This window comes from Acinonyx jubatus, chromosome A3 (assembly GCF_027475565.1).
Source record: "Acinonyx jubatus isolate Ajub_Pintada_27869175 chromosome A3, VMU_Ajub_asm_v1.0, whole genome shotgun sequence".
Classification (NCBI taxonomy): Eukaryota; Metazoa; Chordata; class Mammalia; order Carnivora; family Felidae; genus Acinonyx; species Acinonyx jubatus.
Window position 1 is genome coordinate 28,186,044 of NC_069388.1, and position 125,529 is coordinate 28,311,572.

General features: G+C 54.2%; 1 protein-coding gene and 1 long non-coding RNA gene across 7 annotated transcripts; one reads left to right on the top strand and one right to left on the bottom strand.

Moving 5' to 3' along the window:
• Positions 1 to 24,387: 24,387 nt before the first annotated feature.
• On the bottom strand, positions 24,388 to 38,046 carry LOC113602590 (uncharacterized). The gene is made up of 3 exons (XR_003424077.2): positions 35,552 to 38,046; positions 26,054 to 26,297; positions 24,388 to 25,541 (listed from the first exon to the last, which is right to left on the bottom strand). It is a non-coding gene; the product is annotated as an uncharacterized LOC113602590 (long non-coding RNA).
• A 7,754-nt stretch (positions 38,047 to 45,800) lies between these two features.
• On the top strand, positions 45,801 to 88,341 carry SIRPA (signal regulatory protein alpha). 6 transcript variants are annotated; one of them, XM_053200159.1, is made up of 9 exons: positions 45,801 to 45,940; positions 46,906 to 46,993; positions 65,587 to 65,943; positions 70,243 to 70,563; positions 71,144 to 71,482; positions 73,316 to 73,423; positions 76,133 to 76,157; positions 83,367 to 83,418; positions 85,717 to 88,341. In XM_053200159.1, the coding sequence occupies exons 2-9, from the start codon at positions 46,915 to 46,917 to the stop codon at positions 85,969 to 85,971; spliced, it is 1,536 nt and encodes a 511-aa protein (XP_053056134.1). In that variant the 5' UTR covers positions 45,801 to 45,940; positions 46,906 to 46,914; the 3' UTR covers positions 85,972 to 88,341. The 6 variants fall into 6 exon arrangements, with proteins under 6 accessions (XP_053056134.1, XP_053056135.1, XP_053056136.1 ...); XM_053200160.1 differs by lacking the exon at positions 45,801 to 45,940 and adding an exon at positions 46,278 to 46,377; XM_053200161.1 differs by lacking the exon at positions 45,801 to 45,940 and adding an exon at positions 46,452 to 46,591.
• The last annotated feature ends 37,188 nt before the right edge of the window (positions 88,342 to 125,529 follow it).

Genomic DNA, 125,529 nt, shown 5'->3' on the forward strand with positions numbered 1-125,529 from the left:
GGCAGAGGGAACAGCCTGTGCAAAGGCCCTGAGGCAAAGATCATACCTGGGATGATCCCCGTGTGGAGGAGAGCAAGGAGGTTTATGTGACTGTGGTGAAGTAAGACAGGGCAAAAAGAGGAGAGGGAAGGAGAGAGGGAAGGAAGGGAAGAGGGAGAGGAGGGAGGGAGAGGAGGGACAGATGTTTATAGGGGGGAGGGGAGCTGGTGGGGGAGGGCAAGAGCTCCAGGTCAGGCCTGGTCCCTGTGCCCATTGGCCCCGGGGAGACCTGGGCCAAGGAAGCAGAATTTCCTCCTTTGATCCCCTAAACTTTCATCGGCCAAAGAGTTAAAAAAAAAAAAAAAAAAGGGAGGAGGGACAAACTGTCCCTTGGAAGGGAAGCCACTGAAATTGTGCCCTCACGCAGGACAGACCCTGGGCCAGGTTGGAAGGGACTACTTCCCGTGGCTCCAGTCACAACTCCTGATGCCCTCGGGTGCAAAGGGGAGGTGGGCAGGACAGAGGCAAACAGAGCTTGAGAGTCAGGTGGGCCTGCCTTCAGCACTTTCTCCCAGCGTGCCTTGGGGCAGGTTTCCCCGCCACCCCCGCCCCGGCCCTGGAGCTTCTGCTGGTGGCCCGACTATACCCTCATCCCTGGGATATCAGGACGGGGTTGGGCATGTGTACAGGACTCGGTGAATCCTGGTTTCCTCAGTCGTTCATTTTCCTCAGCAGATGTCTTACGGTGGCCTGTGGCTGGGGGTGTGCCCTCGGACTGGTGTCACGGGGCCTCAGAAGGCACAGAAGAGGGGTGCACGGTTTCAGGGCTCCTAAACCTGTTCAGAGACACCCAGCCTTGGTGCGGGGCAGCCGGTGGTCCCCGGAGGTGAGCCCCCTCAGCTTCGGGTGACAGAATGGATTTCCCAGGCGGCAGGCAGTTAATTAGGACGCTGCCTCCGGTTGCTTTCCGGGCCGCGGGATGCCCCGGGTTGGATTTTAGGCCCATCAGTGTCTTGGCACAGATGAGCAGAACCTCTCTGGCCGTGAGCTGTCCAGCTGCCCAGCCTTGCTTGGCAGGAGTAGGGAACCAGAGGGAGATACGCAGTGACGTGGTCCAGCCCCACATCGCAGTCACCTCCAAGGCAGGCCGGGGTTCAGGCAGCCGACTGAGGAGCGCCCCCCTGCCCGCCATCCCTGCCCCAAACCTCATCCTTATTCGTTCAAAGGGGATCAGAAGCCTTGTCCCCCTGACTCCCAGGGCTGGGGTGAGGTAGGCGAAAGCATGAAAGTCAAAGTGCCCCGAATCGTGAAGGGGACAAGTAGACCTCCGGTGCCACTGTAGATGGGTCTGAGGACAGTAGCCTGCAGATCTCCCTGCCTCTGCCTTTCCCCGGGGTCCCTTTCCCCCAAAGCCCCGGGATGCCCTTCGTCGAATGCTAGGTGAGAGAATGACCACAGGATCCAGCAATATGCCACGTCTGGGGATAAACCCCAAAGAACCGAGAGCGGGGACTCGAACAGACATTTGCATTTGCACCCCACGTTCACAGCAGTGTTAGTCACAACAGCCAGGAGGTGGAAGCCACCCCGAGTGCCCACGGATGGACGAACGACTAGAGAAAATGTGGGGTACACGCCCAAGGGAGTATTATTCAGCCTTTAAAAGGAAGGACGTCCCAACACAGGCCACAGCATGGAGGGCGCTTGAGGACGTCAGGCTCCGTGAAATGAGCCAGTCACAAAAAGACAAACACTGCACGATCCCACTTACATGAGGCACCCCGAGGAGTCAACCCAGAGAGACGGGGAGCAGAAAGGTGGCTGGCAGGGCCCGGGAGAGGGGTGAAATGGGCCGTTAGCGTTTCCGGGGGACCGAGTTTTGGGTTTTCAAGAGGAAAGTTCCGGAAACGGATGGCGGCGGTGGTGGCCCAACACTGATACGTAATGCCACCGACCTTACGCTTGCGAATGGTTAAGATGACCAATTTCACGTCGTGCTAATTTTATCCCAACAAAAGCCCGCGCGCGCATGCTCGCACGCACGCACATCCCCGTAGGAAGACCCCAAGCCTTTCTTCTTCTACTCGGCGCCTTCCTGCAGCTCTCATCACACCTCCTGCTCACTGCGGCCCCCACGGCGCCCCCTCCCCTGGGCTCTGCACCCCAACCTCTCTGACCACAACCCCCGCCCCCGCTCACTCCGCTCTAGCCCCATTGGCCACCTTGCTCTTTTTCCAACCCACTGATTTCATGGCAGCCTCAGGGCCTTGGCACCGCCGTCCCTTCTGCCGGGAAGGCTCTGTCCCCGATTTCCACAGGGCTGCCTCCTCCTCGTCCGCCAACTCTCAGGTCAGATAACCGCTCCTCGAGGCTCCCCGACCACATGGACTCATGGCCCCCAACCCCCCCTCCCATCATTCCTTCCCCCCTTTACCTGGACTTGTGTCTCTTCGTAACATCTATCACCACCCGAAGCAATCCTGTACACTTACCTGCTGTCTCCTTTACTAGAATGTCAACTCCGGAAGGCAGAATCTCACTTTTATATGCCCTCGAACAATACCTGGTGCGTAGTAGGTGCTCACGAAACCGTTTTTGAAGGAAGGAAAGAGGACTCCGCTGATGTACAGTATTTGTTATATCTGTGTGGATGTGAATATACCGGAAAGGCCTGGAAGGATACCCACCAGGCGTACAACGGTGAGCCAAGGGGAGCGGGCGGAAGGGGCTGCGGACCGTGGATCTTTCGTGGTTTGCTCAGGACCCCCAGGTACTGCCTGAGACTTCCAGTGGAGAACAGGGTCCGTCCTGTGGCATCTGTGTGATTTATTTATTTATTTATTTTAATGTTTATTTATTTCTGAGACGGAGAGAGACAGCGCATGAGTGGGGGAGGGGCAGAGAGAGAGGGAGACACAGAATCGGAAGCAGGCTCCAGGCTCCGAGCCGTCAGCCCAGAGCCCGACGCGGGGCTCGAACTCACCGACCGCGAGATCGTGACCTGAGCCGAAGTCGGTCGCTCCACTGACTGAGCCACCCCTGCGCTCCCACCTGTATGATTTTTTTTTTTGAAAAGAGGTCCGAGGTTGTGGTGAGTATCCCCGAGTGATTCTCTCACCTACCCTGCCAACTACCTGTCGTGGGGTCGGGGGGGGGGGGTATGGCTACCACCATCCCTATTTGAGAGTGAATCTCATTCTCCACGCCAGGCACTGTTCTGGGCTCAGAGACACCAGAGTGAAGAAACAATCCCGCCTTCATGGGGCTTACACTTTAGGGGGCGAGACAAGCAATAAACTGGTAAATAGAACTTGTCCGTGGGGGACCAATGCTACGTATAAATGTAAGAGAGTGACAGGGCGGGGCCGGCGGGGCAGGGGAGGTATGGGGAGGGGGGGTAGCAATTGAAGTAGGGAGGTCACCAGGACCCTCACTGGGACAGTGACATATAAACAAAGACCTGAAGGAGGTGAGTGTGGAAGAGAGCCATGTGGAGCCGTGCCGGCAAAGGCAAGTACAAAGGCCCTGAGGCAGGAGCGTCCCTGGGGTGCTGCACGCAGCACGAGGGAGGAGGCCACTGTGGCTGGGGGCGTGCTCTAGGTAGGGGAGGCTCAGCCGAGTGAAGTCACTTGCCTCACAAGGAGGAGGGCAGCCGAAAGTACTATGCCGGGCTTGATTGTAAAGTTGGGGTTCTTACCAACAGAGGGCCTGACAGTCTGGGGAGGAAAGTGGAAGGGGTTGAGAGCCAGTCCCGGCACCCGGCACCACGCGGGTGTAGCCCACCCTCCTGGGGCTGTTGTTCCAGAGGAAAGAGGGGAGGAGCCTGTGCGGAGTCGGCGGAAGGTGAGGCTGGTTTCTGCAAGAACCCGTGTGAAGTTTCCACACCTGCGTGTGTCGACGGGGTGGGGCGGGGGTGGGGGGGGGAGCCGGGCACAGGTGCACACAACGTGTGTGCCCTGAAGGTGTGTCTGAGTGCACCTGTCACGCAGCCTGGGGGGGTGTCTGGAGTTAAGTGGGGGGTTGCTTAGCCCCCCACATCAGGGGGTGAGTGCGTGTGGGAAGCCTCGTCTTGCCCCTGTGATCACGCTAAGAGCAATGCGTCAGCTGTCACTACGTTGGGTCTGCAGACGTCTGTTGGTCGGAACGTGTTCCCCGTCCATGTGTCTGTCTGCGGGCACAGCCTCGGTCTCAGCCGTGCGTTTGCAGGGCTTAGTCTCCTCTCTGGCCTCCGACAGCAAATGTGATGGCTGGGGTGGCAGCCGGGGGAAGGCCTGGCAGGAGGGGGCTCCCTCCATGGCCTGGCCAGCTGGACTTTTCACAGCCCAGTGACTCGGTCTGTCCGTCCGAGTGGCCGAGCGGCCAGAAAGGCGGGCAAAGGAGGGGCCCCTCCCTGGGCTGCCACGGGCTTGCGCTGGAGCCATCTCGAGCCCTGATCCCAAGGCTTGGATTTACATGCCTGACGCTCCCGGGATTGAGAGATGTCAGAGGGTAGGGCCATGTCTGTGTCACTTCTGAGTCCCCGTGTCACGGCGTTCAATCTTTGACGCCCAGAGCTGGCTGAGTGCCAGGCCCTGGTCTATACTCATACCTAGGCTGACTGGCTGAACCCTCACGGCAGCTTTCGGGGACAGGTCCTCCCATCGTTCCCACTTTACAGATGAGGGAAGCGAGACAGGAGGGCGGAAGTGCTTATTTAAATCACGCAGCAGGTAAGTAAAAGACCAGAATTCAGACCTGCTTGTCGGGCTCCAGAAGCTGCCATTCTCTACCCTGTCTCTTTTACGGAGTTAATTACACTGAGTGAAATATATGTTAAGCGAGTGAATCAGTGAATGAGAGAGACAGAGAAGGCGGTTTAGGGAGGGGTGAGGAGGCTGAGAAAAGGTGGTGGTGATCCTGGCGGAAGAGGGGACCAGCTTGGCACCCTGCTGGGAAGCCTTGGGGATGGGAGGGAAAGGTGGATGGGGCCAGATGGTGGGGGTCTGCAGGGCCGAACAGAGGGGCTGGAATCCGAGCCGGCTCCACTCTTCAGAGACCTGGCCACACCGAGGTGCCATGGGGACAGGCCACCTGGATCCTTCTTTGTGGATAAATTGGTGAGCTGAGTCCAGGTCTCTGGGAGCTCCTGACTGAAGTCGGGCTAACAGGGTTGGATAAAACAAAAATGCTACAGCCAGTTTGGGGTTGGAACCCCAGTGCCCTTAACGTCCTGGCCAGGGGACCTGGGGCAGATCACCTCCTACTGTCAAACCTCAAATTTCTCATCTGAATCAACGTGTCGAAGAGATAAAAGTCATTAGCCTGATGCCTGACACACAGTCCTCAATAAATGATCATCTACTAGCAAATGAGGACTTTAAAATAACTATTAGGAAAAAAAACAATTAAAAGAAAGGGTGGTGGGAATACAAGCTGGTGCGGCCACTCTGGAAAACAGTGTGGAGGTTCCTCAAAAAACTCAAAATAGAACTACCCTACGACCCAGCAATTGCACTGCTAGGCATTTATCCAAGGGATACAGGTGTGCTGTTTCGAAGGGACACATGCTTCCCCACGTTATAGCAGCACTATCCACAATAGCCAAAGGATGGAAAGAGCCCAAATGTCCGTCGATGGATGAATGGATAAAGAAGATGTGGTATATATATATATATATATATATATATATATATATATATATATACATACATACAGTGGAGTATTACTTGGCAATCAAAAAGAGTGAAATCTTGCCATTTGTAACTACGTGGATGGAACTGGAGCGTATTATGCTAAATGAAATTAGTCAGAGAAAGACAAAAATCATGTGACTTCACTCATGAGGACTTCAAGAGACAAAACAGATGAACATAAGGGAAGGGAAACAAACATAATATAAAAACAGGGAGGGGGCCAAAACAGAAGAGACTCGTAAATCTGGAGAACAAACTGAGGGTTACGGGAGGGGTTGTGGGAGGGGGGATGGGTTAAATGGGTAAGGGTCACCGGGGAATCGACTCCTGAAATCATTGTGGCACTTAGATGCTAACTAACTTGGATGTAAATTTTAAGAAATAAAAAATAAAATTAAAAAAAAAAAGAAAAGGTGGACAATATGCACAAACAGCCAAGGAGTTTAGGAAGAGAGAAGGAACCCCTGAAAAACAAAAGAGCTGACTGGGAGTTCTAGAAAGTGCTAAAAAGAGAGGAAGAATTCTTGCGAAGAGATTATCGGCAGACGGAACTGAAAAGAGGCAAGTGAACTTGGTGATGGGTCACGAGAACTTCTCGCAACTGAATAAAGTGAAAACGAGCATCAGAATTCATGGTGCGGGCCGCCTAGACGTGCTAAGATGGCTGAAGCCCAGGGCCAGACATGGGACGGTCAATGACATCCGTCTTTCACTCGCCTAACAAAGACGTATTGCGCTGGTAAGACGTACCAGACGGTGTTTTTGGTACTGGGATCTCAAGAGTCCGCAAGAGGACGAAAGTTCCTGCCCTCATGGAACACACACCTCAGGAGAGAGTCAGACTAATAAATAAGTAAAACATAGGGTATATAGAGGTGCTCTATCTTATGGAGAAAAAAATTTAGGAGGGGTCAGGAGTAGAGGTGGGGATCAGCTTTAGAGGGGTGCTCAGGGAAGCCTCAATAAGAAGGTGACATTTGAGGGAAGACCCGAAGGAGGTAATGGAAGGAATTGTGTGATTATCTAGAAAAGCATTCCCGGCAGAACAGCAGCCGGTGCAAAGGTCCGGGGGCATGGGTGCTCACAGCATTAGTGGGAAATCTAGAAGGCCAGGGTGGTCAGAGCTGAGTGATCAAGAATGATGGGAAATAAGGTCAGAGAGGTAAGTGGGAGGTGAGGGCCACCAGGGGATGGTTATGTAAGGATTTTTTTGAAATGTGTATTTGTTTTTAAGACAAAGAGAGAGACAGAATGCAAGTGGGGGAGGGGCAGAGAGAGAGGGAGACCTGGAATCCGAAGCGGGCTCCAGGCCCTGAGCTGGCGGCGCAGAGCCCGACACGGGGCTCAGACTCACGAACCGTGAGATCATGACCTGAGCGGAAGTCGGATGCTCAACCGACTGAGCCACCCTCGCGCCCGCTTATGTAAGGACTTTGACGTCAACTGTGAATAAAACGGGAGCCTTTGGAGGATTTTAACCAGAGGAGTGACACCACAAAACTTCGGTTTTAATGGGATCCCTCTGGCTGTTGTGTGGACAGCAGATGGGATGGAAACCAGGTGAAGCAGGAGGCCAGTGAAAAGTCTCCCAGTGACCACCCAGGTGCAATTATGACGCTCGGAGTGGGAGGTAATGGCAGTGGAGGCCCTGGCCTGTTTTAGAGTCGGGGTGCATTTTGAAGGCTCGGCTGACGTTGGGAGAATCATCGTCGTTATCGTTGCCGCTGTGAAGGCTAATCAGCACCTCGAAAGCTTGGTCAGGGAGTCCCCGCCCAGAGAAGCACAAGCGAAGCGGGTCCCGCTGGGTGGCCAGCTGCCAATGACCATCTCGGGACGTGGTGGGGCAGGCTCCTGGGCCCAGGCAGCCCAGAATGGGTGGCAGGCTCAGGGCGGCTCCTCCGGCCCCAGCTGCCAAGTTTCCAGCCCGACTCTTTGGTTTGCTCACAGTCGGCAGGGGTCAACAGCAGACTCGTCAGGAGAAGCTGATCCCTGTAGCAGGTGGCCCCACCTCTCCCCCGAAACCCTCATAGAGGAACCAACCTCTCCAAGACGCCCCGGCTCCCCACCCCTCCCTCTCCCTCACAGCACTGCCCAGGCTGGCCCCCTCTCTCCACCTGCTGGCTGTCATGGGCTTTTTGCTGGGACGTCCCCTCCATCCCCCCTTCCACCCACCCCACTCACAGCAGCACAGGGGCCTTTCTGAAAAATATGTCAACAGGGGGGAGTCCCTTTCTACCCTTCTGAACCGCGCAAACCCCCACTGGTCCGTCACGTCCAGTCTCAATGCTCTCCTCTCCAGAGGGGCACACGTGGCCCTCCCCACTGTCCATGGGAGACATCACTGAGCCATCAGGGCGGTCTTCCCCACTGAGCCCAAATACAGCCTTCAGACCGCGGCACCCTGGGACCAACGGCAATCGGAAAGGGGCGAACAGATAGGTTAAAACCTATCTTTCCATCTCCAGTTGCCTGTTAATGTTATGCACCTCACGTGTGCACACACATGCACACACACGCACAGCCATAGAGCATGGCTTCCCTGAAGGCAGAGCTAAGCGACTTCTTTCTCTGTCTCTCCAGGATGCCACAGAAGGCCTGGCACTGTGTGAAGTGTTCACCGAGGCTCATTCTACACTCAGCCCTGCCTGCGGCCCGGAGGCGGCTGGAAAGAGCGACACTGACAGCTGGCTCTGTCCCCTTTCACAGGTGGGACAACTGTGGTCTGGGAGAAGGCATCCCCCTGAAGCTACCCCGAAGGACAAGCAGAATCCGCAGGACAGAGGCCTGGTCACCTCGACCTCCCCCGCCCAGCGGGGGGGGCTCTCTAGGCCACACGGAGCCCCCCGGAGCGTCCTTTGTACCCGATTCCAATTAACATCTGTGTGTAACCTCGTCAACACTGGCCTCCCTCAGGATGAAACTCGCAGACCATTTGGGGAGAAATTTGGGGAACTGAAACTTTTACCCTCTCTCGACTCTCCTCCCTGCTCTGTCTACATTGACTGTTGTGTCTCATGGCAAGTTAAAAGCCGAGGTCTATGAGGTAGGGGTCAGGCTTGGCAGCATTTCTCAGTGATGCCCTACGTCCACTGCGAAAAGGATTCTGGGGACAGATGTTCTGGAAATTCTATGTGAGGTCTTCCCCCTCGGGAAGCTTCACGTTACATATAAGCACATGAAAGAATCTAACTCAGGCAAAAAGAAGCAAAAAGTTTGTCAAATTCTGTCTAACCGGGTTCTTCAAACTTATTTGACCGCATACCCTTTTTTTCAAAGTTCCTGTTTGCCTCTCTATCAGTTACCATTCATTCTGTTGTTGCATCAGACACCCCACCTGAGCCAGTCTATACAACTGAAAGGGTACGTTAGCCTTTGTGACTGAGAAGTCTAGAAGTCACGGGGGCCTCGGGTGTGGTTACGTCAAGAGCTCGACTCCACTTCCGGGGAGTTCCCCTCGGATGTCTAGTCCCTCCTCTGTGCGTTTTTCAGCTTCATCCTTAGTCTGGCTTCCCTCATGGCAGCAAAAGGGCTGCAGCAGTGCTGGGCATCACATTTGAGTACCCACTTCACAGTGGAAGAGAAGCCTTCTCTTCTCCCCATTATGTACTGCATGTTCTGACCCTATTTAGACCAAGTGCCCATCCCTGAGCCAATCCCTGAGGCGAGAGGAATGGGCCAGCGAAAGCCCACCCCAAGGATGAAATCATAGTGCTCTCTATAAAGCCCATGACAATGTCCTCTCTCTAGTAACACCCACCCCACCTACCCCCACCCCATTTTTTCCTGTTAAGATCCTAAGGAAGGTAGGCTCCCTCCTGAGCCCCGGGTATAAATCCTGATTTGTCCGAAGGCCATGTAATTCTCTTCATTAACAGTTGGTTTAGGCATGTCCTATGGAAACCAACTTGACAATAAATTTCGTATTAAAAAAAAAAAAACACAATTGGTTTAGGAATGGCTGTAAGACGTGGTTCTGGCTGATTCGATGCAAACAGAAATCTGCTGGGTGGGGCTTCTAGGAAAACTTTTGCTTTTCTGATATACAGAACAGACTTCTAGGCATGCCCCTTTGCCCACTTACCATTCCTTCTCCACCAAACCAAGAGTGAGGATTTGATACGGTAGAGGTGTGGCAGCCATCTTGGGACCATGAGGCAACCACTGTGAAAACAGATGCCCCCGTACCCGAGATGGCAGCACAGAAGGGTGGAGCCCGAGGCCTAGACAACAACACCAGGCAGCTGCACATCCCTTGCACTGCTATCTTCAGTACAAAATTAGAAATTTGTATTTGTTTAAGCCAAAGGCATTTCTTTTTTTTTTTCAATATATGAAATTTATTGTCAAATTGGTTTCCATACAACACCCAGTGTTCATCCCAAAAGGTGCCCTCCTCAATACCCATCACCCACCCTCCCCCCCTCCCGCCCCCCATCAACCCTCAGTTTGTTCTCAGTTTTTAAGAGTCTCTTATGCTTTGGCTCTCTCCCACTCTAACCTCTTTTTTTTTTTTTTCCTTCCCCTCCCCCATGGGTTTCTGTTAAGTTTCTCAGGATCCACATAAGAGTGAAACCATATGGTATCTGTCTTTCTCTGTATGGCTTATTTCACTTAGCATCACACTCTCCAGTTCCATCCACGTTGCTACAAAGGGCCATATTTCGTTCTTTCTCATTGCCGTGTAGTACTCCATTGTGTATATAAACCACAATTTCTTGATCCATTCATCAGTTGATGGACATTTCGGCTCTTTCCATAATTTGGCTATTGTTGAAAGCGCTGCTATAAACATTGGGGTACAAGTGCCCCTATGCATCAGCACTCCTGCATCCCTTGGGTAAATTCCTAGCAGTGCTATTGCTGGTCATAGGGTAGGTCTATTTTTAATTTTCTGAGGAACCTCCACACTGTTTTCCAGAGTGGCTGACCAATTTGCATGACCCAACAGTTCAAGAGGGTTCCCGTTTCTCCACATCCTCTCCAGCAGCTATAGTCTCCTGATTTGTTCATGCCAGAGACATTTCTAACTGACAAGAGGCCGAGCCATTTTTTGCAGACTAGGACTTGTGTGGGTACAGAGACACAGCCTTGGAGGCACATTTCAAGATTCATTGGCTCCCAGGGGTGCCTGGGTGGCTCAGTCGGTTTTAAGCGTCCGACTTCGACTCAGGTCACGATCTCACTGTTGTGGGTTCAAGCCCCACGACGGGCTCTGTGCTGACGGCTGGAGCCTGAGGCCTGCTTCGGATTCTGTGTCTCCCTCTCTCTCTCTCTGCTCATCCCCTGCTCATGCTCTCTCTCTCTCTCTCTCTCTCAATCAAAAATAAAGAAACATTAAAAAAAAGATTCATTGATTCCCAAAGACTTCTTGAGCACATTCTGCCCCATGGATGTTCATGAGAAAGCAGATTATCCAAACCTCTCTCCACTCCGGCAGAGGGCCGAATGTCCCCTGTGTTGCATGAGGTGCCAGGAGCCACACATCGAGCAGCAGGCTGCTGAAGGCAGCCACCGCCTCATCTGCTCCCCTCCCAGGGCACCCCAAGGTTGCTCTGGGGCTGATTTCAGGGGCCTTTAGCAATGCCAACACAAAAGCGCATTCTCCAATCCGGATGCCAGTTGGGGCTCAGCAGAACCCCTCCGGAGCCTGAAACTTACTCCCCCTTCCAACCCGCTCATTCTGGGGTCTCCCCGGAGAAAATCCCCCCAAAATAAGCGGAGAAAAAGCCAAGGACCTAAACATCATCATCCACAGCCTCATAGGCCACAGCCAAAACACCGAACAAATCTAACAAATCTAACAAATCCGTCCCATCTCGAGGGAAGGATTAAGAAACTGTAGGGGTGCATGGGTGGCTCACTTGGTCGAGCGTCCGACTTCAGGTCGGGTCATGATCTCGAGGTCCGTGAGTTCAAGCCCCGCGTCAGGCTCTGTGCTGATGGCTCAGAGCCTGGAGCCTGTTTCAGATTCTGTGTCTCCCTCTCTCTCTGACCCTCCACTGCTCACACTCTGTCTCAAAAATAAATAAACGTTAAAAAAAAAAAAAAAAAGAAAAACTATGGTGGAATATTACATGGACATGAAAATACTCCTGTGAGCAGAAAGAACAAAATTGACTTTTCTTTTTAAAGCTTCCAGGACCCTCCCCTGCCGGAGCTCATTGCTGTCGTCTCCCCTCCAGTAAAGCGGCTAATCAAGGACTTCCTAGAGCCGGTGACCCCTTTTGCACCGGGCCAAAATAAAAACCAGCTTCCAATCCTGGCATATTTGATCAGCAGCTTGAAATTGTTTCAATAGGCAAAGGGAGTGGTGAGGAAAGGGAAGATCAACACCCTATTTTTAAACGCTGACGTAAGCTTACAGGAACTAAATTCGAGAAGAGGTACACACCATTCTAGGCCTTATGCAAATCTATGCAAATGAAACACGGTCCCTGGCTAAGTGAGAATTCTGGGCCTGAGCTCCCACCTGGAATCTTGGGTCTCCCGGAGCCGGCCGGGAAGAGAGGAGGGGGGAGGAGGGAAGAGTGGCGACCCCCATTCACTGAGCACCTACTAAGTGTCTGGCTCGCAAGTCAGTTTCACAGCCTGGAGCTCCTCTGCCCCACCTCTGAGCACACCCGGAGGTATTAGTGAGATGATTTCTCCCCCACTTGGCAAGTGAGTCAGATGGGGCTCAGAGAGGGAGATGATCCGTGCAAGGTCACAGAGGGACCAGCTGAGTCCATAAGCCGGTGGTGCCTGGGACCAGGCTAGGCGGTCCTCGGGCACCGGAGGTGGGATCTCTGGCCCTCCAGTCCTCCGGTCCTCTAGTCCTCAGTGCGGAGGAGAGAAGGGAGAGGCAGTGCCATTAGATATCCAGGCAAGACATGTGTACAGACGTTCCCTGGCCTTTGCACAGGCTGTGCCCTCGGCCTGGAATACCCCACTGATGTCAACGGGCTCGCTCTGACTCCCCAGCTCACCTTACCAGAGGGGCCTCGGCTGACTGCTCTTTCTACCACGCTCACCTGCCCCTCACTCCAACCCCAACAGCTATGCCCTGCCCTGCCCTGCTTGTTCTCTCTTCATAGGACTTATCGCCTCTCTTCTATATGTATTTCCTGATGGCAAGAAAGTGCGCTCTGCGACAGTAAGGAGTTCAGCTTTGGGGTTCACCTGGGTGGGCAACACCTGGTGCATACCTGCTGTTCAAGAGGTATCAGAGGAATTAATGAGTGAATAAATGAACCTCCGCTCTCTCGGGACTTAGTTATACAAGCTTAGGCAATGACCCGACAACAATAATCACAGCATAGTTATGAAAGGTACGTTCTTACGGTTATAAGGAACATCGCTGAGCACGTGTTTTGACATTCCTTTCCTCCTTTACCCTCTTCTCGACCATCCGAGTCAGAGAATAATTGTTTCCATTTGATAGCTGCAGAGACTGAGGCTCCAGAAAGTCCGGTCCAACGCCCAGCGTCAGAGAGCATAACCGGCGGAGCCAGGACTTGGATCAAGTATGTCTGATTCTAGAACGTACTTCCCTTCCCACCACGTGATGGGGCTGGGTGGATTTCACCCAAGGAGAGGGCAGGTGTCCCGTCTGCATTATTCATTGCTGTAGCCCCCCGTGCCCAGCGCCAACTTGCTCTGGATGAGAATGGGTTAAACAAATCAGCGGTTCTCAAAGTGAAGTCTCCGTGCAGCAGCAGCAAAGTTGGGAACCTGTTACAAATGTTGCTTCTCCGTCAGGCCGCAGACCGACTGAGTCACACTGTTGCGCACCCACCCGGGAGTGTCAGAACCACAGGGATAAATGAACCGAGGCCCCCCACCTGTCACCCTCCTCCGTCCCTGAAGCGGGGCTGATCGTTCGGTAGGGTCCTGGCGAGGGCAAAACGAGAAACGGGACTCTGACTCCGTGCCGGACCCGGCAGGTGTTCTCAAGCTTCCCTGGGTCCTCCCACGAGCTGCTGGAGGACAAGTTTTCGGCTCACTTTTCAGGCCTTTGATTTTGGCCTCATCTGGCGCAGGAGATGCCAGCTTGTCAGAGGGAGGGGGGAGCCAGGAGTGACGGCATTGGAGCAGGAGGATCCATTATTAATTACCATGTAACGTTGATTAAGAGCCCACAGGGCACGGCAGCTGCAGGAGTTTGGGACAACCTCCACTCGTGCCTGGAGGGGAAAATGATTAGCAACATTAGGGACGGGAAAGATTCATCCTGTAGCAGGCCCTGAGCAAATGCCTTCAGGGGCGGGGCATTTTCTTCTCCCAGGGATCTCTCCTCCTGGAGCCGGGCAGCCGGCTCCGCGGCCTTGGGGCAGGTTTGTCGGGTGGGAGGCTGGCCCAGCGGACCTCAAACCCGCCTGCAGTCAGGGGCCGGACTGACAGATCTGAGAGCACATGTTCCTCCACCCAGTCCGAGGTGGTCCGAGATGCCCAGCTCGACCTCTCTCTTTCGAGAAAGCCGTTCCAGGCGGCTGGATCTTTTGGACTGCCTGAGCGAGAGCGGCAGACTGGATTTCGATGTCAAATCTCCTGAGTTTTCAATAGGGTTAAAATAAATTCTGGGTTTCTAGCTACTCAGCTGCTGTCGTCGCATTTAATCTCTTCAACGAAGCCATCTCCATTTTCTAGATGAAGAGACCGACGCTCAGAGTGGTCACCAGCTCAGCGAGTGAGTAGAGTAGCTGGGATTCAAGCCCACGTATCGTTCCTGGGTCCTACCGGACCGCTCAGGTGTCTTCTTGCCCCTTGTGTCCCCAAACCACCTAAACGGACTCCAGAAAGTCTACGATTATGGCCCAGCCCAGGCTATACCCCACCCCGCCCTCCTCACCCCTGCCTGGCCAAACTGTGCCTCCCACCCAGATGTAGCATAGAAATCCCTTGTCAGACAACAAGTCTAGGTGTTCAACCAAACACCTATGCTATGTTTCTAGAGATCGCTCCCTGCTGCTTCCAGAACCAAGTGCCCATGGACCGGCACCCTCCCACTGGGCCGGCTTCTGATCTTTGACCTCACATTTCCAAGAAACTCAGATGGGACTCGCCAATCATCTCTCACTTTGGAACTGTGAGAGCAGCACAGGACTCTGTTTTCTTCTGCCACTGACTAGCCTCAAACTTTAGGCAAAACCCTACCCTTCTCTGGGACTCGATGTCTTTTATGTGCCAAAGAGGACCGCTTAGACCCAAGGATCAAGTTCCGGACCTCATTGGTTCTATGATGAGTCACTGACCAAGTGATTCCTAAATTCCAGAGCGAGAAGATGGGCTTCACCGATGGTTGTGGTGCTGGTGACGATACCAGATGCTTTAATTTTTATTTTTTTACTGTTTATTTATTTTTGAGAGAGAGACGGAGACACAGAATCCAAAGCAGGCTCCAGGCTCCGAGCTGTCAGCACGGAGCCCGACGCGGGGCTCGAACCCATGAACCGTGAGGTCACGACCTGAGCCGAAGTTGGACGCTCAACCTACCGAGCCACCCAGGCGCCCCGATACCAAGATGTTTCAATGCAACCAACCTATGAGCCGGGCCCTTAACATGGATTATCTTGTTTAAGCCTCCTGCCAACCCCACAAAGTGGCATCGTGAGTGCCATTTTACAGAGATGAGATTAAAGCCCAGGGAGGGAAATTACTCCAGAGCACACTCTCTGAGCCTCCACTCCGATGTCCGTCCTGCATCCCCTCCCATGGCCCCTAAATACGTTGGCTCCTTCTGAATTTCTCCTTCTATAGTCCAGACCACGTCAGCTCCCGGGGGCCGAGCAAGTTGCTCTGTTTCCCAGGAAACCATTTTGAGCCCTGAGGACTTTTTAAGGAGCCCGCGAACTTGGGGGGGAGAGCTTTCCCATTGATGCAGATGGCTACCAATCCCCAGGCAGATAGTGAGCTCCCCATCCTCGCAGGTGTGCAAGCTGAGGCCGGGCGATGAATTCCGGGGAATGTTGTAGCGGTTTCTAACACCAGCTGGGGAGACAGGGGATGAACTAAATCAGCGGCTTTCTGGAAGAAAACAGAAGCAGAGAGCCAGACCGCCTAGGTTCAAATCCTACTTGCTTTGCTGTCCGACCTTGGGCAAGTTACTAAGGTTCTCTTTGCTCAGTATCCTTTCCTTCAGAGCAGAACTGGTGATAGGACCTATCTTGCCGCGTGGCTGCAAGATTACACAAATTAATACGTGTGAAGGAACATTTAGCAGAACGCCTGGCACGTGGCAAATTTATAGCATATAAACTTCAAGCATTAGCTATTACTTTCAAACTTTTGCTTTTAACTTTGGAGTCCGATCTTCCAATCAAAAGTGGGGCGGATACCAGTATAAGAAGGGAATCAGGGAGAGGCTGCTCGCCCAAGGAGGTGAGGGCAGGCGGCGCAGGAGCCCCGGCAATCGTGACGTCCTCCTGCCGTGGTCTCAACACCACGTCAAGGGTCTCTGTGGCCGACGTGCCAACCACAGCCTATGCCGTTGTCGGCCCTCCACCTGGCTCAGAAATGCTCAGAAAGGCTCAGAAATGCTCCCTGCCGTCAAAACCATCCAGGCTTTTCAGGACTCTCAGCACTATGGCGGTCAGCGACCACACTTTACAGATGGGGGACACTGAGGTCCAGAGAGGAGGGGGAGCTCGCTGAAGTCACCGGCCAGTTGACGGACAGAGGGCAGAGGGGCTTTTCAGCCCCGTTTCCAGAAAACAAAAACAAAAACAAAACACTGGGCCACAGAGGGGCCCGGAGAGCTTCCCCAAGGCCCCCTCCCCAAAGCGGGGCCTCTCACCGCAGGACGCTGGCTTCAGAGGGCCGTTGTGGTCTCCTGGAAGTGATATTTGAAGAAGGAAAGAGGGGTGGCAAAGGAGAGAAGGTTGGGGCAGGGGGCGGGCAGAGTGAGGCAGCTCAGGCCTTCCAGAGGCAGAAAGAGGCTCTGCCCAGCACCACTCGCCTGGGAGGGAGGAAGCCGTTACCAGCACACCTAGAAGAGCCCCCTGCACCCCTGCCAGCCGGGACCCCCTGCTCCCTGTCCTAGGGCGGGCTCTCAGGGAAGGCATGGCCACAGGCTGCCTGAGGGGTCCTGTCTGATAGGATTCTGTCGGAGTCCCACCAGGCGAGGCTTGTAGCGACCGTCGGGTTCTAGACCCTCACTATAAAGAGGGGACACCAGCCCAGAGAGGGGCAGCAGCTTAGCCAAAGTTACACAGCGGGTCGGGGCAGAGCTGGGATCACCCATGCGACATGGGGGCCTTATCGCTTTCACCGGCATCCCAGTTCATGATAACAATGACCATTTAAGGACGACATTTTGGGCTTGAACGCCCACTGTGGGGCAGGTGCAATTCTAAGTCCTCGTGAAACAACCCCGTGGGGAAGGACCATAAGCCCCGTTTCACAGATGAGGCACAGCAAGGCTACAGCACCTGTCTGACACACAGCTGGTACTCGGGAGAGTGGGGATTATGCCCCCGGCATCTGGATCCCTCCTCTGTCAGCGGGGAGAGGACCTTCTTCCTGGAAGTTCGAGCATTAGTGAACTCGGTGATGGGAACTTTAGCATTTAGGGAGCCACTCTAGAGCTGTTGAAACCGTGTGTGGGCAGCTGCCTTCCCCACAGCTAATATTCTCACACTGGCTACAGGAAAGTCAGAAAACTGTTTTTCCCAGCTTCCCTTTCGGGCCCGGGGTAGCATGGGACACGGATATGGTTGATGAGATTTAGGCAAACGTCTCAGACACATCATTTCTCCACAACTAGAAAGTCCTTTCTTGGGTACTTATTCCTTCCCCTTCTTCCTCCATGGAACAAAGATGCAACGCCAGAGACCTGGCAGCCATTTTGGAACCATGAAGAACCAGGGAGGAAACCAAGGGCTACACGCTGAAGGTGGCAAAGGAGTAGTGAGTAGAGCCCAGGTCCCGAGAGCCACCCTGGACTTCTTGCCATATAAGACAAGAAGCACCAGCCCGATAGTCAGGTTTCTGTTATTTGTAGCTGCGTGCATTACCAATTCTGCTAATGGTGGGAGCGAGATGGGACCGCAGTCCCGTGTGACCCCAAGTCCATGCTCTGTCTGTGGAACCCCACGGCCTCCCAGGGGTCACCCTTTCCCTCTTCCTCTCTCTCCCCAAAGGCGGTAGCCACAGGCCTCTGCCCGGATCAGGGCTCGGAAAAGGCTTCCGAACAATCAGTCACCCCTCGGGCCACACCCTTGAGCCACCAGACCAACGGACGTGAACCCACTTGAGGACTGCCAGGAATGGAGAGGGGGTCTTGCCCTGAACCCACCAACATGACAATTCCAGGGTGTCGAGTATCCAGCAAATTGGACCTCCAGGCACCCCATTTGAGTTGGCCCGCAATTCCCCACGGCACCCATCCTTCGTCTGACTATTGAACAAGTATTTATCAAGGGCACGCCAAGTTGCAGGTGCTCCCAGGTGAACCAAGCCTCCAGTCCCCGCCGGCAGAGCTCACATCCTAGCGAGAAGGCAGACAAAAAGCAAGCCAGCAGGTGTAGCCCTCTGGTTACCACCCCTCGTCCTTACCAAGCACTTGGCCGTTGACGTTGCCTAACTCCATCCCCCTCAACGACCCTGCCAAGTCGGGACCACGTTCTGGTTTTACAGAAGAAACAAAGACGCCAGACGGACACTAAGCTGAGACTTCCCCAAGATCACCCAGCCGCAGAGGGGTTCGAACCTTGGTCGGTCTGGCCTCAGTGGCCCTCCCTCCCGAAAGCATGTGCTCTGTTCACCAGAACGATCAAAGCAGGTCCCTCCGCCATGTTGGCGCCTGATGGTTCTTTAATTATTCATCCCCGCTGAACACCGGCCCAGGGCTTCAGCCATGCTGTCTGGAGCTCACCCATGGGGGAGCCAGGGTAATGAGTCCAGACCTGTCAAGAAGTTTGGAATCTGTCTGCCCACAAAATGTTCCCTGGTCCTCCCACACCAGCCCTGCCAGGCACAGTGGAGTATGGGCTGGGTTTGCAGTTTTGAGGGCTAAGACCTCTTGGCCCGATCTCCATCCCATCCAGCCCAAGGTCTTTCAGGCTTCCAGCTAAGCAGAGGAAGTTGGGAGGGAGGGTAGGTGAGGGGTGAGGGTGGGGGAGTCATTTCTTGAGGGCAACTGGGGCAAGGCAGTGGTTCAGGGGTCCAAGAAGCCGCCAGATAAGAAGATCTCCACATGGACAGAGTCAAACAGACCTGGCTTAAATCTTGGCTCTGTCAGTGGCTAGCTGTGTGTCCTTGGACAAGACACTCACCCTTTCTGATCAGGTACCTTGAATATGAAATGGAGATTCATCCATCCCATGAATGGGCACTGGGGCCCCCAGCGTGCTCTAGGCACCGGGGATACAGCAATGAAAATAGCAGACAAGCCGCTGTCCTCACAGCAGGGCTTTTGTAAAGACTGGAATGCATAGATAGCATTGTGGCCCATATTCATAAGGACTCAGGACCCGGTCGTTACTACTTTACTTATTATAAGAGAACTTAGGCTTTACATATACAACTATTTTCTATCCCCCCCCTCCCTCGATGATCATTTTTACCACAGCATTTTGGCCCCCGCACACCTGTGCACGCGTGTGCACACACGGACAAAAACACCAACTAGTTTCAGAGAATTTATTTCCTCCTTCAGAGTTGCTTTGGACACTCATATCTCCTACCCTGTGAGGTTTTTGTTTTTGTGGCTCATTCGCTTCCCCTCTGTCCCAAAGCTTCCTAACTTGTCCTACCCTAGTGTGGCATCTAGCAGGGACCAGGGACTGTTTTCTTCACACGCGCACTCACTCGCTCACTCACTCATCTATCCATCCGTTCGTCTATTGGGCAAATATTCAGTAAGTCCTCTGGGGTGCCGGGTCCTGCTGTGACAGAGACAGAGCCTCACGGGATTTATATCCCCAAAGGGAAGACAGACAACAGGCGGGCAAAAAGTATGCTATCCCCCCAGGTGTGGAGGCTACAAGAGGGTGAGGCGGGAAGGGCCGTTCTGAATTGGCTGGGGAAGGAAGGTCCCCCTGCGGAGGTGACATCTGAGTCCCACGGGGTAGCCTGCCCTGGCTTCCCAGCCGGCCACCCACAAGTGGTCAGGCAGAAACACAAAAACAGGCATTGATGAAGCCGGGAGGCTCCCTGGACTCCTCAAGCTCCTAGAACGGGGGCTTGAGAGGTCATCTCAGACTCCAACCCCTCTCCGGAGAGTTGGGAGAACAGGGAACAGAGAGGGAAGGGGGTTTCCCAAGGTCACAGAGCCAGCAAGGGCACGCGTCCTGACTCCAGCCAGTGCTGTCGTCACAAAACCACTCACTGCCTTTCTGGACGTCACATCAAGGGGTCAGGAAGATCCTGGGAGACACAGAGGATCACACAGGCTCGGGGACAATCTGGAGACAGAGAAACTCAAATTGTCCCTCCACTGCCAGCCACGCTCGTCCTCCTGTTCAGAGAACCGCAGGAACCCACAGCGAGCAGCCCCCATCCTGGCTCTGCATCTGGGAACCATGGTTACAGCTGCCTTTTGATGGGCAGGGGATCTGGAACGCCTCGGAGCCGCCCCCTGGCTCCTAGAGGTTGTGTAGAAGCCGGAACGAGGTTCCAGGGGACAAGCTGGAGGTCACCAGCCGCCCTGGGATGCCACCCCCTTCACCTTCCCCTCCCGAGCCGATCATCCGGGCACCCGACACCACCGCGAAATCCTTTTTAGAGCCCGAATTAAAAATAAATTTGCAAGCACATAACCAGATGTTACATGGGGAAAAGATAAATAACTCAGCCTGTCAAGGAACTGCCTCATCTCAGTCAACCCTCTCTCTTTCACAAGGTTTTAATTTTTAATTTCACAGCGGTAACTATAGCAACCTGCAAAAATAATATATTCCAAAGCAAAACAACTTTCTTGGCTCTGGCTTGGCATCTCCATGTTCCCTCCTTCCCTCCTCTGTACCAACTTCATGCAGGTCTGTGCCCAGAGTGGATGAACGTTCTCAGCTTTGAACTCGTTTATTCATGAAGCAATTCATTCATTCATTCATTCATTCATTCATTCATTTGCAAGTATCTCTTGCACCCAGATCCACGCCACTGCTGAGTTCCGATTACAGGATGTTGGACAGTGGGTTCAGAATCGTGAGGGACGCCATGTTATCTAACGTATTTGGTTCCTAAGTTTTGAGTAGATAGGAGCAAGAGTCTGGGTAGCACGGGACACCTGTATTCACTGGAAGCCTAATTTGTCCCAGGGAGAGTACTGGGCTTTGGGGCGAGAGAGCTGAGGAGGACTGAGCCCGCCCTCACGGAGCCCAAAGCCCTGTGAGGAAGACAGGCATATAAACAGATCATTGCAATAAGGTAAGACAAGTCTTGGGTAAAAGGGATGAATTATGTACAAATGGGGCCCCCAAGAAGTTCAATGTCTAGGGTGGTCTGGGAAGGCTTCAGAGAGGAGGTGACTCCTGAGATAGGTCTCGCCGATGAGTAGAAGCTTCCTGAGTGCCTAAGATAGAAAAGGGCACGCCAGGTAGGTGGAACAGCGTGTGCAAAGGCAGAGGCACGGGAGACAGGTTGGTGGGGCCCACACACAGGGCGAGGGCTGTGCCTCAGTGGGACGCCGGAGACACCAGTGGAGAATAATCAGACAGAGCCTGGATCACTGCACTGAGGACCTGGGCTTAGAGGATAAGAGAAATCAGCGAAGTAGGGGGGGTGAACGAGACATATGTTGGAAAGTGACTCTGGGGACAAGTGCGGGGAATGGATTGGAGTGGACAGACGGAGACAGCCCGAATGCAGCGGGGAGTGTCCTAAATTGGGTGGTGGCGGCAGGGGAGAAAGGAGTTAGTTTGGGTTCCCTAAGAAGCCGATCTGAGCCAAGGGTTCAAAAGCACGTGGGAGGTAATCCCCAGAAGCAGCGATTGCGGGTGGGGATGTGCAAGGGAGGGAGAGGAAGCCAGTGAGCGTTTCGCAAGGAGCAACCAGAGCTGAGCTCTGCTGGGGAGCCCTGGAGCCAGTGTCCAGGGTGCCCCGGGGCCGTGCCCCCTGACGGCAAAGGACCTGGCGTGTTTAAATGCCAATTTCTGTATGAATCGGCCGAGAGCTTCTCCCCGGGAAGCATCACTTCCCGGGCACATCGGACCTGCCATTCAGGCTTAGGAGCAGAGCCGCTCCAGTGGCCAGAAAAAGTCCCCACGCTGACTCGTGTGCGGGCAGCCGGACGCAGGGCCAGAATGCCCTGAAATAGGAGAGAGAGGCCAAAGAGATACGGATGGGGCATCAACAGCATCCGCCCGAGCGAAGTTCTGAAAGATAATAAGTGGACACGATGGAGCCTGACATCCGGCGGGGGGGGGGGGGGGGGGGTGGGCAGACGCACTGACTCATGCAGCCCGGTCCAGGGGCCCTGGGCAACATGCCCCAAGGATGGACCCAAGGCCGTCTGGATCCAGGCAGTTTAAGGCTAAGTGGAGACTGATCAGATACCGGGCAGGAGGCCCCAGAGCAGCTCTCGGGGCCCACACGGGGTGGGCTAGACGTTCCTTCCGAACGGAAAGCCTCGGGTCTCGTGGAGACAGAGCTACCCCCTCAGTCCCTGACGGAATGTGGAACGTGGCAAGCAAATGCGTCGGTTGGGAAAACGCACGTGCAAGGAAGCGTTCACGCAGAGATGTAGCACGGATGCGTAACCTCGGGCGAGGGACTTCGCCTCTCCTGGCCTCAGTTTCCCCCCCGCTGTAATGAGACGTGGTTTATAGAAGGGTCCGCTGCGCAGGCTTGTTGTGAGGATGTAATTAGATGCTGCTTTGCGATGCCCGGAAGTCACCTAAAAAATAGGAGCTGTTCTTGTTGTTATTTGGGGGCCGTATTTCCTGAGCACGGCGTGCACATCAGGTCCCCGGGGATCCGGCGGCCATCAGACACCCACAGCTCCTGCCCCTGCCCTCGTGCAGCCCGGAGCCTCGCGGACATGCTGAAGCGCTTTATATAGAATGTTAAAGAAAGCAAGATAGAAAATTATGCATAGAGCTTGATTCTAATTTTGTTTAAACACACACACTCACAAAGGCCCGAGGGATATACACCAACATGTAACGATACTTAACAGTAGATGGGGGAGTTGAAGGTGGCTGGCATTTCTACAATTCTTTTCTGTGGGGGTTTTTTTAATTTTTCTTTCTCTTAAAATTTCACAGCGGACTGTATTATTTAAATTGCCATTTTCTAAAAAGAAAGGAAAACAAATAGGTTTCTTTCTCTGACTTCCCTACCCCTCACCAACTTCATCCGCTTTCTGGGGAAACAGGAGATCCCCTGTCCAGGGTCCCGGGGCCTGGCCCCACCCCAAGTGCAGTGCGCGGTGGAGGGCAGCCGTTGGAGCGGCTGGACCCACTGACCGCGAGCTGGGAGAAAGAGTCGGGCTCCCCGTCAGTCTGCCCGTGAAGACCGGCCCTGCCCCTGGTGTCTGAGGACTCAGTCTGGGCTTGTCCACCGACCTACGCCTGGAGAGGAAAAGCTGTCCGGTGCTGTGGACAGGTGCGGGCGCTTTCATGCACCCGTGTGCCCAAGCCAGCTTGTCTAGATGGCCTTTCTCCAAGCTGACACTTGTTCTGCATCTCTAGGCGCCTGGGCCCCTCTACTGCTTCTGCACTTGAGTCGGGGAGAAAGACAAGTTGTGTTGATTGCTGATCTCGGGGCACATGAGTCTGGGTCTCCCAAGAGTAGCCTTCTTCCCTGCCACGTGTGGAGAGCCTGCTTGCGGAATAAAGCCAAGCAGAAAAGATAACTTTGTTGAATCCCTCTGTCCAGCCATTCCTGAAACTGCTTTCCTAGAAAAGAGCCAGTACATTCCCTTTCCTTTTTAAGTGGGCACGAGTTGGGTTTCTGTCTCGGGAAACGGAAGGAATCCTGCCCAGCTTCCTGGAGGGGACATCTACTGGACGAAAACTGGTGGTCGGCGAAAATATCTGGAAGAGTTCCTGGGTCATGACCTGGTCCCTCCATCACTGCTGGGTCACTTCCCTGGATCCCCAAACAGACTGGGTGAGTTAGCCAGGAGCCTCTTCCAAGCATGCCCATGAAAGCTCTTACACGGTCCCCCAAGCCCTACCCTTTCTGGACACAGAAGATCCAGCAAGGATCGTCCGAAGGTACGTCAGAGCCACTGGGTGGAAGGTGGGGTGTCCGAACGACCGTGACAAGTAGACCCACGTAGGACTAGAGCACGCGTGAGAAACACACACATTATTGGGCCGAGCCACTGAGATGTGGGGGCTGTTTGTTACAGCAGCTATCCTGCCCTGATCGCTACAATAGGGTGGCACTTTGGAGTTCATACCCGAGAGCTGTGACCCCACGGGGGTCTCAGAGCTTTCTTTCCACTGAAGATATTTATTGAGCTCCCATTCTGAGCTTGCACGGCCCCACTATATTTCTCTTTATCCGACTCTGGCCTCAATGGCCTCCTTTCCCATCTATCTGTCTTATCTGCGTGGACCCTAAGCTCCCCCAAAGCGGGGTCCTCGGTCTATCTTCCTATGCTGTGTCCCAGTGACTAGTTCAGTGCCAGGCATACATTAAGTGCTCAGTAAATATTGATTAGCTGGCTTTGCAAAACGGCCACATGCACAGAATTGTTTGAGGCTTAAGTGAGGTTTTGACTGTGATACCACAGGGCACACAGAAATTCCTCAGGAAATAGAGTCACAAGGAGCTAAAGAAGGACACCCACGGGCTGGGGAAAGCTCTCAGAGGGAGGGCAGAGGTTAACCGGGGCTGTTCTGCCCCACACATGCCAGACAGTTCTCTCTGGTCTCTGGCTGGCCCCAGAGTCCCTGCAGGAGGCAGAGCCCGGGAAGGGGAAGGGGTCAACGCTTCTCTGAGGGAGCCCCGGTCCCAGGAGGTGTAGGCTGTGGTCGGGGTGAGGAGACACTGTGGGTAACAACCTTCTGAAGGCTTTGGCTGCGTGAGCAGCCTTGAGGCAGACTTCTTTCTCTCCTTTGCCTCGGGACAGAGGTGGGTGTGGGATGCCTGATGTGCTTCTGGGGTAAAGCTTCCCTGAGCAGCCTGAGATCTCATCTCAGGAAATGGAAACTCCTCGCACCCAGTCCTACTTGTCCGACGCAGGCTCCAGGGATCTGGCCCAAGACTCCTGGGCTAGGGTCCAAACTGCCTGCCTGGGCCGGCAATGGGGGCGGCTTGTCCAAGCAGCATGGTGTGGTCGTTGACAGCTTGAGCCAGAATGCCTGGGTTCAAATCCTGGCTCTGGCTACTCACTAGCTCTCAGGCTTTGGACTCCTTAGTTTATCTGAGCCTCAGTGTACTCATCTATAAAGTGGGATGATAATAACAGTAACCACACTGGAGGGTTGTTGGGAACATTAAAGGAGTTCCCTCGAGGCAGGACACGGCTGTGGCCCCTGGGTCTCTCTCCGGGGGGGGGGGGGGGGTGGCGGGTAGTGTAAATTTCGTGTCTTTACTCTTGTGACAGCACAGACCAGGTAAAAGCTCTGATGTTCCTTATCCCTATGATTGCACTACGTTGCATGTTGGGCTCTTTCTTTGGGATCTTTGAGACCCTACTTACTCCATCCCCTCAGCTGGGCAGCAAACCCTTCCTTCCCGCGGGGGAGCTGGGGACCCACCACACCCGCTTACTTGCTGTGTGACCTCGCGTAAGTTCCTTGTCTTCTCTGAGTCTGTTTCCTCATAGAAAAAAAACACTTGCAGAGGGATGATGATGATAGAATGAGATTCTTGCTATTTATAGTCATCCAACAACCGCTTATTTTGAGCCCCTACTCTGTGCCGGGCATCGTTGTAGGCTCTGGGGACCCAGCAGGGGACAAAACAGACCACATCCCGGTCCTGACGGAGCCAATGTTATCACAGGGCCGCCACGACCTAAACAAGTAAGTAAAATACATGATGTATGGGATGATGATAGGGGCCGTGGAATGTAATAATTAAACCAAGAAAGGGGAAGGGGAGCAGGGTGCGGGGAGGGTGGCCAGGGAAAGCCTCTCCCGAAAAGAGTTGGGCCAGGTGAGGGGACCACAGAGCTATCTCAGGGAAGAGCTTTGCAGGCAGGCATGTTCTAGAACCTGATGAGCGAGGGGAGACTAGAGAAAGGGCAAGGTCAGAGGAGCAGTAGGCTCAGTAGGCCGGGGCCTCCCAGGCCACTGTAAGGACTTTGGCTTTTCTCTGCACACAACTGGGAGCCCCGGGAGCTTCTGAGCGGAGGAGGGCGTGACCTCGCTTACAAGCAGATGTCACCAGTCGGCAGGAGAATAAGGCTCACAGGCCCCGCCTGGCAAGCCCCAGCGCCCGCACTCCACGCCCCCAGCCCCTCCAGCCAGGTCTCGGCCTTGACTCCTGCTTGTCCTCTGCTCGCCGTCTGCGTCCCCCTTCCTCACCTGCCCTCATCCTTCCCTTCCCAGACAAGCAGGAAGCAGGAGCAGGCGACGGGTCTCAGCGGCCATGCACCACGTTCCAGTCCTCCTAGTTAGCATCGCTGGGCCTCAGTGTTCCTCATCCAGAAAATGGAGCGATGACGACAGACTCGCCCTCACCGAGTCCGTGGAGTCCCAGAGATCCGATCACGGGCAATGCAGCCTGGTGCAATCCCAGGGTGAACGGACACCCGAGCTTTTAGCTGGTCTGCTTTGTGGGAAGAGTGAAGACAGGAAAGTCAGGCGGCCCACCCCCCACCCCCGCGGCACGAAGGTCACGCCCCGCCGTCCCCGCCCCCCCTCTGCCGCGACTCCCCACTCAATCCAAGACTGTCCACGTTTCTGAACAGGTGCTGGACCAAGGTTGGCTGCTTCTCACCAGCCAAGAGATGTCAGCACCTGTGGGCAGCGGTAACGAGTCCCTGAGTCCCTGTGTGAACCGTCGTGGGGAGCGTGCCCCGCGCGCTCGGAAACGTCAGCCGCTGCTTCGACTCCCCTCACGTCGCCTGGGAAGGACATCCTTCCTCCGCTGCTTGGCCCCAGCCAGTGAGACAGGCTCACGTGTATCACCAACGCCTGGGACAGAGCAGGGGCTCAGTGAATCCTCACCGGCCGCAGCCACAGCACAGCTAGAGGCGCGTGCGTGTCCTGCTTTGTGCCATTTACCTTGTGGCCTGGGGCGAGTCACTTTACTTCTCTGAGCCTCTGTCTCCTCATCCATAAAATGGGAGGACTCATTCCTCCCAGCAGGGGGAACAGGGCATCCCCGGGGCTCCCGTGCCTCCCCTGGGTCCTCACTAAGGTGCCCAGAGGATACCTGGAGGGGAGGCCCAGTGGACACGGTGGTGGCCATCCGAGCCACCGTGGCATCTGGGAGCAGACTGGGGTGTGAGCTCTGTTGAGTCCCAGGCTGAGAGCGCTCCATAAGACCCAGTGAGGCTCCCTGGGGCTGGGGGCCTGTGGTGGCAGGTGTCAGCGGGGGTGGGGTCCCTGTCTCTGCTCTGCCGGGGATCCTGTGTTTACCCTGGTCTCAGAGAAGAGCAGGACTCACTGGGAGCCTCTCACCTTCCCTTGCCCCAGTTCAGGGCAAATCTCTTTGCCCCTAAGGAACACACGATGGGTGAGGACCTTCTATAGGACCCCTGCACTTCTAGGTACTTGCTGACAGCTGGCTGATACTCAGATGCCTCAGTTTCCCTATCCAGAAAATGCAAGCAATAAGACCTGTGTCATCTCATCCTGAGACTCTCGCGAGAGGCTGTGTTTAGAAGGGAGATGGTCTATAAGCAACAGAGGTCCCTCCGGTCCTGCCAGATCCCTCCTTCCCTAAAGTTCCGCGCCCTTCTCCCCCGTGTGTCTCCTTCTGCCTCTTTCCCTCTCTGTCTTCTCTTCTGTGGCAGAAAAGCTTCTCTTTGTCACTTTCCTCTCTTTCTCGCGCCCTCCTGGGTCCTAAATCCTGGCTCTGCGTGTCTGTGCTGCATAAGCTCAGGCAGGGTGCAGGGCAGACATCCTCTGACAGTGGACATTCTCAAACTCGACGCTCTAGGAATTTTTTTCCTGGGGAATTCCTAGGTGCAGATTCCCGGCCCCACTCCAGAGAGTCTGATTCCAAGGGCCCAGGGCAAGGTCAGAGAACCTGCATTTTACCCAGCACCCCCCCCCCGCCACCACCCAGGGGAGATAGGCTGGCTCTTAGACTATCCTTCGAGAAGCCCCGCATTTGCCCTCAGTTTCCTCATCTATAAAATGGGAGCAAAGAGAACCCACCTCCCCAGGGGGGTAAAGATGAAATGACATGATTTGTCTGCAAGGCAGTTCGTGTTTCTCCATTTTTCTCTGTCTTGGCTTCCGTATGACTTCTTTTGTCTCTGCCTTTCCCGTGCTCTGTTTCTGATGTTTTCATATTTCTTTCTCTCTCCTCTTTCCCCACCCTCTACCTAGAAGCGAACCCAACCCCAGAGCCGAAATGGAAGAACTGGGGGAAAAAAAAAAAAGAGTGGTCCTTCTGTAAGGGCCGGGGGCCCAGTGACCACTCAAATCCTCACCTCCTCACCCCTGGCTATCCCCCCAGACGGAGCATCTCCCACCCCTGCAGCCCCCTCGGCAGCAAAGCCCAGGGAAGGTGGGGGATCCATTGTGCAGGAATGGCCTTGCTGCTATGGAAACCAGCGCTTAGGAACAGCTCAGAGAGATGATCCATTCTGGGGAGCAGCCTGGCCTTGGGGGAGGGGGGGAGGCCAAATTTCAGCGCCTTGGACCTTGCCCTCCCATTAGCAGCCGTGTGACGCTGGGCAAGTCACTTAACCTCTCTGAGCCCTCTCTCCCTCACCGGCCTGGGAATGCGGCCCCCATTAGCAGTGGGTAATCACGGGCCGCCAATGACGGAACGCCCGTGCTGCGGCTTTCAAGCCTGAAGCCACGCCAAATTGCCGTTTGCTTTCATTACCGCGAGCTCAAAATATTCTTGTGCCAGCTTGCCGTGCGACCCTGTGCCACCCGGGGGGCCACCAAACGATTTCCATGATAGAATTCCCTCTTGTAGAGGCGCGGGGTCCACTCCGAGTCACCCTGGAAGGAACACACACACACACACACACACACACACCAGCCACGGAGCTCAGCTGCCCAGACACCAGCCCCAGCCCCAGCCCCAGTTGAGAAAGGCTCACTGTGGTTCCTCTGTGAGGAAGAAGTGAGCTTGAGGTCTGGGTGATTACTCCATCTACAAAATGCCCAGTGCCCTGCAGGGCCGACAGCCACGGGGCACTTCCCTGATGGTGCATTTGCTTCCTCAAGAAGAAAATGAAGAAGCCCCAGGGTTCCCTGGGCTCCTCGGGCCTCCACTCCCAGGTCTGGGCTCATCAGCCTGACCTTCACTGGCCCGAAAGTCTCTCCTAAGAGGCCTGCCCTGTTCCCCTGCTCCCCAGCATAGCCCCCCTCGTCTTGGTCTTTCCCTATGAAAAGGTGGGAACTGCCTGGCCCCCACCTCTGAGGGGCATCGGGCAAGGGCTTTACAACCCTCTCTGTGCCTTAGCTTGCACACACACTCACACACACCAAGACCCATGGCGCACCTGCACACACAGCACATGCCCACGCCCGTCCCTGGCCCCCCAGACATCTGGCTGTCCCCTGAATAAGCCGGGCGCTATCGTGCCCCCTTGCCTTTGCTCACATCAATCCCTCTCCCTGGAATCGCTCCTACACGTTTGTCCAGAATCCTCTGGGATCCTCTCTACCCACCCCTCCCCACACAGCCAGTTTTTCAGAGAAACCTGGGACTTGCCCAAGATCACAAAAGAAGTGTGTGGCCGCAGAGTAGAGCCCGTGTTGGAACCCAGTCCTTGAGGGGGGATGCGGACTCCTGCAGCTCCACAGGGCATCCGTGCATTCACTCAGCCAGCCAGGCGTCTGTTTGTTTGTTTTCCCAACAAACATTTATTACGCCCCAGGCAGGCTGCTCGGTGCTGGGGACCCAGCCATGAACAAGGCCAGCCGAGAACGAGAACGCGCAGCCCAGAGAAGCAGACAGATGCTAAACAAGTAATTACAAGCGTGGATGGATGCCACAGAGGAAAAGCAGAGAGAGCCCTGGGAGGGGACCAGAGGGGGCACTGATGTCTCCCATTTGTGCAAGACTTTACAGCCCCCTGCCTCGGAGCCCCGCCCTGGGAAGCCTGTTTAAGCCTCCCAGGCCTGCAGACTAGGGTCCTGGGGAGGGATGCATCCTCTTGAACACGCACATGCCCAGAGAAGGCTGCCCTGAAGTGTGAGGACCGCAGCTTTAGAGGCCTTGCGGGGGGCGGGGTCAATATTTTCCCATCACCACCATACCCCGACCTTACCCACCTCTTGCCAGCCTCTCGCGTACAGAGAATTAGCCCCACGCACAGAGGAGCAAGCCAAGGCCCAGAAAAGCCCACTGAGTCATGGGCGCACAGCAGGGAGAGCGCTCAGGCTAGTCAGAATCCAGATGCCCAGGCGGGTCTTCAGAGAAGGCCCAGCTTCTGGGTGCCTAGCACATAGCCCTCCTGGCTGTGAAAAGGGACTGAGTCACCAGCACCCAGTGAGCCGGGGGTGACCGCTCACAAGGTACCGCCTGTACGTCACCATAGAGGATCCTGGTCACACGGTAAGAAGAGGCGCTCGTGTCAGAATGAGCTAGCATCCAGCCGGATGACTCTGTTCCCGAGCTATGTGGCCCGGGGCAAGTTGTCCAGTCTATCTGAGCTCATTCCCCGCCCCCCCCCCCCCACCCCGTAAAGCAGGTTGATGGAGGGACGGGCACTCGGGGCAGGTGTGAGGAGTTTCACCCCTCTGGGCTCGTTGGTCACCTTCCCTCTCCCTCCCCACCCCCCACCCCTCCCACTGCTCCCGCCTCTGGGCTCTTCTCAAACAGGCCAGGCCCTCTCTTTGCTCACAGCCTCCCACGTGCTGTTCCCTGTGCCTGGACACTCTTCCTCCGGAAGAGCCACGTGTCTTTTCTGCTCTCCCCCGCACCCCTTGAGTCTCTCTCGTCCACTGTCACCTTTCCGGAGAGACTCTCGCTCATCGCTCTGGCAAAAAAGGGCCCCTGCGATAGAAAATACAGCGCAGGGAATATAGTCCACTGGTGTGGTGATAGCGTCCTGTGGTGACAGACGGCAGCTATGCTTGGGGTGAGCACAGGCTTCCGTATAGACTTGTCGGATCGCTACGTTGTGCGCCTGAAATTCATGGAACTTCCTGTGTCGGCTCTAGCCTCCTTTTTTTTTTAAGTGGGGGAAAAAGAAAGCGCTCCCCCGTGACCTCGTGTCCCCTTTGGGCTCCTTATTTTTCTCCCCTGCTCTGTCACCAGCTTTGTCCCCATCTCCCCGCATGAGAACGCAGGCCGCGCTAGGCCGGAGCCTTGGTCGAGTCGGCTGTTGTCTCTCCAACGCAGGCACGTGACGAGGGCCACCCAAGCACACAGGCCCTCGTGTCCCCGTGGCCCATGCCGAACCCCCCGGCAGCCCTGGGAGGAGGTGGCTGTGCGGGGCTCCTTCTAAGCACTTGGCTCTTACCCTGCAGACGGCAAGGCCCAGGCAGAGGGTGTCTGCCGGCCTGCTTGGGCCTCCTCCGCCACAGCTAAGGCTCTGGAGCAGGGGCAGTGAGTCCCTCGGGGCCCCCCGCCCCAAGTGCCCTGGAACTGGCAGGCAGCGGGAAACCAGGCCCAGGCTTGGCAGGGGCTTGGCAGGGGCTCAGTGCCGAGGGGCAAGGCCCTGCCAACCTCACTCCCCCAAACAGCGACCTATTGTCCCAGCGGCTCCCGAGTCCCCGAAGACCTCCCAGCCGGCACTCTCTCACAGGGACACCCCACTCTCAAAGGGGCCCGGCAGTCTGGCTGCTTCCGGCCGCCACGGGGCATGGTGGTCCCGGCCTCATGAGAGGCCCTGGGACTTCCGGGCCCGCTGGGAACTCACAGCCCGGTGCTTGGCAGAGAGCAGGCGAGGACAGATCCCGGGGCCGCCTAGGCTCCTCGCATTTGTATGCAGCTGCAGGCCCCGAACATGAGCTGGAATCCATCACCAGAAAATAAAACACTCAGGGAGAGCAGGCCTCCAAAGACAAACGGCTGTGGGGCGAAGGTAACATCCACCCCTGCCTGCTGAGCACTGCCTGTCTTGCTCTCAGGGACGTCTCTGAATGGAGACTCACCCAGCCCTCCAGCGGTGGGGAGGTGGGAGTTTATGGGATCTCCCCTTCTCGGGGAGGGGAACGGGGCGCACAGAGGAAAAGACGCCTGGCCGGAAGAGGGATGTCAGGGTGCGAACCCGAGCCTCCTGTCTCCAGAGGCAGGGCCTGGATGGCTCTGCCACACCCCGAACCTTCCTTGCTGGGGCGGGAGCTGATCGCTGGAGGCGCGTTGCCATGGCAAAGCCGTCTTTTTTTTTCACTACGCCTCCCCCAGAGCCTTGGGTCTGAGTCTGGCCTTGGACCACGGGCATCAGAATGGGATACAGGGAGCTTACTAAAAAGCGCAGGCCCAGACCCACCCAGCACCTGCTGGAGCCGACTAATCTGTCTTACTCACACCACCCTCACCCATTCTGGTGCTCGTCTGAGTTGGAGAACCACTGGCTTAGACCCAATTCGGACCTAGACAGAACTAGCTTTCTAGTTGTTAGGTGAACGGACCTTTCAAAGAGCTGCCTGTGTGGGATCTGGAGGTGCCGATAAGAACTACTATTTATTGAGCATTTACTATGTGCCAGATCCTCTTTTTTTTTTTTTTTTTAATATTTATTTATTTGGGGGAGAGCGCAAGCGGGGGAGGGGCAGAGAGAGGGGAACAGAGGAGCCAACGCGGGTTGCTTGTGTGCTGATAATCTGACAGCAGCGAGCCCGACGTGGGGCTGGAACTCACGGACTGTGAGATCATGGCCTGAGCGGAAGTCAGACGCTCAACCGGCTGAGCCACCCAGAAGCCCCCTGCCAGGTCCTCTTCTCACCGCCCCATGATCATTTCATCCTCGAAACGGCCCCGAAGAAGAGGTGATACGATTATTTTGTCCATTTTACAGGCGGGAAAATGGAGGACAGTGGCGGGGGGAGGGCTTCGTTCAAGGTTGTGCAGCTAGAAGATGGCAGGGGCAGGATTTGAGCCCAGGTGCCTCTTAGTGCTAAACTCAAATCAGGGTCCCGTCTGCTACCACCCCACCCCTGTCCCAGATTCCACAGTCTAGTGGGAAAAGAAGTTTGTAAGCACAGGTTCTAAGCTTCATGCGGACGTTCACTCAGGGAGGCAGCTGCATAGGCTGGGACCCCCTAACCCAGAATGAGGAGCTTGTTGGAAAAGCCCTTGAGGGCTGGGCTCCACCGGATGAGTAGGAGTTTGCCAGGCAGATGTGGAAAGAGGCACAAACACCTGGAAACACATTCAGGGAAACGCCACGTGACAGCCGCATGGGGTTAGGGGAGAGCTTGGTAGCTCGGAAAGACCTTGCCGTCTTGGCCAAGGAGTTGGATTGCACCCCAAGAACGACAGAGGAGCCACCGAAGGGTGGAGAACACAGTCTGGACTTGCAGAAAGCCCGACCCATGCTGTGTGGAGGCCAGATTGAAGAGCCACGGACCAGGGGTTGGTGGGGAGTTGGTGAGTTCCTTTTTAAGGGCCCTTGGGGCGTCCAAGAGGGGTATCTGGGAAGAGTTGGAGATACTTGGGTGGGAGGCATCAGTGGGGGCCAACCTTCAGTCTGAGATGGGTGAGGTGCCCCACTGAGGGGAGAAGTGGGAGGGGAGGCTCCTTTGGGGCACCCCTCACATCCTAATCTCCCAACCTTTGCCCACACTGGGGGTCCCACCTGGAGCAGACCTCCGTCCTGCGGAGTGCCTCAACCATTCATCCCTTCCCGCCGCATTCTCAGCCTGGGGTTGCAGGCCACTGCCTGTCTGAGATTCACACACTCATTTGGAGGAGGTCTGTCTTATCTCTGGGTGACCCCAGAAGCTTCCAGGTGCCCTGGACATGCTCGAGGCACTAATGGAAACTAAGTCAGGTATGTTCCGTTAGGGTGGGGTCACAGGATGGCAGTTCCCAAGGGGGACAAGCTTTAGGCACTCCCCTAGCCCCCCGCCCCCCCACATCCACACATCCGCCTTCTCGGGCTCCCCGGCAAGGGCACAGAGCCCCGCTCGCCACCTATGTGGCTGTGAGCGAACCGCCGCCCTCATCACCATCTGTAAATAGACATGCTAAGATGTAACTGATAGAGAAATCTGCTCTAAAGGGGTCACGTGGATAAAGCCCTAAGGAAGGGATGGGGGAAGGGGTCAAGCCCTAGAGTGCGTGTCTGGACCCCACTGGACACCCCCCCCCCCATCTGAGTGTACATAGACTTCTATCTCCAAGTCTGCACAACGAGGGTCAGAATCGTATGTTGTCTTGGGAAGACTGAAAATGCACAAGGCCTGCACACAGTGGGCCTCGCTTTACGGTGGCTAGAATCGGATGGGTGACTTCCGGGGCCCTCGCAGTGCAGGGACTATTGGCGGGGAGAGTCCCCTGGCCTGGCCTCGGCTGGAGCCTGGAGCAGGAAGCTGGTGGGCCAGGCCACAGGGAGATCAGAGCATAGGGCCGGTGCTGGCGACACAAGGTATTTGCATCAGATGATGGGTAAAGTGCCTCAGTTACTCCATTAACTCGGGTAGCAGTGGAGAGAGAGAACCGGTGTCGGAAGCCCACAGTGACCAGCTGAGATCACTGACCAGCAACCAGACGAGGGGGCTTCTGGGAGCTGCAGGGGGGTGGCCTCTGGGTGGAAGGGTGTGGGTGAAGCTGTTGGAAACCCACAGTGAGAGTGGGGGGCTGAGATCACTGACCAGCAACCAGACGAGGGGGCTTCTGGGAGCTGCAGGGGGGTGGCCTCTGGGTGGAAGCGTGTGGGTGAAGCTGGGCTTCCTTCTAGACCCTCAGCCCCCGTCCTGAAGGCAGGAGACGCGGCTGGGGGCAAAATCAAGAAACATCCCGGATACCACCGTGGCGGCAGTCCCGGGAAGGGGCGCAGGTGGTGGCTGGGGAGGGTAGTGTGGGTGAGGTGGAAAGAGGTAAATGGACTAGAACTGGGGTTCAAAGGTGCCGTCCACAGGCCCTGTGAATGGGTGAGGGTGTGAGGGAAAGAGTGGGTGAGGGTGACAGGGACTGAACGAGACTCGATGTCAGTAAAGGGTTTATTGAGCGTGGCACCTTGCACGTAATATCTGCTCGATAAATACCGTCCATCAGAAGAGCTCAGCGTCTTGCCCCAAGCCCGACCTTCTTTCAGGACCGGCCCTACGGATCATGCAGGGTGACGTTTCAGGTCTCAGCTTCCCCGGGCTGGGCCAGATGACCTCGGAGGGGAGAACAGAGGAGTCCCCACACTGGAAGCGTCCAACGTGTGCCGTGGCAGCAGAAACACTGGGCAGGGACTGGCCCAGGGTCACTGGGCTTGTTAGGGGCAGAGCAAGACCCAGAAACTGAGCCCCCTGATGCTATAAAATCCTTCCCCCCCCCCCCCCCCGCGATCTGCAAAGTCTACGATTTCCCAGCCTGCACTCCGGCAGCACTCTCCTCCGGAATCCACTGAGAAACGGGTTCTCGAGACTGTTTCCTGATCTTGAGGCGTCAGCGGTGCCCAACGGTCCCACCTCAGAGCCTTCACACTTACTATTCCCTCTTCTTGAACCTTCCGGTGATGGCTCCCCGCCCCCTCCCCCTGCAATCCTGCAGAAGCCTCCCTGGTCCTGCAGGATTTCCCAGCACGGGGCAGCAGTACAGGCGATCCTGAAGGTCAGGTCATTACCACTGCCTTACCTCCTTCCACAGCCAACTTGGAAGGACTCCCCAGCCCTATGCCAGGAGAGGCCAGCATGGCCGCCAACACCCATGCCGTGGCGCCACAGCCCAACTCCCTCCCCCCCCCCCCACCATGCAATGGACTGGGCCGCATAGGATAGACCCACCTTTCCTGCTGGGATATGGCCCAGGCGGAATCCCCCTTTCTTCCTCCTGGCTCAGCTCGGATGTGAGTCAGGGAAGGTCCCGCTGACATTTTTCCTCTGCCCCCCTCCCTGGCTCACGAGGGCATGAGCAGGCACAGCCTTACGGGGCGGGGAGGAGAGGTGGAGCCAGTTAGAGCAAACGCGCCCCTGCTTCTCCTGGTAAGGTCATCCAGGAGCCTCAAGCCAACAGGCGTTCCTTCCTCCTGTCCCTAAGGCCCTGGCCTGATGCTGGCCCCAGACCCAAGATACAGGCTTCACAGTTAACCCCAGTGTGGTCCCTGCCTCACTCAGGGCCAAGTTCACACAAGAGGCAATCAGGGGCTTAAGTGGCTGCCAGAGAAGGCCAGCCGCCTGGTTATTAAATATTAAGTGGCAAGAGCCTGGGAACGTATAATTGCAAATGAGACTCTAGAGCAGATGTTGCCAACAGCTTGGACCAGTGCTCACAGTTGGGACCAACAGGGGATTTCAAGTCACCAAGCTGGGCTGCTGGCAACGGCTCCACGTTTACTGGGCACCTGCTGGGTGCAGGCTCTGAACTGGACGCTGTCGGCAGAAAGATTGAGCAGACGTGGTCATTAACTTCAAGGGGTTCCTGGTCTGGTAAAGAAGACAAAGTAAGCAAAGACCTTTGACCTAGGGTGGTAAATTCTGGGCCACGGGTAATCCCAGGGGAGGGGTGGGGGCCCAGGGAGACACCTATAAGGAGGCGAGGAACAGAGGCTTCAGAAGGGCAATTCTGCAGGATGCATCCGACCTGTTAGTCGTTCAACAAACATTGATCGAACACCTACAGTGTGCCAAACATTGTTGTAGGTTCCGGGAAATAAAGTAGTAAGTCAAACTCTCTCTCTCTCATGGCACTGAAATCTGAGTGCGACCTTCCCTTCCGTGGATGGGTAAGAGTTTGCATCATGACGAAGAGGCAGAGAGGAGCAAGCCCCACGCCGATTTGGAGGCACGAAGAAGTCAACCAGATTCGAGGCGGGGAGGGAGGTCAGTGTGGCTGGACACACGTGGAGGGAGAGATGGGATGGCTAGCAGTCAGGGCCTGAAAAGCAGCCACGCGCAGAAGTTTGGGTGAGTCCTGGAGGAGATCAAAGTACGGTAGAGTGTCCTCCCTCAGAGACAGTCCGTGGCTCCCGGTGATAGGACTAGCCTTTTCGGCTGCCATCCTAAGAAGCCATGAGAGGAAGGTGGCTGGTTGGCCACCCCCTCCACCGCAGGCTGGGCTGCTGAGTCCCCACGGCCAAGGGCCTCAGAGGAGCCCCACCCTGGCTCTCCTCACACCTGCAGGCTATTATGCTACCTCCTGACTGGCCGAAAACATATCCTGGGAACATAGGCGCCTTTGTCTCTGAGGAGAACGCAGTCCCAGCGGAAGGTGACAGGGGTAATATGAGAGCCCAGATCATTCAGGAGACAAGTCCTTGCCAATGGAAGATTCCAGTTCAACGTCGCCCAAGAATGTCTCAGCTGATGGGCCTCTCTCTCTCTTTCCGCTGCCCAGCCCAGAGCCAGAGGGTGGACGGGATGAACTTTCAAGGTCATTCGTTGGCCATGATTCTATACAAAGAAAAGCAAGAGAATGGGGAGAAAGAGAAGATCTGTGTTTGAAGGTCCTAAGATCCCAGGAGGATTAGAGTCTGTGAACGTGGTTCTAAGAGGCTGGAGCTGCAGGAGGCTGAGATTCCAGAATCCCGCAGATCTAAAATTCTAGCTTTCTAGAATCCTGTGATCGTAAGACTCTGGCTTGATGAGAGGGAAGCTACCACAGACATCACATCCTCTCCATCGGATTCATGCCTCTGGAGAGAAGCCCGCACCTCGAACCCCAAAACCAAGAAGGCTCGTTTTCCCCTTTCTGCCTTTAAATTGTCTTCATGCTCCTTCGTGTCTGCTCATCTGCACACCCCCTCCACAGTCCCTCCTCCAAGCCTGGCAGCCCACATTTGCCATCTGCATATAACCCAGTGATTAGCACAGCCGCTGCTTGAGCAGGAGAGGAGGGGTGTGGAGCCCTTGCTGTCTGCCAGCCAGACGGCCTTCAGTAGACCGGGCTGCAGGGACTCACTCCTGGCTCCCCAGTAGGGCTGAATAGGGGAGGGGAGACGCACAGAGAAAGGCCCACGAGCCCACAGACACACAAAGACCCAGAGAGACGTCCACATCACACACAGGCATCTGCAGACCGCGTGCACTCACACACATTCAAATGAGCCAAACGAACAGAGGCGGACACACGACCCTACGGTGACAGCCCCCCCCCCCCCGCCAATACACATAAACACGAAGATCTAGAGAAAGACATGCACAGCACACGTGGGTATTTGCAGCGAAACACACACACATCTATAAAGGCCGAGCCACACAGAGCAACACAACGGCATGCTCACACATATATAGACAGACACACACACACACACAAACTCAAAGATGCGTGTTATTTAGACTGAGACCCCCACCCCCCCCACCCCAGAGGGCCACAGCGCTGTGTTGTTGCTGGGTGCGCCCTCCAAAGGAGAATTGCCAGGAAAGGCATCCTTCCCAACCCCCTCTCATCCCTCCGCCACCGCACTCCTTCAGGGGACATTACTGGAGACCTACTATGCGCTCAGCCTGGCATTGGGCCCTTGGGAGATTCCCAGAGCTGTGACCCGGTGCCAGGGAGCTTGGGAGCAGCTGAAACACACACGGGCACTGAGGCCAGGAAACCAACCCCAGAGCCTGTACAACACGCACCTGCCCGGAAAGGGGATGAGCTCCCCGTTGCCAGAGCCGAAGCTGGTATAACAGAGAGGTTTGCGTATCGGATGGGAGACCGGCTGCTGGGGGCGGGGGGGCGGGGGGGGGCGACCGATGGCCTTTAAAATCCCTTCCGGCTCTGATAGTCTCTATCGATTCCACTGGACTTCCAAACGGCCGTCTTCAACATTTTGATCATGGTCCCGGTCAGTAAAAACGTTTTAAACACGCACCCCCAATGTATGCCCGTGTGTGCGCGCGCACATCCTTTTAGAGCACTGATACACTTCACGGAACACACAGACGCAAAAACAGAAAACCCTGAAATAATGAGATGAAACCACATAGATCGCTACCTAAAAGGACAGGAAAAGGGAGGGAAAGTGATAGAACATTTATTGAGTGCCTCCTGTGTGCCAGACTTTTGATATACAGTCTTTCTTTGAATCTTCAGAATAGCCCCGTGTAAAGAGGCTATCATGGGTTGTTTCTCTCTCTCTCTCTCTCTCTCTCTCTCTCTCTCTCTCTGGTTCCTGTGGCACAGATGGTGGCAAGTTTGGGGCCCTCAGGCTGGGAGGAAGAGGCTGCGAAATTTTGTCCAGAGCCTCAAGTGACACCCCGGGAAGATTTAGGCTTGAAACTGAGCAGCAGGTGGGATTGAGGTGGCTTCCAGGAATCCGTCTCCACCGCCTTCCCTGTAGCTCCCGGGCCCCATGTTGCTCTGAACAAAAGCCCCAAAGCGGTTGTTTTTGCCGATACTCCGGCGTGACTCTGTCTCTCGATTTCTGGAAACTCCATTCCCTGAGCAAGACACTCAGGGCCACACTTCTCCTCCTCAGCAGCTATCACTACCTACCGAGTATGCGGGTGCGGTTCCTCAGCCATGCGCGTATCTTCCACCCCCGCTGGAACCCCCCCCACCCCCCCGGGCCGCAGCAGGTGTTCAGGAAATACCTGTGACTGAATGAAGACGCGCCATCTTCCCTGGCTCAGCAGGGCTGTGGGCCTGTGGGGTCTGCGGTGAGGCCAGAGGCCTTGCCACTCAGGTCTGGCTTCCTGGGGCCGCCCTGATGCTGACCCCTAGGCCTCCTCCCAGGCCCCCAGTCCTGCTCAGCAAAGGGGCACCATTTCAAGGCAGTCGGGGAGCCCCCGCTTCTTCCCCAATTGTCCAGTTCTCTCTGGCAATTTCCCTGTTTGAGACTTTAGCCAGAACGCAGAAGGTCTTAACGCCGGGCCATTGTGCCCGAACCCCTGCAACACCTGTTGACTAAACCCAGTCGCTGGCCTGCAGCGGGGGGCAAGGAAATCCTGAGAGGGCGGTCAGGCTAACTTGGAGCGTTTCCCTCTCGACACTCCAGTCTTGTCTGTTCCGTGGGGACAGTTGCTACTTTCTCGACTGGACAGGGCCTGACGCTCAGGGAGAGAGGACACTTTGGCGGTGGATGTCAGGTGCGAGTCCAGGCACTTAGAGGTGGGACAGGGAGGAGGGTGGGTTGCAGGCGAGGAGGACACGTCGGGGGTTTGGTACCGAAAGGCCTGGTTCATCACCTTGCTTGCCACCAATCCCGTGTCACCCAGGCTGGCTCTGCCCCTCACGGAGCCTTTGTTTGTGTGGCTACACAAATGGGTAGGAGGGCGAGGGCCCGGTACCGGGCAGGCGAGGTCCCCTTCACACAGCACGGCCGTGAGGCTCCCACGGCCTCCCATCCCACCGTCCTCCTTGCTCCAGAGGCCGGGGCCCTGTGGAGGCTGACGTGGCCACCCGCGGCCCCGGGGCCACAGAAGCTGAGCGGAGAAAGTGGTGTATGTTGCTTCAGTTTTCCTGAGAGCCAGGCCGGTTCCTGCCCAGGGACAGATACTTCCTCTCTAGAACAGGAATGGGGCCAACTGGAGTCCCGGCCTCGCTGCCCGGGAAGGAAACCCAAGTTCAATGAGGACATCTGTTCCTCGAGGAATCCCAGGCCAAGCAGGGCTGTCCGTCCCCACGGATGGAGCTGCTGGCCGTTCGGCTCCCTCCTTCACTTCATCGACCTCATTTACTGAGGTCCCTGCCCCCTATAGGCACAGCTCCGGGTGCCGGAGAACAGACTCAAAGGCCCCGCATGGAGCTCCAACTTGAGAGGGGGAAAGCCACAGCAACCAAGAACTATATAGTATTTACATGCTACCAAGAAAGAGAAAGTGGGGTGAAGGGATACAAAATGATGGGGGGGGTGCCGCCTGGGTGGCTCAGTCGGTTAAGCGTCCGACTTCGGCTCAGGTCATGATCTTGCAGTTTGTGGGTTTGAGTCCCGGGGCGGGCTCTGTGCTGACAGCTCGGGGCCTGGAGCCTGCTTCGGATTCTGTGTTTCCTTCTCTCTCTGCCCCTCTCCATCTCACTCTCTGTTTCTCTATCTCAAAAATAAATAAATATGTAAAAAATTTGTTTTTATTTTTATTTATTTATTTTTTTTGAGATAGAGGCAGATAGACACATGCCTGCGTGCCTATGGCCAGTCAACCAGCCCAGGTCCGGATGCCACAGAGGGGCCCGGACATCACAGAGCCAGCCCTGCGGTGGGCAGGGACACCCAGAGATAGCACCGTGGGGCCCCAGACTCTCAGTAAAGGAGAAGTCAGAATGTGCAGAGGTGGGGAGCAGGGGCTGGGCGAGGAGCACCCCTGGGTTCAAAGTCGAATTCTGCAGCTCAAAAGCTTACTCTTAACCTCTCTATGCCTCAGTTTTCTCATCTGTGAAACGGGGATAAGAATTGCGGTCACGTGAGGCGGAGTGAGGCGCATGACAGAATCCGCTGAAGTCCTTCAAGCCGGGGGCTTAGCAGGCGCTCCTGCATTTTAGCTAGGTCAGTATTACCGTCGGGCAGAGTCTGCACTTGAACTCAGGTCTCCCGATGCGCGCCAAAGCAATCAGCTTTGCGGCCCGACGCCAGCCCTTCTGTCACCACCCTGCAGGGGACCCCCACCCAGGGGTGTTAAGGAACGCCTGGCTCTGCACAGCTGGGCTCGGCTCCTGGCAGAGCCAGATTCCCAGAGCCTGAGGACAGGGTTTAGGGCCTGACAGCGTGGTCCCACCCCTAAGGAGCTCAGGCAAGCTGCCTGCCTGCCTGCCTGCCTGCCAAGATACTTAAGTCGCCGACTTCCCTTGGAAAGCACTAATTACAGCATGGCTCCCCCAGGCCCCGGCTGGGTGATCTGTCACAGCCCCTCAGCTTCGGGGCACTGGCTGCAGTCTCTGAGCCACCGCCCGTGCCCCCTCTGCTCTCCCCTGGGCAGGGAGGACAGGAAACAGAGGGGTCGACAGACCCCACCCACAGGAAAGCTGGGACTGGGCTCTGGAACGTTCCTGTCCTGTATTCTGTAGCACCAGAACCACCTGGGGCCTTGTCAAAATGCAAATTCTCAGGCCTTACCTAAGACCTCTGGGGGTGGGGCCCTGGGATTCCTGCATCAACAACCCCTCCGGGTGCCTCAGTGGGAAAACCACAGCTCTGATTCCCGTGTGGAAAGGTGGGGTACTGTGGAGAGGCGATTGTAAGTGGGGCGCTTTGACACGCAGGCTCAGAGAGACCCTTCAAATCCAGGCTCTGCTCATTTCTCGCCCCGCCCCCTCGGGCGGCTCACTTTTTTTTTCCCCACTATTAATCTGGGGAACTGAGTTCGAATCCTAAACTGGCTCAGCCACTCACTAGCTGTGTGTCCCGGGCAAGTCACTCCATCCCCCTGAGCTTTAGTCTCTGCAGCTATAAAATGGCTGCGGGGAGCCTTGGCCACACCCCACGATACAGGTCGGGGAGCAGAGCAGACGCAGGGCAAGGACCCCCCCCACCTCCAACCCCCCCCCCGCCTGCCCCCACCATGCTTTCTCGCCAGCTCCTCAGGAACATCTCTCTGGGGCAGTTGGTGCCCTGGTCCAGGCTGCCCGGGAGTCCTCGCTATTTTTATTTTTATTGTTCTGGCTCCATGGCTGAGGCCTCTAACTCCAAATGGTTCCTGCTGCCCAGAAAACTAGGTGGTTGGCAACTCCAGCCTCCTAACGGGCCCCACACAAAGGCAGCCTGGCCGGCCTGCCCACTGACGCCAGCCCAGGGTTCTGGGAAGAGGAGCAGAGCCCAGGCAGGGCCGCTGCCCTGCAGAGCTGGGTCCCTGCAGGTTCCGGCATGCCCTGGCAGAGTGACCCTGGCCCACTTACTCTCTGCCTCTGGGAACGCAGTGGAGTCGCTGGGGCTTCCGTGAGACCAATGCCCGCCAGGGGAACCTCGCACACACAGGGCGCGCCCGCCCCCCCCTCAACCCGTAGAGGCAAACTCCAGATTTGCTCCCACCATGGCTGCCTTCACATCCCTGCCACACTGACCACCCCCCCCCCCGTCCCCCATGTCAGGGTCGGCCGGGTTACTCCCATTTCACAGATGAAGAGACTGAGGCTCACAAAACACATGTCATTTCCCGAGTCCTGGACAGCAGGGGAAGGATGACACCTGCCTTCCAGAACGGACGCTTCTGGCTGCTGAGTGGAGAGTCGAGGGTGGAAAGAAGGTGCCCAGGTGGGAGGTGGTGGAGACGCTCAGAAGCAGCTTGGTTCTGGAGGTGGAGACAGGCATCGCTGACAGGTTGCGCACGGGGAGTGACAGAGAAAAGCAAAGCACAGACGGGGCCGCCTCTGGCTTCCTTTCCCGAATCTTGCAGTCTTCCCTCAAATAGCACGTCGTCAGAGGCCTTCCCCGACCCGTCTCCTCTCGTGGGCACTCCTGGGCCCCTTCCCTGCCTTGCGGGCAGGGGTTTTTGTCTGTCCCCCCCCCCCCCCCCCCAGTGCTGTATTCCCAAGCCTAGCACAGTGCCTGGCACATGATAGATGCTTAAAGAGTATTGGCGAGTGCGTGAATGAATGGCATACGTAGGAAGGAAGTTCGATTTGAATCCAGGGCAACCCAGGGGGCCTCCCGTGGAGGTGGCTGGTTCACCTCAATGATCTGCCACGATCGCTCGGGGTGACCTCAGGCAATCTGTCCCCCGACCCCAGCATACCCAGCTGCCCACTGGTCTCAATGACCTCCCAGCCCTGACCGTCAGTCAAGGGCGACTTTTCTGTGGTCTCTGGATTAGGAGAACAAGGCCAGACCCCTACCCCCACCCCCACCGCTCCCTGCTTCCTGGGGCAGAAGGGGGGATGAAAGGGGCCCCAGTGTGGGGAAGGCCTCTTGACTGTCTTTGCCAAAGGTGCTATACATAAATAGCAGGTGGTTCAATTATTATCCTTCCTTAATCCGCAGTTTCTTAATCCCGGGGAGGTCTGCGTGTGTGTCCCGGGGAACGGTGGATGGCAGAGCCTTCTGGAAGCCCAGGCCCGGAGACCGCCTCATCGCTGACCTTCAAGCAGCAGCTCTTGCTCTGCCTTGTACCCCAGATAGATTTGGGTGATGGATTTTTCCAAGAGCCTCAGCTGGTCACCTTCATGGTCTCTGCCCAATGTGGCCTGTGGAGTTAGAGACTCTCTACCCCCCACCTCAGACATGAGGAGGCCCCCCAAAACCACCTCCTCACTGGCGTCCCGATTCCACACTCCCCTCCCTCAAGCCCCACCATCCACTCTCCACCAGAGTGGCCTTTTGAAACACATAAATCAGACCTTGGAGCTTCCCTGCTCTACACTCTCTGGTGACTTCCTATCTGCAGAAGAAATGCAGGTTTTCTACCAAGGGCCGTGAGGCCACCCGGCCGGACCACTCTTCCCCATCCTTGCTCTTTCCCTTCCAGCCAAGTGGCCCCAGGGCCTTTATACATGCTGTTCCCTCTTCCGGGAACAGCAAACCCCCAAATCTTCACCTTGCTGCCCCATCTGGTGGCTCAGCTCCCAGCCTCTCGGAGAGGCCCTGACATCCGAATGAGCCCTCCTTTCTCACTCTCTATGCTCACTCTTCTGTTGTACATGAATTATTTCCACTTGTCTACTTCTCCGCACCCCCCCCACACACGCTCGCATGTAAATTCTTTGGGGACAGGGACCTTGAATGGGTCATTGCTGTACCCCCCCCCAAAGAAAAGAAAATCCCCTTGTACTTCAGACACAGCTCAGAACCCCGTGGGGTCCCAAGGACTGTCGCCAAACAGTTCACTTATTTATCAAATGGTATCCAGGACTGGGTACTCACTAAACACTTTTCGAAGTACTATACAAAATGAATTCATCTCATCCTCACAACAGCCTTTTTAGGTCCATTCTCCTGTTAGCGTCACTGCCGATGAGGAAGCCGGGCCACAGAAATGACAAGGTATTTTCTCAAGTCCACACCGTCACAAGCGATGGCTGGTGGGATCAGAACCCTGGGGGCCTGGTCCAGGCCCTAAACAGGTATACCCTGCCTGCCCGCCTGCCTTACTTAGCACAACACCAGGACCAGGCATTTGATGAGGAGGCTGGGCTGGGGGTGAGGGTAGGGTCACCCTGCGAAGGTCTTTATTTAGCCTGGGAATCGGGAATTAAAATCTCGTTTTTTAATTCGTTTCAAGTCCGCTCCCTCTGTGGGTCTCAACCCCCTCTCTATTTGCAGGGCTGGTCAGTCTTCCACCGTGCTTCATTCACGTCCTCTGAAGGGCCTTATTTCCAAGCCCCAGTCCCTCCGTGAGCAGAGGGTCTTGGACCCCTCGTCCACCCACCTTTGCCAGGTGACCAGGGCACCCCCGCTCCCTATCACTGGCCTGGCTGCTGTTGGGAACACAGCTTTCCCTCAAGGAAAAAGAGAGACAGAGACAGAGAGTCGGGGAAAGAAAGAGAGAGAGAGAGAGAGAGAGAGAGAGAGTAATCACTTTTTCACCAGGAGGCTCTGTCCTCTGTCTCCAGGCCTCTAGCCCCTGCTCTCCTTTCCCCTCACCTTCCCTCCTGTCTGTCATTTTCCTGGAGTCCAGGCCTTCAAGTCCCATCTCTCCCCCACACCCCTGCCTGGGCCTTCCCCACCCTCTGAATCGGCCCTGCCTGACACCGAGGCACCTGGCGAGAGAGCCTACTGCCCCGGGGAGGCCCCGACGCATCCCCTCCGGTTTCTCGGCCACAGCCCCCCTTCTCGCTCCCTCTCCTCCCTGCTTCCCTGCGCCTCTTTTCCAGGCGGTACTGAAGTCCTTCCTACACACACGCTATTTTTGTACCATCACTCTCTCCTTCCTCTCCCCCTTCCCCCTACATTCACTTACTTCCTGCTTTTCCTTCACCTCGGCCCAGCTCTGAAAGAACCGGGGCCCTCGGGCGCGCGCGCCCCCACCCCCCCCCCCCAGAGGGGCCTTGAGCTTTAGGGCACAGGGGCAGGGCCACTAGGGGAGGGGCAGAAGGCAGACACCCCCTCCCCGTCCCGCCCCCCCCTCCATCCCCACTCCCGCGCCGCCTCCAGCCGCTCGCCAGCCGGCGGGAAGCGGGGACTAACCGCGGCCGGAGTCCCGGAGGCGAGGGGAGGGAGGTCGGTCGCAACTTCCCCAGTCCACCTTAAGAGGACGATGTAGCCAGCTCGCGGCGCTGACCTTAGAAAAACAAGTTTGCGCAAAGTGGAGCGGGGGCCCCGGCCTCTGGGCAGCCCCGGCGGCGCTCCCACCGCCTCCCAGCCGTCGCCGGCGGCGCAGGTCCGAGCTCGGCGGGCGGACGGAGCGGAGAGGGGGCCGGGGACAGGGGAGCAGGGAGGGCGCCGCGCGGGCGCCCGAACCGGCACAGTGTTGCAGCCGGCGGCCCGTCCGGTCCCGGGGCGCTCGCGGGGACCGCTCCCCGGGCTGCTTGCCGCGCGGGCCCGGCGGGGCAGCCGGGGCCGCGGCGCGGGCGAGGGGGCGACGCGGCCCTCCTCCTCCCCCTCCTCCCTCCCCGGGCGCGCGGCTGGCGGGCGACGTGGGGCCGATCGGCCCGAGCCCCGCAGCCTCCCGGGGCGGGCGGGAAGGAGGGAGGCGGGGAGGGCGAGCGGGAGGGGGGGGGGGCGGGCTGCCGGGAGGGCGGGGGCAGCGGCCGGGACTGCGGGCCCGGAGCGAGCAGAGCCGAGCCGCCGGCGCCGCGAGGAGCCCGGGCGGGGCAGGTGGGCAGCGGCGGGGGCGGCGCGGCGGGGCTCGGCGGGCTGCCCCTCGCCCCTGCGCGCGCGGTCCTCTCCTCTCTCCCGCGCTGGCGGCCGCGATCTGCGCGCCGCCTCGCTCACTCCTCTCCCGCTCGCTCTCTCTCTTTCTCTCTCCCCCTCTCCCCGCTCCCCCTCTCTCGCCTCTCCGCGTCTCTGGCTCTCCGCCTGGCTCCCTCGGGTCTGTTTGTCTCTCCTGCCGCCTCTCCCTGGCCGTCCCTGGCTTTATTTCTCGCGCGCTTGGGGTCTCTCCCCCTCTCCGTCTCTCGATCTCTCGGGGGGGAGGGGGGGGTTCTCCGAAAATCGCGGTGGTGACGGCGGCTCCTAAGCCGCTCCAGGCGCCTGTTCCGGGGAGGTGGGGGGGGGGGGGGGAAGCCCGGCCGGGAGGGGAGGTGGTGGGGGGGGAGAAGAGGGGGGAGCCTTAGTCATTTCCCCGCTCCAGCCTGCGCCCGCCCGAGCGCGCACTCACGGCCGCTCTCCCTCCTCGCTCCGCAGCCGCGGCCCATGGAGCCCGCCGGCCCGGCCCCCGGCCGCCTCGGGCCGCTGCTCTGCCTGCTGCTCGCCGCGTCCTGCGTCTGGACAGGTAAGCACCCTTGCCCCCCGCCGCTGCCGGCCGCAAGCTGCGGGCCCAGGCCTGTCAGAGCGCCACTGGGAGCCCCTGGGCTAATGTCCAGCGGTGGTAAGGGGAGACATATCTGGAAGCAGGGTTACAGATGCAGAAACTGAGGCCCAGAGAGGGCCAGCCACTTGCCCAAGGTCACACAGCCAGGGATAGGACCCACTCGCCCTGGACTCTGATCGTGGGGGCATTGTGCTGGGCTCTGTGCTGGGCACTGGGACATACCCAGATGAGTTGGCTGACCCGATCCCTGCCCCATCTGATGGGGGAGGCAGGCTGTCAGCGGCTTTTAGAGTTAAGTGCCCCTGGCTTCTCTAGAAAGAGCTCTTTCCCTGGACTTCTGCTTTCCACATGTTTGACTTCAGGGTCTGAGAGAAGGGGGTCGGCGCCAGAGCCGGGGTGGGGGGGGGTCCCCCAGGTACTGCCTGGGATGGAACAGAAACAGGCTGTTGCAATTAGGGAAGAGTGAGCTCTCCCTCTGGTGCACAGAGTAACACAGTGTTGGTGTGTGTATGGGAAAGAGAGAGGAAGGGAGGCCGCAGTAACTCTGGGATGAGCTGCTGTGATCAACAGATCCTGATGTGAAAGCTCCGCGGATTGTCCTTGTGTTTGCCAAAGCCTCTTGCTGTCCTCTGCCCCCCCCACTTCCTCCTGCCTTCCCCAGGCTTCCAGGCAGCTCCCCGCAGTTCAGGTGCTCTGTGGGGCTGTTACCTGTGGCTCTGAGCATGTCTTTTTGTTGGCCTACATCAAACACCTGGCTGTCTCCAGCAGGCGGGCTCTGAAGGCTATCGTGTGTGTTCGCCAAGGGGTGAGGTCACCATTCAGGAGTCCTGCTTCTTAAAGGGGTTTTGCAAAACCCTGGGTCTCCTGGGAGGGCACGGGGGCGGGGGGGGGGCGGAGTAACGGCTTTAAAGGAGTTGGGATTGGGGAGAAGAATGGGGATCTTGTTTTTTGGCTCCTCGGGAGCTGTGTTGTAGGCTGAGGGGTCTGCACCAGCCGCCTCGAGGAGGGAGGTAAAGATGAGCTCAGTACCCACCTCCCCCCCACCACCCGCCTTTTGCATTTGCCTAGAGACTGGTAACCATCTGATAGCAGTGAGGAAGGGAGAACTAGCAAAGAGTGGGTGGAGAGAGAAGGGGGGGGGAGACAGCAGCTTCCCTCTGCCCTGCAGTTTCCCCAAAACCCCAGGAATCCACATAGGCATCCCCCCCACCCCACCCCGGGTGTTCCTGTTACGTTTGGGTCCTGGCCCCGGGGAAGGAAGCCCTGATACATTTCATGTCTGTCCGATCCGCTCCTTCCCGCAGGAGCCGGCCATTTATACCCTGCACAAGTCCTGGTTCCTGCCCCGCGTCCTTCCTGGCCTGGCCTGGACATGCACAAGTGTCTCTCACAAGTGCTTCATTTTCCTGACATAGGGAACCAGGCCCAAGTCAATTTCTAAATGTCTATCCCAGACCCTTCTTCAACCAGGACCCTGTGGTTCGGTTTCTGGCAAATGACCAGTGACGCTGATTAACAAGCATTCGGATGGGCGGCCTGCCTTTCCTGGGGCGCTGGCTGGGAACACCAGCCCCCTTCTTGTGAGCACATCTCCCCTTTTTGCCTATAAAAACAATCTATAAAATGGCAAAGATTAGGCCATAAAACTTCCGTTCCAATCCATTCAGCATCAATAGCCTGAAAAAGTGGGAGCAGCAGAGGGGCCAAGATTAACTTTGAAATAAATAAATCTTAGGAGGTAGGAATAAATTTCTTAGCTGAGGGTGGTGGGAAGGGGTGGGGTGTCGCCGTCACATCGTGGAAGCCTCACGGCATCCTTCACTCTGTGGCCTACGGGGCTCCTGGCCACACTCTGGGCCCCAGGACGGAATCACCTGGTCTGCCCGAAGGATGGGGCTTCGGGCCCCTCCCTCGGTTTCTCCCAGCATGGAATTTATGACAAAGCAGAAGAGAGGCAGGACAGAAGGGCAGGAAGGTAGGAAGGAGGCAGTTGGCCAATTTTCCAAGAAAATAGATTTGTTTGAGTGAGAAACTCAAATGTCAGGCATAGGAAGGCGGCGTTAGATTGAGTGACTATTAGTGTCTCAGGCAGCACTGTCAGCCCGGGAGGTGTCACATGATTGCTGGGGCTGCACATGATCACTCTTTGCAGGGGGCCGGTCATGTGAATTATCTGGGTTGGGGAAGGCAGGAGAAGAAGTTTCTAAAGATTGCTTTTAGCGCAAATGCTGCCAGAGGGAAATTCTAAAAAGACGCTGGTGAAGTCACCAACCTGTGTTCTTGGAGCCAACGTGAGGCCTGTTTCCTGAAGCGACCTGAGTTGAGGGAGATTTGGGGACTGGGAGCAGGGCAAGGGGCTCGGGGACAGCCAGGCAGCCTGACTCTGAACCTCCAGGCTCCCTGCCTTGGCCCCACCGAGGTCATGGGACCTCTGGGTGCCCTGCTGGGCAGACCTGGGCGAGCTCCCACTCGCCCCTCACGCTGGCCTTGGAGAAGGCCAGGCCAAGTTGGGGTTCAGGTGTTGGGGGACAGCTGGGCCCTCTGGTGACTTTCTGATTCCTTGGCAGAGGGGGACACCCTGGTGTGTCCCGTGTACTTTCCTAAATGGTGATGGTAATCTCACTTCCTCTTTCAAAAGAAGAGAAAGGGGGTGGCAGGCACTTTGGCCCCAATGGGCTCGGGCCGTTGGAAGTTTCTTTAAAGCCATGGTGTTCTCTGGGTACTTTCTGCCCGTTAATTATTCCTTTACAATTCCCTGGAGACCTACGGTATGACTCCTTCCTATACCTGTCGTCATTCAGCACATACGAAGTCCTGATTGGAACCACGCGTTTGAGAGAAGGGAGGCGAACCCACGCCTTTGAAAGTTAACCGTAATCCAGGCTGTGTGCCGACTGCCTGTCTCTGCCATCCTACCAGTCAACAAAAGCAGAGCACGGGCTGGCCGCTATCCCCATTTTGCAGATGAGCAAAATCGAGCCCCAAACTGGAGGAGAAACTTGTCCCCCCCCCCCCCCCCCCCCCCCGGAGTAAGCGGCAGGGGGCCGGGAGTTTGAATCCGGTCCTCCTGGCTGGGCAGCCTCTGAGGGAAGAAGCTCGCTGACTCCATCAGGGTGACTTAGGCCAGGCTGGGGGGAGGGAGAGGAGCCCCCTCTGGGCTTCGACGGAGGACGTGTGAAGGGTTCCTTCTGGGGCAGGAGTCCTCCACTGAGTCACGGTGCTTTCTCAGAAGGCATTAACTGAGGATGGAAACACCAAGCGATAGCCCTTTGCAAGTGACAGCTCACGGGAGTGACACGGCTTCCACCAGAGGCCCCCCCCCCCCTGGGCTGCCACGCTCCGGAGCCCCCAGAGCTGCAGTCTTCCTCCTTGCATTTTCCTGGTGCCCTTTGAGGCAGATGGAGAGGGGGTGTGTGAGAGGAAAGGAGTCTAAAACTGTTGTGTGGAGCCCACACACGCTTGCTCCCTGCTTCCAATGGCTCCGTGCGACAGGTTATTTTCTTATTTGTAGAGTCTTGGACTGATGGAAGGTTCTCCCCCACCCCCTCCCTCTGTTTCAAATGTGCTCAGATTTCTGGCCTGTCAACACAACGCAGATCATGTCGCTCCCGCCTCAAAACTGTTGAGTGGGTCCAAGTTTTCTCCAAAAAAAAAAAAAAAAAATCTAAAAGAAAAGAAGCGTGTGACAGCGCTGGGCTCCCTCCCTGACAGGCCTGGTTTCCCAGCCACATGTTTTCCGAAGCACTGACCCAAGGGGCTGCAGGAGATCCTCGCTTCCTCCCTGCAGACCGCAGCTTTCCTGGCCACTCAAGCACGTTAGCTAGCACCTAAGGCCCGAGGAGTTGTAGAATCCCAAGTTGGACCCTGTTTACTCCAGCGTTCCCCAAACATATGAACACGAGGCGGTTGGCTTGTGTACCGCTCGTTACCATGCGGCCTAACCCAGTTTGGTAAACGCTTTGGTACCCATCCATGCCCTCAGCTCAACTCGCTCATCTCTGCGCCTTGGCTTACGCTGTTCCTGCCGTCAGAGATGCCCTTCCCTGTACCTCCTGATCGTCATGCGTCCAAACCCGTTCCTCCCCCTCGGTGCGTGCTGGCCTCGTGATCCGAGGGAGCTCTTCCTTCTCCGGACCTCCCCCCCCCCCCCCCCCCGGCCCAGGTTCCATCTGCCCCTCACTGAGGCTACTTGTTGCTTTCTCCTCGTTTTGGCGCCTGCTGCATACGTGGCTAACCCTCGCTTGGCACGGTGGTTCTGCAGCCGTAGCAAGCGGAGCCCGGGTGCGCAGTCGCAGGCTTGGAGCCAGAGCCCTGGGTGTGAATTCCAGCTCCACCGCGTACTGGGCGATTCACTGCACTCTGCGTGTCCGTTCCTGCATCCGTAAAACAGAGCTGCTCTGTTTCAAGGGTTAAGTCGGTAGGTGCACGTATAATGCTTGAAGCTGTGCCTGGCGTGCAGGGAGCGCTCAGCGCGTGGTAGCCAGCCTCGTACCATCATTGTCTTGTTCTGTTTGGATTTCCTCATCGTTGCAAACGTGGGGCTGAGTTTCGTCAAGTGCCTAGCACAGCTTCCTGCGCCCGGTGGGCGCAGAACAACAAAAGCTTCCACGGGAGTGAATGCCGTTCGGTGCGGGGTCTTTTCTTTTCCCTTGCGGCTTTTGTGCCGTTCTGGGGAATGGACAACTTGAGCGGAAACCCAGGTGAGTGCGATTTAATACTCGTCTGTTCCTGGGACTGAGGCTGTGGGCGCGGGCGGCCTCTAGGTGTCTCTGTCCGGATCCACAGGTTTGGAATTGTGCATTCCCAGACCCGGAAAGCCGGCAGAGGCCTGGAGGGGGGCAGTTCGTGCCCTCCCGGAGCGCCCCCCTCTGCAGCCCAGAGAGCGCAAAGGACCTGTGGGCTCACACGGCAAGAGCCACTGCAAGGCCTGGGTGGGACGCCAAGCGCCCTCTCTTCCAGGCCAAGGCTTTTTAAAACTGGGCTGAGCTGGAAGTTTCCATCGTTAAAGCCAGAAATCTGACGGGATCCCGAATTCCGTGGAAAAATACTAAAGTAATTATAATGGGAACCATTGTTTCCAGCCACTTACTGGGCTCAGCACTTGGTACGTTTGATCCCAGCGGTACGGACAGTTAGCCCGGGTGGGGTGCACGGTTATCAGAGCGGTTCGACCCAGGGGGAAGCGGGGCGCAGAGAGGCCGAGCGACTTGCCCGAGGCCCCACTGTAAGTGGCAGAGTTGGGATGACAACCCAGCGCAGCCTGACTGCAGAGCCCCTGCTGTTAAGTGGGTATCCCTCCGCCTTGTTTGACCGGTGGGGAAACTGAGGCCCAGGGGTGCTGGCATCCTGCCGTCTCGTATTTCTGTCAATCAGTGTATCCTCCCGGGAGGCCGAGGTGGCGGGTGTTCCCAAGACGGGTTTCCGTCCCATCCCGGAGAAGGAAGCCTCTATTTTCACAGCTGAAACTGCTTTCCTGTTAACTTGGGCGTTGCTGGGGCAGGTCTTCTGACAGAGCCCCCGGCAAGATGGATTTTCGCGGCCAGGTGTCTTGCCAGGCCCTCAGTCCAGAGAGATGCAAAACAGCCGAGGTGGAAGTCAGACATGATACAAACCGGCTCTTTGTGTCTGTGAGATTTCCTGGCACATCCATTTGGGGGCGCAGGGTGTTAGATGGCCGCAGATTGGCGCCGGGGAGCCGGGAGGGGATCAGGAGGGAGCCAGGGAGCCAGGAGTAAGCGGTGAGCCTCAGCCTGGAGAGCCGGCCAGAGTGGGGGGTGGGGGGGGCCGTTGCCAGGCCCGTGTCTGTGGCCGCCGCTCTTGAGAGCCGACAGTGTCCTCCAGAAATGATAGAAGGAAATACTGCAGTATGTGCTAGGGACGAGCGGAGCCTCGAATCCGTGCTCTCTCTCCCTTAGCTTCTTCATTTGGAAAATTTCAAACCTACGCAAAATGGGAAGGAGGGATGCCTCCTGGCTTCAAGGCTGGTCTGTGATTCCTGTCTCACCTGGCCCTCACTCTCCTGGAGGTGGGGGACCGGGGGCAGTTTGGGGGGACATCGGGTATCATTTCAGCCATTACTACTTTGCCATGCATCTCTTGGCGTGCCCCGCTGTCTAACGCTCCCGACGTGCCAAAAGGCATGGGGGTCCTTCATCCACATTTTACAGATGAGGAAACCGAGGCTCCCCAAAGCCAAGTTGGGCTCCTCCCAACGCCACATAGCCAGCGAGAGTTAAAGCCAGACCCCAGCCCCGGTTTACTCTTACCCACTTTGCGACTCTTTGCTATTCTCGTCACAACCCTTTTAATTATAAATATTCATGCAACAAATATTTTGGAGCATCTACTATGTGCCAGGGTGGCTCGACTTGCTGGGTATACAACCGTAGATAGACAAAAACACCTGTTCTCATGGAGCTGACGTCCTAGTGAGGAAGGAAAACAGACCCAAGTAAATACTGCATTAGGTAGAGACAGGTGCTGTAAAGAAAGTAAAGCAGGGCAGGGAACAGAAGATCGAGTGGGGACAGACGGAAGGCCTCTCTCAGGAGCAGAGGCCCGAATAAAACTGAGGGAGCAGCCATGGGGATATCAGGAGAGTGAGCCACGAAGAAGGAATGACAATGACAAGTGCAAAGGCCCTGAGGTTGCAATGAGGTATCTATGTTCCAGGAATAGCAAGGAGGCCAGTGAGGCTGGAGTGAAGGGAGACAGGCAGTGTGGCAATCGGGAGAGGTCAGGGCCAGACCAAATGGGGTCTGGTTCATCGACCACCTTGACATCGAACATGTCAGGCCATTGGGATAGGATCATTACTCTTTGCATCACTGCGTTAAATTCTCACTACAGTTCCGTGCGATGGGAACTATTATTATACCTATTGAGCAGATGAAGAAATTGAGACTCAGAGAGGTGAAGTGACTTGCCCAAGGTCACACGGCTTGTCGGTGCAGAGCTAGGATTTGAGTCCAGGCCCTCGGTGCTGCAGCTTCTGCATCCCTGCTGTCCTGCTTCCACTCCTGCCCCCTCCAGTCTTGTCACCCAGAGCAGCCAGGTGAATCAAATCCTCTTTGTTGCTGCTCCAAACTTTGAACAAAATCAAACCCTTGCCGTGATCCATGGGGCAGAGCATTTTCTGGGCCCCGTCTGTCTTGTGACCTCATCTCCTACCACACTCTCCTTTCTCTGTGGGCTTCAGCCACAGCAGCCTTCTTTCCGGCCTCAGGGCCTTTGCACACGCAGCTCTGTCCTACTGGACTACCTTCCCGGTTTTGCTTCCTTCGGGTTGCAGCTATAATCTCGTCTCCTCAGAGATGCCCTTCCCAACCACCCCATTCTAAAAGCGGTCCCCCCCCCCTTTGTAATCTCTCCCATGGCGACAAGTTTGTTTCCGAGCCCTCCTAGCCATTTCTGTATTTGTGTCATTATTTCAGCCTTCTCTCCCCTGACTAGGATGTAAGCTGTGTCTGTCTTAGTCCCTGCTGCGCCTCCTGGGACCTTAGCACAGGGGCTGGCAGCGGTAGGCAGGTTAGTACGTACGGCTGAAGGAAGGACAGGTGGCTAGTGAGATCCCTGTTTTCGAGACAAAGCTCAGAGCCACGAGGTCACCCGGGCCGTAACCCTGGTCTGAAAGCGGAGTTGTGCCCTCACCACGAAGTGGCTCCGCTTCTGCGTCTGGCCCCCTGGCCGCGCCACAAACCCCCGCCCCCCTTGCTGTCACAGGGACCCCCTAAAACATCAAGAAGCCCAAGATGTCAGTGCCAGCCAGGGTGGAGGGAGGTGGCCAAGAGACCCCAGAACTTGTGCTTATGAAAATTCTGGCTCTCCCGAACCGCTCACCCCGGTGTGGACACCGTGATGGATGAGCTGGCAAACCATGAAACGCGACACAATTAGCGCCTCCAGTGTCGCGGCCGGGTGGGATTTGGAGCGCCCAGCCTGGGGCCAGCGTCCCCCAAAGAGCCATTCGTCGCGTGAGGCCGCCTGGTGCAGAGGGTAAGGGTGCCAGTGGAGCGTGACTGATCCGCAGCCCCAGGACCTGGGCCAAGGGGCTGCAGCTCCTTGAGCGTCAGTCTTGTCATCTGTGAAATGGGAGTAGGGACAGCCCTGTCTTGCTGGGTTCCTGTGGCGGTTTGGCGAGGCCTAGTGAGGGCTCCTGGTAACGCGGGTGTTTGACGCTTTCCAGCCGTTGTTACTGTCACTGTTACTGCTGCTCGGCCATCATGTCATGGTTGGGGGCTTGAAAGAGCATCCTTTGTCAGCAGGATGACCTGAATGAAACCCACCACGCTGCCCCTGTCAGCCCCAATTTTTCCTCCTGGGAAACGGAGGCTCGCGTCCTGCGGGCTTCTTCCGTCCAGACCCCCCTCTCTTGCCCTTTCTCCGATGGATGCCCTCGGGCCCCTCTCTAGCAGTAGAATGGGCTCCGGGGCACATTCCTGAGTTCGAATCCAAACACAGGCCACTTACTCTGGAAGCATGTGCTCTGGGGCAAGTGCCTTGCCCTGTTCTGAGCCTCAGTTTCTCCATCTGCAAAATGGCAACTGTGCCACTGTTCCCTCTTGCATGGGGACTGTTGAGGGTTAAGGGAAGTAAGAGCTGTGGAAAGTGCTTTGGGAGCTGCAAAGAGCGCTATAAAAGGCATCAGTGAATAGTGTCAGCGTGGGGAAAAATCTCATCCAGAGGCTGTCTGCTGTCGGCAGCAGGGTGTGCTGAAACCTTGGCAAATGTCGTTTAATAAATGCGTGTCGCTTTTAAGGGGGCCTTTATCTCGGCTGGGGAAACGCGTGCGCGTCCTTGGCAGCCTGAGAATCCAGAAGCCTGAGCTGGAGGGGACCCCGTCGTGGCGGGGAGAAGCGGTCGCACACAAGCTTCGGGAGCAGCTGTCTGTTTGAGTCCTGCCTCTGCCTCTCAGGGTTTCAGCTTCCTCACCTGGAGGAGGGGGGTGGTGACAACAGCCTCACCGGGGCTGTCATGACAGTGTAGTGAGGGCTTCCCATTTCCTGACCTCATGCACACTTTGCACCCGTGAGAGCGCGGCCGGGCGGCACCCGGGCCTGGCCTGGAGGAACAGTGGGGCCTGCGGGGTGGGTTCTCAGCCTTTCCAGGCCCCACCTTTGGGTCTCAGTTTCTCCCGCTGCAACACAGGAAGGTGAGAAGAGGGCCCTTAGGTCATCGAGGCACCAAGTACAGTGGATGGTGGGGATGGCGTCCCCTCTGTGTTCTCCCAGCCTCATCTGGTCCACCCAAGCCGGGTGAATACAAAGGGGGGGGTCAGAGCACGTGTATTGATAGTTCCTTCCCTGCTGCTTTGCAAACGGGGCCACACTGCAAGCAAATTGCTTCAGCACCTCCCTGTCCCGTCTACACCCAGCAAACACTCGCTGAGACCTTTGGCCTTCCCCCCCCCCCCCCGCCCCGCCCCCGGCCTCCTAGTCAGAAGGAGGCCCGCCTGGTCACAGGTGCAGCAGGGAGTCGTTTCATGCGGGTGTCGAGGCAGAGCCGGCTCTGGGCTGGAGAGAGCCCTTCGCTTTTCAGGCTTAAAGCTGTGATCACCCATCATCCCCTCCCTCCTGAAATATCGGCTGCACACTAACGGCCAGCCAGCGCCGAGCACTTTCCTCTCTGCCGGGCACAGTGCTGAGCTCTTCACACGCAGTAGCCTGCTTCCTCCTAGAACAACCCTAGTGTGGTCATTATTATGGTCATCCCCCGTCTACAGATGGGAAACCACAGGGCCAGAGGGGTGAAGACACTTCCTGGGGTCTCGTATGTGGCAGAGTTGGAATCTAAGCCAGAATGTGCATGCAACAAATACCAGGCAGTGGCATAAACTTGGAGGATACAGCAGGGCACAAAACTGAGGATCTCCCCTCCAAGAGCTTATAAGCGGAGCTAATGAAATTGACAAATAACTATGTAATACGTCAGGTGGTAGGTGATATGTAGGAAAATAAAACAGACCAAGGGACCTTGAAGGGGGCAGCATTTCCTACAGGGTGGCCAGGGAAGCCCTCTCAGGTAAGCCTGAAGGAGGCAAACCGGGCAGAGGCAGTGACAAGTGCAAAGGCCCTGAGGCGAATCTGACATGATTGAGAGCCAGCTGTAGGGCCCTGGCGGCCACCAGAAGGATTCTGTGAAGGCTGCAGGAGGGTTTGGAACAAAGGAATGATGTTACCTGGCTTGTTTTAAAGGCTCCTCTGGCTGCAAGGGGAGCGTGTGTTCTCTCGTGTGTCTCATAGCGATACGACTACAGGAAGGTCAGTTTGCATCCAGGTAAGGGAAGGTGGTGCAGAAAGGTGGCCAGAAGAGATCAGAGTCTGGCCAGATCTTGGCACGATCGGCACGAATCGGCCAGAATCGGCACGATCTGCTGGTGGGTGGGCTGCAAGGACATGGTGGGGAAGGGGGACCGTTCTCAGTCCAGTTTTCCAACCACTACCCTCTGCCTTGGGGAGAGAGACAGTGGTACCCCCTTTTTCACAGGTGAGAAAGGGGAGGCTTGGAGAAGAGTGACTTTGCCAAGTCACCCCTGTAGGGACGAGACATACAGGTCTTCTGGCCCCGGAGCCCAAGCCCAAGCCCATTGTTGGCACCTCAGGAGTTTCCCTGCTCCGTGGAGCGGGCTGCTGGGGTCTACCCTCTCCCCGCAGGGATATGGCACCATGCCCAGTGCTCAGAATTGCCTGGAGTGGGGGTGGAGGAGAGAGTACCCTGGGCACCCTGGGCACCCTGGGCCCACCCCCATTTTATTTACAAGGCCACGTGCACCCCATTTGTGCTGGCTCTAATGCCGCTGGTAGTGCCCGCCACGGCATCTGGGGAGTCTGCCTGATGGCTTTGCCCAGCGGTGCCAGTGGACTGCTCCCGGCGATGGTCTGCTGTTCAGATGGCGACTGAAGCCATCCTTTAAGGTGCGAGGTTAGCCCAGTCCCAGGCTAGCCCTATCCCAGCTTGCTCGTGGTCAAATGAGCGTGTCCCAAGGACTCTGCTCCGGTCGCTCGATTGTGCACACCCCTTTCCTCTCCTCTGCGCCTTTGCTCCTGCGGATCCCCTTCCCTGAAATGCTTTTCCTTCTCCCCAGCCTCCGTCAGCCTTCCCGGCCCAGCCCGGAGGCCACCACCGCCAGCGAGTCTTCCCATGTCCCACCCCTGTCCCGAGACCCCGTCCCCAAGCCCCTTTTTCACTCACTTATCTCTCTCTAGGTGGTCACTGCCCATGTCCAGGACTCTGCCCCACACGGACAGGGACCCATCTTTGTGTCCTGTAGCGTCTAGGACTGGGCCTGGCAGCTGAGTGAGGTTCGAGAGGGCACGAATGAATCGGGCCACCTCGAGAGAGAATCAGGGCCTCGCTGCGGCTGTCGGAGCCCCAGCACACTGGCATCGAGCCCTGAGCTCCCCTCTTTAACTGCAGGATCCACAGCCATCCACGCAAGGCCCCCTGTGGATCAGCCCTGGGGGGCCGGGGTGGGGGGGCGTCTGCTCCCTACCCCGGGGCATGAGTTCAGGGCTAGCACAGAGTAAGCGGGTGCTCAGCACGGTTCGAGCCCCCGGTCAAGGGCAGCACCCTGGACCAGCTGCCACGCCAGGTCGCCCACCAGCAGCTGATGGCAGGGGTGAGGGGAGCGGCTCTCCCGCCCTTACTCTTAGCAGCCTTGCATGTGGAAACTCACGCCGGCACCTGCACAGCTGGGCACGTGGGCACACAAGCGCTACACACACAGTGGTCCCCACGCACGCCGTCGTCCCTGCTCCTAGCACTCTGCCACCGCACACGCTCACGTTCACACTCGTATGCACCATCGCGCTCATGCTCCGCCCCCCCCGCCAAGAGTGTGCATACCCACAAGCACACGCCCATGCGCACGTCCTGGTCCTGTGCCCCCCGGCCTGCGGGCACATCCACACCCCCATGCTCACCCCATGCTCACCCATCCAGCACCCCCATGCTCACACCCCTCCCCCCGACATCTGCTCACACCCCCTGGGCACAGACATGCCCTCTCACACCGCCGCCACGCTCACGCGCACCCAGGCCACCTGTGACTCAGCAACTCTCCCGCACACAGGCCACACCCCCTCACCCCGCTTCTACACACTCTCGAGCAGCACTGTGGCTCCCTCCTGCCCACGCTCCCTTTGTACCCGCCCCCTTGGGCCCACGCACGCATCCGTGTGAGTATGTGTGCTTTCGCCGGGCACACTCATGCACATGTGTGCACGCTCCAGCGGAGTCTGCCCCTTTGCTCCTCCACACGCCCGCACTGCACAGTCTCACACACGGCCCGTAATCGTAACCTGGAAGATGCCAAAGGCAGCGCCCGGCGAGGTGTGTGTGTGGCATCATAAACCGGCAGCCGTCCCCCAACGCGGGTGATGACGATCGCGCTCAGGGAGGGGGTTGCTGAGCTCCAACCCCTCTGTGGGGGCCGGGTGTTATTTGGGCCTTAGCGGGGTACTTAGCCCTGGGCCCTGACAGAGCTCTGGCCGTAGCCCCCCAGGCCCCTGGGCTCCTTGAGTTTGTGGAAACCTGCTTCCGGGGACGGGCGGGCCCCCACGTGAGTGGCAGTGAGCACCCATGTGGGCAAAGCCTGTCCCTGGGCGAGGCACCTCCCAGCTCTGTACTCGAGCCCTGATGAGGCAGGCTGGGGAGGAACCCTAGGCAAGTTTCAGTTCTACGTTGATTTGGTTTTTCCCATTAGAAAGCATCCATTCTTATTTTTCACTTCCAATGAAAATTGTTTTCATCTTTGCTCGATCTCAAAAGCCATAGATGAATGTCGTAAAAAAAAGAAAAAAAAAAAAAGAATCGCACCTATTTTTCCGAGCTCGACGGTCAGGTCTCCGCCCCCATCCTACCGCCTCCCTCATACCATCCTGACTTATTTGTGGGAGACAGACTGGGGTGGCGGGAGCAGCAGGTCCCTGGGAGGGGGTGGGAGATGGGGTCAGAGAGGCCAGCAGGAATCACTTGTCTGAAGGGCGGGGGCTCATTCCAAATGTGATCATTTGAGTTATTTCTTTGAAGTGTATCTTCTCCACTTGTGTGCGGACTCCGTGAGCCCAGGGACGTTGCACAGCCCTTGCTCGGGGCCTGGTGCACAGTAGGCTCCAATCATTCACCGCTGACCTGCACTATGCTGTGAGCCCCCCACGTCCTGTGGACACTGAGTCCCTCCTATAACACGGGGCCGTGAGCACCCATTGTGCACACTTCTCCTGCTAGAAAACTTTATTTTTTTTCCAAAAGGAGTAAATGTTCGCTAAAGGAGCACATTTCAATATATTGTTGACTAGGAAGCGAAAAAGAAAATGTGCCAACCGCTGGCCTCCTTTCCCAGAAGTAACTCACCACAGCATCATGGAGATTCTCGTCGCAGACCCTTTCTTCTAGACATTCCATTGGTCAGTCACTATCTGCAGATTTTTTTTAATGCTTATTTATTTTGAGAGAGGGAGAGAGAGCACGGACAGGAGAGGGGCAGAGAGAGAGTCGAATCCCAAGCAGGCTCTTTGCTACCAGGGCAGAGCCGGACACAGGGCTCGAACCCACAAACTGTGAGGTCGCGACCTGAGCTGAAATCAAGAGTCGGGCGCTTAACTGACTGAGCCACCCAGTCACCCCTCTGCAGGGATTAGTTGAGCATCTAGTCTGTGCCAAGCACTGTATCAGATGCTGGAGGAAAGTAGCAGTGGAAGGAAAGGAAAGGGAAGGAAAGTTCTTGGAAGGGAGGTTCATCTAAATAATAAACGTGTACGTAACATGACAAACATATATGTATCACACGTGTACATTTTTCCTATTACAAAATAGAGTACTGTAAATGTTTAACATTCATCTAGTAACATACCCAAAATAGAAGGAAAAAGCCTTCAGTTTTAGATTTGTGATCCAAAGAGAGTTGCATTTTACAGCCTTGTATATAGTACCTTGCTGTTGTTTATTTAGATACAGTTTTATTTTATTTTACAAAGTCATAATCGTACTGAAAGCATAGTTTTTCCTACTTTTTTATGGCACAAGTCGTGCGAACAGAAAACATGAAAGCAAAGTCCCTTGTAAATCTACGACAGAATTAACCACCGCTAACCTTTAATATATATTTTTTCTTTCAAAACTTAGAAGTCTGAGATCTCACTGACTATGTTACTGAGTGACTCTGATCTCATAATATAGTTTTGCATTGATAATTGTAATTCTGCGCCGTCATCTGTCAAAGCGTGTTATGTATTTATTTTGAGAGAGTGAGAGAGAGAGAATGAGCAGGGGGAGGGGCAGAGAGAGAGGGAGAGAGAATCCCAAGCAGGCTCCGTGTTGTCAGCGCAGAGCCCGATGCAGGGCGGGAGATCATGACCTAAGCTGAAATCGAGAGTCAGACGCTTCACTGACTGAACCACCCGGGTGCCCCTAACCCATCATTTTTTAAAGATTTTTTTTTTAATTTTTTTTTCAATGTTTTTTATTTATTTTTGGGACAGAGAGAGACAGAGCATGAACGGGGGAGGGGCAGAGAGAGAGGGAGACACAGAATCGGAAACAGGCTCCAGGCTCCGAACCATCAGCCCAGAGCCTGACGCGGGGCTCGAACTCACGGACCGCAAGATCGTGACCTGGCTGAAGTCGGACGCTTAACCGACAGCGCCACCCAGGCGCCCCTAAAGATTTTTTTTAAAGTAATCTCTATACCCAGAGGGGGCTCGAACTCATGACCCCGAAATCAAGAGTCGCACTCTCTACTGACCGAGCCAGCCAGGTGCCTCTACACCATCATTTATAGCGGCTGCAAACTTGGTCATCATGTGAATTCACCGTCACGGGATCGATTGGTCTCCTTCTCGTGGACATTAGGATAGTTCTGATTTTTCATTTTTATAAGAACACTTGAGTGAATGAAGTAAAATGTTTTCTCATAGCCTTAGTTATCTGCGTATGATTTCACATCATTTTATTTACTCACATTTATAACTATTTTATTCACTCGTATTGCAGTTACCTTTGCTGGTATTCTGGGAGATTATTATTGTGTTTTTATACTTTTTTGTTGTCTCTAAATGCTTTGCAGTGAACAGGTTTTATTTGCATAATCACAATATCATTTAAAATTATGCCATGCAAAACTGTCCAGATTACCAGTTTCCACGGCGATGGCTTTTTATTTCTGTCCGCGAACTCCGTGTAGGGGGTAGGCCGTAATTCACTTAACCATCCCCTCTCATTGGCCGTTTGGGTTTTCCCCCAACTTTTTCAAGCTCGTCGTGCGGGAACCCCACACGTGTTTGGGGTTATGTCCTCATGGAACAGCCCCACAAAGGCTGGTGAACAGCTTTCACACCTCTGGTACTTCCTGCCAAACTGCTTTCCCGAGAGGATGTTCCAATTTCCACCCCCACCAGCAGCGTGTGAGAATGCCTGTTCAGCCGCCCTCCTCTCCCGGAGACGGTTCAGGCCCCTGGATGGTGGTTCTCCCTGCCAGGAGGGCAGGGGAGAGCAGGAAATGGTTTTGTCCGCGATGCCAGCACGATGACCCCAGGCCCAGAACCGCAGGAGTGATTTTTAACAAGCCCGGTTCCCAGAACAGAACCTGCAGAGAAGAAGAAAAGCAGGCAAGCGAGAAAAAAAAAAAAACCCTCTCTGCTGGAAAAAACACACATATACACAGATTAAAATAATATTTGGCACTTACGTCCCACTTTTAAAATTCTTCAAACGCTTTATAAACACTAGCTAATTAATTAAGCTGCCTAAATCTGGCTGCAGTTGGTAGAGAGCTCAAGAGAAGCTAAAAAAAAAAAAAAAAAGGGTTGGGGGGGACCAGCCCTACCCAACTCCAGATTTTATTGTCGCCTGCCCGGGGTGTGATTACAGGCCTCCGGCTGCACCCCAAGAATAGCCCTGCTCCAACACGTTGCGCGCCTGATGCTGTAGCCCTCTCCTGCTCGCGTCGCTCCCCTCCCCAGCTGCTGACTCACAGCCCTGCACGGTGTTATTGATAAGGATAATAATAACTGGCGGCTATTCTGCGCGCCCCGGGGGCCAGGCGCGGTCCCAGGCGCCTGGCTTCGCTCGCACCAGCTCCTGGATGCGCCCTCGGCAGCTTCATTCGACACCCGAGCAAGCGAAATCCCTCCTTCCTTCGTGAGTGTGTTCGTTCAACGTGTGGTTATTGGGGGCCCCCTGTATGCCAGACACGGTTCCAGGCAGGGGGTTGGAAGCAGTTCCTTGTGGATGCTACCTCCTGGCTGGGGGGAAACCCCACAATCAAGTCTGTAGATGTTAGGTCTGTGGGGATGATGGGAACAGAATCTAAAATTTACCCAGCACCTACGAGGCCGGCACTCACGTCCCACCGTGCCCCAGTCCTCATGCCTGCCCTGGGAGTGGATGCTCATACCCCACCTTACGGATGATGGAAGGGAGGCCCAGGGAGGGCGGTGCTGAGCTGGTGAGGAGGGGAACCCGCGCCTGTGCTCCCCACCCCACCCCCAGCCTGCATTTCTAGCACTTGCTGGGAGAACCGGGTGACCCCTGGCCTGGGGAGTCAGGGCTGGGACGACCGGCCCAGGGGGCTGAGAGGCCTGTGCGGAGGCCCTGGGCTCGCCAGCAGCGAGGGCAGCCTGGGGTCCAGGGCCTTCCCTGCTTTGGGCGCCCTGCCCCTGCCGGTGGGTGGCACCAGGCCACGGGCGGGTGGGCAGACCCCCAGGTCTCTCTCCTGCCCAGCCAGAGCCGGAGGGGGCTGCTCAGGGCGTCGGCTGCACCCTGTCTGGTGTACGAGGCAAAGACGTGGCCCAGGACAGGTGTCAGGGCAGGGCAAGGTCATACAGCAGGTCGGCGAGTGACCAGGAGGAGACACGTGGCCCGTCAGCACCTACACCAGGCTGCCGCCACTCTGTGTCTGCGTTTCTTATTCTCCCTTTCCCCACTCTGTCCCCCTCTTTCGCTGTCCCTGTCCCTGTCTGCCTCTCCCTCGGCCTGTGTCTATCCCCCTGCCCTCTCTGTCTCCCCGGCTCTGTGTTTCTCCAGGGGCTTATTATGTGTCCTCTCTCCCCCGCCCCCACCTGGCTCAGAATCAGGCCCGGGCTGTCCTGAGTATCTCAGCGACTTCTCTCAGCCACTTGACCCTGCCTTGTCACTTCCGGGCTGTGTCCCCTCCCCCCCCCACGCCCCCACTGTGTCTTCTGCCCCACTGCTCTCCAGTTTTTAAATTTATTTATTTATTTTGAAAGAGACAGAGAGAGAGAGAGTAAGAGCAGGGGAGGGGCAGAGAGAGAGGCAGAGAGAGAGAATCCCAAGCAGGCTCCGCGCTGTTAGCACAGAGCCTGCTGGGGGGCTCAAACTCACAAACTGGGAGATCAGGACCTGAGCCGAAATCAAGAGTCAGGGACTCAACCGACAGAGCCACCCAGGCGCCCCTGCTCTCCAGTTTAGGAGTCGGGCCTCTCCCCCTCCCCCCCCTCCCCCCCCCCCCACTGAGCCCGAGGAAGCCTTCCAGCTCCCTAGCCCGGGAGCCCTTGAGGCCTGACATGCGTCCAGCCCGTGTGCCTCCAGCGTCTAGTACGGTCTGGCCTGGAGACACATCAGCCAGAGTGGGAGTGAAGTTCACACAACAGACCCTTGCTCACTTACCTGTCACGGAATGACACACGGTAGCTTCCTGTGCCCCGCGTGGTGCTAAGTCACTTCTCTGTGTCATCCTGTTTTCAGAACAGAGCAGAGGGCCAGGGGGTGCCCCAGCCATCTTGTAGATTAGGGCACTGAGACTCAACACCCGTGGATAAACTCGGGTCATGTGTGAGTAAAAGTCGAGCCAGATTTCAGACCAGGTCAGGTGGCTCCAAAGACCAGATGCTTGTTGTCCACACTGTCCCTGGCCGAGGCTTATTGTGTGGTGCTGCTGGGGATCCATCGAGATGGGGTCATAGTAACTGTTAGGCAGATGAGGAAACTGAGGCTCGAGAGCCGTGAAGGCACCCGCTCGAACTAAGGCCGCCACTCCCATCCACGAGGAGCTGGGCAGTCAATCCCTTTTGGATCTCCTCGGTGGCCCAGGTGATGGCTGTAGTCACAAGGCAGTAAGGCCTGAGCCAGGATTCAAACCCAGGTCCTCCGGCCTCACGGCTTCACAGCCCGGATGAGCCCCAGCTGCCGAGTGTGGCTTCCTGGCTCGGGGCCTGCTTCCTGGGCCAGGCCCAAAAGAGAATCTAAGCTCCCCGTGGAGCCCCACGCACACCGTGCTGCCCCCCACCTCTGGGCCGTTGCCCAGCTGTGCCCTCTGTCAGGAACACGGCGCCCCTTCATCCTGGTGAGCTCAGAGCCCAGCTCAGACGTGACTTCTCCGGAGAGGGGCTCAGGACCTCCAGCCTGCTCCCCGCTGTTTCCTCGTCTGCAACAGGGTCCCGTGTCACAGGCTCGTCGCGAGGGCTACATTCCGGGTACACGCAGCGTGCTGAGTTCACGGTGTGCACTCGGTCGGTGAAAGCTGTTGTGGATAAACACTTGCGCGGACGGACAGGATCGCACAAGGATGGTAAGTAGCTGTCTTGTTCTCCCTCCAGGTGTGTCAGATGAGACGGAGCTGCAGGTGATCCAGCCCGAGAAGTCGGTGTCTGTGGCGGCCGGACAGACGGCCACTCTTCACTGCACCCTGACCTCCCTGCTCCCCGCTGGGAAGGTCGAGTGGTTCAGGGGCACAGGGCCAGGCCGGGAGTTAATCTTCAGTTTCAGAGGAGACCCTCACTCCCCTCGAGTAACAAATGTTTCAGACGCCACAAGGAGAAACAACATGGACTTTTCCATCCGCATCAGTAACATCACCCCAGAAGACACGGGAACCTACTACTGTGTGAAGTTCCAGAAAGGGAACCCCGATGTGGAGTTTAAGTCCGGACCAGGCACCCAGGTCACCGTGAGCGGTGAGTATCGCTCCGTCCCCTGGTTGTGACGGCAAGTCAGTAAGAATGCCCTCCACTGTCTGAGCAGCAGATAAGGATCAGGAGCTTTGGCGGGTGCCCCTGAATGAGCCCCTTCCACGGATCAGGAAAGTTGAGGCCTGGAGAGGTTGTGCTATTTGCTGAAGGCCCCACGGCTGGTAAACGGTGGGAAAATCTGGAACCGCCATCTGCAGGTTCCCAGCTCTTCCCTTTTCCAATCCTGACCAGCCCTCTGGCTCCAGCGATGAGGGACTGAAAGTCTGAGTGACTTTCCCAGTCACAAGGCCCAACCACACCCCTGCCTCCGGAGAGACCTCCACTCGATGTGGCCAGGGTTCTCTTTACTGAGCACTTACTAAGCACCTGCTGGGTGCATTCCCTGCTCTGGGTGCTGTGGAAGTCGCAGGGAACAAAACAGGCGAAGGCTTTTCTCTCATGAAGCTTACGTTCCCCTCCCTTCCGGTAGGACAAGTGCACCCAGGGCAGGGAGGGGGGAGAATGCAGTTGTTTATTTCATTTTCAGAAACCGCACCGAAAGAAAGTCCTGAGAGGCACAGGCTCGCTGTTAGTCTGACACCCTGGCTGGAGGAGGTGCCAGAGGTTGGGGATTTGCTGTGGGTCTGTTCAGAAATCTGTCGCCGGATTCAGGGACCCACTCAGGCGGTCACTGAAGACTGCAGGCAGAGCTGGGGCATCTCAGAATGTCCACATTAGGAGTTGCCTCCTTGAAGCAGAAGATGATCATTGGGGGTTTCCTACCGGAGGCCTAGGATCCAAAATCCTGGGAGGTTGGCACCTGAGGGGCCCATCCCGCCCGATCCCCCATGTACGGATTCAGAGCCTGAGGTCACAAGGTGACAGGGGCTTGCTCATGCTCACGTGTCCCATGAGGAAGGAGCGCATTCCAGAACCCATCTCATTCCAGGCAGACTCCTTCCTGAGCCGGCTTTGGATTCAGTTTCCACGGAAGGGCCTAGCGCATAGTAGGTGTGGCCTAAAACCAAGTTACCCTGAACCTTTGAACAGTGAGCCCGCGTTTTTCCTTTTTATCATTTCCCCCAAAGGTTCCGAAGCGCTACAACCCTCTCCTTGAAAATCGTGCCTTGTTCTGTTCGTCAGCAGTAAGCATGAACGAGAAAGAGTCCTTGGGGGGAGGCGGGGCTGGCATTACACCCCCAGATCAGACAGATAGGCAAACGTCTCATGAAGTGTTGAGCCTGTTCCTGGAGGACACGCACCCACACACGTGAGAGCATCAGGAGTCTTTCCCTGTTGTGGGATGTGGCTCCTTCGCTGAGCAGCCTGGGGCAGGGGCCTGGGTGGAGCAGGGGGGCCCCCGCCATGCCAGCGACACCACCCAGACACCCCATTCCTGGCTCTGCAGACTGCAGGTGACGGGGAGGCAGTTCATAGAGACTGTCCGGAGCCCCGTGAGCAAGAGTTCATTTTCTAGACTCTAGCTGTCCTCAGAAATGAGCTGTCCTCATTTCTCTCTGCCTCAGTCTCCTCATCTGCAAAATGGTCCTAATAGTGGACTCCCTTTAAGAGAGCTGAAGGATTTGAGGCGCTCTGACTGCGTCACCTGACACGGAGGAGGTGGCCCCTCAAGGTTGTGACCCGGCTCCCTTTGCTGGGCTCCGTTTCCTCACCTGCAGGAAGTAGATCATTAGACCAACCTCGGCAGGACATGAGGGGGACACAGTGATCCGTGTGAGCGGACAGACCCTCAGTGAGCCCTGGGTGCTCCTCCCAGAGCTGTCCGATCCTGGGCCAGTCTCAGCGTCCCTCAGGTCCTCCGTGTCCCATCTGTGCTGTGGTGATAATCGGGCTGCTGGTCAGGGGTCTCAGGATTGGAGAGGAGGTCCAGAGAGCCCCGGATGTGGGGGTTAGGTGATTCTTGGGTATCTGCACGCAGCGGCTCCGGAAGTGGCCGAGCCCCGCCGCCTGGGTTCCCACCTAGCCCTGCCTTCCAGCTCTGTGATCTCTGATGAGTCATCCCCACATCGGGCCCCGTGTCCTCATCTCTGTGTGACAGCACAACCCCACTGCAGGGACTGAGTGAGCGAATGCGGTTAAGGTGCTAACAGCAGGGCCTGGCACGCGGTCAGTATCCCATGAATGTAGCTATAATAGGACCTTGGCTGGGTCCCTGTTCCTCCCAGGCCTCGAGTGTAAGGGGGGTGTGGGGACGGTGGTGGGTGCCTTTGAACCTGGGCTGCTCATTGGGATCGCCTGGGAAACGCTGAAAAAGATCCCCAGACCCTGACTCCACCCTAGAAATTCTGCTTTAATTGGTCAGACAGGAGTCTGGGCAGGTGAATTATTTAACGACTCTGGGGATGCTCACTGCCAGCACAGAAGCGCCCTGAGCTGGATGCTCCCCGAGGTCACAGAGGAAACGCTGAATTTCTTCTCCCCCTGATAAGGGTGGCTCCCTGTGCTGCTGGGGCCGGAGAGGAGCTTCTCAGTGGGTGGGTGCTTCAGAATCCCCCGTGCGCATGACAGCTCCTTGGAAAATGAGCCTGATCGGGGTGGCCAGGGCACCCTCCTGAGGAACTTGCCTGGGGCTGAGTTGCCTCCTGTCCTCCGGCCCAAAGAGGGGCTGGCGACACCCTGCTCAGATCCGAGCTGCCCCGCCAGGGGACCTTCCCATCTTTAACCACACGTGTGTCTGAACAGGTGCCGGAATCTGCGCAAAGCCTCGCTGCTCAGCCCCAGAGCCCTCTCTGCCTCGACACACCAAAATGTCACGGACAAAATCTGTCCTCCCTCTTTCAAAACGCTCCCAGCTCTCTGTAAATAGCTAATCTGCGGGAAAACGCCTGTGATCTCGTTTGTGTTTTGAAAGCCAATTCGCCAAACTTGTTTCCTGAGGGGATTATTAAAAGAAGAGGGAGAGAATCATAATTTGTTGGTTTCTGCTGCTTTTCTCATTTGGGGTTTTGCATGGCAGCTGCAGGGAGCTGGCTTTGGGACTTTTCTTGTGTTTCTGCTAAGCTTTTGTTCTGCTCTCTTACTGCCTAACAAACAAGTCGTTTCAGACGTAGGCACGACCAGATCTCACGACAATAATCATAGGTGTTGTTTATTAAGCACCTACTGTGTGCCAGGTTCTGTGTTTCACGTACATCCTCCCATGTTACCAAGGTGGTATTTTGATCCGCGTGGTACCCAAACAGACACGGAGGTGTAGGAAGAAAGAACAGCGAAGCTAAAACTAATCATTCGTGTGTGCTGGGAGATGAGCCCCGCCCTTTGCTGTGTGCCCTCGGCTAGCTGCGTTCCTCCCTGAACCTTGTCCCATAAATGGGATCATACTGGGCCCCCCTCAAAGGTCTGCTGGAGGGATTAGGGAGCTGAGGGGAGGAATCAGCCTGGTGTCAGGTGCCCAAAATGCTGTCCGCAACCGGTAACTGATCACCTTGTCCCTGTAGGGCATCTGGACTGCTGGTGTTTTCATGTCTTATTTGGTGACACCTCCTTTCTGTGTCCCCAAAATGTCTGATGAGTTTTAGAGAGCAAGTTAAATATTTGCAAATGTAAATATTTGTAATATTTCCTATGTTTGTTACGGAAGGCATTAGGTAATAATTAACAATTTGGAGACACCCTACAGGACCTTCTGTGGGTGAAATGCCCTCCCTCTCGAGTCACTGATGTGTGTGTTCCCAGGACACAAGAGGGCTTCTGCCTGCTCCGTAGGCCGGTGTCTCTGTCCTTGAAATTGATTCACGATTGAAAAATTAACCATCTTTGGCTTTCTCAGCACTCCGTGATCTTGGTTTTCAACCCAACACTGACCCAAGAGAAGAACGCAGATTCAGAAAAACAACCCTTCATTCCCTCCCTCTCGGTTTCAGGGATTGGAGATGAGACCCTATGGAATATTTGTGGAAAGAGTGAAAACTAGAGTAAATTCACAAATACCTGAAGGGAGAGCTCCAGGTGTAAGTTAAGTTTGGGATAAAGACAGATCCGAGTTTGGTCCTGGAGAAGCATTTTCAGTGTTAAATTCAAAGCAAAACTGCCTGTATTTGCCTCACGTGCCCCTCACTCCCACCCGAGTAGGAGAAAGGCCCGCGGTCCCCTCTCACCGGGGGCGCTGGGCTTGGCCACGTCCAGGCCTACGGGCGGCTGGCCACCTGGTTCCGGCTCTCCTCGGGGCCCCCTCCACCCCTGCAGGGCTGGAAAATAATCCGTGAGGGTTCTGCACAGTGTCACATACCTGTCGTTGGTGAGGATGACCAGAGTCATGCTTACTCGTAAATGCTCCTCTTGTAGCCAAACCCTCTCCCCCCGTGGTGTCGGGCCCCACGGCCAGGGCCACACCTGAGCAGACTGTGAGCTTCACCTGCGAGTCCCACGGCTTCTCCCCCAGAAACGTCACCCTGAAATGGTTCAAAAACGGGAATGAGCTGGCAGCCTCCCAGACCACCGTGGACCCAGAGGGAGACAGCGCTTCCTACAGCATCTCCAGCACAACCACGCTGCCGCTGACCCCGGGGGACGTTCGCTCCCAGGTCATCTGCGAGGTGGCCCACGTGACCCTGCAGGGGGGCCCTCCTCTTCGTGGGACTGCCAACTTGTCCGAGACCCTCCGAGGTAGATGCCCGTCACCCCCGGCCCAAGCCCAGCTCCGGCCCCCAAGCCTCCCAGCCTGCCCCTCCCCCACTCCGTGCTCCCAGCCTTCCATCCCCTGGAACCTGCCTCCTGACAGACCCTCCCAATCACCGGGCACCCAGGGGTACCGTCACCTCCTCCTGTTTTAACGGCAGTTCCAGGTGAACACCTACTGTGCTAGGTAGTTCGATTTACTTTCCCATAGCCACTCCAATTATCGAGCACCTACTGTAATCCAGCCACTGTGTGCTCGGTGATTTCACGGATTTTGCTAGTTATTCGATTCCAACTGCATGCCGGGGGCTGCATATCTCGATTTCACTCATCATTACCCTAATAGGAGCTACCAGTAGGTACCTTGAGCACCTACTGTGTACTGGGCACTGTGCTTAGGGGATTTCACTCGCATGGAAAGCCTACCCTCAGTGTTCGAGCACCAGCTGTATGCCTAGCACTGATCTGGGTGATTCCCTTGCTGCGTGGGGGGACCTAAGTTCTCGAGCCCCTCCCCGGTGATGTGTCTGTTCCATGAGGTCAGAGCTTCTGCTCTGTGCTGTTTCAGTTCCACCCACCTTGGAGGTTGCCCAGCAACCCGTGACAGGGGACCAGGTGAAGGTCATTTGCCAAGTGAAGAAGTTCTACCCCCAGCGCCTCCAGCTGACCTGGTTGGAGAACGGAAACGTGTCCCGAACAGAAACGGCCTCGACGGCCTCGAACCTCATAGAGAACAAGGATGGGACCTTTAACTGGACGAGCTGGCTCCTGGTGAATTTATCCGCCCACAGGGAAGATGTGGTTTTCACCTGCCAGGTGCAGCATGACGGGCAGCCTGCGGTCACCAAAAACCATACCCTTGTGGTCTCTGCCCACCAGAAGGACCAGGAAACGCATACGACCCAGGGTGAGGTCAAGATGCCAACTGACCTGGCACTTTAAATTCTATTTTTCCTTTTTTCATGTGAAAAGCAGTCATTCATGGCTATAATAGAATAATCTAGAAGTCTATAGATATACAGTCAAATTTTAAAGTGAGTGCCCCTCCCCCATAGGCCACACTCCCAAGAGTGACCACTGGTAAGAGTTTGGTTCGTGTCTCTGTAGATCTTTTGACATAAACATACATTAAAGAGAGTTGGGAGGGAGGGAGACTGGACTGTCCCTAGCTTCCTGCCACCTGCTCCTTCACCTGCCAGAGCTTAATTCACCAGGCCAGGCCAGCCACCTCCTCTTCCTGTTCTTTTGCACTTCACCTTGATCTCTCTGGCTGCCTTCGCAAGCCTGCACCCCAGGAATGGGGTGGAGGGCCTCAGAATCTTTACAGCTTATCTCACGTATAATCACTACTGTAATGAATGACCTTGCACCTGCTCTGTGACGTGTGCAGCTGTTTCTGGGGGACGATTTCCCAAAAAGCATTTCTAGGCCAAAGTGCATATGCCCCTCTAAGACGGCCACCCCCGTGTTGGAGCGAAAGGTGTCGGGGTTTCATTTTCTCAGCCCCTCCCAACGCGTTGTCGGGGTATCTCTCTTCTGTCGTCAAATTAGCAGCACCCAGTTGGCGTTCTGGTGCCACTATGGAATGTTCCATCACTTGCCCGTTCGCCTGGCTCTGCCTTGTACGTGGCCGACCTTTCGAATGGGTTACAGTAGAGACCATTTCTTTCCTCGCTGCATCCTGTAAGGGAACAGGGAAGCTTTAGGAAGCGTGGGGCCCTCCAGGGTGTCCCGTTGATGTCACTGATGCCTGGCTTCCATAGGATGAGCACTATACTGGGAGCTGGGACGTGTGGATTTCGACTCTGGCTCTGTCGCAAACGTGCTGGGTGGCCTCAGACAAGTCAGTGCCTCTCTCTGGGCCTCCTTGCTTGCTTTATGGCAGTATGCAAGAGGAGGCACTTGACCCTTCAGCTTTGAGACTCAGCTGCTAGGGACCGTGGCTGTCTTGTTCGGCCTCATAGCTTTAGGACCCGCACACACCCAGGCACAGAGTAGACAGGAAATGCTTTTAAAACAAATGAAAGAGTGAGTTTGTTGGTTGATTGTTCATTTAGTAAGTTAATCCTCAGAGCTATCCAATGAGGTCGAGGTTACTATTGGCCTCAATAACACAAGAGGAAGTCAGTGTGTAGAGGGAGGTTTGAATGACTCACTCTGGGACACACAACCAGGGGCACTGTTTGCACCCATGTGTCCATGGCTCAGAGCCCTGCTCCTGACTACCCACAATGCTCTAGTGCAGGATCCCTTACCTGTGCCCTGGCACCAGCCCCGCCCACACAGTCTCCCTTACAGGTGTCCTGGGTTCAGAGCTCCTATGCCCAGGTCCCGGGCACAGATGAGTCGACTGCTCCTGAGAGCTCTGTAGAGCAGTCGTGATTCGGAGTTTCACCACTGCCGTGGTGGCCACCCTGTGGCTCGTTCCAGATGAAAGGGAACATGTTTCTGTTCCTTGGGAGTGAGATTTCTGCCCACGTCCTGAAGCCAGGGTTCCTCCATAGCAGTCAGCAACAAACATCTTCCCTCCTGGCACATCAGCGTGGTGTTAGCACTGCCCACGGTGGCCCCCGCCGGGAAGGGTGTGCCTACCCCTGAACGTGCCCCCGTGGCTCCCAACACGTACAGCCAGATGGTCTCAGTTCATGATGCCTACCTCGCGGTGAAAAGGGGTGGTGGGTATTAAGTTTCGCTGTTTCTAAGTTGCATACATGAAGCCTCTGTTCCGTGTGGTCCCTAGACAAAAATGAAAGCCAGACCATCTTCATTGTGGTGGGCGTGGTTTGTGCCCTGCTGGTGACTCTCGTGATCGCAGCCCTCTACCTCCTCCGAATCCGACAGAAGAAAGGTGCGTGGATTTTCCTCTTCCTCCCCAAGAGTTTGCGCCCCGAGGCTGTCCTTCCCAGAGGGCGACGCCGTGAGGAAGTCCAGTCTCTTCCACAAAGAGCCCAGCAGTAGCTGGTGCCATGGCTGGTGCAGCACCATCACCAGGCTGGAATGGTGGGGAGCCCTCCCTCGGCCTCGCCTCATGGGTGCAAGATAGCTGTCACTGCTCCAGGCCTCACCTCCTCATGGGACCACCACCAAGGTGAAGAGCAGGGAGATGCCAGGGTGTGAAGAGGGCCTCCCGAGGAAACAGTATTTGCCAGTAACCCCGGCAAACTCCTGCTTTCCTCTTACCTGTCCAGGTTGACACGTCCAGCCCGTAGGCAGGAGGCTGGAGGGAGTGGGGATCATACCAGCACCTTCCCTAAGACCATTGGAAAGATTAAATGGGTGATGTCACGTGAAATGTGAGGACAGTGCCTGGCACACAGCAGGTGCTCAGTAAATGTTGTCAGAATTGTACATGAGCCCAGAAACATGAGCCACCTTCCTGGAAAGCTGTCCTCACGGCAGCAAGGCACACAGCCTCTGGCTCCCCAGCAGGAGGGCACCAGTTCAAATCTAGGACATCATGCCCTTGTTTGAGTGCATGTAGTTACTGCTGTGACAAGGCCTCTGACTTTGGAGTCAGACAAACCAGGGCTCCAGACCTTTGTTACATGCTCTAAATGATCAGTTTGGCTTCCGTGAGCCTCGGTTTCCTCATCCGTAAAATGGGTAGAGTAGTGCCTCCCTTGGAGGAGACCATTTTAAGCCAGCGTTTCTGCAACTTAACTTGACTTCAAGTTATAGAAATACACTTCATGCCTCAACCCAGCACGTACGTACCACACTCCTATAGATAAAATTGGAACTCTGATATTTGCTTTTCTGTCCTAGTCTATACTAAATTCTCTTTAACATGCTGCTTGTGACCCACCATATGCCACGGACTGTGACGTGCAAAGTGCTGTCCCGAGCTGCCTCTCTGCACCCAGACCCCTAGGCTGGGCTCAGATGGGTGTGCTGTTCACACCTCTCCTCTGCACCCCCTCCCCTCCGGCCCCCAGGTTTCCCTCCTTCCTGGACTGGCTGAAAGCATTTGGCTGTGAGTCCTGGCCGAGCCTTAGCTCCCCATCTGGGAGGCTGGCATCAGACCCCACCTCTCTGGAATCTGGAAGGGCTTCTGCCAGGTGATCCACCCGGTGGTTTTTCCCTAACGTCCAAGGAGAGCCTTCGCACGGGAAGGGTGGCGAAGCAGAGTCCGCTGCCCAGTGAGGGTCGGATAGCATTCGCGGTGGCCGTTAGCGAAATCCCAGCCCCTGGGTGACGGGTCTCTTTGGGTGCAGAGCCCAGCTGTCACACGGAGGCTTGGTGACAGTGACAACTAGCACTCCCTCAGTTCTCCTCATGTGCCAGGCATTGTTCTCACCACAGACTTCTGTAGTGGTGTTACTAACCCACTTTTACCGATGAGGAAACTGAGGCATGGAGATGTCCTAAAACTTGCCCAGGGCCTCACAACTGGTCAGTGGCGGGGCCAGGATTCAAACCTGGTCAGCAGGTCCCCCAAGGACCATGTTTGGGATCACTCTACACATCGTCTCCTCCCCGGTGAGATGACCTTTCCCCTCATTGGTCCCTGGAGGAGTCTGCCCATCCTCCCAACACTGGCGATGAAATGTCCTGATTTCAGCCCTCCTGCTTACCAGCTGTGTGGCTCCAGGGAGACACCGAGTCTCTTCGGTGTAAAGTGAGTGGTCAGTGTCCTGTCATTGGACTCCTTGAGACGACCCACGTCCCGGCACTTTGCAACCCATCGGCGTCCATTTGGACATTGGATGCCGGGCTGCAGCCTTCCCAGCTGGTACCCGCTCACCTAAAACCCCACCGCCTGTCCAGGCACCAGGCATTCACCCGGCAGGGAGAATTCTCGCCTTGTGGCAGCCTCCAGCCTGTCAAAGCGCGGTGCAGAGCGCGTTTGGTGTGCAGGTTGCTTTTTAATTACAATTTTACAGTGGCATGGGAGTCCAATAGTGGCCAAACCCCAGCAGCTTCTCTGTGGGATGCCCCATATCATAGGCTTAAAATCTCTGAACCAGATGGACCCTTTCTTCCTTCCTAAGATCCTTTTTTGGAAAGTGGTGACATGAAAATAAATGGATGTCCAGCCCAACCCTGTGAGCTGGAGAGCTGAAATCCAAGCTCACAGAGGAGAAGTGACCCACCAGGGTCACACAGTGAGTGAGCTGGGGTCGGGTGGGGGGAGACATGGGATGCACACTGGCTCCCCCCCCCCCCCCCGACTAGAGTCTGTTCTCCAGCAGTGAAGGGCCTATAGGGCTCCTGTAGGGTCTCAGGTAAGGTGTATCATGAGTGGAACTGAGGCCCAGACAGAGCAGGGCAGTTGGCCCCTCCTGGGCTGAAGGCTGCTTTGAGATCTGACCTTGGTAACCCCCAGAAGTGGGGAAGGCCCAGCCCACTGGCCCTCCTGACAGAAGATGATGGAGCACTCCACTGGAGTGAGCATGGGGGAATTCCTGTGGTTCAAAGGAGGTGATTTCAACAATTCCTCACAACCTCCCTGGAGGCAAACCTTTGTCCCCCTCACCAAAAGAGTTACGTAAGAACAGTGTTTTTAGGTTAAATAACTGGTTTTTGTTTTTTGTTTTTTGTTTTTTGTCTCTTTCAGCCAAGGGCTCCACTTCTTCTACGAGGTAAGTGTGCCGCTGGGCTAGGATGCCTCTGCAGTGGTTGGTTGCTTGTTGGTTGGTTGGTGGTTGGTTGGTTGGTTGGTGGTTGGTTGGTTGGCTGATGGTTGGTTGGTGGTTGGTTGGTGGTTGGTTGGTTGGTTGTTGATTGGTTGGTTGGTTGGTGGTTGGTTGGTTGGTGGTTGGTTGGTTGGTGGTTGGTTGGTTGGTTGGTGGTTGGTTGGTTGGTTGGTGGGTGGTTGGTTGGTTGGTGGTTGGTTGGTCGGTGGTTGGTTGGTTGTTGATTGGTTGGTTGGTTGGTTGTTGGTTGGTTGGTTGGTTGTTGATTGGTTGGTTGGTTGGTGGTTGGTTGGTTGGTTGCTTGGTGGTTGGTTGGTTCGTGGTTGATTGGTTGGTTGGTTGCTTGCTTGGTGGTTGGTTGGTTGCTTGGTGGTTGGTTGGTTGTTGATTGGTTGGTTGGTTGGTGGTTGGTTGGTTGGTTGGTGGTTGGTTGGTTGGTTGTTGATTGGTTGGTTGGTTGGTGGTTGGTTGGTTGGTTGGTGGTTGGTTGGTTGGTTGTTGATTGGTTGGTTGGTTGGTTGGTGGTTGGTTGGTTGGTTGTTGATTGGTTGGTTTGGTTGGTTATTGGTTGGTTGGTTGGTGGTTGGTTGGTTGGTTGGTGGGTGGTTGGTTGGTGGGTGGGTGGTTGGTTGGTTGTTGATTAGTTGGTTGGTTGGTTGTTGGTTGGCTGGTTGGTTGTTGATTGGTTGGTTGGTTGGGGGTTGGTTGGTTGGTTGGTGGTTGGTTGGTTGGTTGTTGATTGGTTGGTTGGTTGGTGGTTGGTTGGTTGGTTGGTGGTTGGTTGGTTGGTTGTTGATTGGTTGGTTGGTTGGTTGGTGGTTGGTTGGTTGGTTGTTGATTGGTTGGTTTGGTTGGTTATTGGTTGGTTGGTTGGTGGTTGGTTGGTTGGTTGGTGGGTGGTTGGTTGGTGGGTGGGTGGTTGGTTGGTTGTTGATTAGTTGGTTGGTTGGTTGTTGGTTGGCTGGTTGGTTGTTGATTGGTTGGTTGGTTGGGGGTTGGTTGGTTATTGGTTGGTTGGTTGTTGGTTGGTTGGTTGGTTGGTGGTTAGTTGGTTGGTTGGTTGACAACACCCAAAACCTGAAAAGCAGAGTCCACATCCACTGACCCTCACTCCTGTGCCAGGCAACCTTCCCATTTCTCTTCTTTGTCAGCTGCTCTGCCAGGTCTGTTTTTCATGATTGTCTCAAATGAGGCGATTTCCGCACACAGAAGCTCTGATTTCCTGCCTGCTGTCCATAGACAGCAAGACCTTCATCACATTTCATCTGGGTGGTGGCAGAAAGCTGCCGCACACACACAGCTCCCAGATCCAAGCTGGATACTCTGCCCTTGCCTTCATTCATTCACTGTGTGTTGACTTCCTTGGCATGGGTGACCCTGGGAATGCCAAGGTACGTAGGGTAGAAGCCTCGTACTGCCCTCTTGAAGCCCAGGGCCTGGTCAGGGGCTAGCGTGTGACATTACGTCACAGATGGTACGTTAGTTTGCTGGTTCATGTTTGCAGTGATTTTTGCTGAGTCTCTACTATGTGCCAGCTGTTCCAGGTGCTGGAGAGACAGCAGTGAACAAGAATCCAGGCCTTCATGGGCCTCAGACTCCAGTGAGAGAAGGAAGCGATGTGTGATGTCATGTCAGGTGGTAACGAGTCAGGCCCAGCAAGGGGATGGAGATGAATGGGGGGAGCTAGTTTAGGCCGGGGAGGAGGCTTCCTCTGTTGAAAAGAGGATGTGAGCAGGGACCTGAGCCAGGACGCTGTGAAGGAGGGCTGTCTGCTGGGCCAGAGAGTGGGCGTGGCCAAAGCCAGAGGACCCAAGGAGGCCTGTGGGCTGGGGCAGAAGGAACGTGAGGGAGGGCAAGAGATGAGCCTAGAGAGATTCAGGTCTGCAGTTTCAGCCCAAGGCCGTGCAGCCAGGTTTATTACTAATTCAGACTTTTCAGCTTCTAAAGGAAAACCCCTGATATTCACCCCCAGTGGAGAGATCCAGAGATCCCCATAATCTACCACTTGAATGTACCTGCATGGAAACAATAAATAAATTGCATGGGCATGCCCCGCATGGGCAATAAATAAAAGCCATAAATGGCTTCATGTTGGTTCAGGTCAGGTTTTGCTAACAAATAGGTTGTGCAATTCTCTTTCTTTCTTTCTCTCTCCCTCCTTCCCTCTCTTTCTTTCTTTCTTTCTTTCTTTCTTTCCTTCCTTCCTTCCTTCTTTCTTTATTTCTTTCTTTCAAGAGCTTTGTGGATTTCTGAATGCAGAGCAGGAACTGAGGTTCTGGGGTGAAGGCCAACGGTCTAGGGTTTTACTCCCTGTGGGATGAGGAGCCATAGGAGGGAGATTGATCTGACTTTGGTTTTAAAAGTACCACCTGACCACCGTGTGGGGAACAAGCTGTAGGAGCTGAGGGTAGAGGAGGCAGAGGGGCCTGGGAGGAGGCTACTGCAGTGATCCAAGCACATGATGGTGGCCTGGACCGTGGCAGTGGGATGACTGAGAAATGCTCAGATCCTGGATACATTTTGGAGGTAGAGTCAAGAGGGCTTGCTGATGGACTGTAGAGTCAAGGACAACGCCAAGGTTGGGGGCAATGGGGGCGTTGTGTGTGTGTGTATGCCGGGTACACTCTTTTCCAAGGGCAAGACTCGAATTCTGTCCTTTGCCTAAAAACCTTCAGTGGCTCCCTATGGCCCTCAACATAGTCCAGCCACACTACTGAGGCCCTCAAGCCCCTCGTGGTCTGGCCTTTACTAACTTGGACAGTTTCATTCCTGGCCACTCCCCAGCCCTCGTGCTTGGTGACTCAGACTGGCTGCACTCCCTTCACAGCCTCCCACACGCTGTGTCCTCACTGTCCTTCCAGCCCTTGCGTGCTGGCCTCTCTCCCTGAGATGTGCTCAGGCACCACCCAAGGTCTCTACCGTGCCAGGAGGCAGCAGTCACAGTGGGTTCCGTGAACAGCGCCCCCTGGAGATGTGCCACATGGGAAGTCACCCTTTCATCTGCTTACCTCCCGCCCTTTCTCCCGGTTCGGAGAGGGCATTACCACCCCCCCCAGGACGGAGGCCCGTCCTGCGAGCTCTCCTGGGCCCCTGCACTGACACCTTGGTGGTATATTCAAACTGTCAATGCATGTGCCCCGTGTTATAACCCACCCCATGACTGCTGAACTTCACACCATGCCTGGAATGGAGTAGGTGCTCAGTTAAGGTGTGTTGAATGAACAAATGAACGAGGACTGAACGAATGCCACCCCAGACCGTGGTCCCAATCCCCGTCTCTTCCTCCCCCGGATCCCTAAAACTCTCCTTCTCCAAGCGCTTTGCGGCCTCAGATACGGATCGCTCTTTTTTCTTTTCTTTTTTCCGTATTGTCGCCGTTATTTTTTACTTGTCTGATCTCCCCAGTTAGACAGTAAGTTCCCGAAAGAAAGGGGCGGTGTCAATAATAATAATAATAATAATAACAGCCTCGGCCGCTAACATTTATCAAGCACTGACTGCGTTCCGGGAACCGATCTATGCCTTTTCCTATAGTAGCCCGTTGGTGATTTTAATTATAGCAAAACCCCTCTGATTTGCAATCATCCCGTTTTAATTGAACAGAGCTTCTCCACCTCAAGTGTGTGGCAGAATTTTCTAGATGGCTTGTTCAAACACAGATTACTGGGCGCCCCCGCCCCCGACGTTCTGATGCAGAATTTCCATTCCTAACGAGTTCCCAAGTGGTGCTGATGTTGTTGCCTCCAACCCAGACTTTGAGAACCCTTGTTCTAGAAGCTTCTTCTTGGCCGTGTGTGTGTGTGTGTGTGTGTGTGTGTGTGCTGGAAGAAGCCGAGGCTCAGAGAAGTCGTGGGACATTCCCGAGGTCCCACAGCTAGCAGGTGCCAGAACTCTGAGGCCGGCCCAGATACCTCTGACACTGAACGCTGGTGTTCTGATGCTCTCCTTCCCCAGAGAAGCCAACCGTTTTCTGCCTGTTTTCTATTTTTCCAACGTGAACCTACCAAGGGAGCCGTCAGATTGCTCTGTCCCTTTCATCTCTCTAAACCAAAGCGATAGCTGGTGAGAGGTAATGGTAGTTTCCATGCAGCGCTGGCTTCAGTCGGCTGGCTGGGATCAGACGCTTTCCAGAGGACGCTAGCGTGGGTAACAACCGAGCACCTCGGGGAGGGTGCCGAGGGAGGGGCGGGGGGAGGCCGCCGCTTTGAGCTCAAAGGGCCCTTCAGGTTGCAGGGCTGGTGAGGGCCTGGGTAGCTCTCACTCCCTGGGTTGGGAGCGTGCAGGTAGAACATTGTCTGTAATCTCCCCCAGCTCAGACGAGAGCAAACTATGTCTCCGCTCCCTTAATTGGGCACTGGGGTTCGTTCGGGCGGCCATTTGTTCACTTGTCAGACATTCAGTGCGTTTATTCTTGGAATATTTAGGGCTTCTCTGATTCTTTCATTTATTCATCTGAATTGAGCCCAGCTCTGTGCCAGGTCTTAAGCTGGGGGACTGTGAAGGATAGCGAAACAGACACTCGCCCCAGTCTCGTGGCCCTTTTGATTCCGCGTTCATTCATTCATTCATTCACTCAGTCAACAAATACTTTGGGGGCGCTGCCAGTGTATGAGCCCGTCACCGGGTGTCGGGGCTCCAGCGCGGAGCCCACGGTCCATCAGGGGGCAGGTCACCAAGCAAGGTGGGGGGGAGGTTAATGCACGATGTGATGCGGGCGCTGACTAAATAAAATACAGCTGGGCATGGAGCAGAGCAGGGGGTGGGGTGCCATGGGCGGTCAGGGCAAGCTTGGCTAAGGAGGTGACATTCAGAAGGTAGCTGAAGGACGAGGAGGCTCCCGCTGCGGGAATATCTGGGGCAAGAGTGGACCAGGCAGAGGGAACGGCCAGTGCCAAGACCCCGAGGCAGGAGCAGTTGGAAATGTTCGTGGAACACGGAGGAGGTCAGAGCAGCTGGCCTGGAGTGGGCGAGGGGAAGAGATGGGAGGCTAGAACATTCCGGGGGGGGTGGGGGGTGGGGGCAGCGATCGTGCGGCCGCACCATTCTGGATACAGACATGGATCTCCCTGTGTGCGGACAGTGGGTTGAGGGTTTGGAGCGGAATATGACGTGACCTCACTTATGCCTTTTCCAATGTGGAGAATGGCAGGCCGAGGGGCGGAAACAGAAGCAGGGATGCCGGAGAGGCTCCTGAGGAAACGAGGGAGCTAGGATGGTGGGGGAGGCTGAGCGGCTGGGATTTTGGAAGCAGAGGCAGCAAGCGCTGGGATGGGTTGACATGGATTGTAAAGGAGGACAGAGGAGAATCAGGGTTGATTCCCACGTCTGTAGCCTGCGCACAGGGATGGGTAAGAGCAGTGCCATTCTCAGACACAGGACAGCCGGACACAACCAAATGGATGATTACTTCCAGTCCGCTCTGAAAGAGAGGAACCCAGTGTTCTGAGACTGGAGTTTGGGGTTCAGTGGAGGTTTTCCCGAGAAAGGACTATTTGAAACCACATCTGAGGGAAGAGAAGCAGTGAAGCGAATGAAGAGGCAAGGAGGGCTGCATGTGCAAAGGCCCCGGGGCAGTCTATCTTCATGCCAGGTCACTTTAGAGCACTTGTACCCACGTGCTGAGGAAGCATGGCAGGCAGGTGGCAGACAGACGCATTGGAAAATAGGCAAGGGGGCTTGGGGCTGTCACGGAGGGGCAGTCTAGACAGTCCACCACTGTCACAGAAGCTTTCCCAAGGAGGCGACACCACAGTTGAGTCTTGAAGAGTGCACAAAAGTTCACCAAGAGACAGAGCAGCGGAGGGCAGCTTTCCAGGCCGTTGTGGACGCAAAATGCGTCTCATCGAATAACCCTCAGGAGAGACTTGGTGGGTGGGTATGTGGGTCACTGAGCTCAGGAGCGTGAAGGGGCCTGGGGAGGTCAGCAGAGGCCAGACCGTGCGGGACTGACGCGCAGGGTGATGAGTCTTACTTGAACCAGAGGCAGCGGGGGTTCCTGGAAGGGTTGGAAGCAATAGGGGTGTGGATAGACCTTCGTGATCTTCCTCCGCAGCCAGCGTCCCTGCTCCCAGAGGGTTGTTTCTGTGGCCACGTGGGGCTTGTCATGCCCCAGAACTGCTTTCTGAGCCAAGAGCTCATGCCAAATCCATTAATAACCCTGCTGCCAAGCCCCATTGCTCATTTCTGACATTATCCAGGCTAACATCCCTGGAGTTGCCGGCCTGAGAATTTACACAACTCCTACAGAACCAGTGGCTCCGGGTTGCTCACCACCTTGACCATGACCCTGCAGTGAGCCAAGCGATGGCCTCCAATTACAGAATCAAGTGCATGAACAGCTTCTTTGATTAACCAGGACACCGTTCCGCCTCTCTCTCTCTCTCTCTTTTTTTTTTAATGCTGAGACCTAGATGTGTAGAATAGAGAACGTGTGGAAAATACAGGAACGAAATGGAAGAAAAAAAAAAATCCCTCCCAAAGACCACTGCGGTTAGCATTTTACTACATTTCCTTCCCGGGTGATCCACACAATTTTGTAGGCTTGGGATCATTCCAGAGAATGTTGCCTTTTTGCTTATCATTTTAATGTAATCATTTGTAATAAAAAAAAAAAAAGCCCTTCCTCATAAACCTTTTAAGTTTTTATCTATGAGTCTATCCTGATTTCCTTAACCAGTTCCAACTGGCAGAGCTGTAACATGGAAACCTTCCTCCCTATCCCGCTCTGTGACAAATGCCTCTGTGCAGCAAGCTTTTTCTATATTTTGAGTTCTCCCAAAAAAATGTGCACTTATGAGTCAAGCTCTCGATTTTGCCATGCTGCCTTCCCAAAAGGGTGTGGGTTTAACCTTCCCGTCAGCAATGCGTGAATGTGTCTGTTTCACCATACCTTCCCTAGCACCCGGTATTTCAACTTTTGAAGATCCTTGCTGGGGAAGAGTGGGTTTAAAAAAAAGGGGGGGGGGAGCGCCTTGCTGAAAGTTCCTCTTTAGTGAGATTGACCCCTTTGTCCAAACATTTGATAAAGCCGTTGTGTTTCTGTTGTGACTTGCTCCACCCATATAGGAAATGGAACCGAAATGTTATTCTTACCAATTTGCATGAGCACTGGAGATAGTGAGGATATTTTTATCTGTGTGTCTCTTTCCTTTTTAGGTTGCATGAGCCCGAGAAGAATACCAGAGAAATAACCCAGGTACAGTCCTTGGTGAGATGCCCTTCCTGGTACTCTCACTGGTGCAATCTCCTTGCATCAACCAGAGTTGCAGATTCTGTTCTAAATTAAGACTCTTTCCCCAGAGTGGGGGAAGGGGTGGGGTGGAGGCAGGGGTGGAGAGAGTGGGGGGATGCTCACAGTCGTCTTTTCCCCCTTGTCCTCTGCCCCAGCCAGGAGAAGGTCACCACCTCCTTGACCCAGGGCACCCAACACACAACTCCAGGGGGCACCGCTCACAGTTTGTTCACCGATCGCCTCATGCAAGGGCATGCTCCCTTTCTGGCACTTTCTCCGCAGCACTGCCGGGGCGATTTCACAGGCAGCGCGGTTGGCCTGATTCCGAGAGACCTCGCCCTGCTTCTCACGGGCTGACGCTGTCAGACCTTGGATGCCGAGGGTTCCTCTGCCTCTTGTGATGAGACAGGCCCTGCCCTGAACCCGCGAGGAGAGAGCACCAGCTGTCCTTGACATTTCCCGGGGTGTTGTCATCGTTTCAGATGCAATCTGTTGCACAGAGTCGGGCTGCTGAGAGGCACGGTCTTTGTAAAGCCCCAACTGTGGCCTGCTCTCCCGACCGGGGACAGCCCCCGCCCCCCCAGCGGCCCCGGGCACAAGCCCGAGGGGTAATTACAAAGCGCAGCCTTCTCCCCAGTCATTGTTACCTCTGGACTTCTCTCTGGAACTTTCAGGGGAAAGGATGATGATGAGAGGTGGTCACTAAAACCTGCACAGAATCCGCAGCCAGCCACGACTTCCTGAGCACCTACTATGTGCCAGGCCCTGGGCAGTGACCAAGGCAGCCACAGCCCGGCCCTCACGGAGCTTCTTACAGCCTTGTGTCTCGAATCCCCAGTGCTAGGTGCCGGCCCCTGCCAGGGAGGAACTTTAATGCTGTTGCTGTGGGTTTCCCAGAGAGAAGTGAGTGAGTGTGCAAGGCTCGGGACAGAGGGGGCCGTGCGGTGAGACCACAGCTGTCGGGTCCAACAGACTCTGGATCCTTTGCAGCTGTGTGACTTGAACCAAATTGTTTAACCTCTCTGGACTGCAGTTTCTTCACTTGTAAAGCGGGGGAGGGGGCGCCTAGCGATGGGCTGAGATAGGGCCTCGGTAAGACGATCCCCGCGATGGCGCCGAGCCGAGCCTGTAAGCCTGCGGGAGCTGCACTCCGTGGTGCTTACTGAGTACCAGCGAGGAGGAGCCGTGGTGGTGTTCCCCCCGCCCCCTGCTACAGCAGAGGTGCTGGGCACGGAAGAAGCAAAGTTTGCAATTCCTGATGAGTAATTTGAAGGCAGCCGTTGCGAGCGATAAGATTAGCACACGGGCGATGTTCAGATTTGCCAGGCGGTTGATGATTGCTAGCATTTATCGGACACACGGGTTCCCTCGATGTGTGCCAGGCTCTGTTCTGTGCGCTTTACCTGGGCGATCATGTCTGAGCCTCACAGGGACCCTGGAAACAGACACTATCCCAGCCCCGCCTTACAGATGGGGAAACTGAGGCCCAGAGAGGTTTAAGTGGATTGCCCCAAGGCCCTCAGCTAGACAGAGCAGGAGAAGGATTGAAACCCCAGGCTCCGTACTTCACCTGCTACCTGGGCTCTCGTTCTCGCATGCCCCTGTTCCCAGTCTCCCAGACCCCAGCTGCACCCTGAGTGAGGCTGAAATTGCCATCCATTCTTTCGTTCGTTCGCTCATTCCACACCAATGGGGCTTCTTCAATGCCAGCCTTGGGTTCTGCATTATAACAAATAACCTAGTGAAGATGTGTTGACTAAACCAGTAAACGGATGAGTATCTCCACCCACTGGGGGTCGGCACCTACTCAGACCCCCAGACAGAGTCGGTCCTGGGTGGTGGGTGCTGTCATGGAGAGACACGGCTTGAGGAAGCACAGAGAGGAACCCTAGAGCCAGCTGAGGGGAGGGTGGTCTTAGGTTGAAGTGATGCACGTGCTAAAAGGCACAAGGTGGACGGGGTTTCGTTACGAGGAGAAGGGGAATGGACAGCAGGCAGAGGGAAGAACCCTGAAAGGACAGAATGGAACGTCGGGCAGAGGGACAGTGAGGCGGCGCCATGAGGTGACCCCATGGCGGGTAGGAGGCTCCTTTGGGCCAGGTGAGGATCGGAAGGGTAAGGCCGGAGGCGGGGAACCTGGGCTGAAGAAGAGGGGGGCGTGAATTAGGGCTGAGCCAGCGGGGCCCAAGGGGAGACAGAAGTGTCCAGCCTCGGTACCGATGGGCGGAGGAGTGGCTGGGGGCTCCAGAATGAACTTCTCTCCATCACATTTAGATCCAGGACAACAATGACATCACATACGCAGACTTGAACCTGCCCAAGGGGAAGAAGGCCGCCCCGCGGGCCGCCGAGCCCAACAACCACACAGAGTACGCCAGCATTCAGACCGGCCCGCCGCCCGCGCCCGAGGACACCCTCACCTACGCCGACCTAGACATGGTCCACCTCAACCGGGCCCCCAAGCAGCCAGCCCCCAAGCCCGAGCCATCCTACTCGGAGTATGCCAGCGTCCAGGTCCAGAGGAAGTGAATGGGACCGTGGTCGTCTCTAGGGTCTGTCCCCACGAGCCTTCCTGTCCCGTGTGGGACAGCCGTGATGGGGACAGCCAGCCCAGTTCCCAGAGGGCCGGGATGGTGCAGGCCCTGGAACTCCAGGATGAGGCTGGCTCTTGTCTCCCCAACCCACGTGGCTCTTCGACATTTCCAGGGCAGCCACAGTCCCCCCACATCACCACACGCGGAGGCCGATGTTGCCAGACTAGCCGGGGGACCCACCTGGGAACTGGCCAGAACCACCAGGGTCCAAGAACCCTCATGCCTGTCTCCATCAACATGCGGGTCTCGGTCACGGTCTTGGAGACCCTGATTGCCCCGCTTCGTGCTCTGCAGCCTGATCTTCCAGGGTGAGGAGGGAGACAACCCCACCTCCTTTTACCACCACCCACCTGGGGCTTGGGGAAGATTGTCCCTTTCGATCGAACTGCCCCGTCCGTGGAGAAGCTGGAAAAAAACCCTCCGGGACCCTCATCCCAAGACTCGGTGAGACTGCTGCCGAGAGTCCTAGCCTCCCCATCCCGGGATTGATGAGGCGCAAGCCCCGGGGGAGGGGAGGAGCCTCCGAGGAACCCCCACACAGCCGCCACCGCCACCACCAAGGACTGAGTAACAAAACCCCCCTCCTCCTGGTGGCCCTCCGAGACTCCTTGAGGACCCGCCGTCCCAACCGTGACGCTCCACACGGCCCCTCCTCTCCTTTCTAGACCCGAGCTTGCTTCCTCCAGCTAGCACTAACTCAGCAACATCTCGCTGCGGACGCCTGTAAATTATCGAGAAATGTGAAATGTGCAATCTTGAACCTGAGGTGTTAGAAAATTTGATCTGTGGTGTTTCGTTTTGTTTTGGTTTTTTTCTTAAAACGACAGCAACGTTCTCTTGGCTCTTTGTCATGTGTCGAAGTACCTGGTCGGGTCTTGTGCGGTCTAAGGTTTACCAGTTGGTCGTCCCGGGGGGACCCTCTTACGGCGGAAACTGGGTTCCCCCACATCCCAGACCCCGAGGATGGGGAGGAAGGTTGCAGTGCGGCTGCCCCGTGGAGACGCTTAGCCTTCCCTCCAGGGCAAAATAGGTCACGTTCTCAGCCGAGCCACGTGGCTGGTACTGCGGTCTTCTGTGCCCCCATCGTGCTAAGTCCAGACCCGCTCAGTGCTCCTCCTCCTGGCTGCATCCTTCACAGTGCAAGCTTGTCGAGACCCGAGGCCTCAGTTTTCTCATCCAGAAAGAGGGGAGAGAAAAGATGCCCCCCTGCTCCCTGGCATCTTACCAGCACTGGAAGGCCACGCAGGGGAGGGAAGCTATGCCTGTCTGTTTTCCCCGCCCCTTAACGACGACCCCATTCCAGCTCTCTGAGCTGGTCCCTGCAGGAGGAATCTTCTACTTCTGCTCTCAAACCCTTTGGGGATCAAACTGGAATAAATCCCAAACAGCCAGGAGGACTGGGCAGCTGTGAAGCCAGGACTGACCCTCCTTCTGTCCCTCTGTCTCAGGAGGTTGGGCAGATGCTGTGACCTGTTGCCTCTGATCCCCACCCTTCCAGTCGGGGGCCTGGCTGGGCCCAGGGCCAGCAGACGTTGCGAGCCCTGTCGATTCGGTCTTCACACGTAACCAACCAAGTCTTAGAGCGGAAAGGTTAATCTTCGTCACCCCCTGGGTCCGGCCATCCATTGGATGCCCCAGGGATTCCAGGCCATCAGAACAAGAAGCTGAGCCATGCTGCCCATCAGCAGGTCCTACGCATGGAACCCTGGGAGCTCAGCTCAGACCCCGTTCTTTGGGGACAGAGATTTGGCATTTCACACGACGGCATCCAAGAATCGGGTGAGCCAACGGGCCATGTGGACAGTTTTGGCCGATGAGCCAGGGTTTCTCTGTGGCATCTGGGAGCACAGTGACCCAGCCACCTGGCTCGGGCCATTTCCAAGTTCCAAAAGGTTGGCTTGTCAACCTTAGCCTCCCTCTCTCCTGCCCAGAGAAGGCACATGTGCTTGAGTGTGTCCCATGTACGTGCACGCGCACCCACGTAGGCACACAGAATTTTAAGAGAGTGTTTTCTTGGTGCCATTTTATTTTATTTTATTTTGAATTTGGGAAGGGGAGGAAGGGAATGAGGCCAAGGAAGTTGTGCAGCTTTAGCTCCGGCCTGGCAGCCTGGAGATTCCCATACCTTGTGTATCGAACCCCAGGAAAAGGAAGAGGTCGAAACAACACTACGGAAGGAGCGTGGTTTCGGGAGTTTATTTTAAGACTGCTAGGAAGGAAACAGGCCCCATTTTGTATATAGTTGCAACTTAAACTTTTTGGCTTGCAAAATATTTTTGTAATAAAGATTTCTGGGTAACAACGACCAGTTTGGGTGTGGAGTGTCTTTGTCTTTGGGAGTGTGCCCCTCCCCCTCCCCGCCACCCGTCCTCGTCTTGGGAGCCTGCGAGAGGATCGCATGCGGCCCCTAGGGCTTGGGGACTGCAGGGTTTGGACCTCTCTCTGGGGTTTTCTAGACACAAAGACTTTGTTTCCCCTGGCTCAGAGGGAGTCGGCGGAAGGTTGTGCCCCAAACACCTGTGTAAACAGAATTCTGACAGACCACCGCGGTCGCATCCCGGCTCTGCGACTTTCCAGAGTTGAAACAGCTCACCTCCCAGAGACTCAGGCCTGTCACCGGCCCAAGGGGGACAGTACTACCCGCAGCCAGGGTTCCCGTGCGGATCAAAGGGGGGCCGGGGGGCGCCGAGCCCCCCGCTTGCCACGTGAAAGGCCTTCACTTAAGCGTCGGTCTTTCCTTCCTGCCCTGGACATCGCACAGCTGCGACCGATTGCCCCTCCCCACCTCTGGGGTCTTGGACAAGTGGGTCACCCACCCCCTCTGGGAACTTTACGTCCCCCCTCGACCGAAGGCAGAAACCCAGTGCTGGGCCTTGAATATCCTGGCCAGAGGATTCACGTCAAGTACTACCCCGTAATAGGTGTTCACCAAGTGTTGGCTTCCTTGCCTCTCCATTAGAATATTAATAATATTAATGACAGTTATATAACGATGGCTATATGATATTGACAAGTAGTGCTTACCGTGTGTCAGCACTTTGCCTTGATCGGCCCCTTCAAACCTCACAGCCGGAGCTAGGTATTATTACTGACCTCATGTAACAGGTAAGGAAGTGGTTTAATTTATCCAGGGTCACACAGCTAACGAGTGATGTCACTGGGACGCAGACTCCGGCCCTCTGACCTCAGCGTCCAGCCTCTAACCCCTGCGTCCTCAACTGGTACAATCATGTACTGGCATTGGCCGTGAACTATGGGAAGTCGCGTGCCAAGTGCTGCACAGTCGTTGGCCTCATTTGATCCCCACCCCCGCCGCCCCGCGACCACCATAGGAGGTTGGAACTCCCATCATCCCTATTTTACAGATGCGCAAACCGAGTCACTGAGCGGTGAATTCATTTCCCCCAGCATCCCATGGCAGAGCCTGGCCTTGAACCCGGAGAGTCTGGCTCTTCCAAATCACATCGCACTGCTTCGTTCAATTATAGCCGTCAGCAGGGGGTTGTGCCCATTCTGCAGGGAAGGAAGGTTGAGGCTAGGGAAGCGCGGGGGACCTGGAGATCCCACGCGAATGAACCTGTAGTCGAGTTGGGACTTGGCGCTTGGATCCACAGGCCCACGTGGGATCATCCCCGAGCCCTTGGCCTGAGGCACGTGTTCAGGGACCTAAGACACTTCAGGCAAAGAGCCTCCCGTAGGGTGTAGACAAGTCACCTGCCTCACAGGCCAGGACCTTGGCTGTGGCAGAAAACTCAGCTCTCAGCCTCCCTCAGGGCCCAACCTGGAAAATACGTGTGCCGCTTGCGGGGATGAGGTGTTAAAGGCATGCGTCCAGGCCGAGTGGGTGGGGAAATGCCTGCCGTTTTCTGGGAAGGGCCGGCGGGGGGGGGAGAGGGGTGGTGGTGGTGACGGACTGCGTGTCCAGGCAAAGAGACTTGCAGGATGGATTTTATGCAGCACCTGGGCCTTGCTTCTCCAAGGCCCAAATCTCCAGGGCTGCGGGCTGGCAGGCAGAATGAAAGTTGATAGGAGCCAAGTGACCCTCTTCCTGCCCGCCAGGAAATCAGTCAAGCAGTTGGCATTTATCGGGTACCTCCTCTGGTTCCGCGTTGTGCAAAGGAGAACCACAGGACTCCATCCACCTCCTCCAGCCCCCTCCAACCCAACCCCCACCACGCGAGGACCCAGAGGGCATTTGCGGCCCCCTTCCCCCCCCTTTATGTGATAATCAGCAAAATCTCTGCCTTCTCCACGAGATTCTAACGCCCCACTGTGAAAAACCCCGTGTGTTCTAGCATATTCCCACCAGCCAAAATTGGACTGAGGTTTGTTTATTTAATTTTTACATAAGCGCTTTTTTTCGTGTCGGTCTCCTAAACTCTGTATAAGTATTAACTTATTTAAAATCGATTCACTCCGTCCTCTTAACAAACCTACAAGGTAGGGGCTATGATGATCCTCTGTTTAAGAAAGACATTAAAGCACAGAGAGATGGCACATCTTGTCCAGGGGCCACCCGCCGTCCAGGAAGTGGTGTCACTGTGGGTGTGCGTGGGCACCGGGCGGGCGCGACAGGGCGGGGGGGGGGGGGGTTGCTGGAGACACAGCAGGGGGCACAGACGTGTTGGCAGGCACTGGGCTCTGCTGGGAGCCAGGAGACACCACGTGGTCTCTGCCACCAAAACATCAGAGTATCAGGGCGGCCCCCGTCGCCTGCCTGGTCAGCAGCCCTGCTTGGGCTTCCCTGGGGTTCAGCCTGCCTCCAGTGGGGTCTCTCCTGCCCTCCCTTAACCACGGCACTGTGTTTACTGGGGTCTGGGCTTGTTTTCCGAATGCGAGACTTTGTAATTGAAAACACTGGGGCGCCTGGGCGGCTGGGCCTCCCACTCTCGATTTCGCCTCAGGTCATGATCTCATAGTTCACGAGGTCGAGCTCCACGTCGAGCTCTGCCCTGACAGCACTAGTCTGCTTGGGATTCTCTCTCTCTCCCTCTGCCCCACCCTGCTTGCCCATGCGTGAACTCTCTCTCTCTCTCTTTCTTTCACATTAAAAAAAAAAAAAATTCAGAAAATGCTTTCCGAAAAGACATGTGCCCCAGATGTCCCAAAACAGGCAAAACCTTGGAAACAGGGGTGGGGGCGGAGGGGGGTGGTGGGGGGCGATCCTTGTAGGGAGGCAGCGATGGGAAGGGGTCTGAGGAGCCCTCCGGGTGACGGGAGGTCCTGTATCTCCACGTGAGTGGTGTTATGTGGGGGCTTGCGGACATTAATCTCCGTCAAGTGCACATTTAACGTGTCTGCATTTCCCCGTGTAGAAGTCAGACCCCACAAGAGACCGGTGCCCCTTCCCCCTGGGGATTCACCCCCCCCCCCCCAACTGTGGTTGCCTGCCCCGACCTGACAGTCCTGGAGCCCAGCCCGGGGCCTGGCCCCGGTGAGGGCTCTGGGAACGTGGAGAGATAGCACCCCAGTGACCAACGGAGCAAGCAGAACAGGAAAAGAGAAAGTGCAGCCTTTACAGGACAAGCCATTTATCTGTCATCGCTCTGCCTACAGAGGCTGCCTCCCCGCCTCGCCCCACGCCTACGCCCTCCTCCCGCCACCCAGGGCTACACAGGCGCGGGCGGCTGCAGAGTCCTCGCCTGTGACCTTGAGCCAGTGGCTTCACCTCCGAGCCTCGGTTTGTTCTCCCGGGAAATGGGCTGGACCCTTCACCTGCAGGTTCTAGCGAAGGTTAAATAGAGAATAGATCGAAGACCTCGGCAACGGCGTGGGGCAGACAGCAGTCAACACACACACATCCACACTCACCTCCCTCCCCCCCACACACCGCTCACACATACATTCACACCCGCACGCCAAGGCCAGGTTCTCAGAGGAGCTCAACAACGGTGGGTCTCGCCTGCTGGCTGAAATAATCTTACCAGGTCCCTCCCTCCCTCCTTAGCCTGGGGTGGCTCCCTCTTACCAACTTTGGGGAATCCAACACCCAGCCCGGCCTCTTCCTCACGCCCCCTCTGACCTCTTTAAGGACACCTCCTGCTCCCCCTCTCTCTCCCGTCTGCACCCCCCCCCCCGCTCCCGCCAGCCAGACCGTGAGCCCCCCCAACACCAGAATATCACTTCCTGCCTTGGAGATCCAGCCCCTGGGAGAAAGGAGACTGAAGCCCACCATGTGCCAGACAGGAGCCCACCCGGGCACCTGAATTCTTCACGTCACCGAACGTTTACTTCTGCTGGAGATGGGTGCCATGAGGTCCATTTCACGGATAAGAAAATGGAGGCTCGGAGAGGAGAAGAGACAAGATCACTCATGCAGCCAGTCATTATTTCTCCGGCTCCGGCTGTGAGCCTAGCCCTGCAAACCTCCAGGGAAACCAGGCCGACGGAAGCTAGGCCACACCCTTATGAGCTCACGGGGTGTGCGGGGGCCAGAGCATCTGGACGAGGTGTCCGTGTGTAATTTTCGAGAAGTTACGAAACACGATGGATGCCAAAAACAGAATAGCAAAGCCCAGCTCAGCTACGCTCTTTGTGGGGTCAACTGATTCCACAAAGGTCAGGGACCTTTCTAAACAATGCCCGAGTATGGCACGGAAAGGAAGTTTCACCTTCTTTGCCTTACTTCCAACTACCGGATGCTTTTTCTTACTGGGAGAAAGTTCCCAGGCCTCACTCCGTGTGCATAGGGCAATAAAGGCTTTCACAAGAGGAAACCCTGAGCTGAGGCCTAAAAGACGAGTAAGAATGCACCAGATAGAAAGGGTCCGAAGGAGTCAGGCTGCGCAGAAGCAGCCCTTCCCCGTGAGGACTGGCCCCTGCCAAACTCTGCAGGCCCGTCTTGCATCACTCTCCCTATTGCTCCTTGCACTGGCAACACCAGCCTCCTCGCGGCTCCTGGAATGAACCACAGGACCTTTGCACATGCTACGCCCGCTGCTTGGAACACCTGCTGGGCCTATTTCCTGCTTGTCTTCCAATGCCCAACCTGGGAGCGTCCCCTTGTTAAAACAACACCATAACGACCCCGTCCAGGACCTCTCTTTGTAACCCTGGTCACTGTTTCTGGCTAGTGACCGTGGGATTCCTTGATTAACATCCCCCTCCTGCACTGCCCTGGGAGCTGCCTCAGGGCACAGAGGGTGCTGGCTATGCTCACCAGTATAACCCCTGCGCCTAGTCGGTGTGATGCACCCCATAAATATTTGTTGGATGGATGGGAAGGAGGGAGGGAGGACGAATGGGTGGCTGGATACTGCAGGGAAGGATGGATGTGTGGGTGGGAAGGAAGGGAGGGAGGGAGGAGAGGAAAGATGAGGAAAGGAGAGCGTGCGGAAAAGCCCAGAAGCTGGAGCCTGCGGGGCATCTTAGGAAAACTGAAAATGCCCCAGCTGGCAGGTTTGGAAGCGGGCTTCAAACCCCAATCCGGCTGACTTTTCCCACTGAGTCACTCTGCCTTTCATCATGATCCCGTGCTCAGAGCCGTCCCTTTTCTCAAAATGGATGCGTGCCCCCCCACGACAGGCAAGGAGCCAGTGACCGCTGTCTGAGCCTTTGATGCCTCCTCTGGGGCCGCGCTTAGAAAACCCGATGAGAGATTGCAGAGATCTCCCTCCGCCCCGAAACTGCACCACCCTGGTGCGGCCGGCCCAACTTGGAAGCTGCCGGGGCTGCTGGTGTCCTCCCGGCCCCCGCTCCAAGGACGAGAGGCCGGGCCCTCGTGGCGGAAGGTACCGTCCCCAGCCACCCGGGGCCATCTGCCCCCGCGGGCCCGCTCTGGGCCGGGTCAGCTGGTGCGGCAGCCGGTCGTGGTCGCATGGATCTGGGCCACGGAGCTGTCTCCAGAAGGAGGCGGGGTGAGGGCTTAATGGCAGGCAGGCTGTGGCCCGACAGAGGCTGTGGGCTCCGCTCGGCCCCGGTCCCCAGGGGGGCCAGCGAGTGGGCCCCGTGCACATGCAGATGAACGCGTTACCGCTGATATCACAGTGGAGGGGGGGCGGGGAGCAGAGGCGCTGGGGCGGCCGGGCCGGAGCTGCCGTTACCCGGGGACCTTTCGCTGGAAAATTTTTCTTGGGACAATTAAATCTTCAGCTGTCTCCTCGCAGGGAGTGCCTGCCTGCATCGTAATTACCCTTAAAAGAGGGAAGTAGGGGAAAGGACACGGAGGCGAAGAATTAAAAAATAACAAATCTGCTTTATAAACACAGCCATCATGTCGCGGGTGCGCATCTACTCAGAAGGCTGCTCCCCACCCCCTGCCTCCGTCAGCCCTGCAAAGCCCTTGACCCTTTGCACTCCGGGCTCCCTGGGACGTTGGAGGGGGGGGCCCCTCTCCGGGGGGCGGCGGGGGGGGGCCGTGTGGGGCAGCAAGGGGGTTCAGGGTGCTGCCTGGCCCTCACCACAGTCCACGAGGTGGAAGTTGCTGACCTTGGTTTACAGATGAGGACACTGGGACTGAGAAAGTCACAGGCCATAGCGAGTGACGGCAACAGACAGGAGCAAGGTAGTGATACGTGCAACACGCGGACGGGTCTCAAAAACCATCGTGCACCAGGAGCAAGACCGGAAAGGGTGCCCACTGTGTGAGTCCATTTACGCCAAGATCTAGAACCGGCAAAACTTAAGCTCCCCTGACAGAAGGCAGAGAAATGGGTGCCAGAGAAGGGAAGGACATTGGCCGAAGGGGCAGAGGGAACTTCTGGGGAGGTGGACATTGTGTCCTTTACGTTGACTGAGGTGGTCCTTACATGAGCACAGGTGGCCATCAAAGCTCATGGAACGGTGACTTGAAATGAGTGCCTTTTATTGCTTGGAAGTTCTACCTTAATAACGTGGATTTAATAATAACAAAATAGGGGCTCCCGGATGGCTCAGTCGTTAAGCGGTCGACTTCCACTCGGCTGGTGAGCTCGCGGTTCGTGGGTTCAAGCCCCACGTGGGGCTCTGTGCTGACAGCTCGGAGCCTGCTTCGGATGCTGTGTCTCCCTCTCTCCCTGCCCCTGCCCTGCTCATGCTCTGGCTTTCTCAAAAATAAATGAACATTGGGGTGCCTGGGTGGCTCAGTCGGTTAAGCGGCCGACTTCGGCTCAGGTCATGATCTCGCGGTCCGTGAGTTCAAGCCCCGCATCCGGCTCTGTGCTGACCGCTCAGAGCCTGGAGCCTGTTTCAGAGTCTGTGTCTCCCTCTCTCTCTGACCCTCCCCCATTCATGCTCTGTCTCTCTCTGTCTCAAAAATAAATAAACGTTAAAAAAAAAAATTAAAAAAAAATGAACATTAAAAATAATAATAATAAAATCATGTGACTTAATGTTTATCTAGACCTTCCTCTGTGCTAATCCGTGTCATAAGTACTTTCCATATGCTAAGCTATTATCCTCCACACTGATCTGTGACACAGGCACCTTGGGGGCCCCATTTCCCAAATGAAGAAACCGAGGCACAAGGGAGTTAAAATTTCCCAAGGTGATAAGGCTAGTAAGAGGCAGAGCCTGGGTTCAAATCCAGATGGACTGACTACAGGGCCATACAGTTTTGTTCCATTTTGGCTTTTAATGCTTTTTTTTTTAAAAAAGAGAGAGAGAGAGAGTGAGACTTTGAGCAGGGGGAGGGGCAGAGAGAGAGAGAGAATCCCAAGCAGACCCCTCCCCATCAATGCAGAGCCGACCTCATGGGCTCAAACCCACAAACCGGGAGATCAGGACCTGAGCGCACATCAAGACTCTGACACTTAACCAACTGACCCCCCAGGCGCTCCAGGGCTGTATAGTTTTGAAAGCAAAGTTCAAAGTCACCCAATTAGTTGGTCTTAGAGGCGGGGTTAAATCCCAGGGCCTTTCCAACATGGGGAAAATACATTCATTCAAGAAACATGTACCCGGCGTCTCCTGTACATTATACTGTGGACACATGGGGAACAACAGAAAAGTCCCAGGCCTTTGGGGGTGTCTCTGGGGGAGGGGACACCAAATAATCCCCCAAATAAAGGTGGAGTTGCAGTCAGCGACGAGTGTCGGAAGGGGTGGTTATAGGAGCCCAAATGCACCATCCGAAGGGGGAGTTGGGAGTTCCAGCGAGAGCACGCCCTCCTTTTGTATTCGTGTGGAGACAGCAGGGCCCTGGCTTGCACCGAATTCCCGAGCCACCTGCCCCTAACTTGATTTCCCTTCCACACTGTGTATTCCTGTGTATTCCGCTGACACGGAACAAGTTCGAAAGCCTCGTCTTTGAAGAGATGTGACAAAGGCCCTTTGAAATCGCCTGCCCGGCTCTTAGCACCTTGAGCCCCAGGCTCAGCTATTCCAAGAATGGTCCCTGTGCCTTCCCCTGGCCGGGCGGCCCAGGGAGTCACATTCCAGCGCAGTGGGAACGCTGGAACGCTGGGCTGGGCGACAGCTGGGAGTGCCTGCCCTCCCCACCGCCAGGAGGGAAGAGCCTGGCCTCAGGCCAAACACTCAGGCCCCTGGGAGACCCTGGGTGGCCTTGGCTCCAGGAAATTGAAAGCAGCTTTCAGGCGACAAAGGTTACAGGCCTGTTCCCTGAACGTTTACAACTTTGCTGATAGCTACCAGGTGGTGAGGGCCTGAGCAGGGCGCTTTGGGTACAGTATCCTGGTGACTCCTCTCCTGGCTGTAGACCACCACCCTGGGGTCCCAGGTGAACACGGAGGAGGGGGTGCACGTGCTATAAGCACAGTGCACCTGAGCCCCTCCCCGGCCATCCAGGGCTTCCCGAATCTCATCTCAGCCCATCTCCACCCGCTGAGATCATCCCTCTACGCCACTGAGTGGATATTTTTGGGAAGTCGGACAGTCAGGCTGGAGCCACGGCAGGAAGCTTGGGGTTTCTCTTGAGAGAAGTAGGAACCCTCTAGAGCAAGGGAGCAGCCTGCCCCAATATGATTTTTTACAAAACAAAACACAAGAAACAAAAACGCTGCTGGGCAGGAATGGATTGGAGGAGGAAATAATGGAAGAAGGAGGATCGTCATGAACTCCTCATTGATGGAGGTTTGGACTGCATCTATTTATTTCCTCCTTGCAAACAGTTTTGCATGCACATCACTGCGCAGAAGTCCCTAGAAGTGGGATGGCCGGACTGAACACGCGGGCATATCTTTCATCATATCCAGATTGCCACGTTGCGTTCCGCGTCGTCCCCATCGTACGTGTGGGCCTCCCAGCCTCCACCCCGAACTGCTGCGCCCCCAGCCACACTTTGCCCGACCTCTCCCGCCCTGGCCCAGACCCCCAGAGTCCCGAACGCATTCGGAGCCCTCGTCGCCATCTGCAATTACAAGTCGTCGAGGAGAAAATCTCAGAATCAGGCTAAGTGGTGGCTGAAAAGACCGCCCAGGGGCTGCCTTTTCCAGTGCGAGTCAGACACGGGCCTCCATCACCCCGAAGAGGCCAATGTACCCATATTCTTCCAACCACAGAGAAGCTGCTTTTTTTTGTTTTCTTCCGTTCGGCCGTGAAAATAAGGCACAGTGCTGAGATGACATTGAAAACAGGCCCTAGGGTTATAAATGACGGAGGGCTGGTTGGAAAACCCTTCTTCTGGCCGCTCTCTGGACACCAGGAAAGGAGAGAGCTGCTGTCTCCGAACTCTCTGCCTCCCACCCCTCGGGGGCCCCCGTCTGGCTTCGTCAGAGTCCTGTGGCCACGGCCGCCACCTGCCAGCCAGCCTCCCGGCTTCCATTCCACGCCGTCTCCGCTGCTAGGTTTCCTTTCTGTAAGTGGCCTTTTAAAAGAGAGCGTCCTCTAATAATCAACAGCCCAGCATCTGCAGCAATGTGGAGGCATGCTTTTCCAACGTTCGTATCATTTCGGGTTTATTTCTGTTTATTTGCAGGGAAGGGGAAGGAGGGCTAAGAGCTCAGCGTTTCACAACCAGTGTGCATGCGGCATCTGATTTTAATCTTGGCATTTGGAGATGCTTTTGAAGATGGTGTATGTTATCTTTCTAAGACTGACCTGGTGAGTTTCTTGAAAGAGGATTTTGCAACAGGCTCGTCTTAATATTTTATCTTTTAAGACAAGGGACTTTTTCTTTCTTTCTTTTTTTTTTTTTTTTTTTTTTTGCCCCCATCGCCAAACAGCTGGATAGCAAACTCTGACACAGATAGGAATTATTATTCATTAACTGCTTATGAGCTGTCAGCTGCTAGAGGGGACCCGTTGTCTTCTCAGAGACTCTATCAGGGAGGTACGGGTCTTGGTCACATTTTACAGGTGAGACACCAAGCCATGGAGCAGCTAAGTTACCCAAGAGCCAGTCAAGGGCAGAACCGGAGGCAAATCCAGCACTCCCGGGGCCTTCCTTTTGTAATCATGGTCGTCACCCGCCACGGGGCCTCCAACCGTGTCAACCTAGCCAAGCTGGAGCTGTGGGTCCCAGAATTCCTTTCCCCGTATGGTTCCGGGGGTGATGCTGGCCCCGCGCGACATTTTGCTCAAGGTTTCAAAGACACAAGTGAAGAAGCCACCACCGTTTTATGCTCTGAAGGCCGATGCAGGGCCCAGGCAGAGAGGCCACCCACACACGTTGTCCCCGAGCTGCTTGCTGTTCAGCTGGGTGGCAGGAGGTGGGGGGTGAGGGGCTGAAGGGAAGGGGGTAGAAGGGTGGGAGGTCCAGCGGTCAGATCCCCAGGATCCCGCAGCTCCAACGGGATCTTCAGCTCCTCCGAGTCCCGGACCAGGTGCACACACAGCTTCCAGGGAAGGGCACCAGGAATCCCTGCAGGTCCCCGCAGCATTGAGATTTGGGGTGGTGACAGATAGATGCAGGCTCCAGCTTGGCCTTGCTCGCATCCCTGGCAGCTCCCCTTTCTGGGTGCCGGCCCGGCTGATCCAGAGACACATCTGGGCTGCCGCTAGAGGTGGCGGGAACGGCCTGTGCAGATGGCCCCGCCTCCTCCCACCCTGCATGAGGTCACAGCCCTGGGATGGAGCCCTCCTTCCAGGTCACGCCTAAAGGCTCTGCTGCTCTGACGGGCCCCTGACTGATTCAGAAGAGTTCGGGTTTTGTTTGGAAAGGGGCCCTCTCTAGATTTGGCAGAGTTAGCAAATAAAAATATAGAAGAGCCAATTAAATTTGAATTTCTCTCTCACACACACACACACACACAGAATACTTTTTTAGTGTGTGTATGTCTCATGCAATATTTGGGGGCATACTTACACTAAAAGTGACTGGGTGTTCATGTGAAATTCAGATTTAACTGGGCATGGGCACCCTATCCCCGTCCCCCAGTAGATGCTCTTCTAGGGAGAGCCCCCCCTCCCCCAAACTGAGCGTCTTCCATTTGACCGACATGATAAGAACATTTGCGCAAGCACTCGATCAGCACGTGAGAGGCTCGGAGGATGTAGGACAGGCCGCGGTTGGTCCTTGCTGGGCCTCAGTTTCCCCCTCAGGCTACATCGGGAAGCTACAAAGTCCCCAAGGAACCCCAAGTCCACACACATCGTGATCAGCATCACCTGCAGGATCTTTCCTGAGGCGTCCAAAGGTCCAGCCTGCCACCGGACCTCACCTGCTGCCCAGCTCACACGACCACCTAGAAGGACTTGATATTTCCCCAAAGACCATCTCTTCTCACCTACAGGGCTTTACCTTGACTCTTCTTGCCTGGAACACCTCTCCCTCCCTTGAATGCTACCTAAACTCCTATTCACCTTTAATGCCTCCCCTTCCCAGAAGTCCTCCCTGACCACTGCAGGCAGAGACACTCTCTTCACTTCTCTGTCCCTTTGGGCTTCTTTTTTTTTTTTTAATTTTTTTTAATGTCTTATTTATTTTTGAGAGAGAGAGAGAGAGTGGGGAGGCACAGAGAGAGGGAGACCCAGAATCCGAAGCAGGCTCCAGGCTCCGAGCTGTGAGCGCAGAGCCCGATGAGGGGCTCGAACCCACAAACCGCAAGATCGTGTGACCTGAGCCAAAGTCAGACACTTAACCGACTGAACCACCCGGGCGCCCCTCACTTCGGGCTTCTCTCACGCTTACGTTACAATGGAATCGCAGCTTACGCGTGTCTAATGTCCTCCGAAGAGAAAAGAAAGGTGAATAATTAGAGCACCAGTGGCCCAGTGGGCACCTGCACGCCCCGACTGGATATGAGATGCAGCTGATAATCTGTTCTCTGGGGCTCAGTCCCCCAGGGTCTCTTATCCTGTAACTACCTGGGGATAAGTTTAGACTTCGAAGATTTTTTTTTTTTTAACTAGCGGTACAGTGGTGAAGAATGGAAGCTTTGGCAGACGAGACTTGGCCTAAGTTCAGACTCCAGCTCTGCCGCTCACTCCCTGCGTGACTTGGAGCCAGCCGCTACCCCTCTGTGCCTCAGGCTCCCTATCTATAAAATGGGTGTATGGAGAATACAGTTTCATAAGGGTGAAACCCGCCCACTGGCGTTGCTCTCTGATAACACACCAGGCCCCTGAGCTCAGGGAAGGAACAGCAGGACTGCCCCCAGGCTACCAACAACCCCTGCTGTGCGGGACTCACCGTAGATGTCCCCCACCTGGTGTCACCCTAGGCTCCGTCAAGTGCAATTCTTATGATACTCGACCTTTGCTTTCCAAGCTGCCTCCGCTGAATGGCACCCTCCGAGGACTATAACCAGCAGACAGTCCTGGGCCCGAATCCCCTTCCTGCTGGTTCTCCTTGTGTGACCTTGGGCAAGGAATTTCAGCCCTGCTCATTCCACCCCCCCCACCCCCCCGCCCCCGGCCAAGTGGAGAGAAGGTACCCGCCTTGCAGGGCTGTGAGGAGTGAACACCTCTGCTAATACATCTGCCACCTGGCTGCTTCTAGTCTTTTCCTCTTCCTACAGCTGTTATCACACCGTGTTGCCTTGTCAACTCACGTGTAGTTCTCCCTGACAACCTGGGGGAGGATGGGCATTAGCTCCAATTCGTCCAGGCTTCCAAGGCCAGTCTGTTCTTGGAACGAAGGAGGCATCCACATATGTGGAAGGAAGGAAGGAAGGAAGGAAGGAAGGAAGGAAGGAAAGAAGGAAAGAAAGAAGGAAAGAAGGGAGGGAAGAAGGGAAGGAAGAAAGGAAGAGAGGGAGAGAGGGAGGAAGGGAGGGAGGGAGGGAGGGAGGGAGGGAGGAAGGAAGGGAGGGAGGAAGGAAGGGAGGGAGGGAGGGAGGGAGGGAGGGAGGAAGGAAAGAAAGAAGGGAGGGAAGGAAGGAAGAAAGGAAAGAAAGAAAGGAGGGAAGGAGGGAAGGAAGAAAGAGAGAGGGAGGAAGGAAGGAAGGTATGAAGGAAGGAAGGAAAGAAGGGAGGAAGGGAGGGAGGGAAGGTAGAAGGAAGGGAGGGAGGGAGGAAGAAAAGAAAGGAGAAAGGAAGGAGGAAGAAACGAAGGAAAGAAAGAATGAAAGAAAGGAGGGAAGGAAGGAAGAAAGGAGAAAGGGAGAGAGGGAGAGAGGGATGAAGGAAGGAAGGAAGGGATGGAGGGAGGAAGGAAAGAAGGGAGGGAGGGAGTAAGGAAAGAAAGGAAGGAAGGAAGGAGGAAGAAAGGAAGGAAAGAAAGGAAAGAAGGGAGAGAAGGAAAGAAAGAAGGAAGGGAGGGAGGGAGGAAGGGAGGAGGAGGGAGGAAGGGAGGGAGGAAAGGAGGGAGGGAGGAAGGGAGGAAGGGAGGGAGGGAGGAAGGAAAGAAGGAAGGGAAGGAGGAAGAAAGGAAGGAAAGAAAGAAGGAAAGAAGGGAGGGAAGGAAGGGAGGGAGGGAGGAAGGGAGGGAGGAAGGAAGGAAGAGAGGGAGGAAGGGAGGAAGGAAAGAAAGAAGGGAGGGAGGGAGGAAGGAAAGAAAGGAAGGAAGGAAGGAGGAAGAAAGGAAGGAAAGAAAGAAAGAAAGAAAGGAAAGAAAGAAAGAAAGAAAGAAAGAAAGAAAGAAAGAAAGAAAGAAAAAGAAAGAAAGGAGGAAGGAGGAAGGATCAACCCCTTTCTCCTCAGCCTTGCCCAACAACAAGGTTATAATCAGAGGAATGGACCAACAGCCCCTGTTCTTTCTCATATCTCTTTTCTGGAATCGCAACTTAGGTTTGTAGCTGTCTAATTTATTATTATATGGTGCAGTGCAGGGTAATTATATGCTGTGGAATAATTTGTTATAACTTGGGCTGAGGCCTATAACTGTATAATTTATTATTATACAGTACAGTGTTGAATAATATGAAGAGTGTATAATTTATTTCAGGCTTACGAGCCTAACCTGTAATCCAAATGCAGCGCGCAGTCTACGTGGATGAGTTCACGTTTCTGCAGAAGCCTCAACTTAGGGATTTCTTCATTGCTAAGTTCTCTCCTTGGGCTTCTCAGAAGTCCCAGCCAAGACTTGCAGAGTTCCCAGTACTGCTTGGAGCGAGGCTCAAGGCAGCCCCAGCCCACGCCGAGTGGGGGCTTTGGCATCGGGTCAGAGGAAAGGAGGGCCCCGAGCTGTCATGCTGCCCAGCTGGATGTCACCCTGCCCAGCTGTCTGTGAACCTGGGCAGGAGGTGTAGAACCATGATCAAAACCCAGCGTCCTGGATCCCCGGCAGGACCTCCCTGGCTGGCAGGGTCTCCCCGGGTTTATTCGATGACTATTTTTGTTCTCTTCTTGGCACTGGGGATACATCATTGAACAAGAAAAGGTGTCCCCTCGTGACGCTTGCATTCTGGGGGTTGAGGGCTTACAGTCCCCCGGTCCGTTGTTTCTCACAGTGTGGTTCCTGCACCTGCCTCGTCTGGGAGCTGGTTGGAAATGCAGAACCTCAAGCCACCTTGAGCTCCCGAAGGTCACCTTAACAGACCCCCTGGTGATTCACACTTGAGAGGCACTGCTTGAACTTGTGCACGATTGAGGAAAACTGTTTCCTTCTGTACATCCCCCTTGCCCTGCAAATATATGCCTTCTCCCCGGGGATTTTTTTTTTTTTTTTTTTGTCCTGGTCACAAGTGTTCATTGTGCAAGCTTTGGAAATGACAAAAAAAAAAAAAAAACCTCACAAAGAAGAAAATCAAAATTACCCAGGATTCCACCGTCCAGAGATGGCTCTGTTAATACTTTAGTGGCTAATTCATCGGATGTTTTGCATTCATAGATTTTTTTTTTGAACACAATTTCAAGAAAAGAGGCAACGGTGTAGAGAGAGCTGTGGTTCTCCAAAACCAGCATGCATCCGCCTAGAAAGCTCGCTCAGACACACATTGCTGGACCCGACCCCAGAGCTTCTGCTCTGAAGGGGATTCGCGTTTCTAACAAGCTCCGGGTAGTACAGAGCTGCTGGTCCAGAGGCCACATTTGGGGAGCTCCTGGTGTGGCTGTTAAGGTCTTGGGCTCTGGGTTTTAGCCTTAAAGCGTTGGAAACCTGACTCAGCCACCGACGACTTGCCTGCAGGGAAGTCATCGGCCTCCGTGCTCCTACCTTCTACCTCCACAAGGACACTGCCTGCCTCATAAGATTATTAGAAGGACTAAATGAGTTAGAGAAGTGAGACACACAGGAAGTATTAATTATGGTTAATGTGAATATAATTTTATACCTGAGCTTTCTGAGCTCAACCATTGTTCATAAACATTTTTAAGTCATTATTTTTCGGCGTATTGGTTTTTTATTTTATTTTATTTTTCCACATTTTTGAGGAGCGGGGAGGGGCAGAGGGAGGGGGACAGAGGATCTGAAGCAGGCTCTGCGCTGTCACCACAGAGTCCAAACTCGCGAATGGTGAGACCATGACCTGAGTCGAAGTCAGACACTTAACTGACTGAGCCACCCAGGGACCCCTACATATTTGTTTTTTTAAAGTCTGCAGAGTTGTCTTTCAAACTGATCCGTTTATCAAGTCCCTGTTTTTTGACTAATAGAATATCCACAGGGCTGCAATAAGCATTTTCGTGGATAAATCATGGTGTACCTGTCTGCTTATCTCCTTGGGATAGAATGTTCTAGATGTAAAGTTGCTGCGTCAAACGGCATGACCATATTTAAGGCTTTTGATACGCTTTGCTAAATGGCCTTCCCAAAGAGTACTGCCGACTTATAATGCCATCAGCAGCATCTGGGGACATCTCTTCTATTTTTGTTAATGCCCGTGTTGGGTTTGTAAATTATGCTAACGTTTGGTTTGCGAATTTGCATTTTTTTGATGACTACCGGAGTCGAGTATCCCCTTCCAATACCTTAGGATTTAACTTAAAAAAAAAAAAGGCTCCTCAAAAGTTGTGTTTACGTGAAGTCAACCAGCCCTTTTCCCCTCCAATGAACCGACTATTTTGGCATCACTCAGCCCCGTGGGAGCAGAGGCATCCCCTCACAGGTAAGAGCTGCCTGTTGAAATCCCACCTGGGCTGCTGGTAACATACCTCCCACTTAATAGACAGGTGTGGACTTGAGAAGGCATGAAGCGTTAAGAGGACAAACAGAGGTAGAGAAGTCATTTGTTCAGCAAAAACTCCCTCATCGTCTCCCCACAGGTCAGGCCCTCTGCTAAACACAGAGGGGTGTGAACGCAAAAACCAGAAAGTCTCCGCACATGGGGGTGAAGAGAGTGGGGAGAGCTACACAGAAAATACACACACACACACAATGTGAAATGAGGGTGCAGATAAGGACAAAAGGGTAGGAACTTCCTAAGAAATGGCATGGCTTTGAAGTCAGAGCGGACCTGGGTTCAAATCCTGTGCCTTCCAGCTCCTAACCTTGGGCACATTGCCTAACTTCTCTGAGTCTTAATTTCTGCACCTGTAAAATGTGAAGGCTATTTTGAGGCTCAAATGAGTTCAAATCAGTGAAGAATATCTGGAAACAGGGAGGCAACGAATCTCAAAATGGTGACCCAAGAGCCAAATATAGCCTGAAGGTCTCGTTGGGTCTCTCCAGTGATTTTGAAAAAATGTTTAAGGAGGAGTTAGGATGGCTTGGGCCAATAGTTCTCCATCTTAGCTGACCAAGAGAAACACCTGGAGATGTATTGGTTGCTTGAGAAGAGAGCTGGGCTCATTCACTGACCTTCCTTCTGGCCAGTAACATGGAGTAACAATGGAGTGTCATGAAATGAGTTTATCCTCTCATCGGAAACAAAAAACTGAGCAAAATAAACAAGCCAACTGTTTGACATTGGGCATCAGAGAACAAAGGAAGTGATCCCTGAGAGATTAAGAGAGAGAGAGGGAGAGAGAGGGAGAGAGGATCCCAACAATTGCCCCCATCTGACTATCTAGACAGAGTTTTCAAGCCACAGTGCCCCTAGGTGGAGTCCAGTGGTCTCCCTGAGTCGAGGAGGTGCACCTGGGAGGCCAAGGCAGCTAGAATTCACAGGGTAGTGTCACTGAGGAGAGAGGGGAGATGGGTGGGAAGAGAGAGGAGGGAAGGAGGGAGGGAAAGGATGGGAAGAAGGAAGAAAGAAAGAAAGATTGAGAGCAAGCAAGCATGAAAAAGTTCTGGAGATCTGCAGAGAAGCCTTTGAGTCTTCTTCTGAATACTGATGACCACATCTAGATTAGCCAGAGTTTTCCAGAGCAATGGAACCAGTAGGAGATAGATGTATATATATATCCAATATGTAAAGGCCAGGGGACGAATGATGTAAGTCCCAACTCAAGTCCAAAAGCCCAAGAACCAGGAGGGTGGTGTCCGATGTCTGAGGGCAGGAAAAGATGGATGTCCCAGCTCAAGCAAAGAGCACAGTCATCTTTCTTCCACCTTTTTGTTCTAGACAGGCCCTCAAGGGATTGGATGGGGCCCACCCACACTGGTGAGGGCCGTCTTCATTACTCAGTCTACCAATTCAACTGCTAACCTCTTCCCCAAAAAGCTCTCACAGACACACTAAGAAACAATGTCCTACCAACTCTCTGGGCATTCCTTAGTCTGGACACATAAAATTAACCATCAGTATGCATGGAAAGTGAGGTTATGACCATCATCATCATAAATCTACCACTTGTCAACTTGGTGCACATATATATTTCCTTAAGCTATACTTAATCTCCAAATAAAAGCAATAAAAAGCCGTAATTCCATCTAACGTGACAGAATTACTCCGTGTACAACCAAAAATGTACCAATCTCTTTCCCAAAAGAAGCGAAAGGTCTTTGAATGATGTTTACTCCTCTCCTGACAATCCCATAACTGAAATACAGTAGTTCCCCTTATGTGCAAGGGATCATTCCAAGACCACCCGTGGATGCCTGAAAACGTGGGTAGTACTGAACCCCAAATATACTATGCTTTTTCTGATACATGTATACCTATGACAAAGTTTGATTTGTAAGTTAGGCACAGAGCGAGATTAATGACAATAACTAATAATAAAACAGGACAAATTATAACAACATACTGTAATGATAATAACATACTGTAATTCACATATGTGAATGTGGTCTCTCTCTCTCAAAATATCTTACTGTACTGTACTCACTCTTTTTCTTCTTGTGATGATGTAAAGTGCTAAAGTGCCCACGTGATGAGATGAAGTGTGGTGAATGACAGGGGCTTCCTGATGAAGCGTTGGGTTCCTATGGATTTTCGGATGCTGTCAAAAGGAGGAACCTCTACTTCTGGACGGTGGTTGACCATGGGTAACTGAAATCATTGAAAGTGAAACCATGGATAAGGGAGGATTACTGAAATACGATGTAAAATTAACAATCCTTAAATACCGGTATTTTAAAGTCAAAACATCTTATGTTACATGATAAGGTAATAACAGAACAGAGGAAACAAAGATACTTACTTAAGAAATATGTATCCACACAAATGTATTCATAATTAAATAAGGAGGAAATACTCAAGACAATTATCGCCCTGATTTCTGTAACTGGCTCTGCTGGATCAGACGGCACAATGACAGAGCTCTCTCTTACCCTGGGCCCCACTCAACACGAGCAGCTTTTTGGGTCACTCACTACTCAGGCTGGGCTAACACCCCCCAGTGGAGAATACGTTGCCTCCAAAATCCATGGAGGCCCACTGGGCATTGTGACTCTTTCTTGGCCCTAGGAGGGGCCAGACGCAGCAACTGATTATCACCTCGGAAGGGATGTCTTGACACACCCCACCCCACCGGACCTCTAGAACTTTCACCGAGGTAGAAGACACCCACATTTTTGTCAGACTTACTTCTCACTTTGTGACACGCAAATGTCTTACCAGTAAATGTAAAGTAGTTGCTACTTCCTGCTTACTGGGTCCAACTGGCATAATGTCATCCATGTAACAGGCTAGCGTGACATCTTGTAGAAGGAAAAGGTGATCAAGATCCCTGCCGGCTAAATTATAACGTGGGTCTGGAGAGCGGATATACCCTCAAGGTAGGACAGGGAATGTGTATTACTCACCATGCCAGGTGAAAGCAAACTGCTCCGGTGGGCCCTATGGACAAGGATGGAGAAAAAAAGCATTTGCCAGATCAGTAGCTGCACACCAGCAACAGGGGATGGGTTAATTTGCTCACAGAATGAAACCACATCTGGTACAGCAGCTGCAAATGGAGGCATCACTTAGTTAAGCTTATGATAATCCACTGTCATTCCCCAAGCTGTGTCTCTCTTCTGCACAGGCTAAATAAAAGCGTTGAAGGAGGATATGGTTTGGAATCACCAACCCTGCATCTTTCAAGTTCTTGATGGTGGTGCTATCCCTGCAACCCAACAGGGATGTGGTATTGCTTTTGATTTATTATTTTTCTTTAAAAAAAATTTTTTTTAAAGATTTATTTACTTTTGAGAGACAGAGTGTGAGTGGGGGGGAGGGCAGAGAGAGAGAGGGAAACACAGAATCTGAAGCAGGTCCCAGGCTCCAAGCTGTCAGCACAAAGCCTGACATGGGGCTTGAACCCACGAACCGTGAGATCATGACCTGAGCTGAAGTCAGACGCTTAACCCACTGAGCCACCCAGGCGCCCCGATTTTCTATTTTTCTAAGTAGCAGCAGTTCTAGTGGCTTTCACTTGGCCTTTCACTTGTTCCTACAATAACATTCCTCATTCCACAGGTCAGGGAACAAAGTCAGGGATTCTGCCAGATGCTAAGTATGTCAGTTCTGATTATGCATTCTAGAACAGGAGAAATGACCACAGGTTGAGTTTGGGGACCCATTGTAAAACAGATAAGATCTAAAGCCCCATTGATCACCTGACTTCCATAAGCCCCCACCCTGACTGGTCGGCCACAGCAACATTTGGGGTCTCTTAGAATTAAAGTTAGAGCCAGTGTCCAATATTCCCTGAACAGTCTGGTTATTTCCTTTTCCCTAATATACAGGTACCCTGGCAAAATGCTGTAGGTCTTTTGGGGGGGAAGACTGGGAAAAGATTATCAGTATAAATTTTGGGGAGTATATCAGGATCCTTCCTTAAGGGGACCCAGCATCCCCTCAATTAAGGGGTTCTGGATCTGTAAACTGACTCAAGTCTGGGGATCAATTGAGGGGCCATGACTCCATTGTTATGATTTGAGTTAGACTCTTGTTCACTTGACCTAGAACTCCTCTGCTTAAACAGATCAAGTAAGAATTTACTAGGCTTCCTATTTCCCTTCTAGGAATACTGTGATTAATCCTATTTCCCTTCTAGGAATACCATGGGTCATCACACGTCACACTATTCTAATTGATGCTTGGATTCTGCTGTCCATTCTGGCAATCACACTAACCTTGCCTTTGGTGTGGTTGAGTGCAACCACATGGCTCCTACCACCCCAGGACCCACTTGCTCCCATTGCATTTAGGTTTTCCAGTTGCGTGGCTTCAGTTCCCAGGCTAAGGTCTAGCTTATAGAGAAGAGCAATCACAGGGCTCTTCAAGGATGCTGGGACTCCTCTCACAAATGGATTTCTCAGAGTACTGGTGAAAGATATGTCTTCTGGAACTTCCTCACGTGAGCTAAATCTTAATACTTTATTTATTTATTTATAGAGAGAGTGTGAGCAGGGGAGAAAGGCTGAGGGAGAAAGAGAATCTTTAAATCTTTTTTTAAAATAATTTTTTCAATGTTGTCTTTATTTTTGAGAGAGAGAGAGAGAGAACTAATCGGGGAGGTACAGAGAAAGAGAGACAGAGGATCCAAGGTGGGCTCTCACTGCCAGTGCAGAGCCTAATGTGGGGCTTGAACCCACAAACTGTGAGATCATGACCTGAGCTGAAGGCTGATGTCTAACCAACTGAGCCACCCAGGTGCCCCAAGAAAGAGAATCTTAAGCAGGCTCCATGCTCCACGTAGAGCCTGATGTGGGGCTCAGTCTCATGACACTGGGATCAAGCTAGATCTGAAATTACAAATCCACTCTAACATTCCGATCTCCCTAAGCCTCTGAATCCCTATACCTACATTGAACCAAGGGACGTTGGGCATTTCCATTCACTCACAGTGGGCTGTCTGTCTTTTGGTTCATGCTTCAGCCAATCAACCAAACAGAGCCCTTCCTGACTCCTTGAACTACAATGTCAAATGGGGAACCCTTGCTTAGTGAGCCCACGTCAATAAATTTGGCCTGATCCTACTTTATGTTCCTTCCACTATTATCCTACCCCCTTAGTATTCATTCTCACACTTGTTCCTGGAATTTCTGCCCATAAAAATGGGAAAACTCAAGTAGTTCTTTCGGAGTGTAATTCACTTTGTACTTCAAATGTTGGGACCTTCTGAGATTTAAGTCCAGTTTTAGGTCTGGAAACAAAGAGGGGTGGTGGTGGTGGACCCTGGGAAGAATCAGCATTGTATTGTAGGGTGATGTAGGTTCATCAGGTGTAACAAATGTACCCTCTGGTGGCGATGTTGGTAATCGGTGAGGCTGTGCATGTGTGAGAGCAGAGGGTATGTGAGAAATCTCTGCACCTTCCTCTCGATTTTGCTGTGAACCTAAAACTGCTCTAAAAAAATAAATATTTTAAATATAAACAAAAAAGCTGTTAAATAATATGCCAACAAAGGAGATAAAATTGAATAATAAGAAATAGTCAATCCAAAAGAAAGCAGAAAAAAAGAGAAAGGAAGCAAACAACAACAAATGGACAAATATAAAACAAATAGCAAGATGGTGCATTTAAACCCAACCATATTAGTTATCACATTAAATGTAAATGGTCTAAATGCCCCAATTAAAGAGGCAGACATTATCAGATTGGATTAAAATCAAGACCCCAGGGGTGCTTAGCTGGGTCAGTTGGAAAAGTGTGTGACTCTTGATCTTGGGATTGTGAGTTGGAGCCCCAAGTTGGGTTTAGAGATTACTAAAAAAAATAATAAACTTAAAAAAAAAGACCCAATAATATGCTTGGTCCTTTAGGCACTTGGTGTTTGCTGCCCTTGGTGGTAAAGACTCAGGAAATGGTAACAGCTAACTCCTATTGAACATTTCTTATTTGCCTCATAGTGTTTCAAGGACTTGAGATGTATTATGTCATCTAATCCTCCCAATGGCCCCATGAGGTAGATACTAATGTCACCCTTGTGTTATGGCTGAGGTTATAAACTGAGGCCCGAAGAAGTGGAGGAACTTGACACCTCCACCACCAAGTCAGAGGTGGAACCCCAGTAGCTGTGTTCTAACATCCCACTCTGCCTCCTCTTGGACGTGTGGTCCCTCCCCTGTAGGGCCAAAGCAGAAGGCTGGGCCATCTGTGCCGGGGGCTGAGAACGAGGAGGACTTCCCAGCATGTGGTACAGGAATGTCAGTGCAGAGCAGCATCAAGTTAGCCCGGGGAAGCAGCTGCTAGCACCTCCAAATGAATCTTCGTGTGCCACCGCCTTCTTCCCAGGGGCCTTGGCTCTGATTCCAGACCACAGCTCACTGAGAGCCTGGCAGCTGTGTATTCTCTGGGTGGCCTGTCCCACCCTCAAAACATTGTTCTGCCCATCAGCGTTAGAGATAAGATCTCTCTGGGAGGACAAGCCCTTGGAAGCCAGTTCCAAATGCCAAGCAACCAGATTGTCCCAGCATTTTTTCAGACCTTTGCCAAGGTCTGCAGACCTGCTCTGATGGCAGGATAAATGACTAGGCTGGACACATACCTCAGAGGACCGAGGAACACTGGTCTAATCAAGAGTCAGGCATCCATAGAGATATTTTGTTCACTCATCCATTCTTCTATAGATTGAATGAGCACCTTCCACATGTCAGGCACTGCTCTCGGCTCTGAGAATACAGTGAGCACTGTGAAAAGGCTCTGCCTCCCAGAGGCTTGCAGTCTAGTTGGGGGAGACAGCCAGCCAGAAGAAAGGTCTCTGCAGTAAAGCATAGTGGCTGCAAAAAGAGCAGCCATGACAAGGTAAATGGATGTAACCAGCCATGTTTTGAAGGAGGAACAGGAGTCTTCTGGGGAGACAAGATAGGGAAGGCCATCGTAGGTGAGGGCCAGTGTTGCAGAGGCAGAGGTGAATAGAAGGATGTGTTGGGGAGCTCCTGGGACTTTGGTAAGCATGGAGTATACATGTAAGGAGGTGAAGCCAGGCAAGCCTAGAGAAATGGGAAAGGACTCTGAATGCCAGGCAAGCCTGGAGAAATGGGAAAGGACTTTGAATGCCTGGCCAGGGAGTTTGGATTTGACCCATTGGCCCGGAACAAGGTGCCCTTGAAGGGTTTGATGCAGGTGCATGGCATGGGGATATTGGAGTTTCAGGGAGGCCATTCTGGTGCCAGAGGAATGGCCGTGTGGATGGGGACTGCAGAAAGCCACCAGAGACAGAAAGACAAGAGAGGGGGCTGGTAAAGAGATACTGGCAAGAAATAATGGGGAATCAAATTAGGTAAATGTCAGTCTGGCTAATAAGTAGGGGGTGGATGGGGGGAAGAGGTGGAATGTTAGGGCCTGGAGAATTACCAGACATGGCAGAGGAAGTGGAAGCGGGGGAGGGCTGTGCTAGACTGATCTAGAAGATATGACCACAGACAGAGGAGAGGGCTAAGGGTGACTCTTCACCACTGGCTGTGACAGTGATCAGGAGAGGTGGGCTCTGTCACCAAGGACATGTGGAGATGCCTGGATTTCTCATAGTCCTACAGGGCTGCTCTTTCAGAGCTAATGGAAGCCAGAAGGGGATTAGGGCAGAGAGCTCCCAACACGGCCATCCTCACAATGCACAGAGCCAAATATCTTAAAAGTCAGTGCCTGGGAGAGAAGCAGGTGTGGCCCCAGGCAGTCACACTCACCCTTCACTACCTCTCTTCCCTTCCATTTGTTTTTAAGTTCCAGCCACACTTGCAGGTCCCTGCTCTGCCTCCAAGTACATGTTCATGTTATTCCCTCTGCCTAAAATTCCTACTGCCTCCAACATGCCTCATTTTGCTAATTCTTTCTTTAGGACTTTGCTGAGATCTCCTCCAGGACTTCTCACCCTCCAGATGATTTAGGATTCCCTCTGTGCTCTGCCAGCCCCTTGTCATAGTTCTAATTACAGTGAAGTACAGCTTTTCTTCTTATTTGCCCCCACTGGATGATGCATACCTCAGAGGTTAGAACAGTGTTTTATCTACTTCTTGATTTTCAGGACCAACAAGAGGTCTGAAATAACAGAGATGGATGGATTGATGGGTGGATGGATAGTTGCATGGGTGGGTGGAAGGATAGAGTGAGTTATGAATGGATGGAGGGATAATAGGTATGTGAGGGATAGGTGGATAGATGGATGGATAGATGGATGGAGAGAGTTATGGATGTGTGGAGGGATAAATGGATATGTGAGGGATAGGTGGATGGATGGATGGATGGATGAGTGAGTTATGGGTGAATGGAAGGGTAAGTGGATATGTGAAGGATAGGTGAAGGAATGGGTAGGTGGAGTGATATACAGATAAGTGAGTATACAGATTAGTGAAGCGATGAGTAAATGAGGATTAGAGAAGCGACAAGATGGAGTAAGAGAAAGAGCAAACAATGAGCAGGCAAATAAATAAATAAGTGAATGATACTAAGAATGAATGAGCAAGTGAATTGATGAACAAGTGAGTGAATGAATAAGGAGAAAGTAAGTGAGAGAATGAATGAATGAATGAGTAAACAACTTGCATGAATAAAATCAAGAACAAGTAGATAGGTGAATGAGTTGATGAACAAAAGTAGAGAAAGAAGGTAATCTGGGCCACCCAAGCAATCAGAGCTTGGAAGACATCTGGAGCGTAGTAGGTACTCAACAAACATCTGTTAAATAAATGAAGGACCAAATGAATGTCGGCAGATGAGTTCACCCAATGCGGTGGCAAACACTAGGGCTGATAGTAAGAGGCTTTGGTTCTAATCAGTTTTCGATCCCTTGAGTTTTCGATTTTGTTGCTTTGAGTTCATCCTTTTTCTTCTCTAAGCCTCTGTTTCCCCCGTTAGTAAATGAGACGATTGCCTTTATTTGTCAAGTCTATTATAAAGAGGTAGTAATAAGAGCCACGTGGTAATAATAGGGGCTCAACAAATGTTAGTTCACTCCAGCACGCCCACGTTTTTGTCCTATTTGAAATACCTTGAATATTTTTTAGCATTACAAAGCCCCTCCTAGTCTCCCCTCTCCTGGAGGCACACTTTCTCACTTACCCATCTGAGCAGCTGGATTTAACCCATGACGCCTCCTGGGATTCTGGTCTCTGCTCAGGAAACGCTCTTCCACTCACGTATTTCAATCTTGGTTGAGAGCCCTCAGCATGTGTAGTTTATTATTGTTGCTTTTATCATCATCATCATCATCATCGTTATGATTTAAATTTTCCCCCAGAGCTTCAGGGCCAGACGACAAAATAAATCGGTCCTGGTTTTATCTTAATTGTAAATTTTGAGTGGAAAAAAAAAAAAAAAAGATAGGATGCATGGAAACAGAAAAGTGCTTTGTTCTCGAGTGAGGCTTAAATTTCTGAAAGCCAATTGCCCAAGCTCCCTGTCCTCCCTGCTGACAGAGAGCTACAACAAGCCTTACTTCCTTCTCTTCACAGTGAGGAAATTGCTTCATCATTCGCAGCCAAAGGAAAAAGACAGCCCTAAGAACAGCCTGTTTTGATAGGAAGTGCAGAGAAGATTTCCGACCAGAATGCTCACAACCACCCATTTATATTAAATAGGATCCTGAGCTCTCCCCTGAAATTCTCATTTTCTCTTTGTCTGCAACCACAAGACCACCAGGATGGTGGGAAACCTCCCTCAGCATGTATTGCTCTGTCTCGCCACAAGGGGGCGCTCCCAGATCAGACACAGGTGGCTCTCAGCCACCTGCCTCGCTGCTGCCACCTCCTGTGGATGCAGCATCTTTGCAGACCCATCCAGAAGAGTTGGACCAAGGGGCTGCTGCCCACTTAAGACCTCCATGAAGACCAGGTGCAGCTCTGAAGACTGCAGCAAGGTCACTACAGAGGAACGGGATTTTCCTTGAGACTTCCTTGGATCACCACAAAAGAGGCTGGGGCTCTGGGGAGGCAATGGACACTAAACGGAAGGCCTACTGTGTGCCAGGGCTTTACATAACTCAAGTCAACACTCCACAAGCACTGAAGGTCTTTGATGATGGCTATCCACTGGGCAGAGTAGACTGAGGGTCAAGGAAGAAGCTTGACCTTCAGATGAACTTCATCAGCAGCCATCACCACTTCCCACAACACGTCGCTAAGCAAGAAAGTGGTGCCAACCGTGGACTAGTTTAGCCTGATCCCAAATGAGGTTCTGGAGTGTGAATTGCACCTACACCAGGTGAGGGACTGGGCTTTTGTACCTCCAAGCCTGGGGTGGCCGGGGACAGAGTTGCTGGAGAGAAGGTACTTTTCTGGAGAAGAGGGCAGGGAAGGTACATGCCTGAACTCACAGCAATGGCGGTGCGCCAGCCGGAAATGTGGTGTGGCTCCCAGCGTTGACTACCAAAGTCAGCGATGGTCATTTCCAGGCTATCACTATGTCCGGGATCGTCCCTTCCCAGGCACAGGGTGCGGGGATGACTCACAGAGCCCTTGTCTTCCAGAGCTCCCCAGTGTCAACCCTGACACTCTCATCACTGTCTCCCGGGATCTCCCCCCTCTCTCCAAAGGCAAGTCTCCGTTGAAAGTCAACGTGTAGCCTTGGGAGTGAGACGAGTGAGATGGGACCATGGGGATCCTCTCAAGGACACCTGCAGCCTACCTAGACTCTGAACACACACACCTGTGCCCAGCATGCAGGCAGTATATTTTCCATCTTTTCCTTTGCTACCCCTCCCCCGCCACCACCATCCAGGCAGGTGCCATGTCCTGCCAGTTCCATCCCGCCCCCCTCCCAGGCTGGCATCACGGTGTGGCCAGGACATAAGCAGGGACTTTGGGGTCACCCCCAAATCCCAACTTAGTTCCTGAGCGAGCCTGAGAATGTCAGTGTGGAGAAGCTCTTTTGTATACAGAAAAATTTCCTTACTAGCGCTTGTTATTTAATTAACATTCAATGTATTACAGTAGCTTTTTTTAAAAAAAAACCTACTTATTCTTCAGCCTTTAAGTTCAATTTATAAAGCATTACTCTATTTCTGTACAGTCACTTTCAAGGGGTTTTTGATTAATGGTCAATCCACTCATACTCAGTTAAATGATCCGTCCCATTTGCAAACTTGGTTAATTAAATTATCTTCAACATTTTACACAGGACTTACTAATTTAACACATCCAATCTCCTTGTTTTAAATACTCCCATTGCCTGACCTGACAAGCAAAACTTTCCAAAGCACTTAAACCGCGTTGGAAAATCTAATTTAAAAATTTATACACACAATGGGTCTCAAACTCTCTTACACATTTTGGTCTTATTTATAAATCTGGTATGAGAGGGTTTGTTTGCGTCTTGACAGAAGAAATCACAAGTCTAAAATTAATTACACAGTTTAAATTGGAGTCACAAGGCTAATTTGTTCAGACTTCAACATGCAAAAAAAAGGTCTCTTCAATGTTATGAATACTTTAAATACCAAATACACAATGATATGGGTCTCACTTCTAAACCTTTGTGGGGTTCCGGGCATTTGTCCAGTGAGGAGACAGGTCTCCATCCTGAGTGGATTGGGGTGACTTCCTTCAGTACACTGTCATCTCAGGGGCAGAATGTCATCTCGTGTCGGAAACTGCTGGGTCCCACTATCCATGCTCCCCTTTCTCCATAGAAATAGAACCTCAGATTCCGAATGGGCATTTGGCCACCTGGAATAAAGATGGCAGTTCCCAGCATCCCTTGCAGCTAAGTGTGGCCATGTGACTAAGATCTGGCCAGTGAGAAATAAGCAGAAACATTCTGTGGCACCCCTCCAGCAACCCTTCTGAAAAGACAGCTGGTGTTTTCTGTCCTTTCTCCCTCTGTTTTGTTCGTCCCTCCAGTCTCCCAGCTGAACCTTGGGTGTCGTAGTCTGTGTCTAACTCTTCTCTTGGACCTCGAGGACCAGGGCTCTGCACTAGGGATAGGGGAGCGGTGAGCAGGAAGGACCCCAGGATTCGGATGACTCCGTAGAGCAGAACGTCCATTTCGGCCTGTGGTCGTTTGGAACAATCCCTCCCATCCCAATGCCTCCCAGCCATGTGACTTTGCTGTCTTCCCATCAAGAGATGTTTATATCCCTCCCCTGAATCTGGACTGGTCCTGGGACGGGCTTTGATCGGTCAAACGAGGCAGAAATGGCATTGGGGTGACCTCCAAGGCGAGGCTATTGCCGCACAACTTCCGCGTCTGCCCCCTGAGAGTGCTGACCTGAGACCCCATGTGAGGAAGCCAGCTCAGCCTACCCCAGGGTGAGGGTCTCAGCCCTGAGCACCAGCTGCCAGCCTCCCGCTAACTGCAGCTGCATGAGGGAGCCCAGATAAAGCCCGCAGGGGAGGTGCTCTGCCCTCACACCGAAGAGAGGAGAAGTAAAGAGCTGTTTTCAGCCACTAAGAGTTGGGGCAGTCGGTTTCTGCAGCAAAAGCTTAATAAAAACACAGCCCTGGGCCGCCCGCCTCTGACTTTTTCATGAGAAAGAAACTTCACCTGGTTTAAGGCATCACTGTTAACGGGTCCCAACGCACCGGTTGACCAGAGAGCTGGCTGGGATGTGATAGATACCTCGGTGTCCAGGGTGATGTCTCTCTTGCAGCGATGGACCTGCTGAGCCCTTTTTTAATTGGTTGCCATGGCAACAGGGGGACTCCATTTCCTCTAAAGAGGTTGGGCTCCTGGGCAATTAGATTCTGGCCATACCCATTACCTAATTCTTCTGTCTGATCTGAAACCACAACCCCCCACCCCCACGCCCCCGCCCCACTCCCTGCCTGGCCCACCCTCGGCCCTGGAGGTCAAAGCCGACTTCCTTGGCTAATCTCCTTAAGGCCTAATTGAATTCTGAAGCTGCCTGCCTCAGCTGCAACTCGGATAGATATTCCGAGTCTTCCTTTCGGATTCTGCCCCTCTCTCTTCCCGTGCTCTGTGCCACAGCATCCCGGAAGTGGAGTCAGACAGGGACTGCGAGCCTCAGTTTTCGGCTCTGCAAACGGAGACTGTGTCCTGACCCCACGGGGTTCTAGGAGATTCCCTGAGATAATGTCTACAAACACCTTGCAGTTCTCGGCCCTCCACCCCTGGCTTTAAGGCCCCAAATGACTGCCCAGAGCACTGGTAATAAAATCTCGGATACTCACTGTGGCCTGGAGGCCTGCCTAGATCACCACCTCCTCCAGCCAGCACCAGCCACATTGGCCTCATGCTGTTCCCCACACCCCAGTGCCCCCCCTCGCCCCGCCCCACCCCACCCAGGGCCTTTGCCCTTGCTGTTCCCTCTGTCTGGGATGCTCTCCCCTCAGCCCTGCGATGGCTGGCTCCTTCCCACTTTTCATGTCTTATTTTGGGGTTTTTTTGTCATAAAAACAACGTTAAGAGTTAAACTGCAACTTTAATACAAAGTAAAACTCTCGGTTGAAAACTTCCCGCCCCCAACAAAAACCTGAAGCCAGATGTTTATAGCAGCTTGATTTAGAATTACCAAAACTTGGAAACAACCAAGACGTCCTTCAGTAAGTGAGTAGATAAATAAACTGTGGTGCCTTGGGACAACAGAGCATTATTCAGGGCTGGAGAGAAATGGTCTCTCAGGCCAGGAATACACACGGAGGAAGCTTAAATGCGATGCTAAGTGAGAGAAGGCAGTCTGAAAAATATTATCCATATTATACATAGTATATAGTATGATTCCAACTATATGACGTTCTGGAAAAGGCACAACCACGGAGACGGTAGAGGCACAAGAATCCATAGACTATGCAGCACGAAGAGTGAACCCAAGTAATAATGTTTCGGCCTGTGACTCATCAGTTATAACAAATGCATCGTGATGCATCATAACAATGCAAGATGGTAAGAATAGCGAATGCCATACGTATTGCTGTACGTAAAGCCGTATATGGGAACTCTGTACGTTCACTCAATTCTTCTGGAAACCTAAAACTAAAAAATAAAGCTTCTTGACGTCTTCAAAATTCAAAGCTCTTACGGCATTTAACTCACGTAAAGTTACCATGGGGTTTTACTGGTTCGCTGCCGTCTCATTTTCTAGAGGGAACCTTCTCCAGGAGAACAGGCAGCTGGCCTGTGTGTCCCCATGATAAATGACGAGTGAGCCGGTGAGTCAGTTGATAGTTCAGGGCTTGGCACAGAGTAGCATCTGTTGCACGGAAACCCGGCATAACGGTGCCGCCGTCACGCCGAAAACCCTGAGAGTAAACTCCAAACTCATTACCGCACACAAAGCCACGGTCTGAGACTATCTCAGCCCTCACTGATGCGGGGCCCCGCTTTGGTGCCCCCGCCCCCCCAAAACCCCAGAGGGGGAAAGGTTATCATACTCTTTGCAACCTTCTGATTCTATCAGAGAGAGAGGCTCCACCTAATGTTAGCGAATCTTTAACAGCCACCCTGTGACGCTTGCAAACCTTCCTTTCCTTCTGTCTCTGGCAGACAGGGGCTGCCCCCTCGCAATGTTATTCCTTGAATTCATCGTGATGCTCCTTCTACCGATGGAATCGAATACTGGCTTCCCAACGATGCTGGTGACGGGAAGCTTTCTTCCTTAATCAACCGATTCACAGAAGTTTCGAAAAAAGGAGTAAGTCGGCCGAAAGACAAACGTTAAACATGGGGCGGTGTCGGCAGCGCGTCTGTGGCAGATGAAGTTTGAGGAACACGACGAGGTGAGTGCTGAGGGTGCTTTCAGCGAGGTCCGGTGGCGACCGTCCGGTTTGTTTAAGCCGATTGGCTGCGACGCACTTATCGCAGGGTTGTACACAACCGCGGGGCAATAATATTGATAATAACACGAGCAACTCAAACGATTAGCCCCTAGGAAGGGGGCCCACGTAATCTTTCCATCAGGGCCCTGTTAAAAATGAAAAGCAGTGCTGGGATGACACCAGGGCGAAGGCACAATCTCGGGAATGTTCCAGGCAGATGGGGATGTTCCGTCCCTCCACCCACAGGGAAATGCTTGGGTAGGTTATGGGGTATCCGGTTTGTGAACTGTTGAGATTACGTAGATTTCGAAATGGCACTTATGAAGAATGTATAAAAAAGTGCTTAAGACACCAAGTGTTCAGTGAGGACAGGGTGTCCTCCAGTGTTCGGAGATGAGCAGAGAGGCCATCCTGGAGGAGGCGCGCCAAGGCATTCATCACAGCCGTTTCTAGGGGGCGGGATCAACGGTGGTATTGTTTTTCTTGGTTGTAGGTTAATATATGACTATTTTATGCCTCACCTTGTTCCAGAGAACTCTGATTCAGCACATCTGCCCATGTCACCTCATGACTTGAGATCTTCTACTTGCTTCCTTTCTTCTTGAAGTAGAGCCATCCCAGAAGGCCTACAGGTCTTGCGTGATCAAGCGCCCTCTCGGCGTCCCTGCGTGGCCACTCTGGCTTTCCTCCGGACGCTTGGGCCCACGGAGCTCCTTCCACCTTCTGGAGCTCTGTCTGCCCTTGCCGACCCTTCTCCTAAAAACCTGCCCTGCGCTCACTTGCGCTCACGCCTGGCTAACTCCTGCTCCTCCTGCAGATCTCAGCTTCGGGGAGGGTGGGGTTTCACGAAGGCTTCTCAGCACCGCCATCAGGCCGGGCCCCTGTTCTCCACACCTGCAGCAAACTGTGTAACACACCCCTCTCCAGAGTAACTCCTCATGTATTCTCCACAGTTTTTTGCCATATCAGGTCTTCTCTGCTGAACCGGAAACTCCTTCAGGGCCAAGGTCACACGTGTTCTGGCCCCCACACTGCCTCGGCCCAGGGTAGAGGCTCAGTAAACGTCTGATGTGGGAACCCTGACCGTGGGTTCATTTCACGGGAGCCTTCTGGATGCTTTTCTGAGTTTTTCAAATGTTTCCAAAGGGGACCCTGTTAAAATCTGTAAAGTCAATAAGGAAATTGAGTAGCCATATTCCCTAATCCATTGAAATACAATCGGACTTGTAAAAACTTGATTTATACGCTTTCCAATGATGCATCCTTACGTAAAACAAGTAAGTCCCAATTCAGGGGCTCTTCTCCCCAGAAGCTCAAAGCTCAAACCACCGAGGCCACATCTTTCAAGGCTGAGATGGGGCAGGGCAAGTGGGGTTTGAGGCCGGCTGGCTTGTGCAGACCCGGTTTCTTAAGTGCCAGCCGCCAACACCCCTGGCAGAGTCCTGAGAGCTCGCCTCTGCCCGCCCGCGGTCCTGGTGCCCATCGCTGCCGGCAGTTGAGAAGAGAATATTGTACCTGGGGCCTCGATCCCAAGGAAGAAAAGCACCTGCGGCATTCGTGCACCTCTCCTGTTCACTTTGGAGGGCGCCCTTGGCGGATAGGACCACAGAACGACCCCCATGCTCCCTGCAGCCCGCTCTCCACACGGTAGCTAGCCTGATCCCTCTGAATTGGTGTGTCGGATAACGTCCGTCCCTCCTCTGCTGAAGACCCTCTAGCGTTCCAGCTCACCCGGAGCGAAAGCCAAGGTCCTTCCCATGCCCGAACGTGAGGCAGCAAGATGATATGTTGCCCAAACCAGGGCACTCTGAGAGTGAAGGAGGCTTTAGTAATTCCACAGGACAGTGTATATCATGGCGGTGCCGAGTCCCGGAGGCCCTCCGTGTCCTCTCTGCTTCTGCTTCCTGCCATCTGCCCTCTGCCCTCACCCCTCCCCTAGGCTCTCTTACTCTCCTTTACACAGCGACTGTGCACCCTCCTCTGGGCCTTTGCACGTGCTGCTCCCCTGCCTGGAATGCTCCCCACCGACTCCCCCCAGAGACGCACAAAGCTCCCCCCGCCTCAACCTCCTACACTGACCTCTGGTCAAATGTCCTCCCCCACCAGACAGGCCTCCAGGATCCCCTGAGCACCCCCGCCTATCTGCCATCACTTGTATCTCGTACCCTCTTATGCTCTTTCATAGCACTCGTGACCACTGCAACACTGACCCATTGGGTAATTTATAGGTGATTGGTCTCCCCTGAGAAAGTGAGCCCGATGACGTAGAGGCTCTGCTTGATCACCCTCGAAGTGCCTGCCCCCACCCCAGTGCAGGGTATACAACAGTTGCTCAATAAACAAACGCTTATCATGGATTTGAGTTGGGACGGCATTGGCACTGGCCACCCAACTTGGAGCCAGGGACCATCCCCTGTGTCTTCTCATAGGACCCTCCCCCTCCACCGGCCAGGTAGAAATCACCACCCCCGTTTTCAGACAAGGGAACTGAGAGTCACCTGCTTTGCTCCTCGTTTACGGACTCAGTACTTGATGCAAATATCACGTGTCAGCTCTGGGAAGGACAAAAGCCCTTACGATATTAGCTGTTTTACATTTTCCATTGTACGAAAGAGAAAACTGTGTCCTGGAGAATTCAGAGCCCACCCCCATGGCCGGTTGGCAGAGCAGGCCACACTCAGGTCCCTAGGCCCGTGGACTCTCAGTCCAGTGCTCCTTCCATACCCCACATGGATCTCACCGGGGGACAGGAAAGTACTCTCAAATTTCACAAACACTGGGGCGGGTCCTTTAGGAGCTCTGCTGGCATGACAGGGAGCTTACGGGCAAAAAGGTGGGCATTTTCACGTGGCAAACTTCATGTCAAAAGCGATTAAGAACGAGGGAGTCCCGGGGCCAAAGAATAATGAGCTTGGCTTAAGTTTGACAGAGACAAGACAAATAGGGAGGGGGCGCGACTTGCGTGCAAATTTACATATCAGAAGAGTAATTATAAATCTTTGTTGTAAATCTCCACAGCTACAATGGGGAGTCCGCAGGGACCCAGCACATGAATCAAGAATGCCGAAATGACATCTATTAGGGAACCATTGTTCCTGGCACTGTCGTGGGGACTTCTGTTGTCTTCACTTTGGGGCCTTTAATTAATAGACAAGCCCCATCACTGGGCTCGTTAGTGTGAAGGGCTCGGAGTTGGGGGTGGAGGAGGGGCGATCCAAATCCGCGGGATCATTATGATTGTCATGATCATTATAACAAGACTTTCCTCGCTGCTGATGCTGTATGGCGTTGTCATGGAAACGGCGTGCTTATTAGTAACGCGCTCTTTTAAGGTTACCGGGATGTTGGCATCCCTTAACCAATGACTGCTCTGTGATTGCTGCACAGTGGCCTTGGCGACGTGGACAAAGAATCAGTACTCCGCAGGGTCTGTGATATTTTTGTTCCACTTCTTCCTCCGGCTTGCTCTCCATCCCCCTCCAACAGCTCATAAAAAAATGATCACCCCTCTGGGGTGCTGGAAATGTTTTATACTGTGATCCGAGTGGTGGTCACACGGGTGTCGGCATATGTAAGAACCCCCTGAGCTACACACTTAAGATTAAGGACACTCTATAGCACGTACGTTACAGCTCAATGAAACAGGTTTTAAAAATCTCCTCCTTCTCTTACCATCAAGAGAATTTTGTTCTTTCAACAGGTGTATGCCTCAGTCAGGTGACATCTGGAATACCGTAATCAGAGGCACCACGCACAAAGGTGGGGCGGCAACTTGGGTCACACGCCTCTTGAGTGCCATAGACTTTATGTTACTGAATCCTCGCCTCCTGAAGTATTTTCCTCCCCTCGCTGACAGATTGGAAACTGAGGCTCAGTGGCTTGCCCAGAGCCAACCAGGAAAGTGGGATCTGGGCCCAGGTCTCTGTGACCCTTAGCCGGGTTCTTTGCACCTTGCGTGGCCATGCCCCATTGACCAAGTGAAATGGGCCCAGAAAGGGAATCTGGAACAATAGCATTCTGGAATCCCTGGCACATGGGGAGAATCTAAAGACCAAAAAAAAAAAAAAAAGTGTTTCTTATTTTTTAAAAAAAGATTTAGAAATAAGTCACAAGATTGTGGTAAGAAAGCAATTTGTCTCATCTCAGTCATGTTATTGTTTGTCCTAACTCACTACTTCTTTGAAAAAAATTCTAATGTACATGGAAGAAATGTAAATTCTGATCTCTGTGGTCTCCTAAAATCAAATCTGAAAAAAAAAAAAATCAAATCTGGCCACTCTAAGCCCGTATTCCCCATGACATACACTCTCCAGCTTGCCCCGGTTCCCACGGAGCTACTTTCACTCACTAGGGGGAGTGACCACCTACTGATTGGTGGGCTAGCATTTATTCTTTCTTCTACTGTGAATCATGCTCCAATTGTCCTAAAAAACAAAAAAACAAAACAAAACAGAAAAAAAAAAACAACACTCCCTTTTCCCACTCCTTGTCTAACTACTTTGAGTTGGGTGGAATTAATCCGTAACTGTCCATGAGGTTCAGTCCTGACCAATCATCACGTCACATTAACCTGTCCATAATGGTCGGCATTAACTCAGGGTTGGACATATGACCCAATCAGAGCTAATGAGGTACAGTGAACTTTGATGGGAATTTTCTGGAGCTACTGTCTGCATCTTAAACTCATGTGCAGTCTTAGAACGAATCCAACACAGAGAGAAGAGAGCCTAGTGATAGAGAAGTCCCAGGGTTCTGTCTGAGCCCCTTGACCAAGCTAGAACTGAAGCTAAATGCCCTATACTTTTTATTTATGTGAGCCAACAAATTACTTGGTTTTTTGTTTGTTCACTTAACCTAGTTGACATTGTTAGAAGCCATTTGTTTGCAAGTAACAAAAAATTCTTGCTAGAAAGGCTGGCAGACAGCAAGATCAGGACCCAATGCATTAAGGTGATAGAAGCCTACATTTCAACCCAATAGACGGAAAGAACTTCCCCACACTGAATCATTAAGGAGTAGCAATATGTTGTGCAATCAAATTCAATGAAAGCATTCAAGTAGATTAAAATTTATAGGCAATGTGTCAATTTTGGCACAGAGTAGGCAGTTGGAGGAGATAATCCCAACCTTAGGTTCCTTCCAACTTGATTCCTTCTAACTTGATGATCCTATGAACAGCAAGAATGGAATATTCCTCAAGAAGGATTTCCTGGGGCGCCTGGGTGGCTCAGTGGGTTGGGCGGCCGACTTCGGCTCAGGTCATGATCTCACGGTTTGTGGGTTCGAGCCCCGCATCGGGCCCTGTGCTGACAGCTCAGAGCCTGGAGCCTGCTTCAGATTCTGGGTCTCCCTCTCTCCCTCTCTCTCTCTCTCTCTGACCCTCCCCCGCACTCTGTCTCTGTCTGTCAAAAAACGAATAAACGTTAAAAAAAATTTTTTTAAAAAAAGAAGGATTTCCTGAACAGCCTAGGGATATTCCTCCCCTATCCCTATCATCCATTATTACTAAATCTCAATTGTTTCCTTCACAATAATTACCACTATTTTAAATTTCATTTATATTTAGTTTTAAATTCATTATATTTTGTTTTTTAATTTAATTTTTAATTTTAGATTTATATTGTTGCTTACTTGTTTATTTGTCTCTCCCCACAGACTGTAAGTTCCACAAGAGCTGAGATCTTGTCCATGTTATTTTCCTATACCTCCAGCACCTAGAAAAAGACCTACCACACAGTAAGATTTCAATTCATTCTTTCTCGAATGAAGGAAAGAAGAAAGGAGACCTCTCCGACCCTGTGTTTTCTATGAAGTCACACAGAAAGCCACTGGCCAAATGGGACCCATGAGGTCTGGAGCCGATAAGTGAGTGAGTCTCTTTCACACTAACCCTTTTTTAAAAAATCTTTTTGGGGCGCCTGGGTGGCGCAGTCCGTTAAGCGTCCGACTTGAGCCAGGTCACGATCTCGCGGTCCGTGAGTTCGAGCCCCGCGTCGGGCTCTGGGCTGATGGCTCAGAGCCTGGAGCCTGTTTCCGATTCTGTGTCTCCCTCTCTCTCTGCCCCTCCCCCGTTCATGCTCTGTCTCTCTCTGTCCCAAAAATAAATAAACGTTGAAAAAAAAATTTAAAAAAAAATCTTTTTTAGCATTTATTTATTTTTTGAGATACAGAGACAGAGCACAAGTAGGAGAGGGGCAGAGAGAGGGAGTCACAGATTCCAAAGCAGGCTCCAGGCTCTGAGCTGTCAGCACAGAGCCCAATGTGGGGCTCGAAATCATGAACCATGAGATCGTGACCTGAGCTGAAGTCGGATGCTTAACCAACTGAGCCACCCAG

Bases quoted from the DNA above. Each gene is read 5' to 3' on its own strand.
- SIRPA (XM_053200159.1), top strand. From the start codon at position 46,915: ATGGAGCCCGCCGGCCCGGCCCCCGGCCGCCTCGGGCCGCTGCTCTGC. The intron at 70,564-71,143 runs GTAGATGCCCGT...GTGCTGTTTCAG, and splicing joins CTTGTCCGAGACCCTCCGAG to TTCCACCCACCTTGGAGGTT. The intron at 73,424-76,132 runs GTGCGTGGATTT...TGTCTCTTTCAG, and splicing joins CCGAATCCGACAGAAGAAAG to CCAAGGGCTCCACTTCTTCT.